The sequence below is a fragment of the Mobula birostris genome, chromosome 2 (assembly GCF_030028105.1).
Source record: "Mobula birostris isolate sMobBir1 chromosome 2, sMobBir1.hap1, whole genome shotgun sequence".
Classification (NCBI taxonomy): Eukaryota; Metazoa; Chordata; class Chondrichthyes; order Myliobatiformes; family Myliobatidae; genus Mobula; species Mobula birostris.
In genome coordinates, this window is record NC_092371.1 from 79376516 (window position 1) to 79492188 (window position 115673).

Consider the following 115673-nt stretch of genomic DNA (forward strand, 5'->3'; position numbering starts at 1 on the left):
TTGCGTAAAACATGTTTTAATGCACTGATTTCTATAGTGCAAATCCAGCTGCCTTTTCACAAGATAAAAGTATCCTAAGGACGTTCAAAAGCAAGTGATTCTGCGGACAATTATTAAAAAGTGCAAAAGCAAAATGTCGCCTCAACTCCCAGAAGGGATGGAAGGTGTAGCTCCTCCACCCTGACGGCGGCCTCACCTTGGCTCAACAAGGTGTGGGGAATACAAGGTGTCGGAACAGGAATGGGAATCAGAATTAAGAAGTTTGGCCACCAGGAAGTACTGCTTGTGGCGGACAGTGCGGAGGTGTTTGACGAAGCGGTTCCCCAGTTTATGATGGGACTTACCAATGTAGAGGAGGCCTCATCGGGAGCACTGTATACAATAGACAACGCACCTGATTTACAGGTGAAGTGTTGCCTCACCTGGAAGAACCATTTAGGGCCCTGAATTGAAGGAGGAGGTGAATGGACAGGTGCAGCCTTTAGGTTGTTTGCAGGGTTGTGTGCCTGGAGGGAAATTAGTGGGAAGGGAGAATGGAGAAGGGAATCACAGAGGGAGTCATCCCTGCAGAAAACTGGGGGGTGTGTGAACTAAAGATATGTTTACTGTGAATGTTGTGTTCCACACACTGCAACGTTCTGCATGGTGACACAAACTACATGGTTTACAGTCTGAGGTTAGCTACCAACTGGAACAGGGAGCAATCAATCAATAAGATATTGTGTTAACAAAGAAATCAATTCTTCTCAACTACCCTGCTCCTAAGTCATTTAGATTTCAATTTCTTCGCACGAAGATTTCTTTTCACCATTGAAGCAAGCGCTCTGTTAACTGGGAATCAGAAAATAACCAAGGAAACTACGAGATTAAACCAACAAGGACGAGAAATAAAACAATTACATAATGCACAGGAAATTCCCCACTCTTCCTACTCGAAGAGCTACAACATTCTCTTTCTACTTAGACAGCTTTATCACTCCACGCCTGACGATGTGATTGATCGTCACTCCTGGGCTTGTCACAACACCGGCGCAGGGTCAATATCATCACTATCCTGCAGGTAGATACAAACATGCAATGATTAACCACCATTCCGAAGAGAAAAGAAAATCATTTCATGTTATTTAAACTTGAAAAGGGCTTAAGAAAAACAATTTCCTTGCACTGCCACACATCTCCAAATCCACACTGATCTCAGCTTTCAACGAAAGCCCCTTCCACCCATCTTCTCCTTGTCATTATTTCTGAGGAAGGAAAGGGGACATTTCCACAGTCTCCCTGCATGACAAACGTCAAACTGTGACTGGAGAAGCTCACACACCCATAGCAGGCGAAAACCAACACTAATATTTCCTGAGTATAACAGCCAAACAGAGAAAGGATTGAGAGCATCTGCAAGAGGCAATGTCTCAGGACAGTGAGATCATTCAGCACCTCATCCCTCTTCCTGTTGTTGCCATTGGGCAGGAGGCAGAGAGCAGCAAAAAGCTAATTTTGTGGCATCTGTATGCAGGGTATGTATGCCCATGATAGTCACACGACATTACAGCACAGAAACAGGCTTTCGGCCCATCCAGTCTATCCCAAACTATTAATCTGCCTTGTGCCATCAAACTGTACCCGGACCACCACCGTCTGTACCCCTGTATCTATCCAAATTTCTCTTAAATGTTGAAACTAAGTTTGAATCCACCAATCCATTCCACAGTCTTATTACCCTCTAAGTGAAGAAGCTCCCCTTCATGATCTCATTAAATATTTCTCCTTTCACCCTTAACCCATAACCTCTGGTTGTTATCTCACCCAATCTCAAAAGCTTGCTAGCTTTTACCCTATCGATACCCATCATAATTTTATCTTACGACTTTGCAGAAGCTATTACAGTAGCACTGTGACATCTCACTCTTCTTACCCATGGCTCGGGTAACTTCCTGGTCCTACACCATTGGGCAAAGTGTCTCCGTGCAGCTTGCACAGTCTCCTCGTTGGTCTTCTTGCAGTATACTTGGATCAGCTGCTCTGAAAACTTATCTGGTAGCATCTGAGATACCTGGGTGGGCACCAGAGAGAGAGAAGATTAATACCCACAACCACAAGGAGATATACAAACATACGAGGTTGTTGGCCACACAGTTCTTCCAGCCTATTGCACCTTCCAGTAAGATCACGACTAATCTGTTGTAACTTCCAATCCACAATCTTGACTACTCACAGTAATCGCCCACTAGTTTATCATGCCTTTGTCTTAAAAGTACTCAAGTTCTCTGCTTCAAAGAAAAAAGTTCCAAGGATGCATGATCACTGAGAGAAAAGGCTTTGCCTCACCTCTTAAACAAGCAACCATCTATTTTTAAAAACTGAACGCCTAGTTCTACAGTTTCAAAAAGAAAACACCCTTTCCACTTCAATCCTGGCAAGCCCTGTTAGACTATGCTTCAAACAATTCTCCTCCCACATTTATAAAGTCCAGGAAATGCACGTTAAGCCTGTCCAAACTATCCTGTTATGACAACTGACCACAATGAGCTTCCTAGAGCAATGGAGCAAGGTTCAGATGGAGACACACCAAGTTCAGAGCTGGATCCCAGTGAGACAGCCAAGATCTCCAGAGACTATGATGGCTGGGAAGCAGACTGAAAAGACTGGAAAGCCCACAATGAGACCAGGTCACACCCCCAGCAGTGGCCAGTGCAAGGCTGGAAGGAAACAAGTTCACACGCTGCTTCAGCAGCCAAATGTGTTTATACCTCTGATGCTCGGGAGGTTACCTGCTTGCTTCTGATTGGGAAGGCCTTGTCGGGGTTATTCTTGCAGTAGAATCGAACATTATTAATGGGGTTTTTCTCTTTCATCCCGTAGTTCATTGGAATAACCTAGTGTGAGAAATTTTAGTTATATTTATTCACGGTCAAAAACAAATTATTCTCTCGTAGACAGCCACAAAATAAAACAAACTGTATTTTTTATCACATTGGTCACAAGCCCATCGACTATGAAAGTTACTCTGTTAATAGAAGTGCAGTCTCTTAGTTCCACAGCGCAGGCTCAATCCCGAACTCCTGTACAGAGATTACACAATTTCCCTGTGAACACGCAAATTTCCCTGAGGTGCACCAGTTCCCCCACGTGCCAATGACATACGGGTTAAACGTCTGTGGTAAATTACACCTACAGTGCGGGTAAGTGATAGAATCTGGGGGGATTTGATGGAAATGAGGGAAGAATCAAATGAGATGTGTGCACAGGTGTTTGGTGATTGCCACAGAGTCAGTAACCCGGGTTTAATCCTGACCTCAGGGACTGTCTATGTGGAGTTTGCATGCTCTCCCTGTAACCAAGGGGAATTCCTCGGGGTCTCAGATTTTCTCCCAAATCCCAAACTGTGCACATTTGTAGATTAAGTGACCACTGTAATGTACCCTTGGTGTGCAGGTGAGTGCTGGAATCTGTACTGAGTCAATAGGAACATGTGGAGAATAAAATAGGTGAGGGTAGGATTAGGTAAATGGGTACCTGATGACTGGCTGAAGGGCTTGGTTCCATAATGGCACAATCTGCCAGATGTATGGAGAACTCTCCTCTCCATCATTAACGAGCCAGTACTCACATTTACAATGAGATCCTCTGCCTCGAGTTGAATGTTCCCAGGTTCTGAGGAAACAGCTGCAGCCACTTTAGTCTTCAGATCATCAATCTCCTCCTGATGGAGAGAGAACATTTCAAGTGAGTTTGATTAAATTTGTAAATGTACAAATAAAATCCAATGTACAATAGAACAGTGACCGCAGTCTGTGACAGTCAACGCCCTACAGGGATTGTAATGTTACAAATGACCGTCTAGGAGAGCAAACGTTTTTGAGAGCATATGCCCAAATTTTCTCGAATGCCATTATAATTTTGAGCAGGGATTATCAATGATTGATGAATTAGTAACAATAATTATGGACTTTTATTCCCAAGGAAATATAATGAGTCCCGTTGCTTATTTACGTGCATTCATTGTGTAACGCCCTGGTTAAAATTTTTACAATGCTGTAGGTATTTCATTTTAGTAGTTCTGTAAGAGCTGTCAGTGAGGGGCTAATGATACTTGTTAGAAAAGGGGTTTCAATTGTTTTACTATTGATAAACGTATAACAGAGAGAGATTGAAAAAAAATGAAGCATTTCAGAAAATCTGTTCAAAAATTATTGTAGGAGCAATGTATCTGTTCTCTCTCTTTGTACTTCTATGCTGTGGGGTTTATTATGTTTATGATGGTAACTGGCTACATGAGTGGGGGTGGGGTAAATCGAAGGGACTAAGTTGCATATTCTTGTTTATTTCATTGCAGTTTATAGCTTGGGACTGATGCAGCTCATATTATTTGCTGAATTCCGAGATAACGCTCAATAATGCTTAGAAAAGCTGACATCATGGTGTAAAACAAACAATCAGATAATCACCAACACTTGGTTTAAACAACATCCAAGAAGGAAATGGACATGCAGAAGCCCAGATGGGAACAGCAAAAATCAAATCGACTACATAACAATCAATAACAGATTCAAAAACTCGATAAGCCAGTCTAAAAGCTACCCTAGAGCAGACTGTGGAAGCGACCACATACCAGTCATTTGCAAAATGAAATAAAGATGAGAAAATTAACGGAACCACTGGATTATCAACAACTACAAAACAACCCTCATCTGAAAACAGAATACACAATCAAGGTGAAAAACCATTTTCAATTGCTGCAGGATGAAGGAGGCAAATCTTCCTGGGACATACTGAAGGAATCCATGGCTGTAGCTGCAAAAGAAACCATCCCACGAAAAGAACAGAAAAGTAGGAAGAAATGGAAAACTGAAATTATAATACAATTGATGCAACAAAAACAGACCATCAAACCAAGAGACAGCGAAGAATACAAACAACTTGGTAAGACAATAAAAAGAAAATGCAGAAAAGCTAAAGACAGGTGGCTAAATGAGAAATGCTCGGAGATAGAAATGCTACAAACCCATAACTCTGGATCAAAGTTGATGCACAGTAAGATTAAAGAACTAACGGGGAAATTACCTTGCTCAGCAAGTGGATGCATCAAGGCAAAAGACGACAGCTTAATTATGAACAAAGAGGAAATCCTAAACAGATGGACAGAATATATAAAAGAACTTTTTGAAGACCAAAGAGGAGAAAACCGAACATAAAGAAGAATCTTGAAGGACATAGCATTCTAAAATCAGAAATTTGAGCAGCCGTAAATAAAACAAAACATAACAGAGCAACTGGTCCAGACAACATCGTTGTTGAAATGATACTGGCCTTAGAAGATTTTGGAATAGAGAAAATAACAGAAATAGCAAATGAAATCTATGATCATGGGGAGATACCTGATGATTGAAGTAAATCAGTGTTCATCATCAAAGAAAGAGGGAGCAACAGAATGTGAGTTACATCGTACAATAAGCCCGATGAGCCACGTGGCAAAAATTATTCTCAGAGTAGTATGGAGGAATTTAAGGTGGGGGGTTCCATGGGAGGCAGGGTTTAAAGGTCGGCACAACATCGTGGGCCGAAGAGCCTGTACTGTGCTGTACTGTTCTATATTCTATTTTCTATGTTTTAATCACGATGAGAGCAAGATACTGTATAAAATCAGAAATCAGTAAAGAACAATGCGGTTTTGTGGAAAACACTGGAACCAGAAATGCAATTTTCATGCTACGGATGATCTGTGTACGAGCAATCCAGGTACAAAAGGACATCTACCTATGTTTCATCGACTATACGTAAACTTTTGACACTGTCAGACAGCAAGATCTCCTGGAAATGCTTCAAGATCTTGACATAGATGGGAAAGATATATGTTTCTTAAGAAACTTATACTGGGACCAGACAGCATCCATCAGAAAAGAAAGAGAAGTAAGTGAGTATGTGAATATCGTGAGAGGAGTCAGGCAAGTTTCTGTCTTTTCACCAGACTTATTCAACCTGTATAGTGAAAATATCTTGAGAAGTATTAAAGACATCAAAGGATTCACAATTGGAGGCCATAATATAAATAACATCAGATATGCTGACGACATTGTACTAATAGCTGAATCAGAAACAAAACTAAAGAACTACTCACTACAGTGGCAGCAGAAAGTAATCGCAGAGGCCTCTCAATCAGCACCAAGAAGACAGAAAGCATGGTCATCTCCAGAAAGACAAACATCCCACAATGTGTGATCAAGATCGGAAATACAAATATCATACAAGTCGACAAATTCAGATATCTTGGCAGCCTAATAACAAGCAATAGCAGGTGCGACACAGATATCAAATACAGAATAGCAATGGCGAAAGAAGCTTTCCAAAAAATGAAGACCATATTAACAGACAGAAAGATGAGCATGTACACTAAAAACAGAATACTGCAGTGCTACATTTACTCTATCCTGACTTACGGAAACGAATGCTGGACCATTTCCCCAGCAATGGAAAAGAGACTAGAAGCAGCTGAATTATGGTTCTACAGGAGAATATTAAAAATATCATGGACCACACACACCTCAAATGAAGAAGTTCTCAGAAGAGCCCAAGCAATTCGATCACTCATACCAACAATGAGAAAGACAACTCAGATTCCTAGGACACATCATGCGGCAAGATGAACTAGAAAAACTCATGCTCTCTGGAAAGATTGAGGGGAGCAAACCTAGAGGAAGACCTCAGCTTATGTACATCAGAAGCATAGCCAGGTGGCTACACATCGAGGAAATGGAAGTCATCCAAAAAACGAAGGATAGATCTATATGGAAAACCATGGTCACCAAAGTCCGCATCGGATACGGTACCTAGACAGACAGAATGCTTAGTTACATGTTTGCTAATTGCTAATAGAGGATCAAATGAAAGGTTCGACTTCTGGAGCAATCATTGGAGCAGTGGGCACGTCACACATGTATAACAGTCCATATGGTCATAGGTAAAAGGCGAATGTCCTGTTTTGATTTTGGATTAGTTTTGCCACTACTTTTCTGGCAGCAAAATTTTTCAGTAGTTATACTAAATGAACATCAGCTTTTGGATATGCTGAGAAATTAGAAGCACCACAGCTTGGAGCAGCTTGTTAATTCATGTTGTGTATTTTGGATTTGAAACAAAGCATTGAATGGTCAGTGTTGCTGTGTCTGACTGGGTTGGAGTGAAAAGCTCTATAGTGTTTTCCTGAAGTGTTTGACCCTTCAGTGTGTTGAAAAGCTGAATTGAAACTGCCATTGTTTTGTCTGGGACAAGATGAGTTCAGCTGGAAGCAGTAACCTGGAAGGCAAGACAGAGCAATTAAATATATACGCGATGTTGAAGGTCAGTTCCCTATTTACAAAGTCAAAGAACAGTCTGTAACCAGGGATACATCCGATGAGTTACAGGATGATGTACACCCTGAGGAGAGTGTGTCTAACGTACATACAGCATGTATTGCAACCGCAAGCCAAACATCCCATGCAATTGATACCACCTCAGTATACATTAGAATAGAGGCTGATTTAGCTGAGTTATATGCAAGGCAACACATATTAGACAATAGACAATAGGTGCAGGAGTAGGCCATTTGGCCCTTCGAGCCAGCACCGCCATTCACTGTGATCATCCACAATCAGTACCCCGTTTCTGCCTTCTCCCCATATCCCTTGCCTCTGCTATCATTAAGAGCTCTATCTAACTCTTTCTTGAAAGCATCCAGAGAATTGGCCTCCACTGCCTTCTGAGGCCGAGCATTCCACAGATCCAGAACTCTCTGGGTGAAAAAGTTTTTCCTCAACTCTGTTCTAAATGGCCTACCCCTTATTCTCAAACTGTGGCCTCTGGTTCTGGACTCCCCCAACATTAGAAACATGTTTCCTGCCTCTAGCGTGTCCAATCCCTTAATAATCTTATATGTTTCAATCAGATCCCCTCTCATCTTTCTAAATTCCAGTGTATACAAGCCCAGTCGCTCCAATCTTTCAACATATGACAGTCCCGCCATCCTGGGAATTAACCTCGTGAACCTCCGCTGCACTCCCTCAATAGCAAGAATGTCCTTCCTCAAATTTGGAGACCAAAACTGCACACAATACTCCAGGTGTGGTCTCACCAGGGCCCTGTACAACTGCAGAAGGACCTCTTTGCTCCTATACTCAACTCCCCTTTTTATGAAGGCCAACATGCCATTAGTTTTCTTCACTGCCTGCTGTATCTGTATGCTTACTTTCAGTGACTGATGAACAAGGACACCTAGACCTCATTGTACTTCCTCTTTTCCTAAATTGACACCATTCAGATAGTAATCTGCCTTCCTGTTCTTGCCACCAAAGTGGATAACCTCACATTTATCCACATTAAACTGCATCTGCCATGCATCTGCCCACTCACCCAACCTGTCCAAGTCATCCTGCATTGTCTCAACATCCTCCACACATTTCACACTGCCACCCAGCTTTGTGTCATCTGCAAATTTGCTTATGTTACTTTTAATCCCTTCATCTAAATCATTAATGTACCGTATATTGTAAATAGCTGCGGTCCCAGCACCGAGCCTTGCGGTACCCCACTAGTCACCACCTGCCATTCTGAAAAGGACCCGTTAATCCCTACTCTTTGTTTCCTGTCTGCCAACCAATTTTCTATCCATGTTAGTACCCTACCCCCAATACCATGTACCCTATTTTGCCCACTAATCTCCTATGTGGGACTTTATCAAAGGCTTTCTGAAAGTCCAGGTACACTACATCCACTGGCTCTCCCTTGTTCATTTTCATAGATACATCCTCAAAAAATTCCGGAAGATGAATCAAGCATGATTTCCCCTTCGTAAACCCATGCTGACTCGGACTGATCCTGATACTGCTATCCAAATGTGCTGCTATTTCATCCTTTATTATTGACTCCTGCATCTTTTCACCACTGATGTCAGGCTAACTGGTCTATAATTCCCTGTTTTCTCTCTCCCTCCTTTCTTAAAAAGGGGGACAACATTAGCTACCCTCCAGTCCTCAGGAACTGATCCTGAATCTATAGAACATTGGAAAATAATTACCAGTGCCTCCACGATTTCGAGAGTCACCTCCTTAAGTACCCTGGGGTGCAGACCATCAGGCCCTGGGGATTTATCAGCCTTCAGTCCCATCAGTCTATCCAACACCATTTTCTGCCTAATGTGAATTTCCTTCAGTTCCTCTGTTTCCCAAGGTCCTCCGGCCACTACTACATCTGGGAGATTGTTTGTGTCTTCCCTAGTGAAGACAGATCCAAAGTACCTGTTCACCTCGTCTGCCATTTCCTTGTTCCCCATAGTAAATTCACCCGTTTCTGTCTTCAAGGGCCCAACTTTGGTCTTAACTAATTTTTTCCTCTTCACATACCTAAAGAAGCTTTTACTATCCTCCTTTATATTCTTGGCTAGCTTGTCTTCGTATCTCATGTTTTCCTCCCGTATTGCCTTTTTAGTTATCCTCTGTTGCTCTTTAAATGTTTCGCAATCCTCTGGCTTCCGGCTGATCTTTGCTATGTTATACTTCTCTTTTATTTTTATACTGTCCTTGACTTCCCTTGTCAGCCACGGTCGCCCCTTACTCCCCTTAGAATCTTTCTTCCTCTTTGGAATGAACTGATCCTGCACCTTCTGTATTATTCCCAGAAATACCTGCCATTGTTGTTCCACTGTCATCCCTGCTAGGGTATCTTTCCAGTCAACTTTGGCCAGCTCCTCCCTCATGGGTCCATAGTCCCCTTTGTTCAACTGTAATACTGACACTTCCAATCTTACAATCTCCCTCTCAAATTGTAGATTAAAACTTATCATATTATGGTCACTACCTCCTAATGGCTCCTTTACCTCGAGTTCCCTTATCAAATCCGGTTCATTACACCACACTAGATCCAGAATGGCTTCTCCCTGGTAGGTTCCAGTACAAGCTACTCTAAGAATCCATCTCAGAGGCACTCCACAAACTCCCTTTCTTGGGGTGCAGTACCAACCTGATTTTGCCAGTCTACCTGCATGTTAAAATCCCCCATAACAACTGTAGCATTACCTTTGCGACATGCCAATTTTAACTCTTGACTCAACTTGCACCCTACATCCAGACTACTGTTTGAGGGCCTGTAGATAACTCACATTAGGGTCTTTTTGCTCTTACAATTTCTCAGTTCTATCCATACTGACTTTACATCTCCTGATTCTATGTCACCCCTCGCAAGGGACTGAATTTCATTCCTCACCAAAAGAGCAACCCCACCCCCTCTGCCCACCTGTCTGTCCTTTCGATAGGACGTGTATCCCTGTATATTCATTTCCCAGCCCTGGTCCTCTTGCAGCCATGTCTCTGTTATTCCTATAACATCATACTTGCCAATTTCCAACTGAGCCTCAAGCTCATCCACTTTATTTCTTATACTTGGTGCATTCATATATAATACTTTTAATCCATTACTCCCCTCACCTTTCACATCAATTCCTATTGCACTTGGCCATACTCTCCGATCCCTCTCTGAGCTTTCTGACCCGTTAATTCTGTTGCCTTTCTTAACTTTCCCTTTTAACTCCATCCTTATATTTTCTCTCCTCCCCCCCACCCCCCGACTACTTAGTCCAAACACACCAGTGTAGCAGTGGCAAACCTGCCTGCCAGAATGCTGGTCCCCTGCCTGTTAAGGTGCAACCTGTCCCTTTTGTACAATTTATCCTCATCCCAAAACAGATCCCAGTGGTCTAAGGATCTAAATCCCTGCTTCCTGCACCAGTTCCTCAGCCACACATTCAGATCCCCTATCTCCCTGTTCCTGCCCTCACCAGCATGAGGAACTGGAAGCAAACTGGAGATAACCACCCTGGAGGTCCTGCTTTTCAGCCTTCTTCCGAGTTCTCTGCAGTTACGCTGCAGAATTTCTTTCCTCCTCTTCCTGAGGGATATTGAGGGATAAGCAGGGTCAGATTGGGTAACAAGGCAGTAAAGACCAATGTGTAAGTGGAGCAAGAAATTAGGAAAGGCAAAAGGAAATTTGACCTTTTCTCTAAGATCATAGTGAGTACTGGATAAGTGACAGTGGACACATGTTGCATTTGTCTTAGGCACAAATGAAATCCCACATGGAGTCTGATCCAGCTTTGGTCTCCTGAATTGGCAAAAGGACATGCATGACGTTGTAGAAGAGCTGCACAAGAATGCTTTCAGAGTTGGCAGAGAAATTAAGCAGACCAAACTTGGATTTGAGGTTAGAGGAACAAGATGTCCTATTGAAATCCACAGACTGGAGCTCACAGGATAGATGCAGGAAAGCTGTGTACGAAAGGAATGGGGTTGCACCTGAACCCAGTGGGACCAATATCCTTGCAAGCAGGTTTGCTGGAGTTATTGTGGAGAATTTAAACTCATTTGGCAAGGCGTTGAGAACTGGAGAGACAGGGCTGAGGACGGGGCAGTTGGTTAACAAATAGAGGCAGTGTGTAGTGAGACTGCATGGACAGACTGAAGATTGGGCAAAATTGCAGACAATGGGATGACTGGCAATATGAAGGCGGGTCAAAATTGAAAAGTGTGATGAGTACAGGACTGAAGTTGTTGTATTTAATGCACACAATATATGGAATAAGATAGATGAACCTGTAGCAGTTACAGATTAGCATGTAGGACGCTGTGGGCATTACTGGGAGTGTAACGTCGATGGATACACATTGTATCGAAAGGACAGGTAGGTAGGCAGAGGGACTGGGTGGTTTTGTTGGAAAAAATGCGACCAAATCATTAGAAAGAAGTGACATAAGGTAAAAAGGAGTAGAATCATTGTGGGTCAAGCTCAGTAACTGCAAAGGTAAAAAGACCCCAAACAGTAGCAAAGATATGGTTTACAAATTACAAGCGGAAATAGAAAATGGATGCCAAAAGGGCAAGGTTACAATAGTCACGGGGGATTTCAATATGCAGGTAGATTGGGAAAATCAAGCTGATGCTGGATTTCAAGAGGTGATTATGTAGAATGCCTACAAGACGCCTTTTTAGAGCAGCTCATGGTGGAGCCCACAAGCGGATCAACTATTGTGGATTGGGTGTTGTGCAATGAACTGGAATTGATTAGAGAGTTTAAGGTAAAGAAATGCTTAGGAGCCAGTGATCACAATATGATAGAATTCACCCTGCTATTTGAGAAGGGGAAGCTAATGTCACATATATCAGTATTACAGTGGAGTAAAAGGAATTGCGGAGTTATGAGAGAGGAGCTGGCCAAAACTGATCAGCCTGTGTGGACTTCTGGGGCACCTATTGAGTGGCGATCTCGGGCAGCACCAGAGCTCAATGGATATTAAATATTCCCATTTCAGCCTGATACAGATGGGAATCACAAATATGTCCAAGTTACATACAAATACGTAGTTAATAAAGATGTTGCAATGCAATTTAATAAACTGTCACTGCTTAAAACCAATGGAAAGAAAGCTGATTGTAGCCGCACTTCTCACTGGATTCCATGTTGGAAACATGGCTGCAGGTCAGGAATACAAGTGTGTTTAAAAAAATGGAGCTTTAGACTCATAAAATCAACTATCTTGCTGGCAAACATACAGTCTCCAGTAAATAAAATCGAAGACCTCAGAGCTATGGTGCTGTATCAGAGGGACATTAGGACCTCATGCATCCTTTGCTTCCAAGAATCCTGGGTAACCCCTTCCATACTGGATGCAGCGATTCAAATTGTCAGGTTTACTATACACCGTCAGGATAGGACTATTGATGTCTCAAAAGCAGGGGTGGAGGTGTGTGCCTCATGACCAACTTCTCTTGGTGTACAAACGTACAGTGCTGTCCCAATTCTGCTCACCAGGTCTGGAATATCTTGCAATTAATTGCCTTCCAATTCACCTGCCGCAGAAGATTTCTGTGATCATTTTGTTAGTGGTATACATTCCACCTCAGGCCAATGTCAAGCAGGTTTTAGATTATCTGAGCAACGGGATCAATATGCATGAAACAGAACACCTTAATGCCTTCACCATCATTTTGGGGTATTTTAACCAGGCCGGCTTGAAAAATTCACTAAATATTTACCATCAACAAATCACTTGTAGTACCAGAGGAAACAACACACTGGGCCACTGTTAAGCCTGATTTATACTTTTGCATCAATGTGACGCTGTAAGTACTGCGTTGCCGCAAACCCTACGCAGAGCCAATGCGGATCCCAACGCCAGAGCCTGACGTGCACCTCTCCCAAAATGTAACTACGTGTCGCAGCAATGCAGAACGCAACAGCTGTGATTGGTCCGCTTGGTAGCATTGCATTTCATCCTAGGCTGCAATATATTCCCTTTGGGCGACTGAAGGGCAGGGAAGGAACTCTGGCTGCAATGCTTTCCATAAAGCTTTACGGACCTCCGAAATTATGGAGGACACATTTCGCTTTTACGAAAAAAGACGCTCGCTTCTTGTTTACCCCAAGAAAGACTACCATGACCATGAAGCCTTGCACGGGCAGGTGTGTGCGCATGCGTGGCATGCGGGAATTGCAGTGCGACACAGACACACCGATGTACAAGTATAAATGCTCACAATGCGCGTAGGTCACTTGCGTAGGTTACGGCGTCGTGTTACTGCAGAAGTATAAATCAGGCTTCATAGCAGCATCAAGAATGCCTACCGTGGTATTCCACGCCCTCACTCCGGAAAGTCTGATCACCTAGTTGTACTAATCCTTGAGTGTAGGCAGAGACTAAAGACTGTAGCACCAGTAGTGAGGACCAAGAAGGTGTCGACAAGGGACGCTTACAGGACTACCTTGAATCAGTGGACTGGACCGTATTCAGGGATTCATCTTCGAATCCGGATGAGTATGCTTCAGTTTACTTTTAATTCCCTCATCTAAATCATTAATATATATTGTAAACAGCTGCGGTCCAAGCACTGAACCCTTCGGTACCCCACTGGTCACCGCCTGCCATTCCAAAAGGGATCCGTTAACTGCTACTCTTTGTTTTCTGTCCACCAGCCAATTTTCAATCCATGTCAGTACTCTGCCCCCGTACCATGTGCCCTAATTTTGCCCACTAATCTCCTGTGGGGGACTTTATCAAAGGCTTTCTGAAAGTCCAGGTACACTACATCCACTGGCTCTCCCTTGTCCATTTTCATAGTTACATCCTCAAAAAATTCCAGAGGATTAGTCAAGCACGATTTCCCCTTTGTAAATCCATGCTGACTCGGACCAATCCTGTTACTACTATCCAGATGTGTCATAATTTCATCTTTTATAATTGACCCCAGCATCTTTCCCACCACCGATGTCAGGCTAACCGGTCTATAATTCCCTGTTTACTCTCTTCCTCCCTTCTTGAAGAGAGGGACAACATTAGCCACCCTCCAATCCACAGGAACTGATCCTGAATCTATAGAACATTGGAAAATGATTACCAATGCGTTCATGATTTCTAAAGCCACCTCCTTAAGTACCCTGGGATGCAGACCATCAGGTCCCGGGGACTTATCAGCCTTCAGACCCAACAGTCTATCCAACACCATTTCCTGCCTAATATAAATTTCCTTCAGTTCGTCCATTGCCCTAGGTCCTTTGGCCACTATTACACCATCATTCCCACAATCCTAATCAATAAGTTACAGTAGCTGGGCCTCTGTACGTCCCTATGAAATTGGATTCCATGTTGGAAACTTGGCTGCAGGTCAGGAATACAAGTACGTTTAAGGAAATGCATTTGTAGACTCCTAATACCAACTACCTTGCTGGCAAACCTACAGTCTCTAGTGAATGAAATTGAAGATCTCAGCACTAGGGTGCTGTATCAGAGAACATTAGCTGAATGTAGTGATTCAGATTGACAGGTTATCTTAGCAGAGGTGGAGGTTTGTGCCTCATGATCAACTCCTCTTGGTGCACAAATGTACCAGTGCTGTCCCAAATTTGCTCACCAGACCTGGAATATCTCGCAATTAAGTGCCTTCCAATTTACCTGCTGCAGGAAATTTCTGTGATCATTTTGGAACCAATGTACTTTCCACCTCAACCAATGTCAAACAGGCTTTGGATGATCTGAGCAATGGGATCAACATGCACGAAACAGCAGAAATTGATGCCTTCACCATCATTTTTAGGGATTTTAACTCACTAAATATTTATCATCAACAAATCACTTGTAGTACCGGAGGAAACAACACACTGGACCATTGTTACACCATCATCAAGAATGCCCTCCGTGCTCTTCCATGCCCTCACTATGGAAAGTCTGATCACCTGGCTGTACTTCTACCCCCTGAATACAGGCAGAGACTGAAGACTGCAGCACCAGTAGTGAGGACCCAGAAGGTATGGACAAGGGAGGCACAGGAGTGGTTGTAGGACTGCTTTGAATCGGTAGACTGGACTGTATTCAGAGATTCATCTTCGAATCTGGATGAGTATGACACAATTGTTATTGACTTTAGTTCAGCTGGAAGTAGTATTCTAAAGGCAGGATGATGCAACCCTGGCTGACAAGGGAAGTCCAAGCCAACATAAAAGTCAAAGAGAGAGCATCTAATACAGCAAAAATTAGTGGGAAGTTAGAGGATTGGGAATCTTTCATAAACCAACAGAAGGCAACTAAAAAAGTCATAAAAAAGGAAAAGATAGAATACATTAAAAAGATAGCAAATGGAGAGTGAGGGAAATGGCCACAGAAAATGCAATAATATGGAAGGTTAGATTTCTAAGAAGGAGAGAAGTAGCTCTAGTTGCACATTGGGCTTTTACCACCTTGAGTGGATGGTTCTTTTTTAACCGGATGGTACCCAGTCAGACTGAAAACATAGCAAAGGGAACTTTACAAATGGTGCCAGAGACCAGCCAAATGTTGTTTTATGCTCCTCAGAATTAACTGGTGGGAGTTTAGGAATGGATCCTTAGTGAACAGGAAAGGCTGAGTGTTGGCTGATGTGAGGGGTCCAAGTTTTCTGAGGCATTTAAATAATATACAAGGCATCCGTTAGTCTTGCGAGACCATGGATCTGCACCTGGAAAGTTTCACTCTCCAGGGCGCAGGCCTGTGCAAGGTTGTTTGGAAGACCGGCAGTTGCCCATGCTGCAAGTCTCCCCTCTCCACGACACCAATGTTGTCCAAGGGAAGGGCAAGGGCCGATACAGCTTGGCACCAGTGTTGCCACAGAGTGGTTAAGTGCCTTGCTCAGGGGCACAACGTGCTGCCTCTGCTGGGGCTCGAACTCATGACCTTCAGGTCGCTAGTCAAATGCCTTAACCACTTGGCCATGTGCCCACACATTTATAATTTCAATAACTTAGTTGGGCAGCTGGAGGTGCAGCTTTCAATGCGTTGAAGTTCTGCCTTGCCCAGTTCTATCAGTCAGTAGCCACACCTGAGACCTACAGCCACAATCTTGAAATTTAGCATGGGTGGACAAAAGTAAAATAAAGAGCATTCTTTTGCCTTTTCACTCAAAATAGGCTGAGTTATGAATATTTTGCTGAATCACAAAAAAATTAATCTCTGAAAAAACAGAAAGCAGTGTAACAAAAATGGGAATAAATCTATTCAGTCAGTAAAGGTGGAGTTAATACTAGTCATGTATTAAATAAGTATGATAAGTGTGATAAATATGATAAATGCTGATAAATGTGAGGTGCTACACTTTGGTAGGACTAATCAAAATAGGACATACATGGTAAATGGTAGGGCATTGAAGAATGCAGCAGAACAGAGGGATCGAGGAATAATGGTGCATAGTTCCCTGAAGGTGGAATCTCATGTGGATGGGGTAGTGAAGAAAGCTTTTGGTATGCTGGCCTTTATAAATCAGAACATTGAGTATAGGAATTGGGATGTAATGTTGAAATTGTGCAAGGCATTGGTGAGGCCAAATTTGGAGTATTGTGTACAGTTTTGGTCACTGAATTATAGGAAATATGTCAACAAAATAGAGAGAGTACAGAGAAGGTTTACTAGAATGTTGCCTGGGTTTCATCACCTAAGTTACAGAGAAAGGTTGAACAAGTTGGGTCTTTATTCTTTGGAATGTAGAAGGTTGAGGGGGGACTTGATAGAGGTGTTTAAAATTGTGAGGGGGATAGATAGAGTTGACGTGGATAGGCTTTTTCCATTGAGAGTGGGGGAGATTCAAACAAGAGGACATGAGTTGAGAGTTAAAGGGCAAATGTTTAGGGGTAACATGAGGGGAATGTCTTTACTCAGAGAGTGGTGGCTGTGTGGAATGACCTTCCAGTAAAAGTAGTTGAGGCAGGTTCGATGTTGTCGTTTAAAGTTAAACTGGACAGCTAGATGGACAGGAAAGAAATGGAGGATTATGGGCTGAGTGCAGGGCGGTGGGACTAGGTGAGAGTAAGAGTTCAGCACAGACTAGAAGGGCCGAGATGACCTGTTTCCGTGCTGTAATTGTTATATGGTTATATATGGTTATATGAAATTACACTTGCCAATAATATGAAAGATGACACCAAAAGTTTCTTCTGATAAATAAAGGGTAAAAGAGAGGGGAGAGTAGATATTGGACTGCTGGAAAATTATGCTGGGGAAGTAGTAAATGGGGGACAACGAAATAGCCGATGGACTGAATAAGTATTTTGCATCAGTCTTCACTGTGGAAGACACCAGCAGTAGTCTGGAAGTTTGAGCATGTTGGGGACAGAAGTGTGTGAAGTTGCCATTACTAGGGAGAAGGTGTTGGAGAAACTGAAAGGTCTGAAGGTAGATAAGTCACGTAGACCAGATGGTGTACACTCCAGGGTTCTGATGGAGGTGGCTGAAGAGATGGTTGAGGCATTAGTATTGATCTTTCAAGAATCGATGGACTGTGGCATGGTTACAGAGGACTGGAAAGTTGCAAATGTCACTCCAGTCTTCAAGAGGGGGGAAGAGGCAGAAGGAAGAAAATTACAGGCCAGTTAGTTTGATCTCAGTGGTTGGGAAAATGTTGGAATTGATTGTTAAGGATGTGGTTTCTGCTTCTTGGAGGCACATGTTAAAATAGGGTGTAGCAGACACGGTTCCCTTCAGGGAAAATTTTGCCTGATAAATTTGGTGGAATTCTTTGAAGAAATAACAAGCAGGATAGACAAATGGGAATTGGAATATGTTATCTACTAGGATTTTCAGAGGGATTTGACAAGTGAGGCTAGTTAACAAGTTAAACGCCCGTTGTATTACAGGAAATACATTACCATGGATAGAGCATTGGTTAATTGGCAGGAGGCAAAGAGTGGGAATAAACTGAGCCTTTTCTGGTTTGCTGCTGGTGACAAGTGGTGTTCCATGGGGTGTGTGTTGAGACTGTACTTTTTACGTTATACATCAATAATTTGGATGAGAGAATTAATGGCTTTGTGGTCAGGTTTGCAGACAATATAAAGATAGGGGAGGGGGCAGGTAGTATGAGGAAGCAGAGAGGCTACAGAAGGACTTGGACAGATTGGGAGAATGGACATAGAAACGGTAGATGAAATAGTGTTGGGAAGGGTATGGTCATGCACTTTAGTAGAAGAAATAAAAGTGTAGACTATTTTCAAAATGAAGAGAAAATTCTAAAATCTGAGGGGCAAAAGGACTTGAGTGCCCTCGTGCAGGATTCCCAGAAGGTGAATTTGCAGGTTAAGTTAGTGGTGAGGAAGGCAAATGCAATGTTAGCATTCATTTGGAGAGGATTGTAATATAAAAACAAGAATGTAATGTTAAGGATGTATAAGGTGCTGGTGAGGCCTCATTTGGAGTATTGTGAGCAGTTTTGAGCCCCTTATCTAAGAAAGGATGTGCTGTCATTGGAGAGGTTTCAATGGAGGTTCACAAAAATGATTCTGAGATGGAAAGGCTTATCATATGAGGACCATTTAATGGCTGCGGGGCAAAAATCGCTGAAATTCAAAGAATGAGGGGAGATCTCAGTGAAACCTAACAAATGTTAAAAGGTCTGCACAGAATAGGTTTGCAGGGGATGTTTCATCTGGTGTGGGAGTCTAAGACCAGAATAGAGGTACCTCCATTTAGAATGGAGATAAGGAGGTATTTCTTTAGCCAGAGTGTGGTGAATATGTGGAACTCCCTTTCTTGGGGTCCAGTACCAACCTGATTTTCCCAGTCTACCTGCATGTTAAAATCCCCCATAACAACCGTAGAATTACCTTTGCCACATGTCAATTTTAACTCTTGATTTAACTTGCACCCTATATCCAGGCTACTGTTTGGGGGTCTGTAGATAACTCCCACCAGGGTCTTTTTGCCCTTACAGTTTCTCAGTTCTATCCATACTGACTCTACATCTCCTGATTCTATGTCACCCCTCACAAGTGACTGAATTTCATTCCTCACCAACAGAGCCACCCCACCCCCTCTGCCAACCTGTCTGTCCTTTTGATAGGATGTGTATCCCTGTATATTCATTTCCCAGCCCTGGTCCTCTTGCAGCCATGTCTCTGTTATTCCCACAACATCATACTTGCCAATTTCCAAATGAGCCTCAAGCTCATCCACTTTATTTCTTATACTCCGTGCATTCATATATAATACTTTTAATCCTTTTAAAGTAATACTTTTACTCCCCTCATCTTTCACATCTTATTGCCACATGCGGCTGTGAACGCCAGGTCATTGGGGTATATTTGGGGCAGATTAGTCAGTGCCTGAAGGGATATGGGAGAAGGCAGGAAATTGAGAGAAATCCATCAGCCATGACAAAATAGCAGAGCAGGCTTGAATCAAGGGCGTTGGAATGGTGCAGGAACATGATGCTGAGGTAGAACAGCCATAATGTTGAATAGCAGAGAGCCTCAAAGGGCTAAAAGGATTACTATTACACCTGCTCTTCAATTTTCAGCTCGTTTCAAGGGAAGGTTCGCTGCCTTCTGGTTGTGGGAGTCATATAGAGAGTTGTGTCAGAGACTACCAGCCCGAGTAATAATTTCCTGTGTAATTGTTCTCACTTCTTCAGCCTGTGTCTGCCCAATACATTTGTACAATCTGCGGTTTATGATGTGGTTCAGGATTTTCTGTGCCTGTTCCAGCTCAGGTTCAGAGGAATTCAGAATCTGTTCAAAGATACTGTCTGTAAAAACAAAATACAAGATCAAAGAAAAACATTACAACAACATGTAATTGCACTGATTTAACAAACTTTTGTTTTCTGGTTGACTTAAAGCGAATTAGGAAGATAAATGTGTGATTCGTACTGATTAGCAATGGAGTTATACAGTTATAGAGCAATACGACACAGACCCAGGCCTATCCTGTACATGCCAAACTGTTATTCTGTTGAGTCACTTTGGCCCGTTCCTGTACCATAGGAAAAAGTTCAATGTGATTCCTACTTGGTATACACTAAAATAAAATGGAAGTCTGAAAGACAAAATGGTGCTAATTTGCAGTGAGATTATTTAGGAGAGTACAAGAGACCCAGTCGACAGCAAAGTTTGAGAAAATTAGGGGAGTACACGTGTACAGCCATAACAGTGGAAGATGGTGAAAACATGACTTTCACTGGAAGCTGAATTCATGGTGCAGGTATCACATGCATGTAAAAGTACCAGTGTAAGGGGTTTTGATGGGTATAAAAGGGGCACCTGTTTGGTGCAAGAGCTGAGTGTTTTGTCCAAGGCTAGACCACGACTGGTGGCCAGTGTTGTGATAGGGAACAGTACATTGAGAGAGTCAGAGTATGTTGAGTCAGAATTAAACTTGGACTTAGACAGAGGAGAGGCTGCGTGAAAGTCTGTCAGCATTTCACAGGTCAGCTCATTTAGAGGACGATAAGGATTATTTTGATTTCTACATTGCTATTACTTACTGCTATTGAGATTCATTTTATGATTCTTATAATTGTTTAAAAATTCATTATGTGCTTTTTCCTGGTTCAGATCAGGGTTTCACATATATATTCCTAAACCAAAGAGATGACACACATGTGCAAGGCCACAAGTAAACACTACTGGAACTAGCACAAACACATCACAAAAGGAAAAACAAATCTCAATAGCAGCAAGAGTAGCAGTACAGAAATCAAAATATTACTTATCATCCTCTAAATGAGCTGAACTGCAGAATGCCGACATATAGATGACAAACAACAATGGACTCAGCACCGATCCCTACACCACACTAGTCACAGGCCTCCAGTTAGCGAGACAACAATCTACAAACTACTCTCAGGGTTCACCTATGAAGCCAATGTAAAATCCAATTTACTAACTCATCCTGAATGCCAGGAGACCGGATGTTAACAGTCTGCTTCAAGATCTGCGTCCAAGGAGTTTGTACTTTTCCAAAAAAGAGAGATGATTTTGCATTAATTTAGAAAAGTGATTAGTAATGTACAGTTTTCTGCTTAAAATCTCTCAATGTTATAGTTTTAGACTACAGACCCTGACACCAACCATTACATCACCCATCCTCTGAGTACATTGCCCACAGTGGACTTTTGTAAGGGAATCAAGGAATACAGAGATGCTGCAGAGATAGAATTTTTGCCATGGTCTTCAATAGCAGAGAATGTTCGATGGACCAAATGGTCTTCTGTTACTCTGGATTCTTACTTTCTTCACTTGTTTGAAGGGAAGTCTCACTGCCTTCTGCCTGGAGGAGTAATCGAAAGGTGCAGTAATGTGTACGTAGTGAAGTTCCGGAACAGCCACTGTTCTTCAACCATTCGGTTCTTGAAGCAGCTGACACAAGCCTAGTCACCACATTTACCAATACTATGACCAGGTTGATTGTGTATAATTTGTTTTATTTTGTAGCTACTGCCTGTTACCCAGCAAAGAAGATCCACAATCTCTGTCTGTCCATGGTCATCTTCTCTATTCTGCCCCAGATGTAATTCAGGGTCCTCATTCCTGCCTCAGTGATGTGGCATCAAGTTGTCTTTGGTCTCTTGTGTTTCCTCCACCCTTCAGGGGTCCAATGAAGTACTGTCTTGGTGATGGAGTTGGCCTCTCTTATCATCATGTGCCAAATCCATCTCCAATGTTTCCTCATGATGATTGTGGCCAAGTCCTCTTGATGACACTGAAAGAGAAGGGCATGGTTGGAGAACCTTCTTGGCCAGAAAATACAGAGTTTCTTCCGGAGGATCATTGTATGAAATGACGACGGGTTAGCATTGAGCTCATATGGAAGTGAAGTTCTGCTGTTCCCAACGTCACAAGATTTAACTTTGTAGGAGATTATGGCATTCAAACTCTGTCACAGCTGTGGAGCATCCCTCTTTGATTCCAGTCTAGTCCAGAATCTCCACTTCGCCTGAGAGACAGCTTTCCAGAGATCATACCTACACTTTTTGTAGCATTCTTGATCTCCAAACTTGAATGCCTCTGATGCAGCTCCTAGCAAATTCCAGATTTCATTGTTCATCCAGGGCTTCTGATTGGCGAAAACCCTGAAGGATTTTGTGGGGACACACTCATCCATTGCTGTTTTAATAAAGTTTGTAATGACTCTGGCAAAGTCACTCAGCACCTCAGATGAGTTCTTGAACACGGCCCAGTCCGCTGACTCAAGGCAATCCTGTGGCCATTCCTCTGCCTCCCGAAGACACCTCTTACTTGTCTTGATGTCTGGAGTCTTGCTCTTTAGTCTCTGTCTGTATTCAGGTAGTGGAAGTGCAGCCAAATGATCCCACTTGCCAAAATGTGGTCTCCGGAACAAACAACGGGCTTTCTGCATTGTAGTGTAGCAGTAGTCTGGTGTGTTGGGACCTCTGGTGCAACAGGTTACATGCAAGTGATAATTGGGCAGATTTCCCTTCAAACAGACCTGGTTAAAGTCACTGACTATCATTTACAATGCATCAGGATGGTCTGTTTCTTGTTCACAGACAGCTTCATGCAGTTTCACAAATGTTTGCTTATAATCAGCCGCTGGTGGTATGTAAACTGCAGTCAGGATCACGGAGGAGATCTCCATGTAGAATGGTCTACATTTAATCATTAATTGTCCTCATTCAAGGGACAAGAAGTTGAAATAACCCAAAGTCGATCTGCTTAAGAGAATTGACTGAAAAGCTTATGCTGCCACCTTTTCCCTTCTCAGAGTTGAAGGTTCAATCTGTTCTGAAAACCTTAAAACCTTCCGGTCATACCACTGCGTCAGGTGTGTCTACACTTAACCAAGTTTCAGTGCAACAACAACTGAGACCTGCCTTATCTCCCTCTGAGACAGCAGCCTTGTCCTGAGATTGTCAATCTTATTTTCCAGCGACTGCACGTTCACCAACAAGATGGTGGGGAGAGGAGGCCTCATCCCCCTGCACTTCAGCCTGGTTTGAATTCAATCTCTCCTGCCGTGCTTTCAGCCATGCCGTTGACCCTTAAAGGTGCCACGCTGAACCGGTCCGTATTCAATTGTCGAACGTGTGATCTGAAGATCATTGATGTAATTTCATTGTCTGTTTTTAAGAGGAAATTTATATTCTGCAGATGCAGTAAGAGTGATTCAAAAGGAGTATATTTAAGAGGAGAACAAGTACAATTTCCTGCAGCCTGCTGAGAGTCGCCAATGTACACCAGCACCATCTTGGAGTGGGCCGTTGATCAAACTGGTTCTTGTCACGCTGCTGGGTGAGCACCATGTCAGTTTATGGATTTCATGGTGTGGAAAGAGGGTCCCTACTTTGGCTAGATTGTTCATGGCACAGAATTTTAACAGCCTTTCACCATTGTTATTCATCGTTTCACATCTATGGTGCCCATGACCCTAGTGAAGTGCAAGTTAATAGAACACAGAAATCTACAGCACATTACAGGCCTTAGTTATTCCCCACTTTGGTGTTTAGATCTCCCATGATGATGATTATTCCATAGCATGGTGTTAACTCTACCTCCAATTGCAGCTGTTCATAGAAGCTGTCCGTTAGCAATGGCTGGATGGCCTTGTCCTGTGAAGTGAAATCTGGGATTAAAGAGTAAATTCTAACCAAACTTAAGTACAAAAGTACCCACCTGTGAGTTTGGTGTAAGCCTCCATGTCATCAATGGCTGTTGACATTGTATACTGGTTCCCACCCGAGCCGCTGATCAGGATGTGTGGATCTGCCAACACCATTGCTTCCGTGATCCTAATGGATGAACATGTTTAGAATCGTGTCAGTACTGTTGTCCCACAGCCTCCTCATGATGTTGACAGCAAACACAAGAAATGGATGTGGGAATGGCCTCAGCATACTTGGGTTATAGGAGAGGAATGTGAAGGAAACATGTCTTCAAATTCACTACTCATCAGCAACACCCGAGTAAACACTGAAACAAACACACCACGTTCTGGTTAGTAAAGGGCGTGACCAAATTATCTGTCAGTTAGTAGCCAAAGGCTGACCCACGTGGTCACAGTGCCTTTCACACAGGCCAGTGCCTTTCACCAGCACAAGGGCTGGGAGAAGATGAGTGGGTGGACGCAAGGGTGTAAAATGAGTGAAAGCACCGTACCAGCCACACTGCAGGAATACTCACATGCTCTCAATGATGTTGACCACTTTGTGCTGATAGGCCCTGCGATGCAAGATGTTACGTGTGTAAAACATGTTGTACAAGTCGCCAGCTACCTGTAGAACAAGATGGAAAATGAGAGATCACTTCACCCTGTATGTGTCAGGAACAGATCCCAGGCATTGAAGTGTGTCTACATGCAAGTTATTCACCAATCTCATGATGATGACTTTTATGCCCGTTCGCAGATCAGACAGATGCGAATATCGCTGCTCCATCACATACCCCATTCATTCAGGGATTTTAATGTCAAATTATTGTCCAACAGCCATTCCTGTAAATTGACTGCTGTCCCAACACCACTCTTAAATCTCTGTACTTCTATTAGTTGTGGCCCCTCCTCCCCATTTTGCTTAATTTTCCATGTTTAACTTTAAATTGTTTTTATATCTGCAGATGCATTTCTAAATGGTCAGCAAGTTCTGAATGAGTGAGAACATAGACCACTACACCACAGTGCTGACCATTGAAACTACTCCACAATCAATCCAACACCTCCCTCCTACATAACCCTCCGTTTTCCTTCCATCCATTGCCTATCTAAGAGTACCATAAATATCCATAATGTATTGGCCTCTACCACAACGCCTGACAGAACAGTCCACACACCCATCACTCTTAGTCAGCCAAACCTACCTCTGACACCTAACTATATTTCACTACAATCACCTTAAAGTTATGTCCCCTTGTATTATCCCTTTCTGCTGTGGTAAAAAGTCTCTGGCAGTCCACTCTACCTACGCCTCTTATCATCTTATACCCTTCTATCAAGTCATTTCTCATCCTCCTTCATTCTAGGAGAAAACCATTACCTCATGACTCTGGAACTCAATTCTATGACTACTGAAGACCAACAAACCATATTCCTTCTTAATAATCTTATCAACTAGTGCAGTAACTTTGAGGGCTGTGAATGTGAGGGCTGTGAATGTGGATTCAAAGACCTCTCTGTTCCTCCTCGGTGCTAAGAATAGAACCATTAACCCTGTACTAGTTATGGCTACCGAAAAGTTTAAATCTTCTCTTCTACCGTAGTTCAGTCAGACCCATTCTCACTGATCCCCCATTGTGATCTCAGCTGTTCTTTGATGTTCAGCTTTGTGCAAAGCCAGTTATCACACAGAAACATAGAAATCAACAACACATTACAGGCCCTTCGGCCCACGATGTTGTGCCAACTACGCAACCTGGTGTAGAAATTGCCTAGAATTTCCCTCTTGCATCGCCTTCTATTCTTCTAAGCTCCATGTACCTATCTAAGAGGCTCTTAAAAGACCCTATTGTGTCCGTTTACACCACTACTGCCGGCAATGCATTCCATGCACCCACGACTCTCTGTGTGAAAAAGCTACCGCTGACATCCTCTTGGAACTTATTTCCAAGCACCTTAAAACTATGCCCCTTCGTGTTAGCCATTTCAGCCCTGGGAATAAGCCTCTGGCTATCCACACGATCAATGCCCCTTATGATCTTATACACCTGTATCAGGTCACCTCTTGTCCTCTGTCGCTCCAAGGAGAGAAGGTCAAGTTCACTCAAACTATTCTCATAAGCTATGCCTTCCAAACCAGGCAACATTCTTGTAAATCTCCTCTGTACTCTTTCTATAGTATCCACATCCTTCCTGTAGTGAGGTGACCAGAACTGAGCACAATACTCCAAGTGGGGTCTGACCAAGGCCTTATATAGCTCTAACATTACCTCGTGAATCTTGAACTCAATCCCAGGGTTGATGAATACCATACGCCATTTTAACAACACTGTCAGCTTGTGCAGCATCTTTGAATGTCCCATGGATACAGACCCCATGATCTCTCAGATCCTCCGCACTGCCAAGAGTCTTACCATTAATATTATATTCTGTCTTCAAAACCTCTCTCTGGTGTTCGTCTTCATTCCCTTTCTCCATGTTCCACTCTCCTCTCCTATCAGATATCTTCTTCGGCCTATTACCTTTTCGACCCATTAGTTCCCAGTTACTCACTTTATCCCCCTCCCCCGTCCCCACTCACCTACCTTTCCCCCACCTGACTTCACCTGTCAGCTTCCAGCTTGTACTCTTTCCCTTACCCACCCCCCCAACAGCTTCTTCTCATTTCCTTTCTGGTCTTGATGTAGGGTCTCAGCCCAAAACATTGGTCCTTTATTTCCCTCTGTCGAAGCTGCCTGGCCTCCCAAGTTCCTCTAGCACTTCGTTTGTGTTACTCTGGATTTCCAGTATGTGTAGAATCTTTCGTGTGTACTTCTCCATGGTGCTTTGAGATAATATTTCTGACTGACAATATACAACAGTTAAATTTAGTTCAGGCTGGATAAGCCAAGGATTTTCAAACCAAACTTAAGGGACTCTGCTGTTTCTCAAAACATCCATCACCTTATCTCGAGTGCATATGATCTTCATGTTGTCGACTTCACAGACTCGAGAATACTTCAGGATGCGTTGATAGTCAAAGTTGTTCCGGATTCCAAGATAGTAACTGTCCCTTCAGAGACAAGAAGACACATTAATAGCAGCCTCTGCCATTTCTTTGGTAACTGGTTTATTGTGACATGTACCGAGATACAGTGAAAAGCTTTGTTTCCCTTGCCATCGAATCAGATTATCCTAAGAGACAACTTTGTCAAAGTAGGAGAAAAGGAAAAGCAATAACAGAAGGCAAAATACAGTTACAGAGAAAGTGCAGGCAGACAAATGATGTGTGAGGGCTGCAACAAGGTAGATTGGGAGAGCAAGCATTCACCTTTATCATTCAACAGGACTGTTCAACATTGCAATAACAGTAGAATGAAGCTGTCTGAATACGGAGGTACAGTTTCAAGCTTTTCCATATCCTGCTCAATGGAAGGAGAAGACGAGAGAATCTCCGGGGGTGGGGGCTGTAGCTGCAGATAGAGTCCATGGAGAGGAAGCCGGGTTTCATGTTGGCCAGAGCTGCGTCTGTATCTCTCTGCAATTCCATGCAGTCCCAGACAGAGCATTTCCATATCAAACTGTGATCCAGTCAGGATGCAGTAGTGCATCAACAAAAACCAGTGAGGATCAATGGGAAACAGGTTGAATTAATTCAGTTTTCTGAAGAAGCAATGGTGGGTGTAAGAGGGAATGGAGGACACACACACACAACTTCAAACAAAAGAAAATCTGCAGATGCTGAAAATCTGAGCAACACACACAACATGCTGACGGAACTCAGCAAACCAGGCAACATCTATGAAAAAGAATATAGCTGATGCTTCGGGCTGAAACCCTTCGGCAGGACTGAACTTGACCACGACTTGGCCATTTCTGATTTTCAAACATTAAGCTACCAGCAGAAACAATTAAGCCTGGTCCAAATTAACCAAACCATGTGCCTGGTAAGCTCACACTGAGAAAAGTCAGAGATGACAAACACTCGAAAGCGGTTGATGAAGACTACAGAGAGGCCTACATACCTGGCAAAATAATCCCACTTATCGACATCAATCCCAGTTCGCTTATTGGCAACGATTTCATACAGAAATCTTTTCTCCTGAGGACGACCTTCGTACGGCCACTGGGGAGACGAGATGGCAGAGTTAGTGCTGAGCAGCACACAGGAGAGTGAAGATGGATCCACCACTCAGGCTCTCCCAATTGAATTAACTTCTCAAACTTCTGCTAATGCCCCACCTCCCCCTCATACCCCATCCGTTTTTTAAATTTATTTATATACACACATTCTTTTTCTCTCTCTCCTTTTTCTCCCTCTGTCCCTCTCACTATACCCTTTGCTCATCCTCGGGGCTTCCCTCACTCCCCCTTTTCTTTCTCCCTGGGCCTCCTGTCCCATGATCCTCTCACATCCCTTTTGCCAATCACCTGTCCAGCTCTTGTCTCCATCCCTCCCCCTCCTGTCTTCTATCATTTCGGATTCCACTTTCAAATCTCTGCTAGCTCTTCTTTCAGTTAGTCCTGACGAAGGGTCTCGGCCCGAAACGTCGACTCTACCTCTTCCTAGAGATGCTGTCTGGCCTGCTGCGTTCACCAGCAACTTTTATGTGTGTTGGCGATTGTAAGGATGACTTGCAGTGGACTGAAAAGCTTGAGAATGTAGATATTAAGAAAGAGGATGTGCTGGAGCTTTTGGAAAACATCAAGTTGGATAAGTCACTGGGACTGGACCGGATGTACCCCAGGCCTCTGTGGGAAGTGAGGGAGGAGATTGCTGAGCCTCTGGCAATGATCTTTGCATCATCATTGAGGGTGGGAGAGGTTCTGGAGGATTGGAGGGTTGTGGATGTTGTTCCCTTACTCAAGAAAAGAAGTAGAAATATCCCAGGAAATTATAGGCCTTTTTAGGCCTCTTACTTCAGTGGTTGGTAAGTTGATGGAGAAGATCCTGAGAGGCAGGATTTATGAACATTTGGAGAGGCATAATATGATTGGGAATAGTCAGCATGGCTTTGTCAAAGGCAGGTCATGCCTTACGAGCCTGATTGAAGGTAGAGCCATAGATGTAGTGTACATGGATTTTTGCAAGGCATTTGATAAGGTACCCCATGCAAGGCTTATTGAGAAAGTAAGGAGGCATGGGGTCCAAGGAGACATTGCTTTGTGGATCCAGAACTGGCTTGCCCACAGAAGGCAAAGAATGTTTGTAGATGGGTCATATTCTGCATAGAGGTCGGTGACCAGTGGTGTGCTTCAGTGATCTGTTCTGGGACCCCTACACTTTCTGATTTTTATAAATGACCTGGATGAAGAAGCGGAGGGAAGGATTAGTAAATCTGCTGATGACACAAACGTTGGGTGTGTTGTGGATAGTGTGGAGGGCTATCAGAGGTTACAGCGGGGCATTGACAGGATGCAAAACTGGGCTGAGAATTGGCAGATGGAGTTCAACAAGATAAGTGTGAGGTGGTTCATTCTGGTAAGTCAAATATGATGGCAAATACTATATTAATGGTTAGATTCTTGGCAGTGTGGAGGATCAGAGGGATCTTGGGCTCCGAGTCCATAGAACACTCAAAGCTGCTACGCAGGTTGACTCTGTGGTTAAGAAGGCATATGGTGCATTGCCTTCATGAACTGTGGGATTGAGTTTAAAAGCCGAGAGGTAATGTTACAGCTACCTGGAGGCCCCACTTGGAATACTGTGCTCGGTTCTGGTCACCTCACTATAGGAAGAATGTGGAAACTATAGAAAGGGAGCGGAGGAGATTTACAAGGATGTTGCCTGGATTGGGGAGCATGCCTTATGAGAATAGTTTGAGTGAACTCGGCCTTTTCTCCTTGGAGCGACGGAGGATGAGAGGTGAATTGATAGAGGTGTACAAGATAATGAGAGGCATTGATCGTGTGGATAGTCAGAGGCTTTACCAGGGCTGAATTGGCTAGTACGAGAGGGCACAGCTTTAAGGTGCTTGGAAGTAGGTACAGAGGAGATGTCAGGGGTAAGTCTTAACGCAGAGAGTGGCGAGTGCGTGGAATGGGCTGCCGGCGGTGGTAGTGTAGACGGAAATGATAGGGTCTTTTAAGAGACTCCTGGATAGCTACATAGAGTTTAAAAAAATAGAGGGCTATGGGTAAAGCCTAGGTAGTTCTAGTGTAGGGACATGTTTGGCACAGCTTTGTGGGCCAAAGGACCTGTATTGTGCTGTTTGTTTTCTATGTTTCTATATAAACGACAAAAACAAGAAACCAGCACTGATCCCTGAGGGACACCATTCATCACTAGGTTCCATCTGCTAGTAGGAGAAGTCTACTACCAGCCCTGGCTTCTCCCAGCGAGCCAATGCAGAAACCATTTACTACTTTATCCTCAATGCCAAGCAACTGAACCTTGTTGAACAACCTCCCTGCAGCACCTTGTGAAACGCCTTGCTAAAGTCCACATAGATAATGTTCACGACCTTTCCTTCATTAACTTTCCTGATAACCCCCTCAAAAAATTGAATAAGAATGTTTAGACATGACCTCCCGCACAAAAAGCCATACTGACTATGCCTAATACTTACACATCCCCTCCATTACAATGCATTAGAATAATTCACCCACTCCTGGTATCTGACTCAGCAGCCTATAAATTACTGGTTTATTCTTAGAGCCTTTCTGGAACAATGGAATAGCATTAGCTTTCCTTTTGTTCTCTTCCTCCTAACAAAGACCTCAATATTCCTCAAATCCAAGGGTTTCCAAGCCTGTTAGACTTGCCTTTTATTCTAAGGCAAGCTTAAGAGGAAGATTGCACCTAATGGTGACTCCTTTGCTTGTGTAACACCCTGGGAAAGGTTTCACCGCTAATGTAATGGTCTTTCTGTACAGGCAGTGTTTGGGTTATGGTTCGAGATAATGGGCGCTTTGGAATGTGAGCTGTCCAATGAGGGGAGCATGTTTTCGTGCTGTGTGCCCGACACCAAGGTGATCTGGGTCCTTTGTTTGGCGGGAGATGGAGAGTGAAGACGCCAGAAAGGAGAGGTCATAGACACCAGAAAGGAGTGGAATTGGAGTGGGGCTGGGAGTCAACGAAGCCCGGGGAAATCGACGGAGGTTTGGTGAAAGGGAAACCATGAGCTCCAACTTGTGCACATTGGAGTGTTTTATTAAAATGGGCCCTTTTTGTTTTCTTCACTAACCCTTTCGGCAAATTAAGAATTATATAGCTAAATCGTTTAATTGCATATGGTGTACTGTTAATTAGTAACAGGGTAACAAATCACACAGCATCCACACAAACAGGAGGTTTTGCACCTCAATTTCACACGTTTGGCAGGGCCAGAGATTGGATCCTCTCGACTTACACAGCCGACAGAACGTGAGGGTTACACTTGCATCTTCGAAAACAGCTTTATTCTATCTTTGATATCTCTATTTTCCCCTCTCAGGTTCTTTTGAAGACTCTGACCTGGAGTTACACACTAACCTCAGTTCAAGGCCTCATGACTGGCTGTTTTCCGATATGCCAAGGACACGGCCTGGAAAACTAGCGTGCCTTCAGACTGCCTTTACTTCCTGAGAATACTAAAGAAATTTGGCCTGTCCCCTAAAACACTCACTATTTTTTTACAGATGCACCGTAGAAAGCATTCTTTTTTTTAGTATAATTTTTATTGAGTTTTCAAAGTGAATACATGAAAAGATAATATCTACCCTCCCCCCTCCCCTTAACCCTTCCCCACGATATATACTCCTACCTAAAAAGAAAAGAAAGAAAGAATAAAAAAAAAGAAGAACTGCCTGGATATTGGAAGGTCTCCACATGCTCCATGGGATTCAAAATAAATTTAGTGTATTTATTTATTACTTTCCAAAAGGGACCAAGATCTTTATCATCGGAGCAACTAAATATGCCATCCTATCTTTTGTAAATAAGGGCGCCAAATATTCAAAACTGTTTCATATTTATCTCTTAAATTATAAGTAATTTTTTCAAGTGGAATACAACTAGACATTTCATTGTTCCAATGATTCATACTTAAATACGAATCAGATTTCCAAGTAACTGCTATAGCCTTCTTAGCTACTGCCAGTGCAATTTTTATGAATTCTTTCTGATATTTATTCAATTTAAGTTTTGGTTTTATCCCTTCAATATCACCTAATAGAAATAATATAGGGTTATGTGGAAATTGAGTTCCAGTAATTTGTTCCAATAAGACTCTTAATTTATCCAAAAAGGTTGAATTTTAGAACAAGACCAAGTAGGATGTAAGAAAGTACCAGTTTCTTGATTACACCAAAAGCATTGATCAGATAGATTTGAATTTAATCTATTTATTTGTGGTGTAATATATAATTGGTGTAAAAAATTATATTGTACTAATCCAAGTCAAACGCTTATTGTATTTGTCATACTGTCAAGACAGTCTTGACCAATTTGTTTCATCAATATTAATATTCAGATCCGTTTCCTCTTTTTGTTTTGACTTGTGGATTCCTTGTTTAATTGTCTGTTTTTGAATCAAATTATACATACAAGAAATAATTTTTAATATTTTTCCTTTTTGAATTAAAATTTCAATTTCATTAGGTTTTGGCAAAAACATTGTTCGACCCAGCTTGCCTCTTAAGTAAGCCCTTAACTGAAGGTAACAAAAGAAAATGTTATTTGATATCTTATATTTATTCTTTAGTTGTTCAAATGACATCAATATACCTCGATCATAACAGTCTCCTATAGATCTAATCCCTTTTTGGTACCAATTATATAAAAGTTGATTATACATTGTAAAAGGAATAAGTCTGTTTTGGAACAAAGGTCTCCTTGCTAATAAAGATTTCTGTATTTCATTATCAACATTTGTCTTATTCCATAGATCAATCAAATGTTTTAATATAGGAGATTCTTTCTTTTCCTGTATCCATTTAGATTCCCATTTATATATAAAATCTTCAGGTATATTTTCTCCTATCTTATCTAGTTCTTTTCTAATCCATGCCGGTTTTCGATCATCAAAGAAAGATGCAATAAATAAGTCATTGCTTTGCTGCTGCTTATGCGTGGGAGGAGGGAAGCTGGGGGGTGATTTGGGGTTCTAACATTTAACTGTCATTCATTCTTTGGGGCACTCCTCTGTTTTCGTGGATGTTTGCGAAGGAAAAGAATTTCAGGATGTATATTTCTCTGCCATTAAATGTACCTTTTGAAACCTAGCAAGGACATACAAACTCAGTACTCTTGATACTTCACTCTTGAAGGCCTCCCATTTACCAAGCATCTCTTAAACAGAAAACAATCCATTCCAATCTATACCTGCTGCACTATGCTCTCGATCATTTCAACACTTTAAATTCCCTGGACCTGATCTCCACATTTTCACTATGGATGTCCAGTCCCTAAACACTTCTATTTTCCCCTCGGGAAGGCCTTACAGCTCTCCACTTCTTTCTAATAATAGTCCAAACAGTTCTCCACCAGCATCCTTCTCTGTCTTGCAGAGCTCGTTCTCAACCTCAACAATTTACCCTTCAACTCCGTCCACTCTCTGCAACCCCAAGGTGTAGCCATGGGCACCCACAGGGGCCTCAACAATATCTGCCTGTTGGTCATCAACATGGCACTGTCCATGTTCCAACGCCATACGCAAAATGTTTCCCACTTCTCTCTATGCTAGGTCAATGACTGCGTTGGTGCTGCTTCCTGCACCCATGCTGAACTCCGCAATTTCATCAACTTTGCCTTCAACTTTCACATCCGTCTCAAATTTACTTGCTCCATCTCTGACACTTCTCTCCGTTTTAACCATCTCTCTCTCCATCTCTGGAGATAGACCATCTTTCAGAAAGCTACTGACTCTTACAGCTACCTTGACTCGAAAGCTGCCCACACTGTCACCTGTAAACATGCTATTCTCTTTTCTCAGATCCTCCATCTCTGTATCTGTTCTCAGGGTGAGGCTTTCAGGTCTGGAACAGCTGAGATGTCCTCCTCCTTCAGAGAACAGGGTTTCCATCATCGACCATCAATGCATCTCCTTCATTTCCTGCATGTCTACCCGCACCCATTTTCTCTCCAGCATAGTGGGGATAGTGTTTCCCTGGACCTTACCCACCACCCCATGAGCCTCTGCATCCAGGACAGCATTCTCCTGAACTTCTACAAAGGGATCCTACCACTAAGCACATTTCTCATGTTGCAATGAGCGGTGGGATGAGGACCCAAGTGCAGGACACAGGCACGGAGACGGACTTGGACATGACTTGGACACGGAGACGGACTTGGACATGACTTGGACTCAAAGCCTGGACTTGGACTTGACTGAAACACAGAGCGACAAAACCAAACAACGAGAGACCATTCGCATCGCGGCTCAGAGCAGTGGCAAACTGCCTGCAATACTCAGCCGGACACAAAAACAAACAATGACAGACAATTGGTATCGCGGCTCAGAGCAGCGGCAAATGGCCTGCAATGCTCAGCCGGACACAAGACGACAAAAACAAACAACGACAGTCCATTCAAATCTCGACTACGGGTAGCATATGAAGCGGCAAACAGCAGGTAAAACTCAGCTGGACGACAGGCTCTCGACTCGACCCAGGAACAGCAGACGACAGGCTCTCCACTCAATCCAGGAACAGTGGATGACAGGCTCTCGACTCGACCCAGGAACTGCGGACGACAGGCTCTCGACTCGACCCCGGAACTGCGGATGACAGGCTCTCGACTCGACCCAGGAACTGCGGACGACAGGCTCTCGACTTGACCCAGGAACTGCGGATGACAGGCTCTCCGCTCAACCCAGGAACAGCGAATGGCAGGCTCTCGACTCGACCCAGGAACTGCGGACGACAGGCTCTCGACTCGACCCAGGAACTGCGGATGACAGGCTCTCAACTCGACCCATTCTCGACGGCTCGGAACGAGCAAAGTCGCACTGCTGAGGTGACGAACCAACCACAGGTAGATATAAGCCGGAGTTTTCATGCTGCCAGTTCAAATGAGGATCAGCTGTTCTAATCAAGGAGCCCAGTGGAACACGGGGAGAAGGAAACTCACTGAAATGAGAGGTCAACGGACCGGACCACGACAGTTCATGAACCAAGTCTCTGCATTCCACAGGGATTACTCTGTATGTGACTCTGTCCACTTGTCTCTATCTGCTTATCTCCCTCTGGACACCTCCCTCACCATCATTCAGGGCCCTAAACAGTCCTTCCATGTCAGGTGACACTTCACCTGCAAGTCTCACAGATCACCTATTGTATCCAGTACTCACACATTCGGGATTTTGCCATGGCCATCCAATTTGATTTGAATTTCCATTTTGACATGTCATTTCATGGCCTCCTTCTACTGATTCAATGAGGCCACACTCAGCATAGAGGAGGAACAACTCATGTTCTATCTGGTAACGTCCAATCTGTTAGCATAACCATCAATTTCAATAATGTCCAGTAATTTCTCCCCCACCTCCTTTTCTTTATCCATTTCCCGTCCTGGGTCCCCTCTTACTTTCTTCTCCTCTTCTGCCCATCACCTGCCTCCGGTGCCATAGTTTCAGTAGGCGAGACTTGTCTCAGTATAGTTGTGACATTTTCACTGACTAATAATGCCACCCCTCCTCCTTTAATACCTCCCCCTCTATCATGTCTAAAACAACAGAAGGCTGGAACACTGAGCTGCCAGTCTTGCCCCTACTGCAGCCAAGTCTCACTGCCTACATTACTCATTGCATTGAAATAGATGCAACTCAGAACATTAGTCTCTCCGTGATCAATGTTCTGTTTCCCTTGTTTGTATGTAGGCTTAACATCTTCATTCCCTGCAGCCCATCCACTAGCTGCTCAAACACTCAGGTTCCCATTCCCCTGTGACTCTAGTTTAAACTCCCCAGAGCAGCTCTAGCAAACCTTCAAGAAAGGATATTAGTCCCCCTCTAGTACAGGTGCAAACTCTCCTCTCTATACAACTCTCACCTTCCCCTCAAGAGAGTCCAATGTGAAATGTGAAGCCCTCCCTCCTGCACCATCTTATGTGTTAAGCTGCATTATCTTTCTACTTCTGGCCTCACCTGCACATGGCACTGGTAGCAAGCCTGAAATCACCACCATGTAGAACCTCTCCTTTAAATTAGTGCATAAACCCTTGAACTCTCCCTACACGACCTTGTCACCCCTCCTGCCTACGTTATTTATTCCGACATTGGACATGACCTCTGGATGTTCACCCTTCCCCATAAGAATGCTTTTGACTCGTTTCAAATGTCCCTGAGAGGGAATATACAATCCTGGAACTACATTCTCACTGCTAGAACCTCCTCTCTGTTCCCCTAACCAATGGCTCCACACCTTATGTCTGAGATTGACTCATCACTGCCTCCTCAATTCAAGGTCTACTAATACTGGACAAGTCCAACGACAGCAGTGACAGCCCCATCGTGCTAATGAATAGTAGTGATCAGGGGAGAAAAGAATTAATTCAATCATTTAGCTCTCTTTGGGTGCACATAAACCCACGTAAAATTTCCATAGTTCAACAGTCTCACTTACCTTTGAGTCCTCAGAATCATTGCATACTTCTGGACCTCTGATCAGTTCCTTTATAAAAGTCACATCTTGTGACACCAGACCATACGTTTCCAGCACCACTTTCAAGCTATTGGAGGAGATCAAATGGTCGAACATCTTTACTGAAGCATCCTCGTGCTGCACCAAAAGCAAATCAGAGGAAAGAGCAAGTCGTCATTCTATGCAAATGACTGACATTAAAATTAACAATTTTAACTGGGGCAGTGGTCTAGTTTACTGCATTAACCCCCATGGACAATGAGTTGATGTCACACCACACAGTGCTAGCAGCTCATGTTAATTTCAATATAATTTTTTGCCTTGTCACTGTCACACAACATGGAAACAGGCCCTTCTGCCCAACTGCCCCATGCTGACCAAAATGCCCATAACAGCAGTTCCCGTTTGTCAGTATTTGGCCCATAATCTTCTAAACCCGTCCCTTCCATTTACATGTACGACTATCTTTTAGAATTTATTAAATTGTACCTTTGTCAACCACTTTCTCTATCAGCTCATTGTACATACATACCTCTCTCTGTGTAAAAAAAATGTTGGCCAAGTTTCTATGAAATCTCTCTCCTGTCAACTTAAACCCATGCCGTCTAGTTCTTGAATTGACCCTATCTACGCCACTCATGATTTTATACACCTCTGAATGATCAGCCCTCTCTCCCCTGTCCTTTAATCAATGAAGTCCCAATCTGCTCAGCTCTCTCACTCTCTCAAGTCACAGTGACATCCTTGTAAACTTAGAGACATTTATTCTGAGACCAGGTTGACTAAAACTGAACACAACATTCCCAATATGGCCTCACCAACATGTTGTACAATTGCAACATTATGTCTAACGTCTACATTCAAATCCCTGAATGATGAAGGCGGGTGTGTGAAATGCCTCCTTCACCACACAGTCCAGCTGTCACCCCACGTTCAAGGAAACCATGATTGTTCAGATCTTGTCCTAGTAATGAATGGTAAACCGCCACCTCTGACCACCGCTGTCTGCTTCAAGGATGGCCAAGTCTAAGGCTGACTGCTCCAGAGGGCAATAGACAACAACATGGCTGCAACTCCAGAGTCACAAATGGACCAGGCTATGAGCACCATGACCATGGCTTTCTGTCCCAGATTTGATCCATTTCAAATTATCCTACCACTGTTAAACTCTGGATTTCTTGCCGTGTAACCAGCCTTCATGTTACCATCTCTTCTACATGGCACACACAGTTCTATGACACAGAGCCATACCCGTCGGAAGCTGGGTTGAGACATCTCACTCAGAATGCAAACAGGGACATGGGACACTAATTATTAGATACCTAGTAAGGTAGTTACCATGTTCATGGTCTTTTGCTGTTTTAACCTATCTACTTTAAGGTTTGACATCCTGTGCATTCAGAGATGCTGTTCTGCAGTGTGGTTATTTGAGTTGCTGTTGCCTTCCTGTCAGCGTGAACCAATCTGACCATTCTCCTCTGACCTCTCTCATTAATAAGGCATTCCCCCCCCCCCCCCCCACAGAACTGCTGATTACTGGATTTTTTTTTGTTTATTTGTTTCTTTGGACCATTCTCTGTAAATCCAGAGACCATTGTGTGGTACTACAGAAGTGGTAGAAGAGTCATTGTGACATTCTCTTTACTGGAAATCTGCTGCTTCACTCTGAGTGAATATCCTTGAAAACAAGGTCTGCATTGATGGGATTCTGGCACCTAACCCACTGCCTCATCTTTGCTAATACACACCTTTACTCAAAGCATACGGAGAGAGTTACCTTCCATTGCTGTTCCAAATCTCCCCGCGTTTTGGAGATAAAATTTCTATCAAACAAGTGCGAAAATGGTCCATGACCTGGGAAATGAAACATCAGTGTTACAGTGGAAAAACACTCAATTGACCAGAAGGGCCACAGAAGGTCTCAGGATTAAAATATCATCGGCATGAGATTACCTCGAAAGATCAATACACCTCCAGCAAATCACTGCCTCAATTATTGTGACCTGCTCCGTCACTCCCTGGCGACCACGAGCTGGGTTTGAAGTCTTTCTCCTAGACATTCCTCTTTGCAGTGAGCCCAATCTCTGAAGTCAACAAACAGCCCAAACTTTGCAAAACTATAAAAGGGAAGATGCTGTCCCACCAGCTGCTCCCATGGCCCTGTAGTGCCTTCACCTGCGAGGTACATCGACCTCAACACAGCTGTTCCCTCACCTAGATCGTGGCAGAGTCCAGCGATCTGAACACACAGGATATCCCGATGGTCAACCTGAAGTTCCGGTTGGTGCCTAGCCAGGACTTTCACCAGTTTTCCTGCCAGATGCGCCACACTGCAGGGCAAAGAGACAGCAATCAAATATAGACACACAAACTTTCTTCAACTGCTTTCAAATACTATTAACTCTAAAGGTCCATAGTTGATACAAGTATAGATGCTAATAATTGCCTTGTCATAGTCTCTGCTATTTATTAATACCGATGGTTATGGTGAGATGTTGAACAGTTGGGACTTTACTCATGCGAGGAAAGATTAATAAGGGTGATCTTATAGAGGTGTATCAAATCAGGAGGGGCACAGGCAGGGTAAATGCATAGTCTTGAGATCATGGGTTTAAAGTGAGGGCGGGGGAAGATTTAACAGGAATCCGAGTGGCAGTCTTCCTCACTAAGAAGGTGGTTGATAGATGGCATAAACTGCCAGAGGAAGTGGTTTAGGGAGGGACATTAATGAGAACCAGCTTCAATTCTCTCCAGGTTAGAGGTCCATTGAAAGGGGGATGTTCATAAACACAGTGTTGACACACAGCTTGGTTCAGTCTCGCCCTCTCTGCTCTGATCTCAGTTCTGCCGTTTGCCTTTCACCACTTTGCTCCACACTGTCCCGTGGTCTCTGTCGCACTCAGTAATACCGGGTCACTGTCTGCCTGCCGGACAATGCTCTCTCTCACTCAGTCAACGTCACAATCAAGGAATTCACATCATATTACTTCAGAGTCTTGTTAGAGCATTTCACAGATGTGTTGGCTGTTCATTGCTTCTGACAATGATGTGACCTCTTTGGGAACAGTTTTACAGGAAAAAAAGCCATTGCCCTGGGGCAGTTTCACTCTTGTGGCCTCAATAATCTTGGTCCAAAGGTATGAAAAATCATCACGACTGGAGTCTTCCTTGGCTGCAGTGGATAGCCGTGTCGCCTTCTGTGTGTGTCATGCCCGTCGCTCTCCATGAGGCACTGCAGCACCGTCTTCTTGGCCATTGGATCTTGTAATTGGTCTCATCTGCCCAGTCCGCCAAAACTGGCTTCAACTGCTGGCATAGACGTGTCCACTATCTTACCGTGGTTGGAGCTTCCCGGCTACCCTCAAACAAGAGAAAATCTGCAGATGCTAGAAATCCAACACAAAATGCTGGAGGAACTCAGCAGGCCAGGCAGCATCCACGGAAAAAAGTACAGTTGACACTTCGCACCGAAGGTCTTTGGCAGGACTGGGGAAGAGAAAAGCTGCGGAGTAGATTTAAAAGGTGAGAGGAGGGGAGAGAGAACTACAAGGTGATAGGTGGGAACTTCCCAGCTCTTTAATTCATCCCTCCCCCTTCAGGTTTCACCTATCGACGGACTTTGCTTTGGGTGGAAGACCTACGTGTGACAACTCATCCATTGACCAGACTAACTTCCTGGATTGTCCTTACCTGCTCAAATCTCCCCGAGTCCTTACCCGATGGGGTGCTCAAATCTGCGAGTCCTAACACGATGGGGTGCTCAAATCTCCCTGAGTCCTTACGCAATGGAGTGCTCGAATCTCCCCGAGTCCTTATCCGATTGGGTGCTCAAATCTCTGCAAATCCTTACCCAATGGGATGCTTAAATCTCCCTAAATCCTTACCCAATGGGGTGCTCAAATCTCCCCAAATCCTTATCCGATGGGGTGCTGGAATCTTCTTGAGTCCTTACCCGATGGAGTGCTCGAATCTGTTGTGGGAGGCCCCAGGATACACAAAGTATGCCCCTCCGAGCTGCTTAATGAAGCGGAGACGCTGGAACTGCGGCGTGTCTATGATGCGGACAAGCAGTGGGTGCATCTCAATGTGGCCGTGGATCGGGTCGTTGAACACCTGTGGGGGAATTGAAAGGTCTCTGCTCACATCACAAGGCACCTTTCTATCTCTCTGTCGAAGACAATGCCTGACCAATTGTATTTTGTGTTTTATTCCCCTAAATAAACTAGTGAACCTAACATCTGTAGAGGGAAATTTACTGGAAGCTATGCTAAGGAACTGGATATATAAATAATTGAATAGAAGGGGACTGATTGGGGATACTCAACATGGCTTTGTTCATGGAGGGTCACTTCTAACCAATCTTGTAGATTTTTTTGAGGAAGTTACCAGGAAAGTTGATGAAGGCAAGGCAATAGATGTTATCTATATGGACTTAAACAATATCTTTGACAAAGTCCTGCAATGGGAGGTTGGTCAAGAACGTTCAGTTGCTTGACATTTGGGATGAGGCAAAAAAATTGGATTGGGCATTAGTTTCATTCGAGAAGCCAGAGGGTGATTGAAATTGGTTGCCTCTCTGACAGCGAGGAAGGCTATCAAAGTATGTAAGGGGATCTGGACCAGCTGGAAAAGTGGCAGATGTAATGTAATGCAGATAAGTGTGAGGTGTTGCACTTAATGAGGACAAACCAGGGTAGGACTTAGATGATGAGTGGTAGGGCACTGAGTTTTCCACATTTTCTTTTTCAGCAACTGCATCATTGATTTCCTCACTTACAGACCACTGTCTGTTTGGATTGGTAACACTCACCGTCAGCACAGGTGCACCACAAGGCTGGGTTTTTAGCCCCTGGGTTAGTCACTTTATAACTATGATTGTACAGTTCCAATGCTATGTTTAAGCTTGCTGACGACACCACTGTTGATGGCCAAAGCAAAAGTGGTGATGAATCAGCATACAGGAGGGAAGATTGAAAATCCAGCTGGAAAAGGTTTTTAATAAGGATAATGGCACAATTGTAATAGGGGATTTCAATATGCAAGGGGATTGGGAAAATTAGGTTGGTGTCAGATCGTAAAAATGGGAATTTGTCAAGCCAAGAGAAAGTCTGGCTGAGCACTTGTCCTGAGCTGCTTGGGAAATAGTAAGACTCACAACACACTGGAGGAACTCGGCAGGTCGGGCAGCATCCGTGGAAATGATCAGTCGACATTTCAGGCCGGAACCCTTTGTTAGGACTTAGTTCCGGCCCGAAACGTCGACTGATCGTTTCCACGGATGCTGCCCGACCTGCTGAGTTCCTCCAACATGTTGTGTGTGTTAAATTTGATCCCAGCATCTACACAGCATTTTGTGTTGGGAAATAGTAAGAGAACCTAGAAAGCAGGGGACGGGAGCAGGACGAGAGAAGGATATTAGGAAGAGACTGTCAGTTCTCCGAGGGCAGCCCTCAACTCCTCCAGAAGAGCCATAAGGTTTGACTAACTTTAAAAGAGCTGATAAACTAAACAGAAGCAAAAATAGACGGTGATATACCTATCTCAAGAAATACGTGTTATAATGTGGATTTTACATTAGTCAATTTTTTGAAGTTAATTTATTCATTCCTTTTTCCCCAAGAATATATTCATGGGAGGAATACACAGGGAAATCATTTCTGTGTAATGGACGTAGTTTTTTTTTACTTTTATAGGTACTGCAGTGGGGGCCCTCAACCCACAGGTAGGAGGGGCGAACCCCCACAGCTAGACTTTTCTTCCAGCCCAACCCAGGGTCATCTAGAGACCCCAGCCTTGGAATCACACCTTCGTTACCTTTTTTTTATTCGCATTTCTTGGCTCTTATTTGTTCAGGGAGTAGATTGATTAAGTTATATTCTGCAAATTTCAATGATATACTAACAGGTAAATACACATGGCTAAGGACAAAGTAAAATTCATTTCTGTTAATGTCAATGGGCTGTTGAATCCAGTCAAGCGCAGTAAAATTCTATCAAAAACGAAAAAAGAACAAGTCCATGTAGTATATTTACAGGAAACTCACTTAAGTGATAATGAGCATGGAAAATTAAAGGGAATGGGCTTCACTAATTTGTTTTTCTCCTCATATAAATCAGGACATAGAAGAGGAGTTGCTATTCTCATCTCAAGTAAACTAAATTTTGAAAAAGTATTCGAAATGGGAGATAAGGAGGGCAGATATATTCTGGTAAGGGTGAATATAGATGGAAATCCAGTTACTTTATTGAATATATACGCACCCCCAGGAAGTGATATTAGTTTCTTCCAGAAAATTACTAATATTATGGTAACAGAAACAGAAGGTCTCTTGATATGCGGGGGAGACTTAAATTTACAATTACAACCAAAGCTAGACTCCTCCAATAGGAAAACTTATGAAACAAAGTCCTTACATAAGAAAATTAACACTCTTTTTGAGGATGCTGGTCTAATTGATATATGGAGGGACCTTTTCCCCGACAGAAGGAATTACACTCATTATTCTGTGGTCCCCCCACCCCCCATTCCGTATATACAAGGATAGACTATTTCATAAAATTTGGAAAAGATAGAGACAAGATAATCACCTGTGGAATTGGGAGAATAGATGTAAGTGACCATGCACCTATATATTTATCTGTTGATTTTGACCTACAACCAAAGAATACTATTTGGAAACTAAGTTCAAGTCTACTCAAAGATCCCTATTTCAAGTAACAAATTAAAAAAGAAATCGGTCTTTCCTTAGAATTCAATGATAATGGAGAGGTTTCACCTTCCATTCTATGGGATATTCTGAAGGCTGTCTTAAGAGGGAAAATTATAGTGATATCTTCATATCAGAAAAAAAATAAGGAATAGAACATTAGAGGAATTACGAAGTAAGATGAAAGAACTAGAAAAAAATCCAAATTGAGTTTGGCACAGGATACACTAGAAGAAATTTTTTAAAAATTAGGAATTAAATTAATAGTTTGGCTACACAAGAAATTAGAAAAAAATTAATGTTTCTGAAACAGAGACACTATGAAAGTGGATCTAAATCTATGAAAGTACTGGCATGGAAACTGAAAAAAAAATAGCAGAAAATACAATTCATAGAATAAGGGATCCAAGAACAAAAGTGAGAAAAAAATAAGCTAAGTGAAATTCAAGAAGCTTTTGAAATATTTTACAAAGCTCAACCTCAGATAAACATTATGTGGAGATTTGTGACAGATATGATTATATGATATATATGTGCAGTATCTGAAATACATCTTATGGAAATGTTTGATGATGAAACAATGAAAAATAAATTACAAAAAAGAAATGTTTTACAAAACTCTATATTCCAAAGTTCCAGGGGGAAGCATAACCCAAATTGACACTTTCTGAATTCTTCAGAGTTACCCACTTTAAGCAAAGAACAAAATAGAACGATGACTGCTGACATAACTGAAGCTGAACTAAAAACTGCAATTAGTAGGCTTAAATTAGGCAAATCACGAGGATCAGATGGATATATGGCAGAGTGGTATAAAGAGTTTAGTAGTGAGTTAACTCCTATTTTACTCCCCACACTGAACTGGACCATAAGAAATGCGCAAATGTCACCCAGCTGGAAGGAGGCAATAATCTCAGCTATACTGAAAGAAGGCAAGGATAAAATGGAATGTGGGTCATTTAGACCAATATCTGTTCTTAATGTGGATTATAGAATATTTACCTCCATCATGGCCAAACGATTAGAAGAGTTTCTACCCACACTGATACATAATGATTGGACAGGTTTCATACAACAATGCCAAACACAAGACATTATACGAAGGACATTTCATATTATGGACCATATTAAAAAAAATGAAATTGAAGCAATAGTGATAAGTGTGGATGCTGAAAAGGCATTTGATTCAGTTAATTGGAATTTTCTTTACAGAGTTTTACATAAATTTGGTCTACATGACACAATTATTTAAAACTATACAGGCACTATACAACAATCCTTCTGCCAGGATTAAAATCAATGGATATTTATCTAATAGTTTTACCCAAGAAAGGGGCATGAGACAGGGTTGTGCATGGTCACTGCTACTCTTTGCATTATACCTGGAACCATTAGCTCAATACATCAGACAAAATGAAGATATCAGGGGAATTACTATTAAAGGGACAGAGCATAAATTGGCCTGTTACGCGATGACATTTTGATCTCTCTAGGGCAACCAACATACTCTTTACTGAAATTGATGCAATCCTTTGAACAATATGCCCAATTATCAGGATACAAGATCAACATAGATAAAACCCAACTACTTTCATATAAATCCCTCACTCACTCTTCCTTCAGTTAGTCCTGACGAAGGGTCTCGGCCTGAAACATCGACTGCACCTCTTCCTACAGATGCTGCCTGGCCTGCTGCGTTCACCAGCAACTTTGATGTGTGTTGCTTGCATTTCCAGCATCTGCAGAATTCCTGTTGTTTACTTTCATATAACTATAGCCCATCAAGAAAAATTGAAAGTAGATAGCCTTGGGCATGGCAAACAGAGTCCATCAAATATTTGGGCATCATTATGCTAAAAGATTTGGCAAAATTATCAGAATGCAATTATCAGCCTATATATAAAAAAAATAAGGAAGACATAACAAGATGGAACCTAATCCCTTTTCTTGGTCTCAGTTCAAGGATTGAATCTATTAAAATGAATGTACTGCCCAGACTACTGTATCTCTTTCAGACCCTACCAATAGAGTTTAATCAAAATCAATTCAATGAATGGAACAAGATGCTATCAAGATATATATGGCAAGGTAAAAGGCCTAGGATTTGTCTCAAAACTTTGCAATTAGCCAAGGAAGAGGAGGGATGGGGCCTACCTTCTCTTAGAAATCATTATTTTGCAGCACAGTTGAGAGCCATGATATGCTGGTGCAACGCATCATATGACGCTCAATGGAAAAACATTGAGGAGAGGATACTTTCCATCCCCATACAGGCAATTTTGGCTGATAACAATCTACAAAGTTACATAAATAATATTGACAACCCGTGGGTGAAATGGAGTGAGACATTGCAATTCTTAAATGGTGTGCATATGACTCGGATTTTACACCGAATAAACTGGATGCTAGATTTAAGGACTGGACAGCGAAAGGAATAACAGCTATTTGCAGTATAATGAAAGAAGGAACACTGTTCAGTTTTGAAATGCTCAAAGAGAAACACTTATTAGAAAAACAAGACTTTTACCGGTATTTACAGATGTGACAGTATGTTACTAGGATGGTTAAAAATGTAACCAAGGCAAGTACATGTCTGATAGAGCTATTTAGAAAAGCATATAATTCAGACAACGGTAGTAGAATAATTTCAATCGTGTTTCAGGGTTTGTCAAATCTTAAAGCACATTTGACTTCATACATGAAAACAAAATGGGAGAAGGAAGGAGGGATAATAATATCTGAGGAAGAATGGACAATAATATGGAGGTATCAATGGAAGTGTACCAGTTCACAGAAATGGAGGGAGTTCGGGTGGAAAAACTTGGTAAGACACTTCATTACACCCTCTCAGAAATCCCATTATAATAGTAACACCCCTGCTTGCTGGAGAAATTGTGGAAATCAAAATGTAAACCATTATCATATTTTCTGGAAATGCCCCGTTATTAAAGACTATTGGAGTGGGATCCATAATGCCCTACAAATCTTTAAGTGTGAAATACCCTTAGAGAGTAAGACCATGCATTTTGGGTATATACCTCAAGAATGGTTGAAAAGAGATAAATATTTAATGAATGTACTGCTGGTGGCTGGTAAAAAGACCCTTACCAGGAAATGGTTATCTCAGGAGAGCCCAACTTTAAATGTATGGATGGAAATTACAATGGACATTTACAAAATGGAGAAGATAACAGCATCTGTTAATTATAAGTTGGAACAATTTTATTCATACTGGAAAAATGATTTAACTACATTACAACTCATTGGCCTGATTTTATTCTCACAAGTCAATGAATATGTTGTAAAAAAAGAGATAATTCCCTACTTTGTACATAAGTTTTCTTCTTTTGATTGTTCTTTCTTTCCTCTCCTTTCTATAAGTGTATACCTCAGATAAATATTATGTGGAGATTTGTGACAAATATGATTATGTGATATATATGTACAGTATCTGAAATGCATCTTATGGAAATATTTGTTTGATGATGAAATTCAATAAAAAATAAATAACAAAAAACAGGGAATTTGTCAAATGCCTGCAAAATGGCTTTTTAGAGCAGCTTGTGCTTGAGCCTACTCAGGGAAAGGCTGTCTTAGATTGGGTGTTGTGTAATAACCCAGATCTTATTAGGGTGTTTAATGTAAAGGAACCCTTAAGAGGCAGTGATCATAATATGATTGAATTCATACTGTAATTTGAGAGGAAGAAGAGTAACTCACATGTATCTGTATTGCAATGAAATAAAGGGAATTACAGAGGCATGAGAGAGGAGCTTGCCCAGGTGGATTGGAGGAGGATACTGGTGGGGATGATGGCAGAGCAGAGATGGTTGAAGTTTCTGGAAATAGTTCACCAGGCACAGGATTGGACATCCTACAGAAGTTCTCTGGTGTCAGAGGAAGAAATAATAACTGCAATCTCATCATTAAATTCCGGTAAAGCACCCGGTCCCGATGGGTTTACAGTGGAATTTTTAAAATTTTTTTCCTCCATTCTTTCTTCTAAGTTGTCTAGAATATTTAAGGAAGCAATTAGTTTAGGTAAATTACCACAATCGTTTTATGAAGCCTCTATTTCCTTAATTCTTAAAAAGAATAAAGATCCTACGGATTGTGCATCCTACAGACCGATATCTCTTCTGAATGTAGATTCAAAAATTTTTTCAAAAATTCTAGCTACTAGACTGGAGAAGGTGTTACCTCAAATTATTTCCATGGATCAAACCGGATTCATTAAAAATCGCTATTCATCTTTTAATATTAGGAGGTTAATGAATATTGTTTATACCCCCTCACTTACTACCCCGGAATGTATTATCTCATTAGATGCTGAGAAAGCCTTTGACAGAGTTGAATGGCCTTATTTATTTAATGTTCTTGAGAAATTTAATTTTAACTTGACATTTATATCTTGGATTAAATTGTTATATTACTCCCCGGTAGCCTCGGTCTGTACAAATAATTATAGATCTCCTTTTTTTCGTCTTTTTCGCGGTACTAGGCAAGGTTGCCCTCTTAGTCCTTTACTATTTAATATTGGTCTTGAACCTTTAGCAATTGCTATCCGTCACTCGCCAAATATTGTTGGTATTACCCGTGGAAATGAAATACATAAACTATCATTACATGCAGATGATTTGTTGTTATATATCTCTAACCCGGAGAAGTCAATTCCTGCTATCTTAGATCTGTTAGCTCAATTTAGTAACTTTTCTGGTTACAAATTGAATCTTAGTAAGAGTGAATTATTCCCTTTAAATAAGCATGTACCTATTTATGGACGTTTATCATTTAAATTGGTTACTGATTCATTTATATACTTAGGGATAACAATTACCAAAAAATATAAAGATTTATTTAACGCTAATTTTTTACCTTTAATTGATCAGATTAAACTTTTATTTACCAAATGGTCCCCAATCTCTTTGTCTTTGATTGGTCGGATTAACGCTATTAAGATGATCATTTTGCCTAAGTTTTTGTATATATTTCAATCGGTTCCAATTTTTATCCCAAAATCTTTTTTTGATAACGTGGATTCAAAAATTTCCTCATATATTTGGCAGAATAAAAATCCTAGGTTAGGTAAAAGATATTTACAGAAATCCAAGAAGGAGAGGGGACTTGCCCTCCCAAATTTTAGATTCTATTATTGGGCAATTAATATTCGATATTTAAAATTTTGGCTACAAGATTTGGATGCATCTTTAAACCCTCATTGGGTAAATCTTGAATCTAATTCATTACAAGGGTTTTCCTTGGGTTCGGTTTTAGGAACTTTACTTCCTTTTACTTCTTTTAAATCATATAAACAAATGAATAACCCAATAGTTAAACATACTTTACGTATATGGTTTCAATTCCGAAGATTTTTTGGGTTTAATCAATTCATTCTAGCAAGTCCCATTATATCAAATTTTCTTTTTCAACCTTCCATGATGGATCAAGCTTACTCTGATTGGAAAACCAAAGGTATAATATCTTTTCGCGATTTATTTTTGGATAACTGTTTTATGTTTTTTGATCAACTTTCTAATAAATATAACTTACCCAGATCTCACTTTTTTAGATATTTACAGATTAGAAACTTTTTAATTACTGTCTCTCCTAATTTTCCACACCCATATCCAATGGACACTTTGGAAAAAATCTTAGACTTAAATCTTTCTCAGAAAGGTGTAATAGCAATTGTATATAATATAATTATGAATTTATGTCCTGATGCCTCTAATAAAATTAAAGCTGACTGGGAAAGAGAACTTGAGATTAATATACCGACTGAAAAATGGGAAAAAATTCTTCAGTTGGTGAATTCATCCTCTGTATGTGCTAAGCATAGGTTGATACAGTTTAAAGTAGTTCACAGGGCTCATATGTCCAAAGATAAACTATCTCATTATTACTCTTATATTAATCCAATATGTGACAGATGCCAGTCTGAGATTGCTTCTTTAACTCACATGTTTTGGTCATGTCCCTTGTTGGAGAAATATTGGAAAGATATTTTTGATATTATTTCAACGGTCCTAAATCTAGACTTACAACCTCATCCAATTACTGCTATCTTTGGACTACCAATGATAGACTCAAATAACTTAACCTCTTCATCACGAAGGATGATTGCATTTCTTACTTTAATAGCTAGAAGGTCCATCTTGTTGAATTGGAAAGAGATCAACCCTCCTACAGTATTTCATTGGTTTTCACAAACTATGGTGTGTCTGAATTTGGAGAAAATTGGAAGTGCAGTTTATGACCCTTCTATTAAGTTTGAAAAAATTTGGAGGCCATTTATTCAGCATTTTCATTTGATGTAATTTGATCATTTCCAAACTGGTTTTATTTCTCTGTATTGTTGTTGGAGGGGAGTGGAGGCGTCAACGCTGAGGTTTTCTTCTTTTCCATTTTTAAGTTGTTAGTTTTGCCCAAGTCTTTTAGTTTAGTTTAGTTTTTTTTTCTTTTGGGATGGGTTTTTTTTTTCTTTTTTTTGTCTTTTTCCTTTTTTTTGCTTTATATTATCCGTGATCAGTTCTACATGTATGGGAGTTTTGGTAATTTCCACTATTTGGTTTTGCAATTACTCTTTTTTTAAATGTAACAATACATCTCACATTATCTGTATTATTGCTATGTTTTGTTTCTATATTTTGAAATTAATAAAAAGATTGAAAAAGAAAGAAAGAAGTTCTCTGGTGGCATGGGTAAGCAACCGTGGCTGATAAAGGAAGTTAGGGACTACATAAAAGCCAAGGAAAGAGCATATAATGTAGCAAAAGTGAGTGGGAAGTTGGATGATTGGGAAGCTTTTAAAAATCCAACAAAAGGGACTAAAAAAGCTACAGGAAGGGAAAAGATGAAATATGAAGGTAGACTGGCCAATAATAAAAGCAGGGTACCAAAAGTTTTTTCCGTTATATAAAGAGTAAAAGGGAGATGAGAGTTGATTTCGGACCACCGGAAAATGATGGTGGTGAGGTAGTAACGGGGGACAAAAAATGGCAGATGAACTTAATGGGTACTTTGCATGTCTTCACTGTGAAAGACACTAGCAGTGTGCCAGAGGAGTAGGAGTGAGTGCTATTGCCATTACAAAGGAAAAGTGCCAGGCAAACTAAAAGGTCTTAAGGTGGATAAGTCACCTGGGCCAGATGGGATACATCTTGGAGTCCTGAGAGAGGTTACTGAAGAGATAATGGATGCATTGTCATGATCTTCTAAGAATCTCTTGAATCTGGAATAGTCCAGGTTGAACTGGAAGATTGCAAATATCACTTCACTTTTCAAGAAGGGAGGAAGGCGAAAGAAAGGAAATTATAGACCAATTAGTTTAACCTCAGAGGTTGGGAAAGTGTTGGAGTCTGTTATTAAGGATGAGATTTTGAGGTGCTTGGAGACTAATGATAGAATAAGTCAAAGTCAGCATGGTTTCTGTAAAGGGATATATTTCCTAACAAATCTGTTAGAGATCATCGAGGAAGTAACAAGCAGGGTGGACAAAGGAGAGGCAGGGAATGTTGTTTATTTGGATTTTCAGAAGGTATTTGATAAGGTTCTTCACATGAGACTGCTTGACAGTATAATATCCTATGGCGTTACAGGAAAGATACTGGCATAGATAGCGGAATGGCTGACAGGCAGGAGGCAGTGACTGGGAATAAAAGGGGACTTCTCTGGTTGGCTGCTAGTGGCTACTGATGTTCATCAGGTGTCAGTATTGAAACCGCTGCTTTTCACATTGTTTGTCAATGATTTAGATAATGGAATTGATGGCTTTGTGGCAAAGTTTGCTGATGGTAAGAAGATACGCGGAGGGCTAGGTAGTGTTGAGGAAACAATGTAATTGCAGCAGGACAAATTGGAAGAATGGGCATAAAAGTGGCAGATGGAAACTGTGTTGGGAAATGTATGGTATTGCATTTTGATAAAATGGGGAGAATGTTCCAACATCAAAGGTGCAGAGGGACTTATTCCTCGTGTAAGACACTCAGAAGGATCATCTATAAGTTGAGTCTGTGGTAAAGAAGACATATGCAATGTTGGCATTTATTTCAAGTGGAATAGAATATAAAAGCAAGGAGATAATGTTGAGACTTTATAAGACACTAGTCAAGCCACACTTGGAGTACTGTCCACTGTTTTGGGCCCCATATCTTAGAAAGGATGTGTTATCATTGGAAAGCACCCTGAGAAGGTTCACAAGGATGATTCCAGGAATGAAGGGGCTTACATATGAGGAGCATTTGGCATCTTCGGCCTGTACTCACTGGAATTCAGAAGAACGTTTGGGAATCTCATTGAAACCGACCTAATGTTGAAAGGACTAGATCAGGTGGATGTGGAGAGGATGTTTCCTCTAGTGAAGATGTCCAGAACTAGAGGGCACAGCCTCAAAACTGAGGGGCAACACTTTAGACCAGAGGTAGGGAGGAATTTATTTAGCTAGAGAGTAGTAAATCTGTGGAATACTCTGCTAGAGACTGCAGTGGAGTCCAAGTCCATACATATGGAGGGGTGTCATTACTGGTCAGGGATACTATTACAGCTACAGAAAGGGTGGGTAATGTAGCAGGATCCTCTTTTGAGTCAGTTTGGGTGGAAGTCAGGAACAGGAAGGGAGCAGTTACTGTATTGGGAATATTCTATAGGCCCCTTGGTAGCCCCAGAGATACCGAGGAGCAGATTGGGAGGCAGATTTTGGAAAGGTGCAAAAATAACAGGGTTGTTATCATGGGTGACTTTAACTTCCCTGATATAGATTAGCACCTGATTAGTTCCAAGGGTTTAGATGGGGCAGAGTTTGTTAAGTGTGTCCAGGACAGATTCCTGTCACAGTATGTGGACAGGCCGACCAGGGGGAATGCCATACTAGATCTAGTACCAGGTAATGAACCGGGTCAGGTCACAGATCTCTCAGTGGGTGAGCATCTGGGGGACAGTGACCACCACTTCCTGGCCTTTAGCATTATCATGGAGAAGGATAGAATCAGAGAGGACAGAAAAATTTTCAATTGGGGAAGGGCAAATTATGAGGCTGTAAGGCTAGAACTTGCGGGTGTGAATTGGGATGATGTTTTTGGAGAGAAACATACTATGGACATGTGGTCGATGTTTAGAGATCTCTTGCAGGATGTTAGGGATAAATTTGTCCCGGTGAAAAAGATAAAGAACGGTAGGGTGAAGGAACCATGGGTGACAAGTGAGGTGGAAAATCTAGTCAGGTGGAAGAAGGCAGCATACATGAGGTTTAGGAAGCAAGGATCAGATGGGTCTATTGAGGAATATAGGGAAGCAAGAAAGGAGCTTAAGAACAGGCTGAGAAGAGCAAGAAGGGGGCATGAGAAGGCCTTGGCGAGTAGGGTAAAGGAAAACCCCAAGGCATTCTTCAATTATGTGACGAACAAAAGGATGACGGGAGTGAAGGTAGGACCGTTTAGAGATAAAGGTGGGAAGATGTGCCTGGAGGCTGTGGAAGTGAACGAGGTCCTCAATGAATACTTCTCTTTGGTATTCACCAATGAGAGGGAACTTGATGATGGTGAGGGCAATATGAGTGAGGTCGATGTTCTGGAGCATGTTGATATTAAGGGAGAGGAGGTGTCGGAGTTGTTAAAATACATTAGGATAGATATGTCCCCGGGTCCTGACGGAATATTCCCCAGGCTGCTCCACGAGGTGAGGGAAGAGATCGCTGAGCCTCTAGCTAGGCTCTTTATGTCCTCATTGTCCACGGGAATGGTACCGGAGGACTGGAGGGAGGCAAATGTTGTCCCCTTGTTCAAAAAAGGTAGTAGGGATAGTCCGGGTAATTATAGACCAGTGAACCTTACACCTGTGGTGGGAAAGCTGTTGGAAAAGATTCTTAGCGATAGGATCTATGGGCATTTAGAGAATCATGGTCTGATCAGGGACAGTCAGCATGGCTTTGTGAAGGGCAGATCATGTCTCACAAGCCTGATAGAGTTCTTTGAGGAAGTGACCAGGCATATAGATGAGGGTAGTGTAGTGGATGTGATCTATATGGATTTTAGTAAGGCATTTGACAAGGTTCCACATAGTAGGCTTATTCAGAAAGTCAGAAGGCATGGGATCCTGGGAAGTTTGGCCAGGTGGATTCAAAATTGGCTGGCCTGCAGAAGGCAGAGGGTCTTGGTGGAGGGAGTACTTTCAGATTGGAGGATTGTGACTAGTGGTGTCCTACAAGGATCTGTTCTGGGACCTCTACTTTTCATGATTTTTATTAACAACCTGAATGTGGGGGTAGAAGGGTGGGCTGGCAAGTTTGCAGATGACACAAAGGTTGGTGGTGTTGTAGATAGTGTAGAGGATTGTCGAAGATTGCAGAGAGACATTGATAGGATGCAGAAGTGAGCTGAGAAGTGGCAGATGGAGTTCAACCTGGAGAAGTGTGAGGTGGTACACTTTGGAAGGACAAACTCCAAAGCAGGGTACAAAGTAAATGGCAGGATACTTGGTAGTGTGGAGGAGCAGAGCGATCTGGGGGTACATGTCCACAGATCCCTGAAAGTTGCCTCACAGGTAGATAGGGTAGTTAAGAAAGTTTATGGGGTGTTAGCTTTCATAAATTGAGGGATAGAGTTTAAGAGTCGCGATGTAATGATGCAGCTCTATAAAACTCTGGTTAGGCCACACTTGGAGTATTGTGTCCAGTTCTGGTTGCCTCACTATAGGAAGGATGTGGAAGCATTGGAAAGGATACAGAGGAGATTTACCAGGATGCTACCTGATTTAGAGAGTATGGATTATGATTAGAGATTAAGGGAGCTAGGGCTTTAGTCTTTGGAGAGAAGGAGGATGAGAGGAGACATGATAGAGACAAATAATAAGAGGAATAGATAGAGTGGATAGCCAGCGCCTCTTCCCCAGGGCACCACTGCTGAATACAAGAGGACGTGGCTTTAAGGTAAGGGGTGGGACGTTCAAGGGGGATATTAGAGGAAGGTTTTTTACTCAGAGAGTGGTTGGTGCGTGGAATGCACTGCCTGAGTCAGTGGTGGAGGCAGATACACACGTGAAGTTTAAGAAACTACTAGACAGGTATATGGAGGAATCTAAGGTTGGGGGTTATATGGGAGGCAGGGTTTGAGGGTCGGCACAACATTGTGGGCCGAAGGGCCTGTAATGTGCTGTGTGTGCTGTACTGTTCTAAATATTTAAGGCGGAAGTTGATTGTTTCTTTATCAGTCAGTGCATAAAAGAATATGGTGAATAGGCAGGTGTATGGGGTTGAGTGGAATCCAGCATCAGTCATGATGGAATGGTGGAGCAGACTTGATGGGCTGAATGGCCTAATTCTGCTCCAATGTCTCATGGTCTTGTAGTGCCATAACAAAAACATCTGACCGAAAGTCACTAAAACCATAGAAGTAATTATCATAGGTGGCAGTGCCTTATCACAGCTGGAGATCCATGAGCAAGTCCTCATCAGAGGATCTGAGGTGGAGAGGATCAGTAGCTATAAATTGCATGGCATTGTCATATCAGAGGACCTGCCTAGGGACATGCATGTAAGTACCATCAGAAAGGTGGCACAATAGTGCCTCTACTTTCTGAGAAGTTTGCGGAGAAGTTTATTTGGAGCACTGCATGCTCAGGGCCTTTGCATTGTCAATGATCCTTCCCATCACTCCAACAATCTCTTTGGCCCCCTACCATCAGGCAGGAGGTACCATAGCACTAGGTCAAGGACTGTTAGGTTAGGAAACAGCTTCTTTCCCCAGGCCCTGACACTACACAACTCCCCGCCACCACCCAGGTTTCATTGAATATGCAGATTACATAGTTTACTTTGATTTGTGTTGTACTGTTTGTCAGTTTACTTGTAGTAATATAAGTCACACACAACAAATTAAGGTAGCATATACTGTGTTGTGCACATTGGTCCAGAGGAATGTTGATTTATTTGGTGGAATTCATGTATATGGTTGAATAACAATAAACTTGAGCTAGGTTTGGCATGTCATCTCAAATTATGACAAACTTCTATAGATGCACAGTGGAGAGTATTCTACCTGGTTACATCATGGACTGACATGGAAACACCAATGCCCAGAAATGGAGATGTCTACAGAAAGTGATGAATACAGCCCTGACCATCACCAACAATTCCTTCCCCACTTAAGAGCATAAGATTTAGGAGCAGATTTAGGCCATTTGGCCCATCGAGTCTGCTCCCCCATTTCATCATGGCTGATCCATTTCCCTCTCAGCCCCAATCAACTGCCTTCTCCTGTAACCCTTCATGCCCTGACTAATCAATAATCTATCAACCTTTGCCTGAACTATCCATAAAGGCAGTTTCCACAGCATTTTGTGGCAAAGAATTCCATAGACTTGCCACTCTCTGGCTAAAGAAATCCCTCCTCATATCCATTCTAAAAGGATGCCTGTCTATTCTCAGGCAGTATCTTCTGGTCCTAGACTCTCTCACCTTTCAACCTTTCAATTAATTGAAGCCATTGGCCTTTCAATGGGTTTCAGTTAGATCACCCTTCATTCTTGTAAACTCTAGTGAGTGGAGGCCCAATGCCATCAGATACTCACCTATGACAAGACATTCAATCCTAGAATCATTTTTGTGAATCTCCTTTGAACCCACTCCAATGTCAGCACATCCTTTCTAAAAAAAAGGGCCCAAACAGCTCACAATACTCCAGATGAGGCCTCACCAGTGCTTTATAAAGCCTGAACATAACATCCTTGCTTTTATATTCTAGTCCTTTTGAAATGAATGCGAACTTCACATTTTCCTTCCTCACCACAGACTCAACCTGCAAATTAACCTTTTGGAATCCTGCACAAGGACTTCCAAGTCCCCTTGTACCTTAATTCTTTGTATTTTTCTTCATTTAGAAAATAGTCAACCCTTTACTTTCTTCTACCAATGTGCAAGACCATGCACTTACCGACAATATATTCCGTATGCCACTTCTTAGCCAGTTCTCTTAATCTGTCCAAGCCCTTCTATAGTCTCTCTACTTCCTCAAAACTACTTGGCCCTCCACCTATCTTCAAATCATCTGCAAACTTTACCACAAAGCCATCAATTCTATCATCCAAGTCATTGACATATAACATAAAAAGCAATGGTTCCAGCACAGACCCCTGTGAAACAACACTAGTCTCTGGCAGCTAACTAGAAAAGACTCGCTTTATTTCCACTCTTTGCCTCCTGTCAAACAGCCACTGTGTTGTTCATGCTGGTATCCTTCCTAAAATACCATGGACCCTTGTTAAGCAGCCTCATGGGTGGCAGCTTGTCAAAGGCCTTCTGAAAATCCAAGTATACAACATCAACTGATTCTCTTTTGTCTATCTTGCTTGTTATTTCTTCAAAGAATTCCAACAGATTTGTCAGGCAAGATTTCCCCTTGAGGAAACCATGCCAACTATGACTTATTGTATCATGTGCCTCCAGTTACCCTGAGATCTCATCCTTAACAATTGAATCCAACATCTTCCCAACCACTGAGGTTAGACTAACTGGCCTATAATTTCCTTTCTTCTTCCTTTCACCCTTCTTGAAGAGTGGAGTGACGTTTGCAATGTTTCAGTCTTCCAGAATCATACCTGAACCTAATGGTTCTTGAAAAATCACTACCAATGCCTTCACAAACTCTTTAGCAACCTCTTTCAGAACCCCACTGTGTACACCATCTGGTCCACATGATCTATGTACCTTCAGACCTTTCAATTCTCTAGAAACTTCTCACTAGTAATGGTAACTTCACACACTTCATGACCCCTGACACTCTGGAACTTCCACCATACTGCTAATGTTTTTCACAATGAAGACTAATGCAAAATACTTATTCAGATTGCCTGCCATTTCTTGTCCCCATTACTACTTCTCCAACATCATTTTCCACAGGTCCGATATCCACTCCTGCTTCTCTTTTACACTTTACGTATCTGAAGAAACTTTTGATTTTCCCTTTAATATTACTGACTAGCTTACATTTGTATTCCATCTTTTCTTTCTTAATGACTTTTTAGTTGCCTGTTTGTTTTTAAAAGCTTTCCAATCCTCTAACTTCCCACTAATGTTTGCTCTATTATATGCCTTCACTTTGGCTTTTATGTTGGCTTTGACTTCTTTTGTTCACTACAGTTGTGTCATCCTGCCTTCAGAATACTTCTTCCTCTTTGGGATGTATATATCTTATGCCTTCTGAATTGCTTCCAGAAATTCCAACCATTGCTGCTTTGCCATCATCCCTGCCAGTGTTCTTTTCCAATCAGTTTTAGCTAACTCCTCTCTGGTGCCTCTGTAGTTCCCTTTACTGCACTGTAACGTCAGGGTGAATTCCATCATATTATGATCACTTGTCCTAAGGGTTCTTTTCCAGTTCATTGCACAACACCCAATCCAAAATATCTGATCCCCTAGTCGGCTCAACCACAAGCTGCTCTAAAATAACATCTCATAGGCATTCTAGAAATTCCCCCTCTTCGGATTCAACACCCACCTGATTTTTGCAATCTATGCTCATATTGAAATCCCCATGACTATTGTAATATTGCCCTTTTGGCATGTAGTTTCTATTTCCCATTGGAATTTGTAGATCACATGCTTACTATGGGTTGGGGGATCTGTGAATAAATCTCTCTGTAAATAAATCTCATCGGGGTCTTTTATCCTTGCAGTTCCTTTGTTCTACTCACAATGATTCTCCACCCCCTGACCCTATGTCATCTCTTTCTAATGATTTGATTTCATTTTTTACTAACAGAGCCTTTCCAACCCCTCCTGCCATCCTGCTTGTCCATTCGATACAATGTGTATCCTTGGATGTTAAGCTCCCAGCTGTGATCTTCTTTCAGCCATGATTCAGAGATGCCTCCATCATCATACATGCCAATCTGTAACTGCGCTGCAAGTTCATCTACTGTATTCCGTATACCGCGCACATCAAATATAACACTTCCAGTCCTGTATTCACCAGTTTCGATCTTGTCAGACTTTTACATTGCAACTCATCCCACTGACTGCAACTGAGCCTCTCCCTGCTACGGGCAGACATTCTCACTTGCTTCAAAAAGGCAACAATCATACCAGTGCTCATGAAGAATAATGTGGGCTGCCTTAATGACTATCGCCTGGTAGCACTCACATCGACAGTGATGAAATGCTTTGAGAGATTGGTTGTGACTAGACTGAACTCCTGCCTCAGCAAGGACCTGGACCCATTGCAATTTGCCTATCACTATAATAGCTCAACAGCAGATGCAATCTCAAGATCTCTCCACGTGGCTTTTGACCAGCTAGACAACACAAACACCTACGTCAGGATGCTGTTCATCGACTATAGCTCAGCATTTAATACCATCATTCCCACAATCCTGATTGAGAAGTTGCAGAACCTGGGCCTCTGTACCTCCCACTGCAATTGGATCTTCGGCTTCCTAACTGGAAGACCACAGTCTGTGCAGATTGGTGATAACATCTCCTCCTTGCTGACGATCAGCACTGACGCACCTCAGGGATGTGTGCTTAGCCCACTGCTCTACTCTCTATATACACACGACTGTGTGTCTAGGCATAGCTCAAATACCATCTATAAATTTGCTGATGATACAACCATTGTTGGTCGAATCTCAGGTGGTGACGAGAGGGTGTACATGAATGAGCTATGCCAACTAGTCGAATGGTGTCGCAGCAACAACCTGGCACTCAATGTCAGTAAGACGATAGAGCTGATTGTGGATTTCAGGAGGCGTAAGACAAAGGAGCACATACCAATCCTCATAGTGGGATCAGAAGTGGAGAGAGTGAGTAGCTTCAAGTACCTGAGTGTCAAGATCTCTGAGGATCAAACTTTGTCCCAACATATCGATGTAGTTATATAGAAGGCAGGACAGCGGCTATACTTTATTAGGAGTTATTAGGAGATTTGACGTCAACAAATACACTCAAAAACTTCTATAGTTATACTGTGCAGAGCACTCTGACAGGCTGCATCACTGTCTGGTATGGAGGGGCTACTGCACAGGACCGAAAGAAGCTGCAGATGGTTGTAAATCTAGTCAGCTCCATCTTGGGCTACCCTACAAAGTACCCAGGACATCTTTAGGGAGCGGTGTCTCAGAAAGAGAGTGTCCATTAATTCGGCTCCTATATCATATAGACAGTGGTTGTTTGTGAGGTTTGGTTCATGGATGTTTTTTCATTAATTCTATTGTATTTATTTATTTTCCTATAAATTCCTGCAATAAAATGAATTACTGGGGGGTGGGAACCAAACGGAAGAGATGGAGGAAGAGGCGGTTGGCTCATAAATAGAGAAAGTTTGGAGACAGTGAGAGAGGGAGGATAGGCAGGTGATAGCGAAGGGATGCGCTCAGACCGATGGTATGAGATGTGTCTATTTTAATGCAAGGAGTATTATGAACAAAGCAGATGAGCTTAAAGCGTGGATCAGTACTTGGAGCTATGATGTTGTGGCCATTACAGAAACTTGGATGGCTCAGGGGCAGGAACGGTTAGTTTGTGTGCCAGGCTTTAGATGTTTCAGAAAGGACAGGGAGGGAGGCCAAAGAGGTGGGGGCGTGGCACTGTTGATCAGAGATAGTGTCACGGCTGCAGAAAAGGAGGAAGTCATGGAGGGATTGTCTATGGAGTCTCTATGGGTGGAAGTTAGGAATAGGAAGGGGTGAATAACTCTACTGGGAGTTTTTTATAGACCACCCAATAGTAATGGGGACACCGAGGAGCAGATAGGGAGACAGATTCTGGAAAAGTGTAATAATAACAGGGTTGTCGTGCTGGGAGATTTTGACTTCCCAAATATCACTTGGCATCTCACTAAAGCAAGGGGTTTAGATGGGGTGGAGTTTGTTAGGTGTGTTCAGGATGTCCTCCTGACACAATGTGTAGATAAGCCTACAAGAGGAGAGGCTGTACTTGATCTGGTATTGGGAAATGAAACTGGTCAAGTGTCAGGTCTCTCAGTGGGAGAGCATTTTGCAGATAGTGATCACAATTCTATCTCCTTTACCATAGCATTGGAGGGGGATAGGAACAGACAAGTTAGAAAGTGTTTAATTGGAGTAAGGGGAAATATGAGGCTATCGGGCAGGAACTTGGAAGCATAAATTGGGAACAGATGTTCTCAGGGAAATGTATGGAAAAAATGTGGCAAGTGTTCAGGGGATATTTGCGTGGAGTTCTGCATAGGTACATTTCACTGAGACAGGGAAAGGATGGTAGGGTACAGGAACCGTGGTGTACAAAGACTGTTGTAAATCTAGTCAAGAAGAAAAGAAAAGAGTGGTGAGTGGGCTACAGGCGACGGTGGTGGTGGTGGATACATAGAAACATAGAAAACCAACAGCACAATACAGGCCCTTCGGCCCACAAAACTGTGCTGAACATGTCCCTACCTTCGAACTACCTAGGCTTACCCATAGTCCTCTATTTTTCTAAGCTCCATGTACCTGTCCAGAAGTCTCTAAAAAGACCCTATCGTATCTGTCTCCACCACCATCGCCGGCAGCCCATTCCATGCACTTACCACTCTGCGTAAAAACCTTACCCCTGACATCTCCTCATTACCTACTTCCAAGCACCTTAAAACTGTGTCCTCTCGTGCGAGCCATTTCAGCCTCTGACTATGCACACGATCAATGTCTCTCATCATCTGATACACCTCTATCAGGTCACGTCTCATCCTCCGTCACTCCAAGGAGAAAAGGCCGAGTTCACTCAACCTATTCTCGTAAGACATGCTCCCAATTCCAGGCAATATCCTTGTAAATCTCCTCTGCACCCTTTCTATGGTCTCCACATCCTTCCTATATTGAGGCGATCAAAATTGAGCAGAGTACTCCAACTGGGGTCTGACCAGGGTCCTATATAGCTGCAACATTACCTCTTGGCTCCTAAACTCAATCCTGTGACTGATGGAGGCCAATGCAACATATGCCTTCTTAACCACAGAGTCAACCTGCGCAGCAGCTTTGAGTGTCCTATGGACTCGAACCCCAAGATCCCTCTGATCCTCCACACTGCCAAGGGTTTTACCATTAATACTATATTCTGCCGTCATATTTGACCTACCAAAATTAACCACTTCACACTTATCTGGGTTGAACTCCATCTGCCACTTTCTCAGCCCAGTTCTGCATCCTATCAATGGCCCGATATATGATATGGTCTTTTAAGAGACTCCTGGATAGGTACATGGAGCTCAGAAAAATAGAGGGCTATAGTTAACCCGAAGTAATTTCTAAGGTAAGGACATGTTCGGCACAGCTTGGTGGGCCAAAGGGCCTGTATTGTTTCAATCAAGAAGTATGATATGGTAACATATGTGTACTTTCATAATAAATTTTTACTTTGACTTACCTTGCCTTTGGTTTTATCTGTTATGTGTTTCATGCACCTCCCCCCACCACACCAGGGAGGGACAGGCTCCACATTCCACACTATTGTGATTTGCATAACCTTGTGTGACACTTTCCCTCACCAATGGAAATGTCTTCTCCGTTCAGTCCTTTCATTTACGAAGGCCCCATTCAAGTCACCTACCCACACTGTATTCCCTCTGTGGAGTAGTGAGTCCCTGGTTCAGCTGACAGTTACTTCTCACTGGATCATGCGGTTTATTTGTCCCTTATTCGTCTCTAGGCATCCATTAACTTCAGCCAGCTTCTAACCTGCTTCAAATCTCAACACTGTGACTGAACCAGAGTGATAATTAACAGAAGCCCAGTGACGCTTTCATGCCCCTGGCAGGGATATTATCTTACCTTTGTCTCAAAACACCACTGCAAGAGGTCATTGATGCACCTGAAAAGATTTATTCGATTTCCCTGGTCTCTAGATGGAAAATAGAACAGCAATCACAACAGTCATCTCCAGGGTAATGAGGGAACTTTGATACACAGCAAAATATGTCCACACTACATCCAATATTAATTCCCAGCCATCCATATAGTAGCTCCTCTCTGAATGGTCCCAAGCCCAGCTGCAAAAGGAGGAGGATTGGACATGGGGCTAATCATCCCATCCCATAAAAACACAGAGCTACAGCAATACCAACAAAAACTCCAAGGATATCATTCCTGGGCGAGGAAGGATCTTCGACTTGATGTCATATGAGGTTGTTCTGTAGAAAGTCTGTGGAAGCCACAGGGCCAATCGACCTTCTGTCATCTAGGACCACCTCTCAGCTGGCTCAGAACAGAGGACTCTAGTCCGCTGTTGCTGGCAGTCTATGCTCCAGTATTGGGTAGTTGGTTTAACTAACAAACTATCTATATACTGCTCGGTAACAAACACAGTGAAGTAAACTCCATACAATATCTATCTGGAATAGCTGCAGGGTGGCAAGCTCGTAGAGCACTGTCTCACAGCCCCGATAACCCAGGTTTGATCCTGATTACTGGTGTTATGGGAAGTTGTGGAGATTGCACAAACTCCACAGCAATGGTGTCTGTGAATGCCGGACTGAAAATTAACAGTCTAAGGAACTCAACAGGTTAGGTAGCATCTATGGAAAGTAATAGAGTCGACATTTTGGGCCAAAACCCTTCATCAGGGTCTCATCCAAACTGCTGGGGTCCTCTGGCTTTTTTTGTGTTCTACTCTGGATTTCTAGCAGCTACAGGATCTCATGTTAAAATTAATAGTCAGAGATCAGAAAAATGCGTTCTTCATCACACAGAGTTCTGGGATGTTGAGCATCGACAATTTGGTGAACAAGACAACGAAAAACACAGAGCGGGGTTTGGGGCAGCTGTTGGGAACCACAAATGGCAGGAAACTAGCATCACTGAGCAGAACTGACAGTGGCAGGAGACAATGAGTGTGAATAAAGGTGGCCTTTTCTGTTTGGTTGATGGTGACTAGTGGTGTTCCTCAGTGGTCGGTGTAAGGAGAACTTCTTTTTTGACGTTATATGTCAATGATTTAGATGACAAAATTGATGGCTTTGATGGAGAAGTATTCAGAGAAATGGTTGTTGTGATGCGTCTAACGTGGTAGTGTAGTGCGTAGTGCTTGTCGCTCTGACTTTCAGCTTCCTCCATTGTTAGCAGTCTCGTGAAAAGCAGAGGTGAATGCTTAAGGCTCTCCCTGCCAGTACATAGTCTCTCCAACAGCAGGCTCATGTAGTGCCTCCTGGCTGGTTACACATGTAAACTGAACTCCTTTTGAACTCAAGCTGAACTACAGAGGACAGGGAGGAGGTCTGGCCCCTGCACACGTAACACGCAGGCCCACCGGTGTGTGGACACACCCTGCTGCTCTTGAACCAGTTCCCCAGCTCTGGGTAAATAGCCCCACTGCCTTGTGGGCAGCCTTGGGAGAGACAAAGGCTACGGGAGTAAACCCAGACAGAAAATTCGGAGTGGAGCCTCTAAGGCAGATGTACGTCACTGAACATCCTTCCGGCAACTCCTGCAGCCAAGCTGGTGCAAGACATATTGCTTTGCTTTCCTTTGGACGACAGCGGTGAGGCCGAGAGGGAGATCTTGATGACTGAGCATCACAGGGTCTCTATACCTTTAGCCCAAGTTTGTAAAAAAACCATTGTACTTCAAGAGAGATGGATGACATCATAGACATCCGGATGATACGTAGATAGGTGGAGGGGCAGGTGGTGTTGAGGAAGCAGGACTAAGGCAGATTAGGAAAATGGACAAAGAAGTGGCATTAGTAATGACCTTTCAAGAACCAATGGATTCTGACATAGTTCTGGAGGACTGGAAAATTACAAATGTCACTCCACTTTTCAAGAAGGGAGAAAGACAAAAAAAAAGGAAATTATAGGCCAATTAGGCTGACCTCAGTGGTTGTTAAAATGTTGGAGTCAATGGTTAAGGACATGGTTTCAGGGAATTTGGAGGCACATGAGAAAATAGGCCATAGTTAGCATGGTTTCCTCAAGGGAAAATCTTGCCTGAAGAAATAATAAGCAGGATAAACAAGGAGAATTGATGGATATTGTCTACTTGGATTTTCAGAAGGCCTTTGACAATGAGGCTGCTTAACAAGTTAGGAGGCCATGACATTAGGGGAATGATACTATTACTAGAAAGAGCTTTTTCCGTTTGGTAGCCGGTGACTAGTGGTCTTCCACAGCGGTCTGTGTTGAGGCTGCCTATTTTTGCATTATATGTCAATGATTTGGATGACAGAATTAATGACTTTGTCGCCAAGTTTGTGGACAATATGAAAGTAGGTGGAAGGACAGGTAGTATTGAGGAAGCAGAGTGGCTACAGAAGGACTTAGACAGATTAGGAGAATGGGCAAATAAGTTGCAGATGGAATATAGTGTTGGAAGGTATGGTTATGCACTTTGATCGAAGAAATAAAAGTGCAGATTATTTTTGAAATGGAGAAAATATTCAAAAATCTGAGGTGCAAAGAGACTTGGGAGTCCTCATGCAGGATTCCTGAAAGGTTAATTTGCAGGTTGAGTCAGAGGTGAAGAAGGCAAATGCAATGTTAGCATTCATTTCAAGGCACCTAGTTAATAAAAGTAAGGATATAATGCTGGGGCTGTGTAAGACATTGGTGAGGCCTCACCTACAGTATTGTGAGCAGTTTTGGGCCCCTTATCAAAGAACATATGTGCTGGCATTGGAGACCATTCAGAGGAAGCTCACGAGAATGATGCTGGGGGAAAAAAAAGTCCAGTTAAGGTCTGAGGAGCACGTAATGTTTCTGGGTCTGTACTCACTGGAGATGAGATGAATGAGAGGGAATCACGTTGAAATGTATCAAATATTGAAAAGCCCAGCTACAGTAGATATGGAAAGGATATTTCCTATAGTTGTGGGGGGAGAGGGTGGAGTCTAGGACCAGAGGAAATGGTCTCAGAATAGAGGGACGTCTGTTTGGAACAGGAATTTCTTTAACCAGAGTGTGGTGAATTTGTAAAATCCATTGTCACTTGGAGGCCAAGTCATTGACCATAAGACCATAAGATATAGGGGCAGAAATAGGTCATTCAGCCCATCGAGTCTGCTCTGCCATTTCATCATGCTGATTCAATTTTCCTCTCAGCCCTCATCTCCTACCTTCTCCCCATACCCTTTCATGCTGTAACCAATCAAGAATCTGTCAACCTCTGTTTTAAATATACATTGGTGCCAATGACAAATAGAAAAAGGAAGGAAGTCCTGAAGAGAGAATTCAGAGAGTTGGGTAGGAAACTGAAAAGCAGGACTTCCAGGGTAGTAATCTCAGGATTGCTGCCTGTGCCACGTGCTAACGAGCGCAAGAATAACATGACCAGGCATATTACTGCGTGGCTGAGAGGCTGGTGTAGGGAGCAGGGCTTTATGTTCCTCAACCGATGGGGCCTCTTCTGGGGGAGGTATGACCTGTACAAAAAAGGACGGATTACCCTGAACCCAAATGGGTCCATTATCCTAGCAGGCAGGTTTAATACAGCTGTTAGGGAGGGTTAAAACTAATTTGGCAGGGGGATGGGGACCGGAGTGATAGGACTGAGGAAGGGGAAAACAGATATAAATCAAAGATAGCGTGCAAAAGAGATAATAGAAAGGACAAGCACGAGATGAAGCATCATCACAGCCTATGGGATGAGTTACAGGACAATAGAGGTGTGGTGCTGTTAAAACAGGCAGCAACAAATACTGGACTGTAAGTGTTATATTTGAACACATACAGCATAAGAAATAAAATGGACAATCTTGAAAATCAGCTACAGATTGCCAGTATGGCCTTGTGGCCATCTTTGAAACTTGGCTAAAGGATAGCTGCCATTGGGAGCTGAATGTCCAAGGATATATGGTGTATCAAAACGATAGGTTAGTAGGCAGAGGGGGTGGTGTGGCCCTGTGTATAGGAAATAATATTAAATCATTAGAAAGGGATGACATAGGATTGGAAGGTGTAGAGTCTGCATGGGTTGAGTTAAGTAATGGCAAGGGTAAAAGGACCCTAATGGCAGTTGTATACAGGCCTCCAAACAGCAGTCGGGATGTGGATTACAAATTACAGCTGGAGATAGAAAAGGCGTGTCAGAAAGGTAATGTCATGATCATTGTTGGTGCTTTTAACATGAAAGTGGATTGGGAAAACTAGGCCAGTACTGGACCTCGAGAGAGAATTTGTAGAATGTCTAAGGGATGGATTTTTAGAACAGTTTGTTGCTGAGCCCACTAGGGGATTGGATGTATTGGATTGGGTGTTGTGCAATGATCTGGAGATGATAAGAGAGCTTAAGGTTAAGGAACCCTTAGGAAGAAGTGATTACAATATGATCCAGTTCACTTTGAAATTTGAAAAGGAGAAACTAAATTCAATGTGTTGGTATTTTAGTGGAATAAAGGAAATTACAATGGCATGGGAGTGAAACTGGCCAAAGTTGACTGGAAAGGGACGCTAGCAGGAAGGACAGCAGAGCTGCAATGGCTGGAGTTTCTGTGAAAAATAAGGAAAGTGCAAGACAGATATATTCCAAGTAAGAATAAATTTTCGAATGGAAGAGGGACACTTCTGTGGCTGACAAGTGAAGGAATGCAAACAAAGGTGTGAGCGTGGCTAGAGGAGAACGGCAGGCAGGAGGACGAACGGGAAGGCAGGCGGCATGCAATGCTCCTGTTAACACAGAGAATCAGTTAACACAGGCAAACAACAGCCAGGAAACAAAATTTAGAATACACAATTTTAAGCGGCCTAGAATGTGAACTACCACACTGGCAGAAGCAAAGATCTGGCGATAAGTGGATGGAAAGCTGGGGTATTTATGCTGCAGGTTAGATGAGATTCAGGTTTGCCGCAATCAGGGAGCCCAGGAGAACAAATGAAATGCCATGCCCACCACACACACACACACACAGGTCTTCACAGTGGAAGACATTCAAGAGTGTCAGGGAAGTGAAGTTTGTGCAGTGAAATTTACGACTGAGAAGATGCTCAGGAAGCTTAATGGTCTGGGGGTGAATAAATCTCCTGGACCTGTTGGAATGCACCCTCGGGTTCTGAAGGAAGTAGCTGGAGAGACTGTGGAGGCACTAACGATGCTCTTTCAAGAATCAATAGATTCTGGCATTGTACCGGATGACTGGAAAATTGCAAATGTTACTCCACTATTTAAGAAGGGTGGGAGGCAGCAGAAAGGAAACTATAGACCTGTTAGCCTGACATCAGTGGTTGGGAAGTTATTGGAATGGATTGTTAGGTTGAGATTACAGAGTACCTGGAGGCACATGACAAGATAGGCCAAAGCCAGCATGGTTTCCTGAAAGGAATATCCTGCCTGACTAACCGACTGCAGTTTTTTGAGGAAATTATAAGCAGGGTAGGCAAAGAAGATGCAGTAGATGTGGTGTACTTGGATTTATGGGAGACCTTTGACAAGGTGCTGCACATGAGGCTGCTTAGCGAGATAAGAGCCCATGAAATTACAGGGAAGTTACTAGCATGGGTGGAGCATTGGCTGATCGGCAGAAAGCAGAGAGTGGGAATAAAGGGATCTGATTCTAGCTCAATGCCGGTTACCAGTGGAGCTCCACAGGGGTTGGTGTTGGGACCACTGCTTTTTACAATGTATGTCAATGATTTGGACAACGGCATTAATGGATTTGTGGCTAAATTTGCCGATGATACAAAGATAGGTGGAGGAGCGGGTAGTGTTGATGAAACATGGAGCTTAGAAAAATAGAGGGCCATGGGTAACCTTGGTAATTTCTAAAGTAAGTACATGTTCAGCACAGCAATGTGGGCTGAAGGGCCTGTATTGTGCTGTAGGTTTTCTGGGTTTCTACGTTTCTAAACAGAGAGTCTGCAGAGATAGTTTAAGGGAATAGGCAAAGGAGTAGCTAATGATATACAATGTTGGAAAGTTTATAGTCATGCACCTTGGTGGAAGAAATAGACGGGCAGACAGTTATTTAGATGGAGAGAGAATTCAAAATGCAGAGATGCAAAGGGACTTGGGAGTCCTTGTGCAGGGTACCCTAAAGTTTAACCTCAAGGCTGAGTCAGTGGTGAAGAAGGTGAATGCAATGTTGGCATTCATTTTTTGACGTTTAGAATATAAGAGCAGGGACATGATTTTGAGGCTCTATAAGGAACTCGTGAGACCACACTTGGAGAGTTGTGTGCAGTTTTGTGCTCCTTATTTTAGAAAGGATACACTGACTTTGGAGCGGGTTCAGAGAAGATTCACGAGAATGATTCCAGGAATGAGGAACGTCTGGCAGTTCTTGGGCTGTATTCCCTGGAGTTCAGGAAAATGAGTGGGGATCTCACAGAAACATTCTGAATGTTAAAAGATCTGAACAGATTAGATATGGCAAAGTTATTTCCCATGGTAGGGAAGTGTAGGACAAGGGAGCATGAATTCAGGATTGAAGGACGTCCAGTTAGAACAGAGATGCGGAGAAATTACTTTAGTCAGAGGGTGGTAAATCTGTGGAATTTTTTTTGCCACGAGCAGCTGTGGAGGCCAGGTCATGGGGTGTATTTAAGGCAGTGATAGAGAGGTTCTTGATTAGCCAGGGCATCAAAGGGCATGGGGAGAAGGCAGGGGAGTGGGGACGACTGGAAGAATTGGAACAGCCCATGATTGAATGGTGGAGCAGACTCGATGGGTCGAGTGGCCTACTTTTGCTCCTATATCTTATCGTCTTATAAAGACTTGATCTCCACAGCTGGCTGTTGCAACTAATTCCACAGATTTGCCTCATTCTGGCTGAACAAATTCCTCATCTCCGTTCTAAAAGGACGTCCCTCTATTCCGAGGCTGTGTCCTCCCGGTTTCGACTCTCCCACCAGAGGAAACAGCCTCACCACATCCATTCTATCAAGGCCTTTCACCATTCGATAGGTGGATTGGTGAATATGGGACCCGTGAACATTCAAGTGCAGACAAATACAGAGATGAGGATTCTATCTTTCTTCGCGGTGCCCCACACCCAAGAGAAATAGTCATGACTGTCTCTGTTCCGATGCCTCATTCCTCCTGTCATTTCAGTCCCGCCTACTACCGCTCCCCTCACTGACTCGGGTTATGCTTACCTCACGCCGATGTTTTCCAATTCATCCACTGTCAGTTTCGGCAGGGTTGTGCCGGATATGTTTTTATCTGTTGAGAGAGTGTATACAGAAAAGCAAAAGCAAAATTCAGTAAGAATCATTCCTGCTCTCGGACCACAAAACCTACACGGTGTTTTAGAAAGACTACCAGCACCCTGTCGATCAGGAGCAGCACGGAACACACGGCTTTTGCCAACAACTTGTGAGCAGAATTTAAGCTTTCTATGAATAAAAGTCGCAACCCTAACATCTGCCGACCCGAACCCGGCAGCAGAGCACGCACCATCTCTCTCCCAGTGACGCCGAATACGCAGCTCACGGCAAACTGAGTACGTTCGGTATGTGACTAATAGAACACAAGTTCAGTGTTTTTAGACAACTTCGTTAGAAATTACACGTGTACCCGGAACGACCGCATGCCTAGCAAACCTGCCTATTCCACACACCTGAAGTCACCTATCACCTTCTGAACTGTCCCTCTTTCCCTCTTGCTACCATTTCATTCTGGCGGCTTCCTCCTTCCTTTGCAGTCCTGAAGAAGGGTCTCGGTCCGAAACATCAATTGTTTATCCATTTCCATAGATGGCACCTGACCTGCCGAGTTTCTCCGGCAGTTTGTTTGTGACTTTCTCGATTTCCAGCATCTGAACAATCTCATGTGTTTATGATTTTCTGTCTGTGTCCCTGGGGAACACTCGCTCCGCTTGTTTAATACCAAGAAACGGAGCTGATCTAGGAGACGCCGCCCCTCTTCCTGTGTTTGGCGTGTGGCTGAACTGTTGTGAGGAAATCCACAGGGAAAGACTGGGATGAACAGTAAACACCACATGTTCCTTCATCAACTCTATTTCTCGGTATCAAAGTTGTGAGGTAGGTCTTCCCAGCGAGGCAGGGAGAAGTCTGTTCATCCCGCAGTCGTTGTGGGTACACCTGTCGCTGCTTGCTAAGTCGTCCTCAAAAAAACCTTGACATCAACCTGACGCGTGTAATAGCAATTACATACCGAATGGATGCTTATTCGGAATCATTGACAGAGGAATGGAGCGTGCTTTTCTGCCGAGCTCGGGAACCCTGCTATTATGGTTGAGAATTTAATAATGGGGAGCTTAAATTCCTCTGTCAAATTATATTCAAAGCTCTTGTCTCCCTGATGCTCCGAATTGACTGGGGATTTCTTTCTTCTAAAATACTTTCTGGGTTGGCATGAACATCGATTTCTCTAAATTCGGATAATTTCTCATCCTCGCCCTTTACCCTTTCTCCATTCCCTATTCCAGTTCACCTTTTATCACTTCTCTCCTCCTCACCTGCCCATCAGCTTCCCTGGTTCCTCTCCTCTTTCCCTTTTTTCCATGGTCCACTGTCCTCGCCAATCACATTCCCTCTTTACCTCTTCCCCTATCACCGCCTCCCAGCTTCTGACTTCATGTCCCACTCCTCCATCCACCCACCTTCCCCCTCACCTGCCATCTTGTACTCCTTCCCCCCCCCCCCGACCTTCTTCTCTGCCCCATCGAAACGTCGACTGTTTATTCCAATTTACAGATACTGAGTTACGGCAGCATTTGGCGTGTGATGCTCTGGGTTTCCAGTACCTGCAGAATCTCGTGTATCATTGATGAAATAAGCGCAGGAGGAAAGGTTTTGTACATTTTTCTGATTCCATACTTGCCTCTGAACAACTTCTCGAACTGTTCCAAGCCTTGCATCCACAGGAATCCGCACACATCGTCCACGCTCCATTCCAGGAAATTCGATTTTTTCGGCGAAAAAGCTCTGCGCTTCGCGGTACTGCTGCCCGCGGCCGCTCCGTCAGAGGTGCAGGACCGCTGTCTCTTGCTGCTCATCTCGCCTCTCTGAGCATCCAACACATCGCACAGACTACACCTGCACACTGCCCGTGACTGACAGGTGTGACGTACCTCGAGGATTGACGCCCTCTTCCCCACACTTGTTCATAGAAAAGTACAGCGCGGAAAGAGGCCCTTCGGCCCATCTAGTCCGTGCCGAAACACTTAAACTGCCTGCTCCCATCGACCCGCACCGAGACCATAACCCTCCATACCCCTACCATCCAGGTACCTGTCCAGACTTCACTTAAACGCTGAAATCGAGCTCCCGCTGGCAGCTCATTTCCAGTCTCACACTTCTCTGAGTGAAGAAGTTTCCCCGATGTTCCCCTTAAACTTTTCACGTTTCACCCTTAACTCATGATTTCTAGTTGTAGTCTCACGCAACCTCAGTGGAAAAAGCCTGCTTGTATTTGCCCTAACTATAACCCTCATAATTTGGGCCGTTTAGATCATATGAGATGTTGACACTTTGACACCCAGGAACTTGAACCTGTTCAGGCTGACACTCAATGACGACTGGTGTATATTCCCCTGACTTCTCCTTCCTGGAGTCAACATTCAATTCACTGGTGGCCCTGTTGCTTCACGCCAAAGATCCCATTTTAGAAGGAAGGCCATAGTACAATTAATGAGATTTGGAGAGTTATCAGTGATAGGAACATTGCACATTGTTATCTAAATCCAGTCCCAGCCCATGTGGTTGCAATAACAGACTTTGCTATGATCCTCAACTGTCATAGTCCGGTCTGTCAACGACTCATTTCAGTTAATTTCCTTTTCCCCGTGTTCCACTGGGCTCTTTGATTAGGGCACCTTATGCTCATTCGAACTGGCAGCATAAAAACTCCTGCTTATATCTACTCGCTGTCACACTGGGGGTTGTTGAAGGCGGGCCCAAATGCAAGACACAAACACTGAAGTACAAGGAACAGGACTTGACTAGAGTAGGGATGAGACAGGATACAGACAAGGAGCAGGGACAAGAACGCAGACTTGGGCTAGGACATGGACAAGACAGGGAACCCGGACAAGGAACTATGCACTAGGAGCCTGGGCTTGGGCTTTGAGCCAGAGACTGGATGAGCACCCAGAACCTGGGTCTTGCCACGGGAGCTCGGGCCCCAGAACCAGGCAAGGACATGACATGACTACAGGACAGGACGTGGCTGGGGTGTAGAGGCTTGGGGTTTGAGGCTGGGGGTTTGATCTTGAGGCTTGAAGCTGGGCTCTTGGTCTTGAGGCTTGAGGCTGGGGTCTTGAGGCTTGATGCTGAGGTCTTGAGGCTTGAGGCTTGAGGCTGGGGTCTTGAGAATTGGAGCGGGAGTGCGGAGGAAGCCATTTTTGAATTTTTCGTTTTTTTTTCCATCTGCGTTCAGAGAGGTGGGACTGTGCAGGCGTGTGATGTCAGACAGTGAAGCACGGAAGATTTAAAAGGAACAGAGCCTCATACAGCGGGCAGCGTAGTTTGCGGGTGGCGGAGTGAGCCGGGAGCAGAGTGAAGGCTTAAGGGCTTCGGCTGAATGGGCTTAGGCGGAAATGGGCGAGGCGAAGAGGGTTTGGTATTCATTTTTTGTTGTTATTTGAGGAGAGGGGCAGTATGAGTGTGAGGGCAGCTTGCTGTTCTTGGTGCCGGATGTGGGAGGTCCTGGAGTCTCCAAGCCTCCCGGACGTCCACATCTGCCCCAGGTGCGCCAAGATGCAGCTCCTAAGGGACCGCGTTAGGGAACTGGAGCTGCAGCTCGGTGACCTTAGTCTGGTCAGGGAGAGTGAGGAGTTGATAGAGAGGAGTTACAGGCAGGTGGCCACACCGGGGCCACGGGAGGCAGACAAGTGGGTCACAGTTAGGAAGGGGAAGGGGAAGGTTCAGGTGCTAGAGAGTACCCCTGTGACTGTGCTCCTTGACAATAAGTACTCCTGTTTGAATACTGTTGGGGGGGACAGCTGGGGGAAGCAACAGTGGCTGTGCCTCCGGCACAGAGTCTGGCCCTGTAGCTCAGAAGGGTAGGGAAAGGAAGAGGAGGGCAGTAGTTATAGGGGACTCGATAGTAAGGGGGTCAGATAGACGATTCTGTGGACACAGTCCAGAGACCCAGATGGTAGTTTGCCTCCCTGGTGCCAGGGTCCGGGATATTTCTGATCGTGTCCAAGATATCCTGAAGTGGGAGTGTGAGGAGCCAGAGGTCATGGTACATATAGGTACCAATGACATAGGTAGGAAAAGGGAAAAGGTCCTGAAAGGAGAATATAAGGAGTTAGGAAGGGAGTTGATAAAAAGGACCGCAAAGGTAGTAATCTCAGGATTACTGCCTGTGCCACGCGACAGAGAGAGTAGGAATGCAATGAGGTGGAGTATAAATGTGTGGCTGAGAGATTCGGAGCAGGGGGCAGGGATTCAAGTTTTTGGATCATTGGGACCTCTTTTGGCACAGGCGTGACCTGTACAAAAAGGACGGGTTACACTTGAATCCTAGGGGGACCAATATCCTGGTGGGGAGATTTGTGAGGGCTACTGAGGTGACTTTAAACTAGAATGGTTGGGGGGTGGGAATCAAATTAAAGAGACTAGGAGAGAGGAGGTTAGTTCACAATAGGGGGATGGGAACAAGTGCAGAGAGTCAGAGGGGTGTAAAATGAGGGTATAAGCAAAAAGTTGTAAGGTGAAAAGTAAAAATGGCAGGCCGGCAAATCCAGGGCAAAAATCGAAAAGGGCCATTTTTCAACATAATTGTATAAGGGCTAGGAGTGTTGTAAAAGCAAGCCTGAAGGCTTTGTGTGTCAATGCAAGGAGCATTTGTAACAAGGTGGATGAATTAAAAGTGCAGATTGTTATTAATGAATATGATATAGTTGGGATCACAGAGACATAGCTCCAGGGTGACCAAGGGTGGGAGCTCAACATTCAGGGATATTCAATATTCAGGAGGGATAAACATGAAAGAAAAGGAGGTGGGGTAGTATTGCTGGTTAGAGAGGAGATTAATGCAATAGAAAGGAAGGACATTAGCCGGGAGGATGTAGAATTGATATGAGTAGAGCTGCGTAACACTAAGGGGCAGAAAACCATAGAACCATCGAAACTACAGCACAGGAACAGGCCCTTTGGCCCTTCTTGGCTGTGCCAAACCATTTTCTGCCTAGTCCCATTGACCTGCACACGGACCATATCCCTCCATACACCTCCCATCCATGTATCTGTCCAATTTATTCTTAAATGTTAAAAAAGAACCCACATTTACCACCTCGTCTGGCAGCTCATTCCATACTCCCACCACTCTCTGTATGAAGAAGCCCCCCCTAATGTTCCCTTTAAACTTTTCCCCCCTCACCCTTAAAAATGCTGGTGGAAGTTGTGTACAGGCCACCTAACAGTAGTAGTGAGGTTGGGGATGGTATTAAACAGGAAATTAGAAATGCGTGCAATAAAGGAACACCAGTTATAATGGGTGACTTCAATCTACATATAGATTGGGTGAACCAAATTGGTAAGGGTGCTGAGGAAGAGGATTTCTTGGAATGTATGCGGGATGGTTTTTTGAACCAACATGTCGAGGAACCAACTAGAGAGCAGGCTATTCTGGACTGGGTTTTGAGCAATGAGGAAGGGTTCATTAGCAATCTTGTCGTGAGAGGCCCCTTGGGTAAGAGTGACCATAATATGGTGGAATTCTTCATTAAGATGGAGAGTGACATAGTTTCTTTCTTTTCTTTTTAAATCTTTTTATTAGTTTTTCAAAATTATAAACTCAATAACAAGGTTGGTACAAAGAGATTGGAAAAATGTTCATCAGCATATATAAAATGAATTTTAAGTAACATAGAAATAAAAGATTTCCAAACTCATAATGAGATTAAACATTAACAAAGAAATAAAAAGAAAAAAAATATATAAACAAAAAACCCAAAAGAAAAAGAGAAAAAAAAACCCAAAAAAGGCAAAACAGGGCTAGACCAACAGCTTCTATCAGACACAATCAATAATGTCGTTAACTCTGCTCCTCTCACCATACAATTTAAAAAAAATTCGGAAAGGTCAGATTACATCATATGAAAATATTGCATAAAAGGTTTCCAAGTATCTTCAAATTTAACCGAAGGGTCAAAAATATCACTTCTAATTTTTTCTAAATTTAAACTTAATATGGTTTGAGAAAACCATTGGAATGTAGTTAGAGGATTAGTTTCCTTCCAGTTCAGCAAAATAGATCTTCTCGCCATTAAAGTAACAAAAGCTATCATTCGAGAGGCTGAAGAAGACAAAGATCTATGTTCTACCATTGGCAATCCAAAGATTGCCGTAATAGGATGGGGTTTTAAATCAAAGCATAGAACTGTTGAAATAATGTCAAAAATGTCTTTCCAATGTCTTTCCAGAAGAGGACAGGACCAAAACATATGAGTTAAAGAAGCCACTTCAGAGTGACATCTATCACAAGTAGGGTTTATATGGGAATAAAAACGAGCTAGTTTATCTTTGGACATATGAGCTCTGTGTACTATTTTAAATTGTATTAAAGTATGTTTAGCACATATAGAAGAAGTACTAACTAATTGAAAAATTTTATCCCATTTCTCTATAGGTAGGGAAAGTTGAAGTTCCCTTTCCCATTCATTTTTAATTTTATCAGATATATCTGGCTGTAATTTCATAATTATATCATAAATTATTGCTATTAATCCCTTCTGCAAAGGATTAAAACCTAAAATTTTATCGAAAATGCCAGAAGGATTTGAAGTCGGAAAGGTAGGCAACGTAGTATTTAAAAAATTTCTTATTTGTAAGTATCTAAAAAAATGGGATCTAGGCTAATCAAATTTCTCAGATAACTGCTCAAAAGAAGTAAAGCAGTTATCCAAAAATAGATCACGAAAACATATTATATCTTTTGTTTTCCATATCAAAAAGGCTTGGTCCATTACCGAGGGTTGGAAAAAGAAATTAGATATAATAGGGCTTGATAACATAAATTCATTCAGGCCAAAAAATTTACGAAATTGAAACCATATTTGCAATGTATGTTTAACTATAGGGTTGAAAATTTGTTTATTCAATTTAGATAGTGCAAAAGGCAGTGAAGTTCCTAAAATGGAAAGAGTGACATAGTTAATTCAGAAACAAAGGTTCTGAACTTAAAGAAGGGTAACTTTGAAGGTATGAGATGTGAATTACCTAAGATAGACTGGCAAATGATACTTAAAGGGTTGATGGTGGATATGCAATGGTAAGCATTTAAAGATCGCAAGGATGAACTACAACAATTGTTCATCCCAGTTTGGCAAAAGAATAAATCAGGGAAGGCAGTGCACCCATCGCTGACAAGGGAAATTAGGGATAGTATCAATTCCAAAGAAGAAGCATACAAATTAGCCAGAAAAAGCAGCTCATCTGAGGACTGGGAGAAATTCAGAGTCCAGCAGAGGAGGACAAAGGGCTTAATTAGGAAAGGGAAAAAAGATTATGAGAGAAAACTGGCAGGGAACATAAAAACTGACTGTAAAAACTTTTATAGATATGTGAAAAGAAAAAAAAGATTGGTTAAGACAAATGTAGGTCCCCTACAGACAGAAATAGATGATTGATTATGGGGAATAAGGACTTGGCAGACCAACTGAATAACTACTTTGGTTCTGTCTTCACTAAGGAGGACATAAATAATCTTCTGGAAATAGTAGGGGACAGAGGGTCTAGTGAGATGGAGGAACTGAGGGAAATACATGTTAATAGGGAAGTGGTGTTAGGTAAATTGAAGGGATTAAAGGCAGATAAATCCCCAGGGCCAGATGGTCTGCATCCCTGAGTGCTTAAGGAAGTAGCCCAAGAAATAATGGATGCATTAGTGATAATTTTTCAAAACTCTTTAGATTCTGGACTAGTTCCTGAGGATTAGAGGGTGGCTAATGTAACCCCGCTTTTTAAAAAAGGAGGGAGAGAGAAACCGGGAAATTATAGACCGGTTAGCCTAACATGAGTGGTGGGGAAAATGCTAGAGTCAGTTATCAAAGATGTGATAGCAGCACATTTGGAAAGCAGTGAAATCATCGGACAAAGTCAGCATGGATTTGTGAAAGGAAAATCATGTCTGACGAATCTCATAGAATTTTTTGAGGATGTAACTAGTAGAGTGGATAGGGGAGAACCAGTGGATGTGGTATATTTGAATTTTCAAAAGGCTTTTGACAAGGTCCCACACAGGAGATTAGTGTGCAAACTTAAAGCACACGGTATTGGGGGTAAGGTATTGATGTGAACATAGAACATAGAACATAGAATAGTACAGCACAGTAAAGGCCCTTCGGCCCACAATGTTGTGCCGACCCTCAAACCCTGCCTCCCATATAAGCCCCCACCTTAATTCCTCCATATACCTGTCTAGTAGTCTCTTAAACTTCACTAGTGTATCTGCCTCCACCATGACTCAGGCAGTGCATTCTACGCACCAAGCACTCTGAGTAAAAAACCTTCCTCTAATATCCCCCTTGAACTTCCCACCCCTTACCTTAAAGCCATGTCCTCTTGTATTGAGCAGTGGTGCCCTGGGGAAGAGGTGCTGGCTATCCACTCTATCTATTCCTCTTACTATCTTGTACACCTCTATCATGTCTCCTCTCATCCTCCTTCTCTCCAAAGAGTAAAGCCCTATCTCCCTTAATCTCTGATCATAATGCATACTTTCTAAACCAGGCAGCATCCTGGTAAATCTCCTCTGTACCCTTTCCAATGCTTCCACATCCTTCCTATAGTGAAGCGACCAGAACTGGACACAGTACTCCAAGTGTGGCCTAACCAGAGTCTTATAGAGCTGCATCATTACATCGCGACTCTTAAACTCTATCCCTCGACTTATGAAAGCTAACACCCCATAAGCTTTCTTAACTACCCTATCCACCTGTGAGGCAACTTTCAGGGATCTGTGGACATGTACCCCAAGATCCCTCTGCTTCTCCACACTACCAAGTATCCTGCCATTTTACTTTGTACTCTGCCTTGGAGTTTGTCCTTCCAAAGTGTACCACCTCACACTTCTCTGGGTTGAACTCCATCTGCCACTTCTCAGCCCACTTCTGCATCCCATCAATGTCTCTCTGCAATCTTTGACAATCCTCTACACTATCTACAACACCACCAACCTTTGTGTCATCTGCAAACTTGCCAACCCACCCTTCTACCCCACATCCAGGTCGTTAATAAAAATCACGGAAAGTAGAGGTCCCAGAATAGATCCTTGTGGGACACCACTGGTCACAATCCTCCAATCTGAATGTACTCCCTCCACCACCACCCTCTGCCTTCTGCAGGCAAGCCAATTCTGAATCCACCTGGCCAAACTTCCCTGGATCCCATGCTTTCTAACTTTCTGAATAAGCCTACCGTGAGGAACCTTGTCAAGTGTCTTACTAAAATCCATATAGATCACATCCACTGCACTACTCTCATCTATATGCCTGGTCACCTCCTCAAAGAACCCTATCAAGCTTGTTAGACATGATCTACCCTTCACAAAGCCATGCTGACTGTCCCTGATCAGACCATGATTCTCTAAATGCCTATAGATCCTATCTCTAAGAATCTTTTCCAACAGCTTTCCCACCACAGACGTAAGGCTCACTGGTCTATAATTATCCGGACTATCCCTACTACCTTTTTTGAACAAGGGGACAACATTTGCCTCCCTCCAATCCTCCGGTACCATCCCCGTGGACAACGAGGACATAAAGATCCTAGCCAGAGGCTCAGCAATCTCTTCTCTCGCCTCGTGGAGCAGCCTGGGGAATATTCCGTCAGGCCCCGGGGGCTTATCCATCCTAATGTATTTTAACAACTCCAACACCTCCTCTCTCTTAATATCAACATGCTCCAGAACATCAACCTCACTCATATTGTCCTCACCGTCATCAAGTTCCCTCTCATTGGTGAATACCGAAGAGAAGTATTCATTGAGGACCTCGCTCACTTCCACAACTTCCAGGCACATCTTCCCACCTTTATCTCTAATCGGTCCTACCTTCACTCCTGTCATCCTTTTTTTCTTCACATAATTGAAGAATGCCTTGGGGTTTTCCTTTACCCTACTCGCCAAGGCCTTCTCATGCTCCCTTCTTGCTCTTCTCAGCCCCTTCTTAAGCTCCTTTCTTGTTTCCCTATATTCCTCAATAGACCCATCTGATCCTCGCTTCCTAAACCTCATGTATGCTGTCTTCTTCCACCTGACTAGATTTTCTACCTCACTTGTCACCCATGGTTCCTTCACCCTATCATTCTTTATCTTCCTCACTGGGACAAATTTATCCCTAGCATCCCGCAAGAGATCTCTAAACATCGACCACATGTCCATAGTACTTTTCCCTGCAAAAACATCATCCCAATTCACACCCGCAAGTTCTAGCCTTATAGCCTCATAATTTGCCCTTCCCCAATTAAAAATTTTCCTGTCCTCTCTGATTCTATACTTTTCCATGATAATGCTAAAGGCCAGGGAGCGGTGGTCACTGTCCCCCAGATGCTCACCCACTGAGTGATCTGTGACCTGACCCGGTTCGTTACCTAGTACTAGATCTAGTATGGCATTCCCCCTGGTCGGCCTGTCCACATACTGTGACCGGAATCCATCCTGGACACACTTAACAAACTCTGCCCCATCTAAACCCTTGGAACTAATTTGGTGCCAATCAATATTCGGGAAGTTAAAGTCACCCATGATAACAACCCTGTTATCTTTGCACCTTTCCAAAATCTGCCTCCCAACCTGCTCTTCTGTATATCTGCTGCTACCAGGGGGCTATAGAATACCCCCAAAAGAGTAACTGCTCCCTTCCTGTTCCTGACTTGCACCCATATTGATTCAAAAGAAGATCCTGCTACATCATCCACCCTTTCTGTAGCTGTAATAAGATCCCTGACCAGTAATGCCACCCCTCCTCCCCTTTTTCCACCCTCTCTATCCCTTTTAAAGCACCGAAATCCAGGAATATTGAGAATCCGTTCCTGCCCTTGTGCCAGCCAAGTCTCTGTAATGGCCACTACATCATAATTCCATGTATGTATCCAAGCTCTCAGTTCATCACCTCTATTCCTGATGCTTCTTGCATTGAGGTACACACATTTCAGCCCTTCTCCCTTACTGTCTTTACACCATTTATTCTGCTTCTCTTTCCTCAAAGCCTCTCTGTATGCTAGATCTGGCTTTACTCCATGCACTTCTTTCACTGCTCTATCGCTCTGGATCCCATCCCCCTCGCAAATTAGTTTAAACTCTCCCGAACCTACCTGCAAAGATATTGCTCCCTGTCGAGTTCAGGTGCAACCCATCCAATCTGTACAGGTCCCACCTTCCCCAGAAGAGATCCTAATGATCTAAAAATCTAAAACCCTGCTCCCTGCACCAACTCCTCCGCCACGCATTCAACTGCCATCTCCTCCAATTCTTACCATCACTGTCATGTAGCACTGGCAGCAATCCTGAGAACGCCACCCTTGAGGTCCTGTTCTTCAGCCTTCTGCCTAGTTCCCGAAACCCACACTTCAGGACCTCATCCCTCTTCCTGCCTATGTCACTGGTCCCAACATGTATCACGACTTCTGGTTGCTTTTCCTCTCATACCAGGATGTCGTGCACCCAGTCAGAGGCATCCCGGACCCTGGAACCCGGGAGGCAACAAACCATGCGGGTGTCCTTCTCACGTCCACAAACTATAGAGTCCCCTGACTATAGAGTCTCCAATGATGACAGCTCTCCTGTTCTCCGTCCCACCCTTCTGCACCAGCTCTCCTCTTCTCCGTCCCACCCTTCTGCACCAGCTCTCCTCCTCTTCGTCCCACCCTTCTGCACCTGACTGTGTGGATAGATTCTCTATGTGGATAGAGGATGGAGAATTGGTTGGCAGACAGGAAGCAAAGAGTGGGAATAAACAGGACCTTTTCAGAATGGCAGGCAGTGACTAGTGGGGTACCGCAAGGCTCAGTGCTGAGACCCCAGTTGTTTACAATATATATTAATGACTTGGATGAGGGAATTAAATGCAGCATCTCTAAGTTTGCGGATGACACAAAGCTGGGTGGCAGTGTTAGCTGTGAGGAGGATGCTAAGAGGATGCAGGGTGACTTGGACAGGTTAGGTGAGTGGGCATATTCATGGCAGATGCAATTTAATGTGGATAAATGTGAGGTTATCCACTTTGGTGGCAAAAACAGGAAAACAGATTATCTGAATGGTGGCCGATTAGGAAAAGGGGAGGTGCAACGAGACCTGGGTGTCATTATACACCAGTCATTGAAAGTGGGCATGCAGGTACAGCAGGAGGTGAAAAAGGCGAATGGTATGCTGGCATTCATAGCAAGAGGATTTGAGTATAGGAGCCAGGAGGTACTACTGCAGTTGTACAAGGCCTTGGTGAGACCACACCTGGAGTATTGTGTGCAGTTTTGGTCCCCTAATCTGAGGAAAGACATTCTTGCCATAGAGGGAGTACAAAGAAGGTTCACCAGATTGATTCCTGGGATGGCAGGACTTTCATATGATGAAAGACTGGATCGACTAGGCTTATACTCTCTGGAATTTAGAAGATTGAGGGGGGATCTTAATGAAACGTATAAAATCCTAAAGGGATTGGACAGGCTAGATGCAGAAAGATTGTTCCCGATGTTGGGGAAGTCCAGAACGAGGGGTCACAGTTTGAGGATAAAGGGGAAGCCTTTTAGGACCGAGATTAGGAAAAACTTCTTCACACAGAGAGTGGTGAATCTGTGGAATTCTCTGCCACAGGAAACAATTGAGGCCAGTTCATTGGCTCTATGTAAGAGGGAGTTAGATATGGCCCTTGTGGCTAAAGGGATCGGGGGTATGGAGGGAAGGCTGGTACAGGGTTCTGAGTTGGATGATCAGCCATGATCACACTGAATGGTGGTGCAAGCTCGAAGGGCCGAATGGCCTACTCCTGCACCTATTTTCTATGTTTCTATGTTTCTATGTTTGAGGCTTGAGCTTGGAGACAGGCTGGGGTCTTGAGGCTCCAGCTTGGAGACAGGCTGGGGTCTCGAGTCTTGGAATGCGGAGGCTGATAACTCAGAGGCTGGAGCTCGGAGACAGACTGTGAACTTTACATCAACATAGAGCCGGGACTCAACCTCTCCACACCAAGGTGGGACAGGACCATCCATCGGGTAATGGCAGAACAGCTGGACTTACCCAACAGAGGCAAAGACAAGACAAGACAGGTCCCCCCGCAGGGCAATGGCAGAATGGCCTGACCTCCCCCACGGAGGCGAGGAAAAGAAGAGACAAACACCAAAGAACGACAGACAGTTCCATCTCTGCATCGGCGTTGCTCCGAGTAGCAGTTACGGCCAGCAGCCTTGGCTGGCTACGGAAACAGCCGGATCCCTACCTAGCTCAGAGTGGCTGACGGCCACTCAGCTGGCCCAGGAAACAGCCAAATCCATACCACAAAGACAGCTCCAACTACTGACAGCAAGGCTCCATGAGGGGATGGTTCCCCAACATGGCCTAAAGATGGCAAGTGGCCACTCTAGCCTTCCACCAGCAGGTTGCTCCCAAGGGATCTTGACAAGACAAACCAGCAGCCCACACACGACCCCAAGGCCACTTATATTCCAAGCCCCAAGATGGGAATCAGGTGCCTATGATTAACTCAACCAAAACAAAGGACAGCTGGAAGACCCGGAGTCCTGAGTCCACGGACCGGACCGTGAACCGGAATGTGGACTTCACAGACCAGACCATGACACTCATTGCTGGTTCGTCAGCTCAGCAGTGCGGCTATGCTTGTTCTGAGCTGCTGAGAATGGGTCGAGTTGAGAGCCTGTCATCCACTGTTCCTAGGTCGAGTCAAGAGCCTGTCATTCACAGTTCCTGGGTCGAGTCAAGAGCCTGCCGTCCAGCTGAGTTTTGCCAGCCGTTTGCTGCTTCATGTGCTACCCGGAGTAGAGATACAAATGGATTGTCATTGATTGGTTTTTGTCGTCTCGTTTCCAGCTGAGTAGGGCTGGCCGTTTTGCCACTACTCCAAATTGGGAATTCTGTCTTTTCGTGTCCAGCTAAGTGATTGCCGGCCATTTGCCACTTCATGAGCTACTCCCTGTCAAGATTCGTATTGTCTGTCGTTGGTAGGTTTAGTTTTCTTGTTCCCAGTTGAGTAGGTCCGGCCGTTTGCTGCTACTCCGAGTTGGGAATTCTGTCTCCTTGTGTCCGACTGAGGTTGCTGGCCGCTTGCCGCTGCTCCAAGCCAAGATATGAATCATCTGTCTTTGTTTGGTGTTGTTGTCTCTGTGTTCCAGTTCCAGGTTCCGAGTCCAAGTCATGTCCAAGTCCTAGCTCCGAGTCCAAGTCATGTCGAAGTCCGTCTCCATGTCAAGTCTCCGTGCCTGTGTCCTGCACCTGGGTGCGCTTCCAGTCACTCCAGCCACTCTTTGCAAAATCAACCTCAGGGCTGGGGATTTATGCAATAACTTCTGGGAAGGTTGATACCATCCTGCAAAGCATTTGCATTGGCAAGAGGCATTTCTGTGCATAGTGTAGTCTCCTATTCCTTTCACAGCTCAGGTCTGGTTATCAAAGTAGAAAACAGAATCAAACTCTGTACATTTTGGGGATATATTCAATGGCAACCCATACGACTATAAGACCATAAGACTTAGGAGCAGAGTTAGGCTATCTGCCCATCGAGTCTGCTCTGTCATTCAACCAGGGCCGATCCTTCTTTTTAATCTCCCCCTCAACCCCAGTTCCCGGTCTTCTCCCTGTAACCTTTGATGCCATGTTCAATCAAAAACCTATTAATCTTTGCCTTAAATACACCCAACAACCTGGCCTCCACAGCTGCATGTGCAACAAATTCCATAAATTCCCCACCCTTTGGCTGAAGAAATTTCTCCACACCTCTTTTGAAAGGGCGACCCTCTATCCTGAGGCTATGCCCCATGTCCTAGACTCTCCCACCATTGGAAATATCCTTTCCACATCTACTCTGTCTCAGCTTTTTAATATTTGAAAGGCTTCAATGAGATCCCCACTTATCCTTCTGAATTCCAGCCTAATTCCTTTCATTCGCCTGCTGTAGGTGTGTGAGCTTCTCTAGATTCATCAGGCAGGATTTTCCCTGAAGGAAACCATGCTGACTTTGTACTAGCTTGTCCAGTGTCACCAAGTACTCCATCACCTCATCCTCAACAATTGACTCTAACATTTTCCCAACCACTGAGGTCAGCCTAACTGGTTTTCAATTTCCTTTCTGCTGCCTTCCTCCTTTCTTAAAGAGTGGAGTGACGTTTGCAATTTTCCAGTCCTCTGGCACCATGCCAGAGCCCAGTGATTTTTGAAAGATCATTTCTAATGCCAGCACAATCTCTAACACTTTCAGAACCCTAGGGAGCAGTTCATCTGGTCCGGGTGACTTATGTACCTTTAGGTCTTTCAGCTTTTTGAGCACCTTCTCTCTTGTAACAGTAACTGCATCCACTTCTCTTCCTTCACACACTATAACATCAGGCGTACAGATAGTGTCTTCCACAGTGAAGACTGACGCAAAATACTCATTTAGTTTATCAGCCATCTCCTTGTCCCCCATTAGTATTTCTCCTGCCTCATATTCTAGCGGTCCTATATCCAGTCTCACTTCTCTTTTATTTATAACAGACTTGAAAAAATGTTTACTATCCTCTTTAATATTATTTGCTAGTTTTCTTTTATATTTCATCTTTTCCCGTCTAATGACTTTTTAGTTGCTCTCTGTAGCTTTTTAAAAACTACTCAGTCCTCTATCTTCCCACTAATTTTTGCTTTGCTGTACACCCTTTCTTTTGCTTTTACAATAGCTTTGACTTCCCTTGAGAGTCATGGTTGTACTACTCCTCCACTTAATTATTTCTTTATTTTTGGAATACACATGTCCTGCACCTTCCTCATTTTTCCCAGAAACACACACCATTGTTGCTCTGTTTACATCCCTGCCAGCAGCTCCTTCCAACCTTAAGCTCCCCAATTGCCCCCTGTTTATCATATAGCACCCAATCCAGTGTAGCTGATCCCCTCGTAAGTTCATCAACAAACTGCTCTAAAAACCTAACTCTTAGGTATTCAACAAACTCACCCTCTTGAGATCCATTACCAAACTAATTTTCCCAATCGGCCTGCATGTGAAAATCTCCCATGACTACCATAACATTGCCCTTTTGACTCACCTTTTCTATTTCCTGTTGTAACCTCTGGTCCACCTCCCAGCCGCTGTTGGGAGGCTTGTATATAACTGCCATCAACGTCCTTTAAACCTTGCAGTTTCTTCACTCAACTCACAAGAATTCAACATCTTCCGATCCTGTGTCACATCTTTCTACTGATTTGATGCCATTCTTTACCAGTAGAGACACACCACCTCCTCTGCTGACCTTCCTATCCCTCTGATATAGCGTGTAACCTTGGACATTCAGCTCCCAACTACAACCATCCATCAGCCATGATTCAGCGATGGCCATAACATCATACCTGACAATCGGTAATAGTGCAACAAGATCATCCACCTTATTTCTTATACTACGTTCATTTAGATACAACACCTTGAGTACCATATTTGCTATCAGCCTGTTGGCTGCAACTAAGTCCCATCACCTGCCTGCCCTTCCTGACAATCTGACTGCACGCTATATTTACTTTTTTACCATCTGTCCTATCCTGAGTCCCTTCACTCCGGATCCCATCCCCCGCCAAGTTTGTTTAAATCCTCCCCAACAGCTCAAACAAACCTGCTCGTGAGAATATTCGTTCCCCCTTGGGTTCCGCTGCAATGCGTTACTTCTGAACAGATCGTTTCTCCCGCAGAAGAGATCCTAATTATCCAAGAACCTGAAGCCCTGCTCCCTGCACCAGCTTCTCAGCCACTCATTTATCTGTCAAATTGTCCTGTTTCTACCCTCACTGCGGCGTGGCACAGGCAGCAATCCAGAAATTACTACCCACCTACCCACCTTCTCAATGTATGGAGGCCTTCGAAAGCACACCCAACAACCTCCACTGGTTAGATGGTGACACATTAATCTGAAAACTAAACTGACAAGTGTGTTAGTGTCATGATACAGACTCACAAAATACATTAAACTTAGCACAAGCAGTAATGGTCAAAAAATTTTAGTCAGTCCTTGTCAGAAAGGATTTTCTGGCCATTGGTTCTGTGCTTTGTGACACTGTTTCCTTAATGTGTGATGTGTGGATCCTCATCGGCTTCACTTGCACCTTCAGAGCAATGTACCTAGTTAGCTGTACTTAAAATGGGCCTTTCCACCAAGGCTCAAGGCAATGGTTTCGTCAGTTCGATCTCACCAGTATCCCATCTCCGGGCTGGTAGGTGCGACTCTCTGAAGCCAGCACAATCTTCTGGCCTTCAATAACTGTTAATGAAAACCTTTGAGTGTGTATCAGTGCCACACAATACAGCAACATGTTTTCACTCATGGTCTGGATGTTATCTGTTTAACCCAGAGGGGAGGAGCAACTGGTAAGAGCATGAGGCATCCCAATACTTTCTCATTCACGGATAGGCCAGTCACATGACTGGGAGCACAGCACGTAGTCATGAGAACCAAATTACGCTGTACTGCTGTCACAAAGCAACAACATTCATGATGTTTGCAAGAGAATAAACTTGAGTGTTTCCTTGAATGATGACAGTTCCTTGTTGGATTGTACTCCTGTGATCAGTAGTAATTAGAACAGGAGAAGGGTATTTGGACCCTCAAACCTCATGATTGATCCGATTTTGGCCTCGGCCCCTTCACTTTCCACCCTGAGGCCAAAATCTATCTGAGCCTTGAATCTATTGAATGGCCAATTCCACAGATCTCCAGGTAAAAAGTTCCAGAGATCCAGGAACCCTAGAGGGTAAAACTGTCCTGTTCACCATCTTTAGTAATAATTCATTTTATCTGACTGTGTTCAATGACTCTGTCATCACTGCTACAACACAAGAACTGTACCAACAAGGTTACACACAATAAGATAGTGATCAGATTAAACCCAACTCTGTTGATATTCCACAGTCATTAATAATATTTTGTAAGATTCAAGAAACAGGCAAAACGTCAAAAAGAAAACCCAATTAAAGGGTAAATGATTACATAACAAAGAAGAGAAAATCTGCTGTTACTGAAAATCTGAGCAACACACACAAAATGCTGGAGGAAGTCTGCAGGCCAGGCAATATCTATGGAAAAAAGTACAGTCGACATTTCGGACCAGAACCCTGCTGAAGTTACTTTTTTCCAATGATCATATAACCTCATTCCAGGAGAGACACATTAAACAGGGCTGACAGAGAGATGTGACCCAAAGTCAAATGTCACAAAAATATTTCCACTACCCAAAGTAAATTCAAATCAAAGGAAATTTATTTTCAAGGTGCCTATATGCCATTCTCATGAGATTCATTGACCAGCAAAGACTCCTCAAAGTGAGTCCATAGGTTGTATTTTCAGTTCAGTGGTGGATAACTTCACTCACCCTACCTCTGAACTGATTCCAAAACCTATGGATTCACTTTTCAAAGACTCTTACTCGTGTTCTTGATATTTACGAATACGGTTTTGTTTTCTTTTTTTGTAGTTGCAGTTCTTGTCTTTTTGACACTGGTTGTTTGTCAGGCTTTGTTGTATGCAGATTTTCATTGATTCTATGTGTTTCTTTATCCTTACTGTGAATGCCTGCAAGAAAGTGATTCTTGAAATGAAGAATAAATATAAGGAAAGGGAGTGAAGTGACATTCAGTTATCCAATCACAGAACACTTGTACATTCAGACTACCCTGAGATACCCCAATTAGGCAATTTATTGCACAGTGTTGCAGCCTGTGCCCCCCCAGAGATAATACCCTCCCACTTCCCACAATAGATTGTGCAAACAGAGTGGCAGAATCCATTCTTGCATATCTATCTCTCTCTCTCCCCCCACCCCCTTTGCACACAGGCCGGCTTCACCTGGGGACCACCTGAGCTCCAGTAAACAACTCACATTTGTACAGTAGAACTAAATTCACCTGAGACCATTTGGGATGGGAAGGGGGGAGTGAAAATAACTTCAGGTCTTCACTAAATGTCAACAAGGCTGCAGACTGCATAAACAGAGACATTACCAGACCTCAGTAATTGATTGTACACCACAGTGTACTTGCATTGTCTACAAACCTGACCTGTTATCATTCAGACCACCCTCATCATTCTTGTGTTGGCCAATCTGCACATTCTCCTTTCTCCCATATTCTTTGCCAAAGCAACTAAATGAACTTCCTTGCTAACTGGGAAAGGATGGAGCAGGGAGTGGTTGTCCATCGTTAATACCCATCAGCAATTATCAATTGGGTCACCAGATTTCCAAAAGCTATGGATTCACTTTTCAAAGACTCTTACTCGCAGACTCGATATTTACTATTATTGTTATGTTTTCTTTTTTTGTAGTTGCACTATTTGTTGTATTTTCACACACGCTGTTTGTCAGCCTTTGCTGTATGCAGATTTTCATTGATTCTATTGTGAATGCCTCCAAGAAAGTGAATCATGAATTGAAGAAAAAATATAAGGAAAAGGAGTTTAATGACATTCAGTTGTCCAATCACAGAAAACTTCTACATTCATACTACCCTGAAATACCCCAGTTAGGCAATTTATCGCACAGTGTTGCAGCCTGTGCCCCACCAGAGATAATACCCTCCCACTTCCCGCAATAAATTGTGGCAGAATCCAGTCTTGCATCTCTATCTCTGTCTTTGTCTCTCTCTCCCGCCCTCCCGCCCTCCCTCCCTCCCTCTCTCTCCCTCTCTCTCCCCCCACCCTCCCCCGGGCATAGGCTGGCTTCACCTGGGGACCACCTGGGGACCATCTGAGCTCCAGTAAACAACTCCCAGTTATAAGGTAGAGTTAAATTCGCCTGAGACCATTTGCAGTGGGGAGACACAGAAAAGAACCTTAACTCCCACTAAATGTCAACAGGACCATGGACAGCATAAAAGGAGACATTACCAGCTCCTCAGTGATCGATTGTACACCACAGTGTACTTGCATTGTCTATAAACCTGACCTGTTATCATTCAGACCACCCACAACATTCTTGTGTTGGCCAATCTGCACATTCTCCTTTCTCCCCCATGCTTTGCCAAAGCACCTAAATGAACTTCCATGCTAATCTGGGAAAGGATGGAGTGGGGAGCAGTTATCCATTGTATTATTCCTGATAATACCCATCAGGAGTTATCAGTGGGGACACCGGATTTCCTAGTTGCAAGTCAATCACACAATTAGTTTTGTCCTTCGATTTCCCCATATCTATGAAATTCACAAAAGCCCAAAATATCTTTCATCTCATAACTGGACCGGACCATGACAACCAGCCTCTCTCTTTCTAAGGAAATTCCTGTCTTCAAATGGTCTCTCTCCATCAAATCTATTGGAGGATAGTGCTGGGCTTCTGGTTTTTGGACAAGATTTAATCACTGCAGTTTGTACTTCTGGTCACATGGGCCAGATGGTGAGCACCACAGGGTTTTGAAAGAGATGTCTAAAGAGATTGGGGAGGCATTAGTAATGGTATTTCAACTGTTGGGAAGACGTTGGAGTTGATCCTTAAGGATGCGGTTTTGGGGTACTTGGAGGCATGTGATAAAATAGGTTGTAGTCAGCGTAGTTTCCTCAAGGAAAAATCTTGTCTGACAAATCTGTTAGAATTCTTTGAAGAAATAACAAGCAGGGTAGACAAAGGAGAATTGAATTGACTTTATTTCTTACATCCTTCACATACACATGGAGTAAAAACCTTTATGTTATGTCTCCATCTAAATGTGCCATGCACAATCATAGTAATTTATAATAATTTATAATAAATGGAACAGTCAATGTAATATAGAGCACACTCAAATCAGCATGAGTTCATCAGTCTGATGGCCTGGTGGAAGAATCTGTCCTGGAGCCTATTGGTACCGGCTTTTATGCTGCGGTAATGTTTCCTGGATGGTAGCAGCTGGAATAGATTGTGGTTGGGATGACTTGGGTCCCCAATGATCCTATGGACCCTTTTTACACACCTATCCTTGTAAATATCCTGAATCATGGGAAGTTCAGAACTACAGATGTGCTGGGCTGTCTGCACCACTCTCTGCAGAGTCCTGTGATTAAGGGAGTGTCATGGTCCGGTCCGTGTCGTCCGTATTCAGGTTCACAGTCCGGTCCATCGACCCTTGCTCCAGGTTTTCCTGCCTACCCAGTTTCTGCTCTTGTTGAGCTCTAATTGAGCCAGCCAATGCTCATTGGGGCTGGCTGCATAAATACCTTCAGAGACCAGAGTGGGGCTGCTGGATTGTTCTTGTCCTTACTCCTCGTATCCCTTCCTCTGCCTTCTGTTTCCTGGCCTGAAGCCCTGCCTTGTCTTGCCGGTAACTCTCGCCTCGCCTGAAGTTCTGACTTGCTTTGCATTGTTTGAAGCCTTGCCTTGTCTTGCTGTCTCGTCCTGGAGCCACCTCGTACCTAGCTCCCTTCCTGTCCCTTGCCTTCGCCGGGTAAGTCAGTCCGTCTTGCCGTTATCTGCGGTTGGTTCTATCCCTTCCTGTCCCTTTCCTCCATCGGGTAAGCCAGGCTGTCTTGCCGTTACCTGCGGTTGGTTCTGTCCCTTCCTGTCCTGTGCCTCCGTCGGGTGGTGATCTGCGCTCTGCCCAGGAGTACCGCGCCCTGCCCAGGAGGAGCCTGCCTAGCCTCAAGCCTGAAGACTCCAGCCTCCTGCCTAGCCTCAAGCCTGAAGACTCCAGCCTCCTGCCTAGCCTCAAGCCTGAAGACTCCAGCCTCCTGCCTAGCCTCAAGCCTGAAGACTCCAGCCTCCTGCCTAGCCTCAAGCCTGAAGACTCCAGCCTCCTGCCTAGCCTCAAGCCTGAAGACTCCAGCCTCCTGCCTAGCCTCAAGCCTGAAGACTCCAGCCTCCTGCCTAGCCTCAAGCCTGAAGACTCCAGCCTCCTGCCTAGCCTCAAGCCTGAAGACTCCAGCCTCCTGCCTAGCCTCAAGCCTGAAGACTCCAGCCTCCTGCCTAGCCTCAAGCCTGAAGACTCCAGCCTCCTGCCTAGCCTCAAGCCTGAAGACTCCAGCCTCCTGCCTAGCCTCAAGCCTGAAGACTCCAGCCTCCTGCCTAGCCTCAAGCCTGAAGACTCCAGCCTCCTGCCTAGCCTCTAGCCTGAAGACTCCAGCCTCCTGCCAAGCCTCTAGCCTGAAGACTCCAGCCTCCTGCCAAGCCTCTAGCCTGAAGACTCCAGCCTCCTGCCAAGCCTCTAGCCTGAAGACTCCAGCCTCCTGCCAAGCCTCTAGCCTGAAGACTCCAGCCTCCTGCCTAGCCTCGCCTCTAGCCTGAAGACTCCAGCCTCCTGCCAAGCCTCGCCTCTAGCCTGAAGACTCCAGCCTCCTGCCAAGCCTCGCCTCTAGCCTGAAGACTCCAGCCTCCTGCCAAGCCTCGCCTCTAGCCTGAAGACTCCAGCCTCCTGCCAAGCCTCGCCTCTAGCCTGAAGACTCCAGCCTCCTGCCAAGCCTCGCCTCTAGCCTGAAGACTCCAGCCTCCTGCCAAGCCTCGCCTCTAGCCTGAAGACTCCAGCCTCCTGCCAAGCCTCGCCTCTAGCCTGAAGACTCCAGCCTCCTGCCAAGCCTCGCCTCTAGCCTGAAGACTCCAGCCTCCTGCCAAGCCTCGCCTCTAGCCTGAAGACTCCAGCCTCCTGCCAAGCCTCGCCTCTAGCCTGAAGACTCCAGCCTCCTGCCAAGCCTCGCCTCTAGCCTGAAGACTCCAGCCTCCTGCCAAGCCTCGCCTCTAGCCTGAAGACTCCAGCCTCCTGCCAAGCCTCGCCTCTAGCCTGAAGACTCCAGCCTCCTGCCAAGCCTCGCCTCTAGCCTGAAGACTCCAGCCTCCTGCCAAGCCTCGCCTCTAGCCTGAAGACTCCAGCCTCCTGCCAAGCCTCGCCTCTAGCCTGAAGACTCCAGCCTCCTGCCAAGCCTCGCCTCTAGCCTGAAGACTCCAGCCTCCTGCCAAGCCTCGCCTCTAGCCTGAAGACTCCAGCCTCCTGCCAAGCCTCGCCTCTAGCCTGAAGACTCCAGCCTCCTGCCAAGCCTCGCCTCTAGCCTGAAGACTCCAGCCTCCTGCCAAGCCTCGCCTCTAGCCTGAAGACTCCAGCCTCCTACCACCTGCCAAGCCTCGCCTCTAGCCTCAAGCCTGAAGACTCCAGCCTCCTACCACCTGCCAAACCTCACCTCTAGCCTCAAGCCTGAAGACTCCAGCCTCATCCTGCCTGCTTGCCAAGCCTCGTCCTTGCCTAGTTCTGGGGTCCGAGCCAGAGGCAAGACCCAGGTACTGGGTCCTTGTCCAGTCTCTGGCTCAGAGTCCAAGCACGGGCTCTTAGCTCTCTTGTCCAGTCCTGTTCCGGGTTCCCGGTTTTCGTGTCCATGTCCTTGCTCTCACCCTGTATCCTAGTCCTGTCCCTAGTCCTTCAGTGTCTGTGTCTCGCACTTGGGTCCATTCCCAGCCACCTCCGTATGACAGAACAATCCAGCCAACCGTGGACCCAGCGACACAGACACCGTTGTTTTCCTCTTGCCACCCGGGGTTCCTTTCTAATAAATACCCTCCCACCTGCCCGGGTCATTCATAGTCTGGATACCCTGTTTGGTCGCCAGGAGGCACTCGTGGGGGTGGGGGTACTGTCATGGTCCGGTCTGTGAAGTCCGTATTCTGGTTCATCGATCCTTGCTCTAGGTTTTCCTGTCTACCGTTTCTGTTCTTGTTGAGCTCTAATTGAGGCAGCTGATGCTCATTGGGGCTGGCTGCATAAATACCTTCAGAGACCAGGGCGTGGCTGCTGGATTGTTCTTGTCCTTACTCCTTGTATCCCTTCCTCTGCCTTCTGTTTCCTGGCCTGAATCCCTGCCTTGTCTTGCCGGTAACTCTCGCCCCGCCTGAAGTTCTGTCATGCCTTGCCTTGCCTGAAGCCTTGCCTTGTCTTGCTGTCTTGTCCTGGAGCCACCTCGTACCTAACTCCCTTCCTGTCCCTTGCCTCCGCCAGGTAAGTCAGTCCGTCTTGCCGTTACCTGCGGTTGGTTCTGTCCCTTCCTGTCCCTTGCCTTCGTTGGGTAAGCCAGGTCGTCTTACCGTTACCTGTGGTTGGATCTGTCCCTTCCTGTCCCATGCCTCCATCGGGTGGTGATCCGTGCCCTGCCCAGGAGGAGCCTGCCTAGCCTCAAGCCTGAAGACTCCAGCCTCCTGCCAAGCTTCGCCTCAAATCTCTAGCCTCTGGCCTCAAGCCTGAAGACCCCTGCCTCCTGCCAAGTCTCACCTCTAGCCTCAAGTCTGAAGACTCCAGCCTCATCCTGCCTGCCTGCCAAGCCTCGTCCTTGCCTAGTTCTGGGGTCCGAGCCAGAGGCAAGACCCAGGTACTGGGTCCTTGTCCAGTCTCTGGCTCGGAGTCCAAGCCCAGGCTCCTAGCTCTCTTGTCCAGTCCTGTTCCGGGTTCCTGGTTTTTGTGTCCATGTCCTTGCTCTCACCCTGTATCCTAGTCCTGTCCCTCGTCCTTCAGTGTCTGTGTCTTGCACTTGGGTCCGTTCCCAGCCACCTCCTTATGACAGGGAGGTACAGTTCCCATACCAGGCAGTGATGCAGTCAGTCACGATGCTCTCAATTGTGCCCCTGTAGAAAGTTTTTAGGATTTGGGGACCCATATCAAACTTCCTCAACCGTCTGAGGTGAAAGAGGCACTGTTGTGCCTTTTACACCACACAGCTGGTGTGTACGGACCACGTGAGGTCCTCGGTGATGTGGATGCCAAGGAACTTGAAGCTGGTTATCCTCTCAACCCCAGATCCATTGATGTCAATAAGGGTTAGCCCATCTCCACTCTTCCTGTAATCCAAAACCAGCTGTTGATGTATATTTGGATTTTCTGAAGGCCTTTGACAAGGTGGCACACATGAGGCTGCTAAACAAGCTATGAGCCGATAGTATTACAGGGAAAATTCTAGCATGCATAAAGCAGTGGCTGATTGGGTGGAGGCAAAGAGTGGGAATAAAGTGAGGCTTTTCTGGTTGGCTGCTGGTGACTAGTGGTGTTCAACAGGGGTCTATGTTGGGAACAATTCTTTTAACATTACATGTTAAAACTGCCCAGCAGATTATCAGCACCCAAATGCCCACCATTGAAAACATCTACCATAAATGCAACCTGGGCAGGATGAAAAGCATCATCAAGGATGCATCTCACCCTAACCATGGACTTTTTAACTCTCTTCCCATCGGGTAGGCACTATAGAAGCTTCTGCTTCCGCACCAGCAGGCACAGGAAGAGCTTCTTCCCTGAGGCTGTGACCCTGCTGAACCTCACATCTCAGCACTAAGCAGTATTGCACCCATATTGTTCTGTCTCAGTACTTTTATATTTGTGTGCTGTAGCATTTACTTTTTATTCGCTGTTATTTTGTAAATAATACTATTCTTTTGCACTTTTGGTTAGATGCTAATAACATTTCATTGGCTTTGTATCTGTACTCGGCACAATTCAATAACGTTGAATCTAATCTAATCTTAATGATTTGGATGAGGAAGTAGAGAGGTTATGTAAGGAGTTAGACAAATTAGGAGAATGGGCAAAGGAATGGCAGATGGTATACAATGTCAGGAAATGGAAAGTCATGCACTTTGGTAGAAGAAATGAAAGGGTTGACTATTTTCTAAATGGAGAGAAAATACTAAAATCTGAGGTACAAAGGGATTTATTTGGGAGCCCTTGTTCAGGATTCCCTGAAAATTAATTTACAGTTTGAGTCTGTGGTGAGGACGACAAATGCAATTTTAGCGTACATTTCAAGAGAACTAGAACATAAAAGCAAGAATGTAATGTTGAAATTTTGTAAAGCACTGGTGAGGCCTCACTTCGAGCATTGTGAGCATTCCTTTCGAAAAGATGTCCTGAAAATGGAGAGGGTTCAAAGGAGGTTCAGGAAAATGATTCCAGGATTGAATGGCTTGTCACATGAAGAGTGTTTGATGACTCTGGACCTGTATTTCCTGGAGTTCAGAAAAATGAGGGGTGACCTCATTAAAACCTATCACATGGTGAAATGACTTGATAGAGTGGATGTGGAGAGACTGTTACCTATGGTGGGAGAGTCTAAGACCAGAAGACACAATCTCAGATTGGAGGGGAATCCTTTTTGAATGGACATGTGGAGGAATTTCTTGGCAGCTGTGAAGGTTGTATGTATATTTGAGGCAGAGGTTGATAGACTCTTGATTGGTCAGGGCATGAAGGGATATGGGGAGAAGGCAAGAGATTGGGGTTGAGAGAGAAAATGGATCCGCCAGGATGGAGTGGCAGAACAGAATTCATGGGCCAAATGGCCTAATTCTACTCCTATATCTTTTGGTTCTATATACATACTTCAATAATGAATTGACATTGACTCTGAATTTACTTTGGAAAGCAGAAAACATTTTTGTGACATTTGACCTTGGATCACATGGCTTCATCAGTCCTGTTCAAGCACACCCAACAACCTCCAGTGGTTAGATGGTGACATTAATCTGTGAAAACTAAAGTGACAAGTGTGTTAGTGTCATGATACAGATGCACAGAATACACTAAACTGATCACAATTAGAAATGAATAAAAAGTTTAGTTAGTCAGTCCTTGTCAAAAAGGGTTTTCTGGCCATCGGTTCTCTGCTTTGTGACACTGTTTTCTTAATGTGTGATGTGTGGATCCTCATCGGCTTCACTTGCACCTTTAGAGCAATGTACCTAGTTAGCTGTACTTAAAATGGGCCTTCCCACCAAGGCTCAAGGCAATGGTTTCGTCAGTTCGATCTCACCAGTATCCCATCTCCAGGCTGGTAGGTGTGACTCTCTGAAGCCAGCACAATCTTCTGCCCTTTCAATACCTGTTAATGAAAACCTTTGAGTGTGTATCAGAGCCACACAATACAGCAACATGTTTTCACTCATGGTCTGGATGTCATCTGTCTAACCCAGAGGGGAGGAACAACTGGTAAGAGCATGAGGCATCCCAATACTTTCTCATTCATGGATAGGCCGGTCACATGACTGGGAGCACAGCACGTAGTCATGAGAACCAAATTACACTGTACTGTTGTCACAAAGCAACAACATTCATGATGTTTGCAAGAGAATAAACTTGAGTGTTTCCTTGAATGATGACAGTTCCTTGTTGAATTGTACTCCTGTGATCAGTAGTAATTAGAACAGGAGAAGGGTATTTGGACCCTCAAACCTCATGATTGATCCGATTTTGGCCTCAGCCTCTTCACTTTCCACCCTGAGGCCAAAATCTATCTGAGACTTGAATCTATTGAATGGCCAGTTTCACAGGTCTCCAGATAAAATGTTCCAGAGATCCAGGAACCTCAGAGGGTGAAACAGTCCAGTTCACCGTCTTTAGAAGTAATTCACTTAATCTGACCGATTGTGTTAAATGACTCTGTCGTCACTGCTACAACACAAGAACTGTACCAACAAAGTTACACACAATGAGATAGTGATCAGATTAAACCCAACTCTATTGATATTCCACAGTCATTAATTATATGTTGTAAGATTCAAGAAACAGGCAAAACATTAAATATTGCACTGTTGACGAAGAAAACCCAAATAAAAGGGTAAACAAAGAAGAGAAGGTCTGCTGATACTGAACAACTGAGCAAACTACACAAAATGCTGGAGGAACTCAGTGGGCCAGGCAACATCTATGAAAAAAAGTACAATCGACATTTCAGACTGGAACCCTGTTGAAGGTACATTTTTCCAATGATCATACAAACTCACTCCAGGAGACACATCTTAAACTGGGCTGATGGAGCTGTGTGATCCAAAGTCAGATGCCACAAAAATATTTCCCACTATCCAAAGTAAATTCAAATCAAAGTAAATTTATTTTCCAAGTCCCTATATGCTATTCTCATGAGATTCATTATCCAGCAAAGACTCTCTAAAGTGAGTCCATAGGTTGTGGATTCAGTTCAGTATTGGATAACTTCACTCACCCTAACAATGAAACCTATGGATTCACTTTCAAAGACTCTTACTCGTATTCTCGATATTTACTATTATTGTTTTGTTTTTTTTGTAGTTGCAGTACCTGTTGTCTTTATCACACAGGTTGTTTGTCAGGCTTTGTAGTATGCAGATTTTCATTGATTCTATTGTGAATGCCTGCAAGAAAGTGAATCTTGAATTGAAGAAAAAATATAAGGAAAAGGAGTTTAATGACATTCAGTTGTCCAATCACAGAAAACTTGTACATTCACACTACCCTGAAATACCCCAGTTAGGCAATTGATTGCACAGTGTTGCAGCCTGTGCCCCCCCAGAGATAATACCCTCCCACTTCCCGCAATAAATTGTGCAAACAGAGTGGCAGAATGCATTCTTGCATCTCTCTCTCTGTCTCTGTCTCTCTTTCCCTCCCTCCCTCCCTCCCTCTCCCACCTCCCCCCTGCCCCGGGCACAGGCAGGCTTCACCTGGGGAGCACCTGAGCTCCAGTAAACAACTCCCATATATACAGTAGAATTAAATTCACCTGAGACCATTTGGAATGGGGGAGGGGGGAATCAAAATGACTTCAGCTCTCCATTAACTGTCAAAAGGGCCATGGACAGTATTAGCAGAGACATTACCAGCTCCTCAGTGATCGATTATACACCACATTGTACTTGCATTGTCTACAAACCTGACCTGTTATCTTTCAGACGACCCACAAGATTCTTGCGTTGGCCAATCTGCACATTCTCTTTTCTCCCACATGCTTTGCCAAACAACGAAATGAATTTCCATGCTAATCTGGGAAAGGATGGAGTGGGGAGCAGTTGTCCATCGTTAACACCCATCAGGAATTATCAGTGGGGACACCGGACATCCTAGTTGCTAGTCAATCACAGAATTAATTCTGTCCTTCCATTTCCCCACATCCATGAATTTCACAAAAGACCATATGACCATAAGACAAAGGAGCAGAAGTCGGCCATTCGGCCCTTCGAGTCTGCTCCACCATTTTATCATGAGCTGATCCATTCTCCCATTTAGACCCACTCCCCCGCCTTCTCACCATAACCTTTGATGCCCTGGCTACTCAGATACCTATCAATCTCTGCCTTAAATACACCCAATGACTTGGCCTCCACTGCCGCCCGTGGCAACAAATTCCATAGATTCACCACCCTCTGACTAAAAAAATTTCTTGGCATTTCTGTTCTGAATGGGTGCCCTTCAAACCTTAAGTCTTCCCTTCTCATACTAGACTCCTCCATCATGGGAAACAACTTTGCCACATCCACTCTGTCCATGCCTTTCAACATTCAAAATGTTTCTATGAGGTCTCCCCTCATTCTTCTAAACTCAGGAATACAGTCCAAGAGTGGACAAATGTTCCTCACATGTTAACCCTCTCATTCCCGGAATCATTCTAGTGAATCTTCTCTGTACCCTCTCCAACGTCAGCACATCCTTTCTTAAATAAGGAGACCAAAACTGCCCACAGTACTCCAAGGGAGGTCTCACCAGCGCCTTATAGAGCCTCAACATCACATCCCTGCTCCTATATTCTATTCCTCTAAAAATAAATGCCAACATTGCATTCGCCTTCTTCACCACCGACTCAACCTGGAGGTTAACCTTAAGGGTATCCTGTATGAGGCCTCACAAGTCCCGTTGCATCTCAGAACTTTGAATTCTTTCCCCATTTAAATAATAGTCTGCCCATTTATTTCTTCTGCCAAAGTGCATAACCATACACCTTCCAACATTGTATTTCATTTGCCACTTCTTTGCCCATTCTTCCAATCTATCCAAGTCTCTTTGCAGACTCTCTGTTTCCTCAGCACTACTGGCCCCTCCACCTATCTTCGTATCGTTAGCAAACTTAGCCACAAAGCCATCTATTACATCATCCAAATCATTGATGTACAATGTAAAAAGAAGCGGCCCCAACACGGACCCCTGTGGAACACCACTGGTAACCGGCAGCCAACCAGAATAGGATCCCTTTATTCCCACTCTCTGTTTCCTGCCAATCAACCAACGCTCTATCCATGTATGTATCTTTCCCATAATTCCATGGGCTCTTATCTTGTTAAGTAGCCTCATGTGTGGCACCTTGTCAAAGGCCTTCTGAAAATCCAAATATACAACATCCACTGCATCTCCCTTGTCTAGCCGACTTGTAATTTCCTCAAAAAATTGTAATAGGTTTGTCAGGCAGGATTTTCCTTTAAGGAACCCATGCTGAGTTCTGCCTATCTTGTCATATGCCTCCAGGTACTCTGTAACCTCATCCTTGACAATTGACTCCAACAACTTCCCAACCACCGATGTCAAGCTAACAGGTCTATAATTTCCTTTTTGATTCCTTGCTTCCTTCTTAAATAGCGGAGTGACATTTGCAATCTTCCACTCCTCCGGAACCATGCCAGTATCGACTTTTGAAAGATCATCGCTAATGCCTCTGCAATCTCCACAGCTACTTCCTTCAGAACACAAGGGTGCATCCCATCTGGTCCGGGAGATTTATCTACCTTTAGACAAATCAGTTTCCTGAGTACTTTCTCTGTCGTAATTGTAACTGCGCACACTTTTCTTCCCTGCCATCCTTGAGTGTCCGGCATACTGCTGATGTCTTCCTCAGTGAAGACTGATGCAAAATACTCATTCATTTCCTCCACCATCTCCTTATCTCCCATTACAATTTCTCCAGCATCATTTTCTATCAGTCCTATATCTACTCTCACCTGTCTTTTACTCTTTATATACTTGAAAAAGCTTTTAGTATCCTCTTTGATATTATTTTCTAGCTTCCTTTCATAGTTAATCTTTTCCCTCTTAATGACCTTCTTAGTTTCCTTTTGTAAGCTTTTAAAAACTTCCCAATCCTCTGTCTTCCCACTAATTTTTGCTGCCTTGTATGCCCTCTCCTTTGCTTTAACTTTGGCTTTGACTTCTCCTGTCAACCATGGTTGCATCCTTTTCCCATTTGAAAATTTCTTCTTTTTTGGAATATACCTGTCTTGCACCTTCCTCACTTCTCGCATAAACGCCAGCACTGCTGCTCTGCTGTCTTTCCCGTCAGTGTCCCTTTCCAGTCAACTTTGGCCAGTTCCTCTCTCATGCCACTGTAATCTCCTTTACTCCACTGAAACACCGACACATCAGATTTCGGCTTCTCTTTTTCTAATTTCACAGTGAACTCAATCATGTTATGATCACTGCCTCCTAAGGGTTCCTTCACCTCAATCCCTCCAATCACCTCCGGTTCATTACACAATACCCAATCCAGTACAGCTGATCCCCTAGTGGGCTCAGCGACAAGCTGTTCTAAAAAGCCATCTCGCAGACATTCTACAAATTCTCTCTCTTACGATCCAGTGCCGATCTGATTTTCCCAATCCACTCGCATGTTAAAATCCCCCACAATTATCATAACACTGCCCTTCTGACAAGCCTTTTCTATTTCCTGTTGTAATTTGTAGTCCACATCCCTGCAGCTGTTTGGAGGCCTATAAATAACTGCCATCAGGGTCCTTTTACCCCTGCTATTTCTTAGCTCAACCCATAAAGATTCTGCACCCTCCGATCCTATATCACCTCTTTCTAATGATTTAATATCATTTCTTACCAATAAAGCCATGCCTCCCCGCTGCCTACCTTCCTATCCTTCCGATACACCGTGTATCCTTGGACGTTCAGCTCCCAGAGACATGCATCCTTTAGCCACGTTTCAGTGATGGCCACAATATCATACCTGCCAATCTGTAGCTGTACAACAAGATCATCCACCTTATTCCTTATGCTGCGTGCATTTAAGTATAACACCTTAAGACCAGTATTTGGTACTTTTCGCTTTGATTTCACTGCAACTTTATTGCACTGTAACTCATCCCAATGGCTACACATTTGCCCCATCACCTGCCTGTCTTTCCTGACATCTTTACTGCTCACTATCTAAGATTTATTTCTGTTTTCCCCTTCCTCCGCTCTATCATTCTGGTTCCCATCCCCCTGCCAAATTAGTTTAAACCCTCCCCAACAGCTCTATTAAACTTTCCCGCCAGGATATTGGTCCCCTTCGGGTTCAGGTGTAACCTGTCCTTTTTGAACAGGTTATACTTCCCCCAGAAGAGATCCCAATTATCCAAGAATCTGAAGCCCTGCCCCCTACACCAGTCTCTCAGCCACGCATTTATCTGCCTGATCCTACTATTCTTGCCCTTGCTAGCATGTGGCACAGGTAGCAATCCCGAGATTACTACCCTGGAGGTCCTGCTTCTCACCTTCCTTCCTAACTGCTGGAAATCTCTCTTCAGGATCTCCTCCTTTGTCCTATCTTTGTTATTGGTACCAACATGTACCAAGACAACTGGCTGCTCGCTCTCCCCCTTCAGAATATTCTGGACCTGATCCAAAAAAGCCCAAAACATCTTTCTTCTCTTGACTGTGGATTTACTAAATCCTTTAGTCAAATGTACTGCTTAAATATTTCTCATCATCACATTCATACAATGCTATATTTACACTAAAATAAGCTGGTGGGAAGACGGTGGGCACAGATGGCTAAGGTTACATCACACCCTGGTTACGACCTTTACTGCTATGTTGTAGGTATTTCATTTCAGCAGTTCTTTCTGTAAGAGCAGTTTGTTCTGCTTTCAGCCTGTTTGGGTTTGAGCTGAGTAAGGGGCTTTACTGTTCAACCCTGTAACTGTATGGGTTTCCTCCAGGTTCTCTGGTTTCCTCCCAGAATCCACAGAGGTACCGATAGGTTAATTGCTGACTGTAAGTTGCCCCATGATCCGGTGATGGTTAAATCAGGGGTTTCTGGGTGGCAGGTTTCGAAGGGCCGGAAATACCTGTTCCACGCATTATCTCAACCAGGCAATCAGTCAATGCATAAATAAACCTAATGAGCTGAATGACCATCTACGTCATAAGAAAATATAAAATGTTGATACCAGAACCCCACCAGACATGGGTTTCAGTCACCCGATAGAGACTATACTATGTCACCAGGGAATGCAGATGCTAGAATCTGAAGGAACTCAGAGGGGATTTGATCTAAAACATCAACAGATCCTTCCCACACTCCAACCACCCCTGACAGATTCTACTCAGCCTGCTGAGTTCCTCCAGCCTATTGCTTATTTCTCTTTCTACTGAGCATGGTTCTTTTTATCCAGAGTTTTCTTTCCCAACTTTTTGGTGCTTTTCAAGATTCAAGATTATTTATTGTCCTTCTTCAATACATGAATGTAAGGGAGCCTAACATATCGATGCGATTACAAAGAAGGCATGTCACCAGTTATATTTCATGAGGACTTTGAGGAGATTTGGTATGTCACCAAAACTCCCACAATTTTCTACCGATATACCACAAAAGCATTCTAACTGATTACTTCACTGTCTGGCATGGTGGGATATCTGTACAGAATCAGAAAAAGCTGCAAAAAGTTGTAATCTTATCCTGTTCCATCATGGGCCCTGGCTTCAAGGACATCTGAAAGAAGTGATGCCTCAAATAGGCGGCATCCATTATCAAGGTTTCCATCACCCAGGACATGCCCTCTTCTTATTACTACCTGCAGAGAGGTTTCAGGAACCTGAAGACACACACTCAACATTTTAGGAACAGATTTTTCCCCTCCATTATCAGATTTCTGAATGGTCCATGAACCCATGAACACTACCTCACTACTTTAGTAATTTCTAATTGTAATTTATGGTATTTTTCTGTATTTCACTGTCCTGCAGCCACAAAAGAACAAATTTCATATAAACCATATAAAACCATATAAAAATTACAGCTCAGAAACAGGGCATCTCGGCCCTTCTTGTCCGTGCCGAACTCTTACTCTCACTTAGTCCCGCTGACCTGCACTCAGTCCATAACCCTCCATTCCTTTCCTGTCCATATATCTATCCAATTTAACCTTAAATGACAACATTGAACCCGCCTCAACCACTTCTGCCGGAAGCTTGTTCCACACAGCTACCACTCTCTGAGTAAAGAAGTTCCCCCTCATGTTACCCTTAAACTTTTACCCTTTAACTCTCAACTCATGTCCTCTTGTCTGAATCTCCCCCACTCTCAATGGAAAAAGCCTATCCACATCAACTCTATCTATCCCCTTCATAATTTTAAATACCTCTGTCAAGTCTCCCCCTCAACCTTCTATGCTCCAAAGAATAAAGACCCAACTTGTTCAACCTTTCTCTGTAACTTAGGTGATGAAACCCAGGCAACATTCTAGTAAATCTCCTCTGTACTCTCTCAATTTTATTTACATCTTTCCTATAAATCGGTGACCAGAACTGTACACAATACTCCAAATTTGGCCTTAACAATGCCTTATACAATTTCAACATTACATCCCAACTCCTTCATTTCGTGACTTATAGCAATGCTAATAAACCTGATTCTGATTCTGACAGAGAATTATTGTTACTCTGGATCTGGTGCAGCGCAAAAAAAACACAATAAGCATAAAAACACAATAAATGTAAATATGAAAGCAATCCTATAAAACAATGAGTGTTGCTGTCCTGTATGTACATAAGATTAGCTTGTATACATAGCCTGATTGTATGTAGAGGTCGACCTTCACTAATCCAGCACCATTGGGACCTGAGGAGTGCTGGATTACTGAAAATGCCGAAGTACAGAAGGATCACATTAAGCAATAGCTAACCAACTCATCATACCTTTAAAACATCATGTAAATCACTACAAGTTAGATAATAATGAGACAGAAATATTAAATGAGTAGCAAGTGAAATTTTAATAAAGTAATATACTGTACAGGCACAGTTAAAATAAAGGGTACAGGTAAATGTACAGGAATTAACTTGTACAGAAAAGTTGAGCACTTCCACTTCTAAAGTGAGACTTTAATATACCTTCAGGCAAAGTTACATGTCTGCAAGTGTGGGGTTGTCAGGATCATCAACATCTCCATCTTGAAAAATGAATGACGCATCAGGAACTGGTGCTGAAACTGGCACAGCAGCTTCTTCAAAAGAGTCTAGCAAAGTCAGATGATCTCTCAATGCCTTATACCCTGTTGGCAATTCAGCATCTGCTGTTGTTAGTGTTCTTCTTGGTGAACATCTCCAATACAAAGCAGTCTCATCAGCATTGTACACCTGCTCGGGACTTAATTTTTCATCGGAGACTAACTTGGCGAACACGTCAACAAACTCTGCTGCTGCTTCCTTGTCTGCTGAACGTTTTTCACAACACACTGAACAAAATTGTAAGCCGTGACGCTGCTTGAACTGATGAAGCCAGCCTTCACTATAGTCACTCTCATAATTTAGTCCTGGTTCTTCGTGAAACACTTTTGTTTGTTCCTTCACCATATCTCCAGATAGTTCAACACCTTCACTTACACTGTTACGAACTGCAACGTTTTAGACATGTGATTTCACACTGAGTCGGGTTTTAATGTTAAAACCATTATCTTTATTAGTAACTACTTATAATATCGTGACTTAACCAAGGTAAACTAAAGTTAACAGTGTTATGTGTGTAATATAGCTCCCAAATTAAGTTAAGCTTGGGGAAATAAAGCTTAAAGTCTTGAGATGATAAAGGAGGGAAAGTTCAGTCATCCACAGAATAAGTGATAGGAGAGAGGTATTTGTAATCCAGGGTGAAATGTAGAGAAGAGGTAATTACAAAGTATTCCACAGATTCTACGCTGGTAAAACGAGAGAACAGTCGCTGTAGATCTTGTCCGTCGTGTCGTTCCAAATCCACATACAAATTATCAGCGAAAGTGACCTGTCACAGGGATATCGTCTTCAAGTGATCACCACACAACATACCCAGGCAAGGGTTTACACATCAGCAGTCTCCATCCCAAACAAAATACACTCCTTTGGATTATCTGAGGTGACAGTCCCACATTCATTGTGCACTCCGAGCCGATTTTTAACCCACACTTGTGGGCATAAGAGAGTTCCAAACCCCAGCTGTGACAAGCTGAAGCTACTGGCTTCCCAGTCTCTCTCTCTCTCGACTGTGACTGTTTAATTTTATAATTTTATAATAGTTTTCTATATTTTAAGAGTCCATTTCACACACGGGCTGGCAATATTATTTATGTAACTTTGTAGGTTGTTATCTGCCAAAATTGCCTGTATGGGGATGGAAAGTATCCTCTCCTCAATGTTTTTCCATTGAGCGTCATATGATGGGTTGCACCAGCATATCACAGCTCTCAACTGTGCTGCAAAATAATAATCTCTACGAGAAGGTAGGCCCCATTTCCCCTTTTCCTTGGCTAATTGCAAAGTTTTGAGACAAACCCTAGGCCTTTTACCTTGCCATATATATCTTGATAGCATCTTGTTCCATTCATTGAATTGATTTTAGTTAATCTCTATTGGTAGGGTCTGAAAGAGATACAGTAGTCTGGGCAGTACATTCATTTTAATAGATTCAATCCTTGAACTGAGACCAAGAAAAGGAATTAGATCCATCTTGTTATATCTTCCTTAATTTTTTTAATACAGGCTGATAATTGCATTCTGATAATTTTGCCAAATCTTTTAGCATAATGATGCCCAAATATTTGACGGACTCTGTTTGCCATGCCCAAGGATATCTACTTTCAATTTCTCTTGATGGGCAATAGTTATATGAAAGTAGTTGGGTTTTATCTATGTTGATCTTGTATCCTGATAATTAGCTATATTGTTCAAAGGACTGCATCCATTTAGGTAAAGAGTATGTTGGTTTTCCTGGATAGATCAAAATGTCATCTGCATAACAGGCCAATTTATGCTCTGTCCCTTTAATAGTAATTCCCTGATACCTTCATTTTGTCTGATGTATTGAGATGATGGTTCCAGATATAATGCGAAGAGTAGCGGTGACCATGCACAACCCTGTCTCGTGCCCCTTTCTAGCGTAAAACTATTAGATAAATATCCATTGATTTTAGTCCTGGCAGTAGGATTGTCGTATAGTGCCTGTATAGTTTTAATAATTGTGTCATGTAGACCAAATCTATGTAAAACTCTGTAAAGAAAATTCCTATTAACCGAATCAAATGCCATTTCAGCATCCACGCTTATCATTATTGCTTCAATTTCATTTTTTAAAATATTATTCATAATGTGGTGTCCTTCATATATTGTCTTGTGTTTGGCGTTGTTGTATAAAACCTGTCTGATCATTATGTATCAGTGTGGGTAGAAACTCTTCTAATTGTTTGGCCATGATGGAGTTAAATATTCTATAATCCACATTATGAACAGATATTATTCTAAATGACCCACTTTCCATTTTATCCTTGCCTTCTTTCGGTATAGCTGAGATTATTGCCTCCTTCCAGCTGGGTGGCATTTGTGCATTTCTTAGGGCCCAGTTCAGTGTGGAGAGTAAAATAGGAATTAACTCACTTCTAAACTCTTTATACTACTCTGCCATATATAAATCTGATCCTGGTGACTTGCTTAATTTAAGCCTGCTAATTGCAGTTTTTAGTTCGGCTTCAGTTATGTCAGCAGTCATCGTTCTATTTTGTTCTTTGCTTAAAGTGGGTAACTCTAAAGAATTCAGGAAGTTGTCAATTTGGGTTATGCTTCCCCCTGGAACTTTGGAATATAGAATTTTGTAAAACATTTCAAAAGCTTCTTGAATTTCACTTAGCTTATTTTTTTAAATCACTCTTGTTCTTGGATCCTTTATTCTATGAATTGTATTTTCTGCTATCTTTTTTTTCAGTTTCCACGCCAGTATTTTCATAGATTTAGATCCACTTTCATAGTGTCTCTGTTTCAGAAACATTAAATTTTTTTCTAATTTCTTGTGTAGCCAAACTGTTAATTTCATTCCTAATTTTTAAAATTTCCTCTAGTGTATCCTGTGCCAAACTCAATTTGTGCTTTTTCTCTAGTTCCTTCAGCTTATTTTGTAATTACTCTAATGTTCTATTCCTTATTTTTTATATGAAGATATCGCTATAATTTTCCCTCTTAGACAGCCTTCAGAGTATCCCATAGAATGGGAGGTGAAACCTCTCCATTACCATTGAATTCTAAGTAAAGACCAATTTCTTCTTTAATTTGTTCCTTAAAATAGGGATCTTTGAGTCGACTTGAATTTAGTTTCCAAGTAGTATTCTTTGGTTGTAGGTCAAAATCAACAGATAAATATATAGGTGCATGGTCACTTACATCTACTGTCCCAATTCCGCAGGTGATTATTTTGTCTCTATCTTTTCCAAAAGTTATGAAATAGTCTATTCTTGTATATACAGAATGGGGGGCAGAATAATGAGTGTAATCCCTCCTGTCGGGGTAAAGGTCCCTCCATATATCAATTAGACCAACATCCTCAAAAAGAGTGTTAACTTTTTTATGTAAGGACTTTGTTTCATAAGTTTTTCTATTGGAAGAGTCTTACTTTGGCTGTAATTGTAAATTTAAGTCTCTCCCACATATCAAGAGACTTTTTGTTTCCGTTACCATAATATTAGAAATTTTCTGGAAGAAAGTAATTTCACTTCCTGGGGGTGTGTATATATTCAATAAAGTAACTGAATTTCCATCTATATTCCCCCTTACCAGAATATATCTGCCCTCCTTATCTCCAATTTCGAATACTTTTTCAAAATTTAGCTTACTTGAGATGAGAATAGCAACTCCTCTTCTATGTCCTGATTTATATGAGAAAAACAAAATCGTAAAGCCCATACTCTTTAATTTTCCATGCTCATTATCAGTTAAGTGAGTTTCCTGTAAATATACTACATGGACTTGTTCTTTTTTTGTTTTTGATAGAATTTTACTGCGCTTGACTGGATTCAACAGCCCATTGACATTAACAGAAATGAATTTTACTTTGTCCTTAGCTATGTGTATTTATCTGTTAGTATACAGTATCATTGAAATTTGCAGAGTATAACTTTATCGATCTACTCCCTGAACAAGTAAGAGCCAAGAAACGCGAATAAAAAAAAGGTAAGGAAGGTGTGGTTCCAAGGCTGGGGTTTCTAGATGACCCTGGGTTGGGCTGGAAGAAAAGTCTAGCCGTGGGGGATAATCCCTCCTACCTGTGGGTTGAGGGCCCCCACTGCAGTACCTAGAAAAGTAAAAAAAACTACGTCCATTACACAGAAATGATTTCCCTGTGTATTCCTCCCATGAATATATTCTCATGTAGGTGGGGAAAAAGGAATAAATAAATGAATTTTTAAAAAATTGAGTAATATGAAAATCACATTATAACACGTATTTCTCGAGATATGTATATCACCGTCTATTTTTGCTTTCGTTTAGTTTATCAGCACTTTTAAAGTTAGCCAAACCTTATGGCTCTTCTGGAGGAGGTGAGGGCTGCCCTCGGAGAACTGACAGTCTCTTCCTAATATCCTTCTCTCATCCTACTCCCGTCCCCAGCTTTCTAGGTTCTCTTACTGTTTGCCAAGCAGTTCGGGATAACTGCTCAGCCAGACTTTTCCGTGGTTTGACCACGCTAATGGACAGTCCTCTGTTGTTCATGTCTGTAGTTGCTTCTTCCACCGTCTGGTATAGTCGTATCCCTTCTTGGTAAAATACCCTCAGTTTAGCAGGGTACGGGGTTTGGAATTTAATCTTTTCTTGCTTTAATATTCGTTTCGCTTCGGAATACTCCTTCCGTTTCTGTGGGGGGGGGGGGGTAATCATGATCAAAGTATATTAACTTTCCATTCCAAAAAACCCTCTTCTTACCCCAGGCCCTTCATTGAATCTCCGCCTTGCTCTGTCTGTCTGTCTGTATCTTGTTTTACAGCGGTCGGCATCCAGCTTAATGGTTCATTACTGCCACCCTCTGCTCCGGAATGTGCACTAGACATGCATTCTAAATCCCTTCACCCGATCACACACACACATACACACCTACACTTTACCCTTCCATCTTTGACCATCCTAGTACCCTATTCCTGTTTATCCGTCATATCCTATAAAAAACCCCTGTACTCCTTAAAAACGCTAAAAGTACCCAGACTTGTGCTCTCTCACCCATGCCCAGCAACCCTTTTAATGTGAATTCCTGCACCCCCAACTCCCTTAATTTAATTCTCATCATCTCTTTCTGTATCCCATACTTCCTGCAACACAAAACTACATGTTCTACTGACTCCTCTTCCTGACATTCCTCACACAATCCTGTCTGGTGTTTCCCTATCATTTTCAATGTTTTGCTTAATGCACAATGCCCCAGCCTTAACCTAGTCCACACAATTCCCTCTCTTCTGTTTCCATTACCTACCCTAGTACCTGCAACACTCTTTTGTATTTGATATAAATGCCTCCCTTTCCCCTCTCTGTCCCATCTTTCTTGCCACATTCGGTTGACTTTTTCCCAGATTACACACTTAACCTCTGCTTTACTGATACTAATGTGCATTTCCACATTTTCTTTCTTTAACACCCTCTTTGCCAACTCATCCACCCTCTCATTCCCCTTCACCCCTACATGTGCTGGAACCCATAGAAATTTTACCTGACCTCTCTGATTTGCAATTCTTGTAAATAACTGAAGAACCTCATAAAGTACATCTTGCCGACTGTTTGTGTGAAAAGATCTTAAACTTGCTAGAACTGAGGATGAATCTGAACATATCAATGCTTTGACTTGTCTGGCTTTCTGCACCCATTGCAACGCAACCAACACTGCCAGCACCTCCACTGTAAACACCCCTAACTTATTAGATGTTCTTCTGCTGATTCCAATTTCTTTTGCTGGTATAACCACCCCAAACCCTGTCATTCCTGTTTCAGGTTCCTTCGCACCATCCGTATAAATGTGAGTATAATCACTATACTTTTCCATCACATGACAATTAAATGTATTTACCAAATCTGTTTTATATCTTTCTTTCCTTTTTATCTCTGACAAATGCCAGTCTATGTCAGGCTATACAAGTTTCCATGGAGCTACAACCGGATAAACTACTGAAGGACTTATCCTCAGATCAAACACTCCACATTCTTTCGCGATAGCATTCCCTACCCGACTAAAGGTATCCCTCTGAAACCTCCCATTTTCCCAGCACTCCTGCAACACTCCTTTAGCAGGGTGAGAATCATTGTGCCCCTGCAAGTTAGCCCAGTAGTTTGCCATCAGTTGCATCCTTCTTAGTTCCAAAGGCATTATTCCCATTTCTACCTGTAGGGCTGACACTGGTGATGTTTTAAAAGCCCCACTGCACACTCTCAAGGCCTGAGCCTGAATCACATCCAGTTTCCTTATAAGAGACCTAGCTGCTGATCCATATACTATATTTCCATAATCCAATTCAGATCTTACTAAAGCCACATACATTCTCTTCAAAGCTGAACAACTTGCTCCCCATTCCCTACCAGTCAAACATCTCATCACATTTATTACTTTTTTACATTTCTCCTCAACTTTCCTGATATGGTCTGCCCATGTTAATCGTGAGTCAAATATAACTCCCAGAAATTTAAATGATGCAACCCTTTCAACCCCTTCTAATTCAACCCCATACAACCTTAACTTCTTCCTTACCTCAACTCTTTTCCTGCTAAAAAATGCAGTCTGAGTTTTATCTACTGAAAATCTACATCCCCAATCATAACCCCACTCCACCACTTCATCAATTGCTTCTTGTAGTTTCCTGATTATATGGTCCATGTTCCTGCCTCTTTTCCACAAGGCCCCATCATCCGCAAACAGTGACCTACCTATATCCACTGGTACCTTTGTGAAGACATCATTGATCATAATGATGAAAAGTAATGGGCTAATCACACTACCTTGAGGTGTGCCATTTTCCACTATGTACTGTTTTGATAATTCTAATCCAATCCGAACTTGAATTTTTCTACCAAACAAAAAATCTTTAATCCAATTAAAAACTCTCCCACCAACCCCCATCTTGTGCAGTTTAATTAATAATCCTTCCTTCCACATCATATCATAGGCTTTTTCAATGTCAAAGAACACTGCCACTACTGACTCTCTATTTGCCTGGGCCTTCCTTATTTCAGTCTCTAACATTATCACTGAGTCCATGAAATTCCTTCCCTTTCTAAAACCACTCTGATAACTTGCCAGCATTCCCCTTTTCTCAAGCTCATACGATAACCTTTCTGTTATCATCCTTTCCATTATCTTACATATACTTGATGTTAATGCAATTGGTCTGTAGCTAGTGGGTTTTGATGGATCCTTGCCAGACTTCCTTATTGGAATTACTACTGCTTCTTTCCATGCAGTTGGTAATCTTCCCTCCTCCCACACTCTGTTATAAAAATGCAGCAACTTCAAGAGCGCTCCTTCTCCTAGATTTTTTAGCATCACAGAGCATATCAGATCTTTCCCTGGGGAGGTTGGTCTCGATCTCTTTATTGCTCTCACCATTTCTGCTAATGTAAATGGATCATCAATTATATCATCTGTCCCTTCCCTCCTGTTTAACACACCTGGGTGTTGGCTCATTATTCTTTCCCTTCTCCTTCTCCCTTCTTCAGACAAATTTTCTGAACTGTGTATCAGTACAAATGACTTGGCCATGATCTCAGCCTTATCCCTACTGGAGACTGCAGTTTCCTCCTCAGATATCATTACTGGATATTCCCATTCCCTTCTATCTCCTCCCATCCTCTTAATCATTCCCCATATCTCTCCCACAGGTGTTGTTCTTCCTATCTTGTCGCAAAAACTCCTCCAACTTGCCCTTTTAGCTTGACGTATAGTTCTTCTCACCACGGCCTGTGCTTTCTTATATTGAACCAAATGCTGCATATTATGGGTTCTTTTAACTAGCCTGAATGCTCTATTTCTGTTTTTTACAGCCTGACAATATTCCTCTGTCCACCATGGCACCAGTTTCCTATTCATCCTATTTTTACTCCTAGGTATAGATCCTTCTGCTGCCATGATAATTGCTGAAGTCACCTGACTGTTTAATTCATTTACATTTCCAGAAATATCAATCTTTGTCAACCTTTCTTCACTCAATTTCTGGAACTTACCCCAATCTGCTTTTCCAAACACCCACTTTGGGGTTCTGCCACCTGGTCTTACTTCAACTCTTTCACCCTTCCACCTTGCTCTTGAATTGAAGGAATTTAAGTACCCCCCGGCGGTCCTACAGAAACGTTAGGAATATTCTGAAGCAGCAACTCAATGACATAAAATCAGAAAATAGCCGTGGCAGAGACTCGAATTGAGAAGGTGGAAGATCGCGTGCAAAACGTGGAACAGATACTAAGTAAGATGATAAAAATATTAAATCAACAGGAAAGTAAACCTTCTCAATTCGAGTCTATTTTCTGATTGACATTGAGTTGCTGCTTTGTATCTTTTTGGACTTACCTTATCTCTGCCAAAATCTTTATCATATTTGCCGCTTCGCCTGCAGGAGGCCCCGCGTCACCTTTGCCGCCACGCGCACGTGTGGGAGAGCCGCACATTGTACCTCTCTATTCCATAGGCTCCGCAGTGATGCTTTTTTAATCTCCATTTTTTTCCCCCATTCTTGTCCCCCTTATCAGTTCAGATATTTTCGAATGATCTTGTATTTGATGGAATAACGGGGCAAAATATGCGTTTTTCCAGACGAGCTGTTTATTTAAGCTGCCATTCTGAACGATGATGTCACCGGACAACCCGAATAATTTCTAAGGTAGGGATATGTTCGGCACAACTTTGTGGGCCGAAGGGCTTGCACTGTGCTGTAGATTTTCTGTGTTTCTATGTTTCTATGGGTACAAGTGAGGAAACATGGCAGCTGAATAGTGGGAAACTGTTTTCCAACTCTGTTACCACAAGAGTTTGGTCAGCACCTGATTTTTCTCTCGTTACATGCTACAGATGTACGGTAGAGAACATTCTAGAATATTCTGACAGGCTACATTACCGTCAGGTATGGAGGCTCCAATACACAAGCTCGAAAGAGGATGCAAATATTTGCAGAATCAGCCAACTCCATTCACAGGCAATAGTTTATTGAGGACATCTTCAAATGGTGATGCCTGAATAAGGCAGCATCCATCATCAAGGACCCTCATTATCCAGGACAAGCTCTCTGCCCATCACTACCATCAGGGAGGAGGTGCAGGAGCCTGAAGATGCACAGTCAACCTTTGAGGAATAGTTTCTTCCCCTCCACCATCAGATTACTGATTGGTCCATGAATTCTTGAACACTAACTCACTATTCCAATTTGCCATTATTTATTTTTTATTACAACTTATCATAATTTTTAATTATGTATTGCATGGTACTGCTGCCACAAAACAACAGATTTCTCAGTGTACGCATGTGATAATAACCTGATTTTGTTTCTTTGAATTATGACAGTGCCTTGTTGGACAGGAGTTGGGTATTTGGCTCCTCAAACCTGATGATTGATCTGATTTTACCCTCAGCTCCTAACTCTCCACCCTGAAGCCAAAATCCATCCGAGCCTTGAATATATACTCAGTGGCCACTTTACGAGGTACACCTCGACAAGTGAATTTGAATGCAAGTATCTAAGCAGCCAATCATATGGCAGCATCTCAATGCATAAAAGCATGCAGACATGGTCAAGAGGTTCATTTGTTCTTCAGAATGGGGATGAAATGTGATCTGAGTGACTTTGTCGTTGGAATGATTATTGATGCCAGTTGTGTTGGTTTGAGCATTTCAGAAACTGTTGATCACCAGGGATTTTCATGCACAACCTTCTCCAGAGTTTACAGAGAATGGTGCGAAAAACAACAAAGCATCCAGTGAGCGGCAGTTCTGTCGACGGAAATTGGTTAATGAGAGAGATTAGATGAGAATAGCCAGACCGGTTCAAGCTGACAGGAGAACGATAGTAACTCAAATAACCATGTATCATAACCGTGGTGTTTAAAAGAGCATCTCTAAACACACAACACATCGAGCCCTCAAGTGGATGAGCTACTGCAACAGTCGAACATGAACCCACACTCAGTGGCCATCAGGGGCCTCCTCTACCTGATACAGTGGCCACTGGGTGTATTTGACACCACTTCCACAGTTCTCTGGGAAAAGAGATCCAGAGATCTAGGAGATCTCAAGTTGTGAAAAAGTCCCATTTGTAGTCCTTTGTAGGTAATAACTTAATCTGATTGATTCTGTTAAATTGACTTTAACTGTCGTCACTCTACAATACAAGAACTGTACTAACAAAGTTACACACAATAAGATATTGACCAGATAAGCCCAACTTTATTGATATTCCACTGTCATTAACTGTATCTCCACATAATTCAAGAAACAGGCAAAACATTAAATATTCCACTATGACAAAGAAAACACAATTAGTGTCTAAATGATTATGCAAACTCACTCATGGAGAGACCTCTTAAACAAGGCTGATGGAGCCGTGTGATCCAATTTCAAATGTCACAAAAATATTTCCCACTATCCAAAGTAAATTGAAAGTCAAAGTAAATTTATTATCAAAGTACATATTTGCCTCCAAATAAAACCGTGATTATCATTATCCAAAGAAATAAAGAAAATTATCAAAGAAGAGTGAAATGACGTTCAGTTGTCTAACCACAGAAAACTTGTACATCCATATTAACCCTGAAATACCTCAATAAGGCAATTTATTGCACAGTGTTGCAGCCTGTGCCCCACCAGAGATAAAACCCTCCCACATCTCGCAATAAATTGTTCTGCCAGCAGAGTGGCAGAATCCATTCTTCTCTCTCTCTCTCTCTCTCTCACTCTCTCTCTCACTCTCTCACTCACTCTCTCACTCACTCTCTCTCTCACTCTCTCTCTCACTCTCACTCTCACTCTCACTCTCACTCTCACTCTCTACCCCCTTGGGCACAGGCCGGCTTCACCTGGGTAACGCCTGAGCTTCAGTAAACAACTCACATTTGTAAGGTAGAGTTAAATTCGCCTGAGACCATTTGCAGTGGGGAGACAAAGAAAAGAACCTCAGCTCCCCACTAAATGTCAACAGGGCCGTGGACAGCATAAACAGAGACATTACCAGCTCCTCAGTGATCAATTGTACACCACAGTGTACTTGCATTGTCTACAAACCTGACCTGTTACCATTCAGACCACCTACACCATTCTTGTGTTGGCCAATCTGCACATTCTCCTTTCTCCCCCATGCTTTGCCAAAGCATCTAAATGAACTTCCATGCTAATCTGGGAAAAGATGCAGCGGGGAGTGGTTGTCCATCGTTAACACCCATCAGGAATTATCAGTGGGGAGAAGTCAATCACAGAATTAGTTCTGTCTTTCCATTTCCCCAACTCCATGAATTACACAAAAGCTCAAAATGTCTTTCTTCTCTTGCCTCTGGATTTACTAAATCCTTTAGTCAAATGTACTACTTGTATATTTCTCATCATCACATTCATACAATGCTATATTTACACTAAAATAAGCTGGTGGGAAGACGGTGGGCACAGGTGGCTAAAGTAACTTGCGATAAGTAACCAGTGTCTGCATGGACCAGTTTACTCTGCACAAAAACACCATTCAGTACAAAGGACTGACCTCACCTGTAATCTTCTCACTTACCCCCTTGGACACTAACCACCCAGATTGAGTAATAAC

At 43.2% G+C, this 115673-nt stretch overlaps 1 protein-coding gene across 1 annotated transcript; it reads right to left on the minus strand.

Annotated features, from left to right (window-relative positions):
* Window positions 1-1018: 1018 nt before the first annotated feature.
* LOC140210662 (deoxynucleoside triphosphate triphosphohydrolase SAMHD1-like) lies at window positions 1019-71049 on the minus strand. The gene is made up of 17 exons (XM_072279825.1): window positions 70875-71049; window positions 69185-69251; window positions 61935-62004; window positions 40413-40573; window positions 38675-38790; window positions 38238-38314; window positions 36443-36598; window positions 27925-28025; window positions 26864-26972; window positions 24454-24545; window positions 23947-24062; window positions 19939-20060; window positions 12637-12651; window positions 3608-3700; window positions 2769-2873; window positions 1913-2050; window positions 1019-1054 (listed from the first exon to the last, which is right to left on the minus strand). Exons 1-17 carry the CDS (start codon window positions 71047-71049, stop codon window positions 1019-1021), a joined length of 1749 nt encoding a protein of 582 aa, XP_072135926.1.
* Between the last annotated feature and the right edge of the window lie 44624 nt (window positions 71050-115673).

What these genes read in the sequence shown, in the direction of transcription:
- LOC140210662 (XM_072279825.1), bottom strand. Translation starts at nt 71,049, where the DNA reads ATGAGCAGCAAGAGACAGCGGTCCTGCACCTCTGACGGAGCGGCCGCG. An exon ending in GTTCGAGAAGTTGTTCAGAG is followed by an intron (nt 69,252 to 70,874) that starts GCAAGTATGGAA and finishes CTCTCTCAACAG; the next exon opens with ATAAAAACATATCCGGCACA. An exon ending in AGATTCGAGCACTCCATCGG is followed by an intron (nt 38,791 to 40,412) that starts GTAAGGACTCAA and finishes TTTGCCCTGCAG; the next exon opens with TGTGGCGCATCTGGCAGGAA.